This window comes from Platalea leucorodia, assembly GCF_965183815.1.
Source record: "Platalea leucorodia genome assembly, chromosome: 7".
Lineage (NCBI taxonomy): Eukaryota > Metazoa > Chordata > Aves > Pelecaniformes > Threskiornithidae > Platalea > Platalea leucorodia.
Genome location: NC_138829.1, coordinates 47,489,094 through 47,633,272, shown reverse-complemented (window position 1 = coordinate 47,633,272; position 144,179 = coordinate 47,489,094). Strand labels below are relative to the sequence as shown.

At 41.1% G+C, this 144,179-nt stretch overlaps 2 protein-coding genes across 9 annotated transcripts; both read left to right on the top strand.

The window, feature by feature from the left end:
• The first annotated feature begins 51,645 nt into the window (after positions 1 to 51,645).
• API5 (apoptosis inhibitor 5) lies at positions 51,646 to 68,258 on the top strand. Of its 7 annotated transcripts, none has more exons than XR_014228913.1 (15): positions 51,646 to 51,851; positions 55,465 to 55,626; positions 56,590 to 56,683; positions 57,743 to 57,808; positions 58,177 to 58,328; positions 59,676 to 59,882; positions 60,425 to 60,529; positions 61,225 to 61,314; positions 61,905 to 62,086; positions 62,300 to 62,393; positions 62,908 to 62,964; positions 63,824 to 63,900; positions 64,305 to 64,441; positions 64,748 to 65,179; positions 66,068 to 66,142. XR_014228913.1 is itself a non-coding variant. In XM_082318581.1 (15 exons), exons 1-14 carry the CDS (start codon positions 51,783 to 51,785, stop codon positions 64,843 to 64,845), a joined length of 1,590 nt encoding a protein of 529 aa, XP_082174707.1. In that variant the 5' UTR covers positions 51,646 to 51,782; the 3' UTR covers positions 64,846 to 64,880; positions 66,068 to 68,258. The 7 variants fall into 7 exon arrangements, 2 of the variants coding, with proteins under 2 accessions (XP_082174707.1, XP_082174708.1); XR_014228915.1 differs by having other exon boundaries at positions 64,748 to 64,935; positions 66,068 to 66,136; XR_014228916.1 differs by having other exon boundaries at positions 64,748 to 64,959; positions 66,068 to 66,135.
• Positions 68,259 to 69,687: 1,429 nt separating this feature from the next.
• Positions 69,688 to 129,926, top strand: TTC17 (tetratricopeptide repeat domain 17). Of its 2 annotated transcripts, XM_082318244.1 has the most exons (26): positions 69,834 to 69,906; positions 80,055 to 80,302; positions 83,229 to 83,318; positions 84,873 to 85,042; positions 86,086 to 86,197; positions 87,330 to 87,461; positions 88,144 to 88,253; positions 88,539 to 88,683; positions 89,071 to 89,210; positions 89,454 to 89,614; positions 89,931 to 90,043; positions 91,611 to 91,751; positions 92,168 to 92,283; positions 93,430 to 93,604; positions 94,184 to 94,261; positions 96,503 to 96,727; positions 98,893 to 99,079; positions 116,539 to 116,709; positions 117,373 to 117,623; positions 118,556 to 118,721; positions 121,199 to 121,319; positions 121,645 to 121,804; positions 122,278 to 122,361; positions 124,047 to 124,166; positions 126,366 to 126,509; positions 128,892 to 129,926. In XM_082318244.1, exons 3-26 carry the CDS (start codon positions 83,241 to 83,243, stop codon positions 129,021 to 129,023), a joined length of 3,432 nt encoding a protein of 1,143 aa, XP_082174370.1. In that variant the 5' UTR covers positions 69,834 to 69,906; positions 80,055 to 80,302; positions 83,229 to 83,240; the 3' UTR covers positions 129,024 to 129,926. The 2 variants fall into 2 exon arrangements, with proteins under 2 accessions (XP_082174371.1, XP_082174370.1); XM_082318245.1 differs by lacking the exon at positions 80,055 to 80,302 and having other exon boundaries at positions 69,688 to 69,906.
• Positions 129,927 to 144,179: the final 14,253 nt, after the last annotated feature.

Genomic DNA, 144,179 nt, shown 5'->3' with positions numbered 1-144,179 from the left:
AGATTAGGCAGTCCCATCTTTAAATTGACTATAGGCCATAATTACCAGTTGTCTCAGTATTTCAGTAAATTAGAATAAATATTTCATCGTAGATACATCTGTCTCTAGCAGTGAAGTCCGTAACATTTGACCATGAAAAGAAGAAAGTAAAAAAAATTTTTTTCCAGTTACACAGTTAATTTCCAGTGTACTTTTTAAGTGTTTTCACAGAGCCAGCAAATACTGTAAGGAGAGAAAACTAGTGAATGCATATTTCATTTCTTAAATTAAATGAATGGTTTTCTTTCTTAAATTAATCTGGGAAATCCCCTGAAAGAGAAATCAGACACTTTGACAGCACATTTTTAAAGACCTGAGCTATTTCATTTGAAGACCAGTGTGCTGCAAATAATCAGATCTCCAGTGCATAGGGTACAGGTCGAGCAGCAAAAGAACTTCCAAAGCCTTGTTAAGTTGTCATGGCTGAAGCGAGAGAAATTTTGTCTGTTGATTTGTTTAGTTAGTTGCTTTTTCCTTGTGCTTTTTTCTAGATGGCCTGCTAGGACAATGATCACACAAAGCTATTCCTGTCCTGGAAAGGGGAAGAATGCCAGGTAGGTCTTTTCTATTATATAAGAAGAAAATGGTTTCCCTCTGCAGTGGCAAGTGACTTCCTTCCCCCTTTAAAAAAATAAAAAGAGTTGGCCGGGATTTCCCATGCATGAGAGTGTATAAAAAAGGAGTCACTATTTCTAAAATATTTCAAGTAGTTCTTCAGACATCCGAATAACAAAAAAGATGCTCAATCTGTTAATAATCTCATTCTAATTGGATACTCAATTTGCAACACTGGAGTTGAACAAAACATGTATGAATGAAACAGCAATTAACCTTTAGTTCTGAGCATTTTTTTCTTCTACCCAACATGGGTCAATTACCATATAGATTATACCTACGTGATCTGCAGATGTGACTCAAAAATGGCTGGAGTCTCCATCTCAGCCACATCTCAGTATGGCACCAGGATAATTAAAAATCTACTAAAAATGAAATGAAAGTTCTTCTGAAGCACTAAGAAAAAAAAACAGTTAAAAGGAAAATTGCTGTGGGGGAAAAGACTTTGAAACTCTGGGAAAAAAGACTCCTTTCATCAAGACAAGATGTCCTGACCAGACCCCGAGAGTCTCCTCTGGAGGTCAACACGCTGTGAACGTTTGGTGTCTCATGCGGTTTCGAGCCCAGCACAGAGCAGGCCCTGGTCCACTCACCAGCTGAACTCAAAGTGTTCAGTGCTTTATGGCTGAACCACACACCAATGCCATACACTTTTACCATTTAGCAATTGATTCCAGCTGCCTCTGCGTACAGCTCTGTAACTGTCCAAGGAGTACACTGAAACACTAAAAAAATAACTGTTCTAGTCAATGCCTTATGAAGAATATATTAAAATCTGTTGGCAGGAGAGATCATCTTTTCCTGATCAGATTTTCTCAAGAGCTTTTCACCAGCTTCCAGAAAAGCCTGAAAAAGAGCAGAAACATTGTGGGAGTGTGCTGTAAGGAATCAAAGAGAAAGGAGGCTTCAGGGTTTTGATTAGCCTCCTAATTTTAGGTATTTTGGTTACCCTTCCAAAATTATCTGTATAAGCATTCATACGATACACTTACCACAGAATTTGTATGCCTTCTAAATGGAATAGCTTTGTGCACAGTTTCTTTTAGGCATCATCTGAGAGGCTTTGTTAAAAGTTCTTTCTGCAATGGGTTCAAAAGGAAATTTGGCTGCACAGTGGTCACCTTTATGGCATGAATATTTCATTGAGATAAGTAACCTGGGCTTCAGAGAGAGTGAAGAGTGCACAGAGTGCTTGGAAAACACATGTGGTCTTTTCCTCTGCAAAAGAAAGGAAATGAAAAGTAGTGTCTGTGTCCCTCAGACTGGACCATGTAGTGCATTATCACACTTTTACTGAAGTCATCGTCATAACCTTCATGTAGCATCACTCATGTTAACATACCGCAAAAAGCTTTACAGACTGAAGAACATCTAGAGAATTACACAAATTGTGCTAACAGTGACAGAAGCAAGTCAATCAAATATTTATGGAGCCCTATAGAAGAGCCGTGTGAGTGGATAAAGCTACTCTGTATGTACACAGTGTCTTTTACCTGACAATTGCAACTTCATATGGACTGGGAAACTGAGGCAAGGATGCCTTATTCCTTTCACTCTAAAATAACTCAGTCAGAAATACAATCTCCATTACCTGCTACAGCAAGTGCTTCTAACCAATGTATTGCATTGTCTTGAAGTAAAAGCAGAAGAGAGGAGAAAAAAAGAGATGAAAAGATAAAAGCATAGAAAAAGCAGGGGATTTTCATCTGAAATATGAACAAAGATATTGAATCAATTAGGTAGGGAGGCACAAAGTAGAATCTTGGAAAAAAAGCCTGATGTATTTGGCTTTCTTGGGAAGAAGATGAGAAAACAGTGTACCAGAATCCCAGAACTCCAGAAATGTTAATTGGTGTCTTGAGGAGCAGGAATCAGTGGGGCATCCATGCAACAACCTGTAACTTGGGTGATTTGCTTTGAACCAGTAGTTACAGCCACCCAGAAAGCAGTATGGAAAGGACTGATTACATGAAGCCTAATGAATCCTTCCTGGGTTTTGTTTCTGCAATTATGATGATACAAATTATTATGAATTACTGTTTGTACAGTACTTGGGCAATGTAAATCACTGTTTCTTTATAAGTCCCATGCATTATTAATGGTATCCTCATGAAACTAAACATCTTTATTCTATTGGGCAAAGTGTGTAGAAATTAATAACCAAAATAGAGTAGCATTTCTGTAACAGAACAACGTTGTTGTTCTCTTTGAAATGAGGCCAGAAAGTAATCCCAGATGGAGCTGAAGTACATGACATGGGAGGCTGAATATCGCTTAGCTACCATGCTACGTCTGTGTGCAAGAGAGACAGAAAGTACCATTACCTCCACTTGTGCATGAAATCCTCTTCAGAATGTTTCAGTGACATGGATAGGAAGGCTAAACCTGCCACCTGGGATTACTTAATGAACATTGTAATTAGCAGCACCAATTAACTAATTGTTAACCTGTCAGGAGACAGAGCAGAAGCATCCCGCCTGCATGCCCGCTTTGTCCTGAGTGGTGTTTTAAAACTGGAGAGTCTTGCAGCATGTTAGGGCTCCTTTACCTTATGGTTTGAAACTGATGGCTTGGTATTTTTCCTAATACATCTAACTTAAATGGAGTACCAGCACTGCCTTAAAAAATTTCCAAAATAGCAATCAGAAATTAGCAGTTTGCCAACCCTGACAATGCTTCTGATCCAGGTAGAGTTTTTCTCCCTACCTCCTACTTTCCTCCAGGGAAAAAAAACAAAACAAAACAAAACTCGAAGGAAATTGAGATACTAAAGGTCAAAGTTTTAGATGAGGAGGAAATTTTAGAAAGAACAGTCCAGGCAGAGGTTCAGAGGAGTCCTGTACCCTAAAAGCGATGATGGCTTTTAGGAGCAACAGAGTGAAAGACAGTTCCAGACCATGAAACCAGCTAGTATGAAATTATAATCCTGCCCTAGGTGCACAGGAGGGAGTGCTGACCCACAGGTCACCCGTGAAACCCATGGAAGAGCCTGCAGTCTCTGACTCCACGAGTAACAGACTAACTGCAGGATGGAGGATGGCCCTGAGCACCCACTGCTGCCCCGCCACTGAGCCCAGCCTGCTCCTGAGGACCTGCTACAGCCCCTTGAGTCCAGGGGAATCTCCTAGGCCCTCTGATCTTTGTTGCTTCTTAGACCAAAGTCCAAATTTTATAAATGCATTGTAAATGTAAATGCTTGACAGCATTCTTGTAACAGATGGGTTTACTTTAACTACAGCTAGGCACAAGCAAATTTTGCAGGATCAACTATGATAATATGTAGTAATCTGGACCTTTGCCATGGAGGAATTAAAGGAAACAGCATTTTATGAGAAAATCATTGGGGCTTCCACCTTACTTCCTTCAGCTTTTTAGCAAAATGCAGATTTCTGAATGAACAAATCATAAAATACTGGTTGAAATAAGGAAACAGTAATATTAGCTAGAATTAAATACTTTCTCATTTTTCTGCAGTCCCCAAGCATTTCTTCCTTAAATTTTACTCAAGCACACACAAGTCAATCAATGAGAGGAACTGTGCTCCTCCACAACTTGGCTTTTTAGTCCACAGCCACCCCCACTGTTCTACTAATCTCGTCACAGCAGCCTCCAGTTCTCTGGGCACCACATCCCTCCCAGGGTGCTGCCAGCTTTAGCAGTCCGGACATCTCTGTCTGAAAGTGTTGTGTTTCTTTATACGCCAATAGTCCTTCAGCACTTCCATGAAGTATTCCAGTGGTTTTGGAATCCCTGTATTCATGTCACACAAAGAATGCAACTTCTCTCCAAAACCACTTACAAGCAGGAAGATGTATAACACTGAGAAACAAAGAAAAGCAAAGAAAGTTTAAAATTCAGTCTATAATGTTAATTACAGTCTCTCAACCATCTTATTTGGATTATTTCTAGCTTGCTAACACTATGCAATGGAATGGACTAACATTAAGTTTAAATTTGGCAGGCATTCAGTGGTACAGAGGACTAAAATCACCATCCCAGAATGTTCAATACGTTTTGATATGCTGAATCTAGCTCTAATTACATGGCAGAGATATTTGTAGTCTGCAGAATTCAGTGTAGCATACAGAAACCTGAGCTGGCTTTAAAAAAACTACCTTAGATACCAAAAATAGCTTAGGTATGGCAACACAGGTCTCCATTTAAGTTAATTTACACTTTACGCAGGCGATCCTTGCTGCAATAGGATCACTCTTTCTGATGCAGCACTTACAGAAGAAATAAAAACCTTGACATTTGCACTCCCAGGAATGAGGAAATAGGGCCAGGAAGAGCTGGAACAAAACGCACATTGAAGACTAGGCAGGATTTTGCCTCTAAGATGATGGAGGCACAGGCTACTGGTGGGGAGTCACTCTTTTATCCTCAACAGCAGGAGCCACCACCTACAGCCCAGCTCCAGCAGCAGCAGCCTGCCTGCTTTCTGGGGCTCTTTGCCTTTGCAAAGTGAGGCAATAACGGGACATGGCCTATGCCACTGCCCCTCTTGCTCACCCTACCTTCTGGTTCCTGATCTACCTCCTGCATCTAAAACCATTCCAGGTTCTTTGTACTACACCACAGTCTGACCATCGTGTAGTCTTACCCAAAGTTTGACTTGGTGTGCTTCTGTTCATTCAGCACCAGACATTCCTGTTGTTAGTCAACAAGCCTCACTCTGAACATATATGATGTTTGCATTGAATCATTAAACGAAGCCAACAATAGCCAATTCCCTTGCTGGCAGTTACATTGGAGATTTCTACTTCTGAGGGGGCCATATGCCATGAACAGGCCCTCTCCTTTAGTGGGGGCTCTTCTAGGCACCCTGGCAGGCTACTTCCTCTGATTGCTTCAAGCTCCACTGTAGCTACACTGATAAAAAAAGAATCTGAGTTTTCAGGGATATCAAAAAAGCTAGCACCTTCAATTAGCATCAAATTTTCTCAGAGTACTGTATATAGATGCTTTTTTTTTGACTTGCTCTTAGAGGTAAGATGACATCAATGAGTTTTACAGAGAATTCTGTTATCTACCCTTCAGTACCACTATATGTCCTATATTAGAAATTTCTATTAGGGAATGCACACCATGATGTTATCTGATTTTTGCCCCACAATAACAATAAAACAAAAATGCAGACCACCTAACTGTGTGCCAAGAGCACATCATTACTTATCTTTTCTATTTTTCAGTGTAAGACTGAGATTCTTTCATTGCCTAAAGTACTTTTTTCAGCTTATCTAGCTTCAAATGTGCTTTGAAATACAAACCTACCGTTTTGCAATAATGACTCTTTCACATCTTCTGATCACTTTTGGGAAATCAAAACTGAAAAGCATATTTGAATGGCAACTTTGGCTCATGTGCCCATGCAGTGGAATTCTTAGCTGAGGCTTCAGGAGGTATGAGCAGCACAGGAAAGACAGAGGGTTGCTCCATGTTGTAAGATGTCCTTGGAGGACAAGAAAGTAGGAAATGGCATAACACACTTATTCAAGGGTCATTTGATAAGAAAGAGGCTGTAGGAAGGAGAAGCAGCAAAGTTTAATACAAAAGGTTTTGAAGGGATAGAATTTTTTTTAAGTTTTTCTTTGCATTCTGAGCATCTCAGATCAACAGATCACAAGGTATCTCAGACAATGGAGATTTTTATTCCTCATTCATACTCAGAAAAGGCAAGCAGACACATTTCATTTGTCCAGGATTGCACAACTAATGACAAAGACAGAAGAAGAACCCAGCAAAGAATCCATAACAAAGTCACCAAGTGTGAGGGAGCTAAGTGCAGAATTTTCTGACCCCAAATCTGGTCTTGTACTTCACTAGGTCTCTCTCCATTTGTTCCAAAAACTTCTGTTACCTGAAAATATCAGCTGCTTGTTGAGAAGCAGCAAAAAGTAAACTCGAGATGATTGTCTTTCAGAGGAGCAGAATGGGATTCTTCTGAAAATATTTCCAGATATTCTAAGTGCAAGTTATCTAAGTTCAGATAATAGATGATGAGTGCTAGTTGAATAAAATGGATATGTAAGTACTGAACAACTTCAGGTATCCAGCCCTTAAACCTCCGTTCATGGCTTGAATGCAAAAAAACATTTGCATTTTTAAGTGGAAAAATGAATGGCACCCTTTGCAACTAACCTCCTCATTAAGTTTTCTTCATTCTTCCTTTGGGCTTCCCAGTTCGCTAGATTACACTAAGTGAAGCTTACCATACAGCATAGTTGAACAGTCTGTATTTTCATCTTCTTCCCTGGGAACTGTCAAGGTCAATCTACTAATCAGTTCATTTTTCTCAGAGATCCACAAGGGTTGATTACCCCAAGGGCATCACTAATTAATATTCAGGGTTGAAATAGAAGACAGTTAAGCTTGATGCTAATTAAAGCTGGAGATTTTCATCCCAAGAAGCCCACAATGAAGTCAGTTTTAGTGTTAAAATATGTTTGCTCCACTTACTTCTTTTCCCTTTTACCATTTCAGAAATTTCTTACAGAATCAAATGTGCCAGACTTTTTCTCTGTCCAGTTTAATGGTCTCAGACACATTTGGTTAGCTTTAAAAATCTCTGCCACTATTTCAAAGGTCATCAGACACCTTACACATCTTTTTCTTCATGCAGCCTAGAGGGACATTTGTGAATATCCAGCAAACTCTACATCTTAAAGCATTCACAACACACACAGTCTGCTTCCTCTTGCAGCTTCATCCTTCACAGGAGATCTTAGTGGGCATGAATGAGTTTGGAAGATCAGAGAACTTTTCTGTGGCCTCACCCAAGCAAAGCTGGTTATGATATCCCTGATATATGTGCAAAGTTCACTGAAGACCTCTTCTAAACCCTGTAAAATCAGTGGGAAGACTGCCGCCTATTTAAATGAACTTCAGATCACACCTTACAAAGACATGAAAAATGGAAGTTTTATATGTCCCTAAAGTATATTCATATTTTCAGATATCTTTACCTTATGGAGTTCCTGCCATTCCTCATATACCCCCAGATACATAGAATAATTACTCTCGATACACTTCAGGAACTATCAATAGCCTATTAACTTGTCATTTCCAGATCTATACACAGGGCGCTGCATCATCCTCTGTGTCACTGACATTTGATGTCCTGCTATTTGCTCTTCTTGATAGGGCCAGGGTCTCTGAGGGACAAAGGATTGGAAGTAATGTGCTGCACCCATTAAAATTAATTGCATGCAAACATTAGAAACCAGCCACCCATTTCAGTCATGAAATATGGATAAGGATTTGCTGAAAGCCATTTATATTAAATTACTTTTATGATAATATTTAACTTTTTGGTATTAAATATTTAGTGCCCTTTTGCTTCCCCAATGTGATGAACCTTCAAGCTCCCATCTTTTTGACAGAACTGCAGAAAGTGGCTCCCTAGTACCTTCAGCGCTTGTCTTTGAACCTACAAGGTGATTCTTAAGAGCAGGGATAGACAAATAAGCTAGAGCCATGAGACCTGCATGATGCAGCACTGGACCAGGTGCCAACCAGTTCAGATTAGGATAGGGCATACATTCTTTGTATGCACTGCATCCTTCCTCTGAAGATCTCAAAGGACATCACTGACTTGTATTGTTACCCTCCACAGCCTACAAAAAAGGTAACTAATATCTCCCATATCTGTGATGGCAGGCCTTTGTCACCAAATGAACCCTTTGCTGATAATGAGTCAGCAAGGGACAGGCGTAGTGCTCAGTCCTGCCCACCCCAGATCCGCTCTCCGTCCTAGAGCAGGGCTGCAGTCTCTGCACTTGAGCATCTGTAGCAGTACATCCACAGTCACTGCCGGCCCAGGAATTTTGCCAAGAGCTCACTGAGATTTGCTGTCCTTTGGGGCATCAGAGAAATCTGTGGCCAAATGCAGAACATCAAACATCAGAGACCAGCTCCAGTCTCGCTTCCACATTACAACCAAGAAGCAGCCAAGAAAAAGCTCGGTGCTACAACAGCAGCACCATTTAGCTCAACTGGGAGCTCTTGCTATATTAGAGTCAGGATTGGGCCCCTCTTACAAAAAAACCTTTTTCCTCATTGCCTTTTTCCTTTATGTTCCACAGTAATTCAAAGGGAAAAAAACATCAAAAACAATTCTGTATCTTGACTCCACTTCTCTTCCCAATTTAAGAAAACTCGGTGTTGACATGAACTTCCGAGTTAGTTAACATGGGAGCTCTCTGTGTACCAGCTGCCTCTGCTAATATGATGATCAAAACCAATAGCTCAGATTACGTTTCACTAACAGCAAAAGAGATGCTTCAGCTGCTCATAAGGGAAAGACTAGAGTGGGATCAGCATTTATGGTGTTGAAATATTGGCCTCTGAACAGCCTGGAGCGATACTAAGATACACAGAAAAGCACCCAGCTGCTGGTTGTGAACAGAATCTCAAGTGAAAGACCATGCAAATAAACCCCAGCTTATCACTGGCAGTATCAAAGATTATAGAAGGCACATTCACTGTGCTACACAAAGCTTCTCAGTCCTGGGGATGCAGAGGAATTAACCACAGGAATATTAACTGGCTGGGGAAGCTGACAGTACTTGCCCTCTTGCTAAAGAAGCGTATTTGACTAGGTGGCTGAAAAGCTGGCCAGAGCAGTTTAATCATGCCTGTGGCAAATATTTCATATCATTCATAGACATCTATGCTTAGTTCACATTTAATTTCACTTAAATGAGAGACTACTGTACAGTGTTGAAATACTAAATTAATATTTATAGGTGTTTACTTAGTATTAAAAGCAAGCAACTGTGTGGAGTATGTCTTGTGAATACAATCTGGGGCTGCAAAATTAGAGGTGAAATCAGACTCAGCCTGGGCAAAGCCAGCTCAGAGTAGGGTCCATCTGTTTTGTGTCTTTGAGTCAAGTAAAGGCAGAACACCTCCAGCCATATAGCACAAGCAGGCTGAAAGCTCCCCTTCAGTCTCAAAGAGAAGCCACGTCCATTGCTTGAATCAGAATAACTAGTTCCTCCCTCACCACTCACACTAAAATGAGCTGTCAGGTTTCTTCCTCTTCTCTCCAAAGATAAGAAAAAGCTGGGTATAGCTCTAATGAGCACTGCAGTACCTTTTTGGAAGTATCCAGCATGTTTCTTCATTTACTCAAGTGCTTCAAGGAGAGTTTAGACTACACATAAAGATCAGTCACTGTCAGCAATAATCAGAGGAGCAGCTCTGTTTCTCTTTGCCTCATTCAACCAAAGCTCATGGATGAAAAACAGGTGCTTGAAGTTGAATTCAAGCAAGTTAGGCCAACTGGCAGAGTGCACTGCTCATGGAGTTCGCAGCTATGGTGCAGGCACCTTAGGCTACTGATATAAAAGCTCATTTGGTCAATGCTGTGCATAGATAAAGAGAGTTCCTCAGTCTTTGATGGCAAACTCTCACACTGCTTCATAGGAAAATCCAGCTAGAAAATCCAGTGAAGAAAGCTACAGTACATTAGCTCAGCTACAGGGGTTATGGCAAATGCACCTACCAGTCTTCAGCTCTGTACACGAGCTTCCCAGAGGACATGGAATTAAGTTCTTCGTCTCGGTCTCTATCCTCAACATGTTCAATGGCTTGAGGCCAAAATAAGCTAGAAGCTAGGCACCCAGAAAATGAGAAACACACACATGCTGTGTTTGAAAAAAAATGGTTTAAATGACTTGCCAACTTCCTAATAGAAATATCCTGTGAAGATTTTTTTCACAATAGATGAAGAAATAGAGAAGCAAGCATAACATCTACTTCTGTACTGTCAGGCAGCTGCCAGTTCATAAGAACTTCCTGTTTATCCTAACACTCCTGTCTTATTGACTGCACATTGTTTATCGTCTCCAACATACAACAAAGGCATGTCACACAAAATTATTTCATGCCCTGTGTAAGCCTGACTCAATCCACAAGCCAGGCCCAAGCTGTGCTGTGAATGAGACTTCATGAGAAAAGGTATGCCATTGCGTCACCAAAGAGCACACTGTGAAGCGTAAAAAGACAGCTAAGATTTCAAGGGCAAGTTTGGTCACACCTACATTTCTCGCTGGGGCTAAGACCCCGTTATCCAGGCTGTCCACTTATATTGCCAGATGGTATAATGACTTAGAGTGAAAAGGTGAGCAAACACAACACAACATGGAAATCAGCCAGTTTGGGCTTGAGTGCCACCTAGGCCCCTGAGCTAATATAAAAACATAACCTTTCTTAACACGTCATTTACTGTTCTTTGGCTAGTGGAATTCGGAGGTTTAATGTTCTTCCTGTTTTATGTAAAGTCTCAAGTTTTTCTCAAAAAGTGTTACCCAGGAGTGTAAGCTGAAAAGCAAGTTCTCACTGATTTCTGTGGAGGGAAGGCCAGGTCCTATGTGAGAATGATGATCCATCAAGCCTTCCAATCTGCTCCTGAGGACCTTGACCCAATCCATAAAATCATTACTCTCTTCTCCTGCTTGAAAAGATACCTCTTCAAGCATCACCTTGCACAGGATAGAGAGCTGTAAAAACCCTGTTTGTTTGAATTGTTTAAAAATTATCTTTGAGCATACAAACTCTTCATGCTACTGGTGGGCAGGATCAGAGGCTCCTGTTACTCCTGTTCTCCATCCTCTATGTTTTCCTTTGTATCTTCTCTGGGGTATGTCAGTGCATTCATAGAGCAGAAGCAGAAAATGGCCTAGGGGCTTAGGGTCTACAAATTCTTATCACAGAAATAGCAGGTAATCATTATGCCTCTGCACGCACTGGGGCAACTGAGTCCAGGGGGATTTATCCATAGAGGAAAAAGGCAGTACTTTGCCTGGCCATGTAAAGAGTTTTGTGTTATAGTGACAGCACATTAAAAATGTTTACGAGAGGCTGTTTGCACAAAATCGGAATATATCATACGCATCTTCTTTCCATCCAAGCACTGTGGGCCTAGGTGTTGAGCTACCTTTCAGCTTGCTGCAAGTAAGACATAGCAATCCTCATACCCTAGGCCTCATCCTCAGAACCTTTCATGTTATGGCCAGCTGTTCTGAACAGATCCTAGCAGCTTCTTAACTCTGCTTCTGCATATTATTTCCTCACTGGATGAGTGCAAGGGTACTGTAAGTCCTCAGTCCTAGGCTACTAATGTCCAATATCAGGCTGAGAGCAAATGATTCTGTTTATGTCCAGGACTTGCAAAAGCACAACCGTTGCTTGTAACGTAGTAAGTAACTTTGGCTGTAAGTGGCATGTCTTGGCAGAGTAAACACCAGCCATTGGAGACTGGTGACATTTTGCCTGCCACTATGTACAGATGCTCACTTGTTACAAGTACATGTTGCACTTGTCTCATGCTTTGTAGCCATCAGCCCTTTGCTTGGATTTAAGTGAAATGGTCTGAAAAGGGACAAAGGTTCATGGTGTGGGAGCAGCAGCTTAAGAAGTGGTTTTGATGTCTGCCCAAACAGCCATTAGAGGCAAAAGAAATGCCAATCCAGAGCTGGCAGAGTGCACGCAACTGCATGATGGAAGGGACAATCAGATGATGCCCCAATCATCTTTTCTCACTGGAAAAAGCTTAAATGCACAGTCATTCTCTAGGACATAAAACTATTCTAGGGAAAAAGGTTTTGTTTAAGGGCTTGAGGGGGGTACTGAACAAGCCAAACATATTTTAAAGAAATTGTTCATAACCAGTATTAGAAATTTCTAGGGGAAAATGAAGCATATCAGGAAGGTGGAAGGCATTAAAAGCATAGGCATGAGTTTAAACTTCTATTGGAAGAATAAAACAAACATTTAAAGAGTTTCATACCTGGTATAATTCCACCTTTTCATGAAATCCACCCCCTAAAGTATTGTGGTTATCCCAGTCTCCAGAAACGGATAAGAAAGAAAGAATTTTAATTCTCAAAATAAAATTATGTTTTCTAATCAACCTACAAAACTTTCAGACCCTGATGTTGTGAATACTACCATTTTAATTTTTCTAGAACAACTCATAATTTGACTTGATTATCCCGAAAGACTGTTTCTTGAGATCGTCTCATCAAAAGAGGGCCTTCTAAAACTATTTCGGTTCTTCTGTTGACTCTGCCAAGGTGTACCTAGAACTGCTGCCATCTCCACTGAGCTCATCCAGTTGTCACTGTGGGGCCCTCTCCAGCGTATGGCAGAGGAATAGATGCCCACACACATTTTTATCTGTCTGAGGGAAGAGCTATGCTGCTATAGGCACAGCTGTGGATGGAGCATACAGCAGGGATGGGCATGTTCTGACTTGATTTAATACTGCGTTTTGCTGGGCAGAAAAATATCCCAGTGTAAAAATGTCTTTGGCAGAACCTCACCCTGCAATGTTGATCCTCCCTTCCATCCCCCCGCATCTCAAACAGCTGTGGTGCTCTCTCCAGTGTTACTTCAATGCCAAAATGTTTGCTCATATCACAGAGATTTTAGGGATACAAGCGTGTCTGTGTGTGTGTAATGATTTTTGGAATATCTCCCCCACTGTCAGTGGAAAGGCACCAGAAAGGAAGGATCCAGAATGTCTGCAAGAACTGGTGAATTAGTCACCTTTAAAGAAAAAAGTACCTGCCAGAAATTGTCTTCTTTAACACTCCACAGACCTCTTCTTCCCATCCCATGTCAGCAAAATGTGCTTAATGGATCATACTGAACCTTTGCAGAATAGCAGCTGCTCATTTTACAGATTTAATAAATTAAAGGCCAGATTCAATGGGCTATGGGTCTGCTAGTGCCAGACACAAATTGTTCCAAAAGCACATGCTAGATCTGGGCTGTTCTGTAATCTTTGTTTTCCCAGACTACAGGCCAAGAACTCAAGTTAAATGGCCAGCCATGGCAGTAATGAAATAAGAGTTTGTCAAAATCAATAGAGAAGGTGCCACATTTGTGAGCTGAGCTCAATAATATACATTTTATGGTTGCAAGCACTAGCCCAGTTTAGAAAAAAAAGTCTTCATTTGTTCAACAAAGGACTTGTAGTTGTGTTATTGCTAGTGGATTTTGAAAAAATAAACATTGGCAAAGAATTGCCTGAGCCTCTCCAGTTATCCACTGTTGAGCTGGGTTCTTAGCCATATAAGTTAAGGTGAAGTATTAATGATCTTGGTCCAAGGAAGCACTCAATCACATCCCTAACTTTGGTATTATAACAAGCAGAAAGTGATCCAGACCAGGCAAAAATGGAAACCAGAAAATGCAATTGCAAAGTGTTTCCAGTTAAGGGAGAATAGAGAGAGAGACTAAAGGGATGCAAGACGAAGCTCTAGATGTAGACATTAGATGTTGTACATAAATTGCAATACTGAGTAACAATGCAGCAAAAGGACAGCTTTCCCCAAATGCTTGGACACAATATTGCCACTGAGGAAATTAATTTAATTAGATTAATAAGCATATGAAAGTCCCCTTTGCAAACATAACTGCTCACATACAAACAAATGCAATTATCTTGCGTTTAACTGACAGGAGAAATTTGTGTGTGAAATTAGCAAGGAGAAGAACTATTGAAAAACAAACAAATAGCATGGGAAAGTGCTAACTGCACAGTCAATGCGGCAAAGATCCTGTGTTCTGTCTGTGACTCAAGGAATGAAATAGAAAAGTTAAGAGCTCACACCATGAGCTCCCAGCAGCGTGACTGTTTATGTGCCACAAAAGGACTAAATAAATACAAGGAAATGGGGAGAAAAAAGTTTCATCAGCAATTTTTAACCATATGTTTTCTAAAGAAATAACCTCTCATGGAGCTCTAGCTCCACTTACTGGCTGTAAATTAAAGTCCTTATATATACTCAAAGGATAGCTCTCAAATAATTTAACTGCCTTCAGTCTGATCTCCCTTACTGTCTAGCTGAGCTACCCTGACTGACCTTGGTGCAGCATAGATCAGAGGCACAGCAGTCAGTGGAAGTCAGTGAGGTCCACATGACCGGCTGCACCAGCATTCACCACATTTGTGGTGCTTTGAGCTCCCCTAGGCTACCTAACTGCTACCAAGTGGGTCCACACCTGGCAAGGCAAAAGGGCATACCTGGGTATGGAACATAGCAAAGGCAAGGCAGGGTGAACACAACTGTGATTCATGAAGCAGAGAGATTATGTACAAGTCCTCATGCAGTTGCAAGACATGAGTATTTATCTGCATGAAGCGATGGCCCTGCTACCTCAGCACAACCAATGTCTTTTTAAATGTACTACAAAGGGTGCATGCCTCATGTCATGGAGCAATGGAGACAGTGCTGTGCTTATCTGACTTGGCTCCTTCTCAGCATCACAATTGGATTCGCAGATTGAGTTACATTAATCCTCCTCAGTCTTACCATGGAGCACCTATGTAGCATGTCAGCACAGACGCTTAAGAAGAACCAGAAATGCTAGACATAAGATGAGCTACAGTGGCCAAAAGTGGGTAAGGAAACAGCTGGAAGTCACTGAGTTACCCATGCACTCAGGCCAATGGCAGACTCTTGGTAGGAATAGGTACAACAGTACCTATAGATAGCTGATCAGAGAAGAGCAGGGTAGCCTGAACTTATACCAGCAATATTCAAAGGATCCCAGCAGTTACCCATTCAGGCACAGGGAAGTGCACATGATCCAAAGAGCTAGCGAGGAGCTCACCAGCAGAAAGAAGAAAAATCCCTTCCAAACTAGGGAGAACAGCACATGCTGTCAGTGGTCCATGTAAGGGCATTGAATTACCCTAACTAAGCCTTCACAGTAAATGGCAAAAATGCCTTTACAGAGCCAGAAAGCAATAAAAGGTGGACTCAGAAAGCCATGGGACAACTGTCTGCCAAAATAGCCACATCCTCATGATACCTGTAACATCAGACCATCCTCGAGAATGGAAATAATGTGCTTAGTCAGCCTCCTGTTCTTCAGTACTGTATGTGTGAACAGCTTTAAAATTGTGAATTTTCACAAACTTTTTCTGACCTTCAGCAAGGTGAAAGAGGCTGGGGATTTCCCTACAGATTTCCTAACCATGCCCCAGTTCTCATGGGAGGAATCCCATGAGTGAATTAACCACCTGTTGTTCTTGGTCACAGTCACATATTTCACCCAAGAGCCTGATGCCTGTCGCAATCTAACAGGCTGTGGTCGTACATGCAGGCAGTGGGTAAGGCAGAAGCACAGGTGGTAGAAAACACTGTTGCTGCGATCAGTCTGAGTCTGCAGGGAGTCGAGGCTACCTCTTGACCTGCTCATTTGAGGTAAAAATTGTTGCAGCAGAACTATACTAGCGAAGCAGTCATCTTTAGGTCAGAGTTAACTGAACCCAGCGTGACCTTACTTCTGCTCATTTTTCTAGCGTAGAAAAGCCCAAAGGCATAATGCAAAGTAACATGTATTAAGAGGGACTACCTTAGAAAGGTTACCTCTTCACTTAATCATACATTTCAGTTATTGCTCAATTAACATACCTCATGCATTTTCATCCCTCTATTACAACTGCAGTATCTTTAGACCTGGAGCTGTATGGCTCTGTGCCAGGCATTTACTGTTATCTGCTCAGATAGGTAAATCATTTTCTTTTGTGCAGACTGTCAGCATATATCCTTTCAAAGCAGGGAATAATTTCTATGGTCTTTTATGAGGAAGTATGCCAGGTATGTAATACAGCGAGAACACTCTTGTTTCTCCTCAGCTTCCTAGCTGCAGTAGGGTTGGAGGTATGCCAGGCTGTGTGCAGGTTCAGGACCCAAGATGACAGCACAGGATCCCCATCTCTAAAGTCTCCTGCTCATCAGGAGCTTTGGTCTCTATACACCAGGTAGCACCTAACTTCTCAGTCATGCCCATGAGTAAGACATCCAGTACAACACTTTAGAAGTTCAGAAAGAATGATCAGGAATTTCACAAGCAGACTGTCTCTGTAATAGATCAAATTATCTCTGAGCACAGGGTGAAAGATTGTATTCATTTATACAACAGTTTGTCATCATGACTGTATTGCACCATACATTAGAGCACACGCATGCAAAGAGCTCCCCAGGCAGTACAGCCCAGCACAGGTCCAGATAGTATTAGTCACAACTCATACAGAACTTCTTGCTAAGTTGATCATGCTGCTTTCAGGACAAAAGCTAGTATCTCCAGGCAGAGGTACTGCCTTACTTGTACTAGCCTACTTAGTGGTCATGCAGAGACCTCAGTCCCATGCTCCAGTGCAGTGTACGTGAGCCTTCTGTTGTTTATGATCTCAGTGAAACACATTTGTAAGCATGGCAAGTCGCAGTTTTTGTCCAAAGTGAACTTTGGAAGCTTAGACTGGTTTTAGCGCATCTCTCTTTTGCCTCTCCAGATGAAGCCCATCCATCACTTCATATTCAAACTTTACTAGTTCATACACAGTACAACTACTTCCCTAGCTGCTTGTCACTGTAAGTGGCTGAATCTTAAAAGCAGTGTTATAGAAAAGATGAACCAGGTTCAAAACAGGAATACTGTGTGTCCATCCTTTGGGACATGACCTTCCATATCCATAGGGAAGAAACTCTGTATTAAGTAATGGATGCACACTGGTGTAAAACTACTTTGCACAAGCAACTACCATGTTCAGGCTTACAAGACTGTTTGACTCAGTTGATAAAAGTTGAGAGGTTGTCGTTCTGGTGAATGGAAGAGTGAGTTCATGCTCCCATGGCTCCATATGCAGAGCTCAAGGTCTACGCCTTACTTCTTTTTCCATTATGGGACACAGAGGCTTTATGCTAGCTATCTCCACAGGGAAGAATCATTCCCAACAAAAGCCAGGAGAAAAATCACAATCACAAAAGCCCTTCTAATAGAAATACATTGCCATAAAGGACAAGGAGAAAAAAACCTTTGAAACTCAAGGAGGCTTTGCTTGCCCAGAAACATTTACCCATTTAATACAAAGCCTCAGGAAGGAAATGCAATAATCTACAATATTATTGCTGACCTGCTGTATTATCTAAAATATACATTAAAAAGTCACCCTGCTGCAAGACAAAATATCATTAACTTCCTGATCTTTAGAGCAGCCAAATCCTTCAAGGGATACTTAATATCAAAGCATAGCATATCTCACTTCTTTCAGCTGAAATGGCTCTGTACAAAGTATAAAAGAAAAACAGGCCTTACTTCTATTAAGCATGAAAGCTGAAGACTACAACAGAAATTTTTGATCCTCCCATACCTCTGAAATGGAATAATTACACAGAAAGAGAACAATTTCATCAAGAAATTGTCCATCGGTTTTCAGTTGGAATATGAAGGGTTTTTTTCTTTTTTTCCCCTTCCTTCCCTATACACTCATTCTGGTGTTTCAGATGAAGTTAACAGTGATGAAAACGTGCCTACTAGCCAGAAAAGCCTCAAGAATAAATGGATATGGGGTTCCCTAGGTGAAAACGAGTGGAATAGGTTACAGGATACATAGTTCACAGCTTGTGTGTAATTATTTAGAGTGGGATTGTTCTTGTTCAGAAATTGAGCTCCATGTCTTTGTACTGCTTAAGTCCTAGAAAGAGTATTAAAATGGTGTAGAGGCCTTGAGCTGGCCACGTGTACAGTTTTTCATTCTAAGTAGTGAGCCTTGTCTAAAAACAAATGATCCATTAAATTTACAGCAAATTCAGATGAGATTAGTAAAGATTAAGGGATTAAAAATCAATATAACACTTAAATGTAGATTTGAAAGTAATTCTTACCAGGTCCTCAGTCTGATATTCTTGAAAGACAGTGAGGGAATAGTAGGTACGCTATCAGGAGTCACAATCCATTTCTACTTGCTGAGTGTGGAAAGAAAAATGCCTACTGCAAAATAATGGCAGCAGTATTGGAATATCTTTTCAAGAACAGGTAAAGATCAAAAGATTATGGGAGAAGGCCTACATCTCATCTTCTCTCCAAAAGATGTATTGCCTTACAGTGAAAGGGACAGACTTCTGAGTCCACCTTCTCCTCACCCCGGGATTTACCAGCTGCTCCCGCACCCCAGCATCATGGGCAACACCAGTGCTTTACCTGCCAGACACACTTCTCCCACGAAACAAGGTGCTGCACATAAATAGAAGGGAGGAAATAGAATTTAGTATGAATTTGGGGTCACTGTTCCATGAAGATGGCTCAAAAATGTCATGATTTATGAAAGGATGCTGGTTTTGTCTTGGTTATTATTAATAATGTGGAAAAGATAGTGGGATGTAGAGAAAATGACCCAGAACAGGGAAAGAAATCTGGGCATATAACTTCACTATTCCTTTAAAAAAAGGTCTTTAAAAACTCTAGGTGTGTAGACAATTTGGACTTCTAAGAAATGAAATGCCAGTGTAAGGTGCTGTTGTACACTGACCCATTTTAAGCTCTAGGTACCTGTAAATGTCCCCTTGTGTTTAAGGGAGCTTAACTCCTAATTAGACACCTAGGAGGTCTATAAATCAAAAGCACATAAGGTTATCCCCTAGCATGCATGTCAGATGGTCCATGTTATAAACTGGCTGAAATCTTAGATCAAATTTGCAAACGTATCACTGTTGTCATGGACTACTACTCTCCAGCATGATGTAAGTGATATTCATTAAACCCAGTGATGCAGTTGGAGTAAAGGGAATAATACAGAGGTAGCTCAAAAGGAGAACTTAAATATCTCAGAAGCTGGTGTAAAACACGAATGGACCATCCTTGTATCCCACCTGACAGTGCAGTTTGCGGCAGTCTTGCCACAGCCACACTGCAGCCCCAGGAGTGGTGTCAGCTAAATGCGAAAGCTCTGTTCTTTCTCAATTCTTAGTCACGCTTACAGTTACTGTGTAGCTCTCACTCTTGCAGGGTGAGATCTGACAGCCAGAAAAGGGCTACTGGATGAATTTCACTTTTCTCTCTGCTTAAATCTCAGCTAATTCTTCAGCTGTGTTGGGACTTGAGTGGTACATAAGGCTTGCAGTGGCTCTCTGCAAAAGAATAAATTTCACTCTTTGGTGCTGTATAGTTTACAGTGGCTGATTTTACCATTCATCTGAGAAATCTTTAACACAAATATTAATACTGGAAATATAAATATTGGTATGCATGAAGTATGAATGGAAATATGGGTATATGAAAGCACCAGAAAAAAATGTCAGAACAAGGGTCAAAGGACTGGTGTGCATTAATTGCTACGGAACACCATATCTGTGATTTTATGCAAATGACCAAAAAAAGGAAGAAAAAAATTCACTTAAACATAAGGTGAAGGTGCACGACAGTGCTGGAGCCATAAAATACTCAGATAATGAAAAAGTGAAATTCATGAGTTTTACCTAAATCCTATATGGGGCAAGAAAAAAATATGAGGCAACAGGTCCAAACATCATGAATTCCACATAAAGGCATGTGTATTTCTTACATTCCTTATTTTTAACTATAATAACATACCACTGCAGAAAAATTTCAGAATGAGTCTGTGTGTATTTACTTCCCCTTTTTTCATGAATAAGTCATTTTCTCCATCCCTTTATTCTCTGGTCTCATTCTAGTTTATCAGCACCCTCTCTTTCTGGGATGTCAAACAGTGAAAGAAATATTTCCAGAGTTCCTTCTGTGCACACCTTCTTCAAAAATTGTGCCTTCTGATCTACTTGGAGAGTTGCTGTTTGTTGTGTGAGTCTCATAACAAGCACATAAGCAGTTTGCAGCACATAGGGCTGAGGGCTTTGTTTGCACGTCTGATGTTTCTTTTTTAAAAAGGTGTTAAAAGAAGAGTCAATGGGTCCTTGCAGCTGCTTAAAGCATGTTGCATAGCCGCTGGAGTGATGAGCATCTCTTCACTAGAAATATTTCAACACCCGAGATAGACCTAGGACTGCTACTGCTCTTTGCAGCATTTAGTCCAATAGCAATAGCAGGAGACTTTGGCTCCTGCTATGGGAGGATTTATGGGTGCTCTCCCTAGCCCTGCCACAATTCACTGTGAGGTTTTAGGTGAGCTGCTGACACGACCAAAGCACGGAGCAGACACCTGTCCTAAGGACAGACTCTGATAGCCAGACTGCACTGCCTGCGATAACGCCCAGCTCAACCTTGTCAGAATAAAACGTGTGATGTACAACTTCTACCTGTGGCAAGTCTGGAATAACCACTGTTGGTCCAAGAAGACTGAGTCTTCCTTTCATTCACACAGCAGTATGTATGCCCTAAATCCAAGTTACAGCTGAGTGAAAGAGGAAGAACTACACACGATAGGTGGATTATGCTGACTAGCTGGCAGGGACAGTTTGTTATCATGCCTCTTGTGAATCCAGCAGCAAGAAACAGGTCATTCTCACTTTAGTCTGATCTCATCAACAGACGAGCAGCCAGCTGCCAAGAAGGTGGAGGCAGGAGAAGCACTGTTTCCCAGCCTCATACTCACTGGGAGAAGAAACAGTTGAAGTGTGCAGGAACAAATGTGTACACGTTGCACATGGGCAATTCTCAGCCCATTCCTTTGCTGTCTCTGTCTAGCACTGGCGCAGTTAAAGAGTTAGGTCCCCTTAAAACAATCAACTAGCAGAAAACATTCTCTAAGTTTTTCTCAAAGATGTAATTGAAGACAGGCTGGGTTTGGCTGCCATGTGAAACAAGATTCATGTTGGAAAGGAACTACTTACCCTGTGAAATGTCACATTATTCTGGCCCGTGAAAGAGGCCACTTACCAACTTAATGAAAGAACAAGAGGAAAGCGATGGGTTAGGAGCAAGATGGAGCATGAAAGGAAAAGCAGGAGAGATTAAATAGAATGAGAAAGCACAACTGAGCTCTCTTAAGTCCACTGCCACATAACATAACATACTCAAACTGATCGATTGAACACAATGTTGTAATGCTAATGCAGAAACAAGAGAGGTAACTTGGCCATTTGACTCTCTGTGGCTACTGCAGTTAATCAAGTTTTGACATTGTGGTTTTCTTTCCTTTTTGTTCCGCCCCAGACTAAACCAACGCAGAGACAGGATTTTCCTGCAAAGCAGCAGAGGCCAAAGAAGCAGATGGGGACAGGCCTGTTCCTCGCTAGTCCTGGTACGCTCTTCACAACACCATTTCCTGTGCTTTGCCTTGTGCTGTTAAAATTCCTGCAGGCAAGGGAGAGAGAATGGCTTGTAACACAAGCACAGCATGTGAGCTGTGACTTTTGTCTTTATTTCTAGCCCAGATCCCTGAGTCATAGAATATGTGTTAATTCTCAAAGCAAGAAGAAATTCCTCAACTGCTTCAACAGTCACATTTCTAAAAAATAAATCTACTGTTTCTTCCAGCAGCTCACAACTTCAGTCTCTCTCTAGATTTCTGTATTATTCTTATTATTGTTCAAAGCAAGGCAGTAGATTTACTGGCATCATAAACTGGAAGACTGACAGAGAGACTCGCACAGAGTATGCCTTTCATATACTCCACCATGCCTGGGCTGGACTGACTGCATCCTCCCAGAAGTAAGAGCTGGTTTTCTTGCTTTTGTCAGACCTTTTTCAGCGCAAGGTTATACAAAGTTATACACGCAACCCTGTTGGAGCAGCTCTCATGAAGAAAGCCCATACTGAATACCCCGGCATGCCTTCTGCAGCAATTACCCAGCTGGTGCTGTTTCCATATCTCTGCAGATTTTTGATGACACTAATAGAATGGTAAATCAAACAGAACTACCTTCCTTTCTGATGCATGAGATACATGGTCGTTATGCAGCCCAAGCTCAATCTTTTTGTACACTTGAAGACAGCTTCTCCTATTTTATTCTGGGATATGCAACAGAAGGGAGAACACCGGGTGATTTGCCAAATGGAGAAGAATTAAACTGTGCCAAGTGCTATCTGGAGTTTACTCACAGACACATACGCCCCTATCACAAACTGTCTCTGTAATATTTTTCCACTGAAACTAAAAATGGTGCAAGATGCATTATTGTGCATTTCTTCATGGATTACAAGCTTCCTATGTACTCCAGCGCCTTTGTGTTGGTAATATGTGCCCTGCTGTTTTTGAAATGCATGTTGGTACGTCAGAACCTGGCTGCTATCTGTCAGCAGTGAGAGTGTTAATGCATCAGAAACAATAAAGCTTCATGAAAAATAGCACCCCCACCAACTAAGGCTTATTCCTTGGGAGGCGGATAATGCTTTTCTTATCATTTTGACTAAACTCCTCTGAGTTCTCTTACAGTTCTGCTGATTTTTTACACCACACCCCAGCCCCAGCTGTTCATATGCAGTGGGAACCCCTGTGTCCTGCAAACAAAGAGCATTTGCACGTCTGTAAGTGTATTAGAAATGGCTGAGCTTTCAAAGCTGGGCTTGTTCAAATACATAGTCCATCTTGTAATTGACTGTCAGCTTGATTTACAATGGTAGTTGTGATGGGTTTGGAGATTTCAATCCAAAAGGCTCTCTGAAATAAATGAGGGGAAAAGTCAATCCAGTGAGGCAACTCAATTTGTTAATATCATCAAAGAACAGGGAATGGTTTAGGCAACACATCAGCCCCAAACAAAATGCACTCAGGACAGAAGCAGCCCAGACAGAGGCAGTTTATAAAACAAATCACAACAGCTGTAGAAATTATAGAAGCAGATGGAGGAATGAAGGTCAGAATGGGGAAATAAAAAAATCGGTCTATTCAGAAGCAAAGCAAGGAATGAGCAACAACATTTAAGTTCTGAAGATTTTGACCTTTTAAATGCTTTATGTCATTTGTGGAAAATGCTTCATAAGAATCCAAATCATGTGTTATGGGCTTGAATTGGTGGCACTGTGAATCTTCCAGTCAACAACAGTTTGCTTCAGAAACATTGTGCCTGAGCATTTGATTTTTCTAAAATCCTGAAACTCTGGTTAAACATTAGGAAGGGAGGTAAAGGGGAAGGGAGGGAGATGCTGATGGAGACCTCCATGTTCCTTGGTTGGTCTCTGGAACAACAGGCCCTCATCTTCACTCCCAAGGCTCTGAACACCTTGCATTTTGCAGCCAGTGCCTTTCCATTTTTAAAATGAATACAGACACTCCAGATGCAGTAAGGTTATCCAAAACTGAGAGGACTAAGGGAAAATCTATTTTGCACCTATTGCAAGAGCTTGTCAGCAGGTGGAAAATGTTAACACTTTGTTTTCCAGCCACAACTTTGTCAAGTCTCACTCCTGTATTTAAGCTAATTTTCTTCGTTTAGACTAACACACCTGAGATTTTCACTGAACTAGAATCACTCATGGACATTTTTGGATTTGTTCAGATGTAATAAACAGCAACAAAAAGTAAAGCAAAGCTGACTTCAAAATCTATCACATATTTTATACGGAAACTTACATATTAAAATAGGACAGTTTTTGAAAGAGACACAACAAATTAATACAAGAATTATGGCCTTATTTCTTCACGTAGACCCAACTGACTGATTTGTACAGTTTATTACTTTGCCACAGGGATCCTCCTATCTCCTACTTCTGATTTCTGTGCTTTGCTGTTAGACTACAAGAACTCAATAAGTCAAACGATTAGGCACATCAGCAAGCAGCTGCTTGATAATAATAATTTATGCATGCCAGTTTTGAACTTGACATTGCAAACTGCAAATGCTGTGGTCTGTCTTTAGGTGTACCAATCCTGTTGGTCAGGCAGGTTAATCCCTTTGGTAACTAACACATGCACAGACAGACATTTGGTTCAAAGTCAAAAGTTTCTCGAAAGTGAACTACAGAATAAGGCTGCATTTATTAGCACTGCAACAAAGTCACCTCTGTCCTCTTGCCACTGAAAAACAAGGGCTTTTGAATGCCTGATTCCAGTCAGCAAGGATACCATATACATATGCCCAATATCCAGTCCAAAGTCCCAGTCCTGGTCCTCCAATTCCACTCTTCCCTTGTATAGCTAAGACAGTCTTCTTCACTCCTTGAGAAGGTTTAATTATTTCTGGATTTAAAACCTTTTTTCTCCATTGGGAAATCATGTCCATATAGTGACAATGTTTACAAAAAAAGTTCTTTTTTTCAGATAAAAAGGAGTATATTTTTTAAAGAATATAATTCTGTTCCAATTTTTGTTGAAAAATATTTTACCTTAGAAAATCAGAGGAAAACAAAAACCAAAGACTGTGTGAAAATATGTGTTTCAAATAAACCAATATATGAAAAAACAGATGGTGCTTTTCATCAACCTTAATTCTCCTTCTTTACTTCAACTTCACTCCTGTTTTCCTCATCTTCAGAGGTTAGTGCAAGTTCGTTCAAGACGCATCACCATTCTCCTTCCATGACTTCATATCTTCTTGGCCTCATCACTGAAATATCTCTTATCTTTCCATTCACATACATCTCCTAATCTCATATTGATACCTCTTTCCTGTTTCCCACTACTGCCAGCGTGCTTTTCAACCCAGACAAAAAGCAATGTTCTAGCTTTAAGGCTCTACCACATTTTCTCCAAATATATCAGCTGTAACTGCTCCCTGTTACACAAAACCAGATCCATTAACCAGCCATTTTCTTATAATTCCCTTGACTTAATTAATTGAATTTTGTCTTTGGATATTATCACTTACCTGGCAAAAACCTATGGGATCTCATTAAAATTGCTTTCATTTGCCCTTCTCCCAGAAGAGAATGTAGGACAACCATATTAATTAAAATACAGATAGATCCCAAAGTCTCAACAACATTCCCCATGAGGAACATGTTCATAAAATTCCATCCATTCACATTCCCCACGATCTGGGTTTATTTTTTTGACTGTCTGTAGCCCTCTTGAGATTGTTGGCTGGGGACTCTGTCTGAGGGAAGGGAGGAACTGCTGCAGCTGCATAATAATACTAAGATAAATCATTTAACACATTTCCATATACTAATGGCTTTATTAAAGTCATTTAAATAGGGACAGAGATGCTGAGGTTCAAAATCTCCCGAGAGGTTAAAAATAAAACCAAGATGAATATGGTATTTGACAACAGCAGTCTTCAGGGCAGTATTACAGAAAGGGACAATGCAAAGGAGATTCAAACATGGCATTTTGGGATGGTAGAGAAACAATGGAAATAAACTATAAAGAAAAAGAATAGGAAAGAATATACGGCTAAAACAGAAGTTTCTCAAAATATTGGAAGTCTTTGAAAATAATCTGAAATGAGCATACACCAAACGTTATCATCAGTGTGTTGTGATCAGGGAGTTGACTTAAACTGGATTAAAAAATGAAGAAGTAGATGCTTCCTCCAAAGCAGCTGTTCTCTGAAATAAAAAAATAAAAAAAAAAAAAAAGAAGAAAAAAAAAGATTGAGAAAGGATAAAACATAAAATAGCTGGAGTTCCCTGAAAGATGAGATGCAGCAAGAGAAAGCCTCTCTGGGAAAGCTTTCTTTCTAGGTTTCTGTAGAGTCACTGCTTTTTAACACAGAACTCTGCTCCCCAGGAAACTCCACTCCTCAGGACTGTCAAACCCACAGCTTGGCTAGGAAAGTGCAGTTGCTTGGAAGGTAAGTTTTACTCTAATTCTGAAAGAAGAACTGGCAATTGTTTCTACCTTGTCCATGCTCTGTTCAAAAATGCAAAGACAATGTCTTAGACTGAGAAAACCTTCTGTGAAACAGTGAAGGATTTCAAAAGATAGCAAGGGAAGGCAATGTAAGAAGGAAGGGATGGCCAAAGCCAGCTTTCCGCAGAGTGCTGGAAGCCTTTGAAATAAACTTGGAAAGGACATTCACCAAGCTTGGTAGCATTTGTATGCTGAGATCTGTATAGATAAAATCAGCCTGTGAGTTCTGTATCTCCTTTGGATCCATCTGCTTCTTGACTGCTACATCTAAGTTCTACTTCAAATCTGATATTTTACATGCTGAAAGGAAGATGAAGAGATACAAACTAATGCATATGCTCAGTAAAACATTCCTGTGAACATAACGGAGGGAGGACTGAGGGCCAGAGACTGGCTCAGTGTTGAGGAACAAATCCAAAATTATGCCATTAGCATCAGAATACCTATTCCAGTTTTTGCTGCTGTAACTGAGAGCAGAATCCAGCTTTATTTAGCGCTGGTCAAAATTTCATTGTAAATGTGTGTGTGCCAATTCTGGGTGGCCCAGCATCTTCAGAGAGAGTCTCTACCTGCCCCGTGGTATTCCTGTTCTTGGGACAGAAAACTAAAAATAATCTGAGGTTTCTGAAGCATCAGTGTTCATATGCTATCCCTCTACAGGAGTCATTGCTCTCCAGCTGAGGTCAGACTTCCTCTTTCCCAAATAAATGTGAGCCGGCAACCTGTTTTCCCACCTTCTGCTCTACCTTCCTTCTGCTAATCTGTGTAAAGTACAGTAGGAAATTCCAAACAAAAGGGCAATGCTAGAAACAGAGTAACAAAGCAAAGTTCTCCTGTGGAGGCTTTGAAAGTAAGCACCAGGAAACCAGGCAAGTAATAAATGCTACAAGGTTCTGTCTCCAGCAAGGGAAGCAACATGGCCAGGATGAGTGCATGATACCTCACTCCAGAGCCTGATTCACACTAAAATGCCTGAGAGAATTTGGTGTTGCACATGTTGCTCCCCAGCCAGATGTCCCATAGCACAGCCCTCGCCCCGTCACTGTGTACGTGCTGCTCTGCTACCCTGTTGTTTTCCACGAGAGGACTTCTGTAACATATGGGAGCTGCATACCTCTGGGTAGGAAGCTGTTGGAGAGAGCAGGGGAAAGACACTTGTATCTGCCACTCGGAAACAATTCACCGGATGCTTGCTTGATTTTAGAGCTATCATAAGATTTCCCCCCCCCCTCCCCTAGCTGCTGAAAACATTCTTATTCCTCTTACAAAAGAGACTGGAGCTTATTCAGCTCTTGTGAAAATCCATTGACTCATGTTAGAGATAAATTTGCCCCTCAGGGCTCAAAAGTAAGCAGTCAAAGCATTCTGGCATGCAAGGAATAGTGCCTGCTCCTAAAATCCTTCCTAGGGTAGAGCATTCTTCTTCTCACCCACGCAACTAGCAAGCTCTAATAGCTGGTACAGAGTAGGAAGCAGAACAATATCTCTGTGTCTTCTCCCTCTCACCTAGCTTTTTTCCAATCACTGTCCCACCTGACTTTATGAGAGCTGCCTGCTGAGTGCTGCTTAGCCCTTCCCAGACACAGAAAACAGGAAGACAATCTCCTGTCCTTCCCCACAACGCTTCCTCAAGCCCCAGTCACTTGCCTGAACACCACCAGGCTGAAACCTACTTCTAGACTGTAAAATCTTAGAGGTCCTCCCAGCTGACAGGGGCTGTGGAAACATAACATGAATCTTAATGGCCTCCTATTGACAGTATCTGGGATCATCCTTGCCTGTCTGCAAGCATTTATTGAGGTCAGTAAAACCACTCTGACATTTATGTGTTGTTTGCAGAAGGAAAAGGATGGGTAAAAGACTTACATTGGATGCTGAGTCTTCATTTTATCAGGAGCTATATGAAGAATGCTATTTGAAGAGTCAGACTAGATTTAGCGAGGTGGTTCAGGAGGGATCAATGGAGCTTTATTTCATATAGTCCCGAATTGAGGAGCAGGATTGCTTTACCCAAAATTGCTCTCGAGCTGTTTCTGAGCAGAATACATGTCAATTTTATGCAATTCGCCACCATCTTCTTCTCTTAAAACCCTCTAGCTGATGTCTCAAAATTTCAGCCTTTGAGGATGCGTTATTTGACTCTTACAAGACGACTTCTTTGATCCATCAGGGTATACACAGAAGCCTGATAGTTGCAAAAAGGCCCAAAGCAACAGTATAAAGTAAGCACAAAAGCCAGGGTTTTCTTTGATGTATAAATAAAAGCTACAAAATTTCTAGGGAGAAGTTCCCATCTTTATTTGTCTCCCAAGCAGTCCAGGCAATGGCAGCCTTTATCAAATCACCAATACTGGGGATAACACTCTGCCATTTTGGGCCGTCACTGGAGACTAGTGCAATCAGGTCAGCAGACAAAAACACCTGGTTCATGGCAGCAGCAGCTCTGCCAGGTTGCTCTGCAGCTCGCTAAGGCCCAAGCACCTCGCAGAATAAGCCCCCTCCAGACTCTTCTGTTTATCCTTTTGAACATGTCAGAGGGGCTGTGCCAAACCAGCCCAGCCTCCTCACCTCATTGGTGAGGTTCAGCAGCTTTCCTTAGCCCAAAACAAGGAAAAGGAGACAAACAAGGTCACCACTGATAAATAACATTCATCCCTCCTCCCCAAAGCTTCAGAGTGCAGAAACTGGGATATAAGACCTAGGTCCTGTGGTCTGATGCTTACAAGTTCTCTGAAAGTAACAGCTGGGTTTTTACCAAGGACCTGTAAAAGTCCTTTTAACTAACATGAGGCTTAAAAGATTAACTTATTGCTGAGACCAGACTGTGATTCTCCTGATTCAGCACTACTCACTCAATGTGCCTGAAAGTGCTTATAAATTTCATCACTTAGAGCCTACATGGATGACAGATGGAGATAGACAAAGTGGTGATGGCAGGGGTGGAGGGTGCGGTATTTCCTTTCCTTTTTTGTTCCTTAGTCAAAAAAATGGCAGTCAAATAACACCCTCCAAACTCCCCCATCTCTGCACATTAATGGCAGCTACAAGATGTAACATTCGTTAGTTCAATGGTCTGCAATGTAACTCAAGGTTCAGCTGGTATTTTTCATGTGGAATGAGGCAAGAAAATATAATTGGAAGGCTTGGTGGCTGCATGATGCCTTTTTCTCATTTCTCTGATTGTACCTGAGAGTTAAGTGTGAAATTTTGCATTAAAAAAAAAAGCTGTTATGTTATAGTAACAACCTAATCAACCTGACTGTGGAGCTTTTAAAGAAGCAGAAAGAAATGAACTCCTAGTACTCACTTGTAGGAATATTTCAAGTAGTCCTTTTAATTAGCTGTTATTCTTGACCACTTTTTCCAATAAATTAGTTTTGTACTGATAAAAAATAACAGAGCAAGAATCTTGGAACCTGAAGTCCTCTAACCAAAGAATAACTGTAGCACATGCAACAGCAACACAATCTCTCCATCTTTCATTATTATTGCCATCCTCTTTCTTTTGGTGCCAAAGAAGGAGCAAAGCAACCTGTGTCCTTTCTTTGGGCCATATATATCTTCAGCCAGGTCTTTGGGTGTGAGGCAAGAAATGCCAGGCTTGCTCCTAGGTTACCTCTCTTTAATGCACTGGTTTTAATCCTTAATATTTTTTTTAATCCTTTAATGGTTACATTCTTCCAGCTTCTTCTTCGGTATCTACACATCTATTATTATTGACCCTGTCATCTTCTACATTTCATTCATTGTGAACACAACCATCATACAGTTATGGCAATTGTGTCTCTTCACATCCAACAGCTGCATCTCACCCCAGCAAAGTCTGCATTTTGCAACCTGCATCTATGAAAATACAGTAGTAATGGACTATAGTAAAAATTCTGTTGTTACCCGTAGTGGTTCTTATTTTCTGTCCTTCAATGGATTTTCTGCTCCTGAAGAAATTATTTTCTTTGCCAACTTGGAAGCTAAAACTTTGCTATTTTTTATGGTGGTTTTTTGCTTAGCTCAGTAATGGCCTGTTGTTATTGTCCAGAAGGGAGCCCCAGGTGGGATCTAGGCCTGAGACATCAGCTGTTTAAACAAGTGGAACGGCTGTCATTAATCTTTGCTTCTGGAGCTCATAACAGGAAAATGGAGCAAGCAGGGAATTGGTTCTCAATAAAAGAAGCGTCCTTCAGCCTTGCACAGTTTCATGTCCAGCCACTAATCAATATATATTGTTCCCATAGATCACAGTAGCGGCAGGTGAGAAATTGCTTGGACTAGAGGCGGGTGTAGAGTGGACATGTAAGGATTTCCCATGCACACTACAGACAAATCAATCTTCTAGAATAATACTCAAAAGAAGTATCAGGAAAAGGCAAGAGATGATACCAAGGATGTTTGGGAACAGACCCTTTGGGGGGAATATTTAAGACACGAAGAAAGTCTGCTTCTTGTCATAAGGGTTTTCTTGTACTTCAAAGATCAATACAAATATGTTAGAAGATATGTCTTTGCAAAAATACTGGTAGCCGAGAGCTAACTGAAAAGTGTCACCTGTCTGCATACCAAGCCCTCCTTGTCTTAATGCCTCATTCTCACTAGTGTCTCAAACACCTGCATCCTCCAGGCCACACAGGCCATATTTCTCTATATTGTTTCTTCGATGTGACTGCCTCACTCTTGCCCCTTTCTCCTCTCTCCACTGAATCTCTCTTTTCACACCAGGGCTGTATTCATCAGCAAAAACTTATTCTTCTTATACAGGAAAATTCCTGAGTGCTATAAGCTGATCCAGCCTCCCTTCTGTGCTCTTGAACTGGTGAAGCAGTTGCTATGAGTATAATTTACAACAGCCCATGAGAGTGGCCCCAAGATGCAAGAGGCCCATACTGCTTAGATATAGGAATGTAATCTTCAGATTACTGCTGTGAGTCCACAGAGCTGAGTTCAGTCTGGCTGAGGCATCACACGGAAATCTGACAGCAAGCCAGAAATTCCCATCCTGCTCCTGGTTCTTTGTTAACAGCAACCAAAAATCTGCAGTTTCAGAACTACGTTTCTTACTAGAGTCTTTAGCTCCAAGTAAATGGGTTTTTTCAGGAACAAAGTAAAACATCAGCAACATTTAACTGGCTGTGGTGATCAGACTCTGTGCAAAGGCTGCTATTTCATGGCCCATCACAATCTTACCTCTTTCCACTGCTGGACAATAGGACATGCTAGTTCTAGTATACACTGGATTGAGCATCTCTGAAGGAATGGTTTAATGGGCCCAACAGCTGTCTTTTCTGTTAAGAACAGAGGGTACCTTAAAGTGGGCCATGATGGAGAATAGAAAGGTTTTAATGGCTGAGAATTTGCCCAGTAGGTAATACAGCCCCTATGTTTTCAGCTGCTGTGCAGGAGAGGTTACAGCAAGAGGCATTTCAATTCCCAGAAGGAAGAAAGCACTTCTGGTTATATTACCAAGACAAATAGTGCAATGAAATCAGTTCTGAGAGACAAGAATTGGTCCCGAAAGATTGACTGAGTAAATTTTCGATACAATTTAATTCATATGCTCCTTTGGTACTTTCTATTTTTTCCTCATAAGCAGGTGGTAGGCTGTGCAGAATGTGGCAAGCTCTTTTATATGATTGATGGTTTAGACTCTTCAATTAAAAGCATGTTTTCAGGTTTGATGAAATCTCTGTGATGAGGGAGAAGGGAGAGCTCTGTGTGTGTGAAGAAGAAAGTCTTATTTTGTGTGTCTATTAGCACCTCCGCTCCTGTTTTAATTCTGTCATTATTTGACCAAGGGGATAAGGCACAACAGCACATCTGCCGTTGGCTGGAAGTGTGATACCCAGCTCCTCTCCAGTGCAGTGTCCGCACCACCCTGCCAAGGACATGGGGAAATCTAGCGTGAGCGGGGATTTTTGCCATTGCTGATTGAGACTGGGTGCCATCATCACACAAGGACTAAACACACTGTTGTTCTTGATGCCTTCTGTCACCCATCTTATCATTCTCTAAGGGCCTGGCTAGGGAGTGATAAACTCAGGGAAGCTGTGTGTCACTACAAGTCTGAGCATTTTTAAAAAGTGAAAGAAAGAAAAAGAGTATTTCTGCTCTGGGACATTATCATCCAGTTCCCTTTTTCTCCTTGAGAACACTGGAAATGCACGCCACTGGTGTACCTCCTCTTCCAAGCTGAGGAATGCCACGCTTTGGTTTGGCAGGTCTGGGGTCACAATCCACGCCCCCCATGTCCCTGCTTGCTGCCGGGGCTGCGCAGGTGGGCTAAGCGGATGCTGCCGGGCTGCTTCACACACACGCTGTTTTGTTTTTACAGACTTTCTAATAAGCACCAAGGCCAGAAACTTTGGATTGCTCTGCTGCTAAAGAGAGCCTGGCTCCTGACAGTGGTTTTGAAAAGGACATTTCACCTTTTTTTTGCTGAACAAAAATGACTCATTGCAGATGACATGCAGTGAACGTTCAGATTCCCTGCAATTCTTAAGATAACTAAAATTGCTTATCCTATAAATGGTAGCCTGTAACATGTCCTTAGAACATGTTTTTTATGGGAGTCAGTATCTTTGGTACTTGGATATTTCTTTTGCCCTCTAAGAAATGAGATTTTAATTGATTCACTTTATAAGTGGCCTTTTATTATGGTCATGATCGCTGAGAGTGATCATAAGCAAGTTTTTTCTTTTGCTTTCACTAATTTATTGCAAATTACACTAAGGAGCATCCCACTGAATGGCCAATACCTTCACTGCCTAAACAGTCCTGGGATGAAAAATGCCTGTTGTCTGCTGGCTGTGAGAAGAGCAGACTTTTGTAACCATGTTGCTATTAGCTGTCTTCTGAGCTGGGAGTCCACTGACAGTTATTTGCAAGGTACTGAAACAACATTGTAAATTGGCTTGGCTCCAGCTGTACTTTGCAAGGAGTGCATAAACAGTGTGTATCATTCAAACCCGCCACATTTCAGACATGTGCTTTTGTTGTAAAATTGGGATACAGAGCCATGTTAATGCATCTATATGGCTTCCGGGCTACAGGTGTTACTTCAGTTAGCTGTCATGTTCTGTTAATCTAAGGGATGTTCCTACAAAACTGCCTCTCACTAGCTAAATCTGAGTTATCCTCTGGCGGTGCCTCTCTTTCTTTCCCCTGATTATGGATATCTTGGTGTATCTTGATCCCCAGTGGAAGTACTTGACTTAAACATCTCAGATCAGATGGAATGAAGGCAGTTTTGTGTATCCCCACTGAGAGCTATGGAAATTGATGCAATCCTGATGTGGTCAGACAGATTAAGACTGTGCAATTTTTAGCAAGATTGCTCAAGCAGGCAACATACATCAGGGTGGATCCACAATTTGGGATGCTGAAACTATTCCCATTGGAACAAACATTATTGCTGGGTCAGTGGTGGCTTGGCCCCCCTGTGTTAACTTTAAACATATTTAGGGAACAGATCAGGTGAGCAGTCCTTTGTATGGTCTTCTGTGGTATTTGGGGCAGGAAGGTGTTTTAATCAACAGAGGCTATCATGGAGTACAAGCCACATTGTTGTATCATCTCCACCACTCCCAGCCCCTTGCAGGTTAATGGATTGCTTCTCAGAAATGTTTCTTGTGGCCATAGGCTGTGTTGTGGGGTGATAAGCCTGGCCTTTCCCTCTTCTGTTCTCTGCACTGACTTAGGTCTGAAATGTACATGCCCAAACCTTACCTGTTTCCCTTTATGGCAGCAAAGATAAAACCTGAGACATGCAGCAAGGATGTAGCATTAAATTATTTTGACAGAGCTAAGATTACTTGCCCAGAGTGTCAGTCAGGAGAAAGCAAGAAGACAGCATGAGAAGTACACTGATAAGGCAGCCAAGGCTGGAGTCCAGAGAAGCGTCTTTTGAGGTAGAAATGCAGCAGCCTGGGCATAGAGCTTTTTAGAAGAGGCAGACCTGGTAGCATCTGTAATACTATGCCTTGAATCCTGCAAGACTCTGAGAGCCCCTGCCCTTTGAATGTCTATGGCTGTTGAAGATAAGCAGGATATGAGCAATGGTAATTAGCATCTCCCTATCTTTTGTATGCAGTCGCTCAGTTCCCAGTACCATGGTACATACACCCTAAACCATTACTGTTTAAGAATGACTAAATCAGCTTGTATCTGGATTTCCATATGTTTCTTATAAATATTCATGTATTTAGTTTCACAACACCCTTATTGCTCCTTCAAAACAGGGATTTAAGCACCTGAATGACCTCAACTGCCAGCACAAAGTGTTAGTCCTCTGAAGGGACAGGCTAAAGCCCAAAAATCTCATGCTAAATGATGGACTACATCAACTCAGAAACATGTGCAGTAGGGAGCAGGGGGCTTGCACGATCTTAACTTCTTGTGCCATTTCTTAGCCAGAAGACCATCATTTCTGTGTATTATTGTTCCAGCGTAAACTATGAGACTGTATCTTACTTTGTCTAAATGGAAATAAGTCTTAAAGGAGTGTAGTGAAGTAGCAAGTGAAAAAGTTCTACTTAATATATATGGTTTGAACTCTACCTGCATAATTTCATTAAATCTTTTCCAAAAAAGGGGATGTGGGACAGATATTTGGGGTTTTATACAAATAACCTCACCAAGTGGAGGGTCCTTACTGCAGCCTGTGGAATTATTAGCTGCTCACAACACTCATCATAACTCCAAGCACAGCATCTTAGCCACCCATGGCTTCTGACTGTTCACTTGCAAAATCTGTCATGCCTTCAGTGCCTTGATGATCAGTAGTTTCTTTGCCCTTCCCCGGATGGATGAAGGTGTGAAAGTAAGGGGCTATGAATGTTTTTCACCTGTCCTTAAAGTCAGAATTCTAGTTTATAGCATTGCCACTAGAATAATTACTTATTAGATTTGTCATTAATTCTAGTTCGTTTTAATGCATTAGCATAGAGGCTGTAAGAACCAAGGGAACAGAAACATTGGAAGATACTTCTCACACATCAGTGAAATAATAAAACACTATGAACTGAAAGAGGAACATGAGCCTAAAAGAACAAATTGCATCTGGAAATTTCATTTATGTATCAAAACTAATTATTGCAAGTTCCACCTCGGTAGCACTTGAGGATTTCATTACAAGATCTAATTGGTCTTATATGTGCTGTAAAAGTTTTTTATCTTTTAACTGGTAACAGAGATCAAAGCAAAGAGAATGAGAGACAAACTTGGTATTTGTTCCATAAACTCATCTTCTGGCTTCATTTGCATTTACATGGTTCTTTGGAGCTGCTCACAGCACAGGTTTCTATTAGCAGGCCAAAAGAGAGTGTGCTCCTGGTCCTTCAGTTCAGTGCTTCAGAAATTCGTCAGAGTCATTCAGCCAGTCATATCTTAATTACCAAAGGATGTTACTTCAAGTCATCCCTGATTATCCTGCCACTCCTTATGCCTCTCTGGAACATGTTTGGAAAAAAGACAAGTAGGAGCTATTGTGCCATTTTACTGCACTGTCCATGGTGGAGCTGCAAGTCTACTTTCCCAAGGGTGAGTGATTCCTTGGAACAGCTCATCTGAATTAAGTTTGTGGGTCTGGACCATAGCCCTTTTAAACTTCACCCAGCCTGACAGCATGAACATTTTTGGTTAATTCTACCTTAAATGTAGCCAAGCTGAAACAGCTCCTTCAGACCCCATGGATGATAATAATTAAAATGATTGAATTCTGTCTGCACTGCCCAATGCTGTTTTGTGCATTGACCCTCACTAATGCCTGCCCAGCTGGCACCAAAACCAGAAGCACTATAGCTGTTCTGTCTGCTTGCATAAGTTACAAATGAAACATATACAAAAATGAAAAGCCTGTAAGAACCTCATCCCCACCACCACTTTTCACAGTCCAACAGTCACTGGAGCTGAAACCACTATGAATGAGGGTAAGTGAAATATCTCTTGAACTGATGTGGAGACACTTCTAGAGCCAGTGAAGAGGAGGTGGATTCTTCCAGTCCAGTGAATCAATAATAGCTGAATTCATTAATACTGAGGCAGTGATAGCAGCAACAGGGGATATAACCCACCACCATCTTAGGACTGCGATGTACAAAAGCTGGCTAGATGCTAGTGCTACTAACGCACTGCACAGCAAGACAGTAGAGATGGCCTACATGGTAACAGCTCCAAGACTAGAGGTGGTAATGAAATGGTGGGTGGCTTTAGGGCCCCGGGGGTGAGATCAACAAGAGACTACACGTTTGTGACACCAAAATATCTCCTCATAAAAGTCAGGCAACATTCTTCATCTGAGCTCAAGATTAACTAGCCCAGGTGCATCCCTGGACCTTACATTATAATATCTGACATCAAGCTGCAAGTGGACACAGCAGCAGGAAGGGGAAAAATGATATAAAAGGGCCTCTTGAACGTTGAGCATTTATGCTGGCAAGTTGGGAGTCTGAATGAACAACAGCTGCCAAAGAGACGAAGAGTTTGTGTTGTACTTATTCACATGTTCTTGACTTGATTTGTTGTATTTTACCAAAGACTAGCTGTGTCCTTTCTTCCTTTAAGCTTTTATTTTATATGCAAACTTAATGTTTATGAGGGAAGTATTGCCTCTTGAAGTTTCCATTGGGAGGTGTTTAATCTTCCCAATTTTCTGTGTGTTTGAGCCATGTGCGTTACATCTGTAAGAGGCCTACATTGGTGCTGGCCACCCAGCCTGGGAGAAAGGTTGTATGTGTCAGAAGAGTAACACCTCCCATGCTCTCTGTTTGAAACTGTGAAAACTGCCAGTCCACCTTTCTGGTTCTCCAGCAAAAACAGGGTAGATTTTTTCTAAATTTGCAAATACAAATAACTGGCAAGCTGCATTCACAGCGCAGACGGAAGCAGAGAGGGTGCAGGAACATTGTTTACAGAGGCTGTTGACCTCCTTGCTGTCACCTTGCTCTGTCACCTTCACTTTCCCAGGTAGAAAAAGGAGACCACAAGAGTTGCACATAGATTTCCAGAACGCAGAAGGCCAAACTGTCGTTGTTCTGTTGCTTTGGGAACTTCCAGAGAAAGTGACTCAGGAAAGACAAAAGGTGATGCTGACCCCAACGATACCATCATTTTCTCTCTGTGATGGTCCTGGGATGTGTCCTCCACTGAAAAAAACATTCTGCTTCCCATGGTGTTTGGACATAAAATGAGCATTAAGAAGGAAGTCTTTCAGGAAGCCCCTTTATTTCTTTTTCTCCAGCTCATTCTAACTCTCACCCTCTCCTTGAAATGGCCCAAGGGCTTCAGCAGTAGATCCTTCCCTTTCTTTTCCAGATATTAATTAAAAAGCTCAATCTTCAATCCATTTATTATAATAAAATAGCCACGCAGTGTAAAGCAATCTAATTTTCCCTACTCCACAGAGGTCAATAAAATGCCCACTTTGGGTCCTTAATATAATGAAAGAGCTGAAGAGTTATTTAGAGCCACGCTGAAGATGCATGTGTTTGAGTGGGTCACGGGTGCTTTATTACATCCTCATCATTACAAAAAAATATTTATTCTGTGATGAGTTCCAGGGTGACAGAAAGCAGGCAGAGCATGCTTTATAAAAGCACCTGTAAGAGCAGCCAACATCTCATAGAAAGTATGTGCAGTCCTGCTTCTAAATTATTAGCTTCTCCCAGCTGAACAGCTGCAGAACTGGTTGTGGCCCGTGATACAGATGGGCTACATAGCAGCACAATTCTTCCTGAATCAAATGGTAGTGCACTGTACCAGGTCATATAAACTGACAGATGGGAGGAAAGGCTACAGCTCCCTTCTTATGGTTATTATGCCCCAGTGGCAATGCTGGGAAGTAAATTTTGCTCTTACCTGGTATTTTTCCTATGTGAGAAAATGAGGATTTTTCAGATATGATCATCCTCACTCAATGTTAGATAGGCCACATGAAGAAAGCTGTCTGAAATACCTCACCTGCAGTTTGTACGTTACCAGGTATTAGAAAATCCCACCAAAATACACAAAACCATAGGAAACCAGACTTCATTAATTCATTTGCTCTCAGAACTATGTGTTTATTTATGATGGTAATTGTCTTGCAAGGAAGCTCTTCATCGCGTGAAAGTTCTCCTGCATTCATAATCCTCTGCCTGGAACATCCTAATCCTCTGTTTGCACAGGGGTGTCTATACTTTGAAGTGTTAAATCATTGAAAGAGGACACTTCACAGACCAACAGCCCAAAAATGGCTTTGGAGCTTTGGTGTATCAAAATATACACGGGGGACTGATCTCCCCCTGCGTAGGTAATCATTTTACATCTGTGCGAAATGAACTTCAAGCTTTTCCATTCTGATTCAGTGAGTTCTGACACCCTTTGTGGGTTAGTTTAAATGACAGCAAAAGCGGTAAGACAACAGAAAATCAGGCGCTGTGATATGGATATACCAGCTCAAAATGGATAAAGCAATAATAAAAAAGATTAGCATTGTGGCTTTCATGCCACAAATCCTAATGTAATTTACATACTCCACAAGAATCACAGGAAAATAGGGACATAGGATTGGCAGGGACTGCCTAGGTCATTGAGTCCAGTCCTCTGTTATCGCAGGCAACAATGTCATATAATCCCTTTCATAAATCCTTTGACTTGCCAATGAAATGCAGCGAACACAGGGGACAACACTGCAGCTGTTCAGAAGGGCACAGAAAACCCACAGCCTGCTTACAATTACAAATGCAATTGAAGTTATACAGGCTTTTAGTAGGGATGAACAAAAATTTTGATTTAGTTCATCTCTGACTCCAAACTTTTCTGGCATCCAGGTGAGAAAGGGTTTCATGTGAATATTTGATGCAAGAGATTCACATTCCTCTTTCACGTATAGAGAGGGACTATGAGAACTGAGATTTGATTTGAGCACCAGCATGGTCAAAAAGTGCCCATGGATCTTGAATAATCAAGATTGGTTGAAAATTCCCCTTTATATATCACTTAAGATGGCATTTGACTAGGTTGCCTGCTGGCTCCAGGAAAGGCTAAATAAATCCAGAAGAGAGAACAGACCAGCTTAATTCCTGTTTTTACAGGATATCAGAGGCATTCACCTATGACATGGAGAGTTCTGAGAAAACCACAGGTGTTTCCCAGAAACTTGGAAGTCTCCATTCAATTTGTGATTCATACATTTAATTTTGTGTTGCTCCTTTGCAAGGTACATATAAATAACCCATTGCTTGTTGAGTTGGTTGCCAGAAGGGCCAAATTCAATGGCAAGAGAAAGGGATTAGCTGGAATGGCTCGCTGGGACCGATAAGACTCATGAGGAAACAGTCTGTATTGTAAATTTCTATAGAGAGCATGTCAAGCAGTTCAACCTTTTGCTGTTTCCTTGCCAGTGGCTGATATTTCTGTCTGTATCTTAATAGGGGAAGCATAGGTCTCTCTTTCAGAGCTCTCCATGCTCCACAGTGTATTATTAGCCAAACTATAAGCAGTAAATAATCAAGACATTTAAGCCCATGCCAGAAGCACAAGCCTGGACTGTTTCCTAAGCTAAAGAGGACTGCTCCCTGCTTATTCCCCACAGGAGGCAATTCCCAGTGCCGCATCGAAAAAATGAGGAAGAGATCCACAGCTGCATAGGATCTCCTCATCAAGCTTGTTCAGTTTGCACTGAGAAACAGCTCTTTTGGTCAGCACTAGGTAAAAGCTGAGAAGGTGTTTCAGTGGCTCCCTGTTGTCACAAACTCAGAGTGGAAGGAGGAATGAGTTGGTAAGGGAAAAAGTTTAGCCAGTCCACAAACTTTGCTGACCCTCAGATATCTTCACTAGTCACTGGTTCACGCCTTTTGAAAAAGACAAAGTGGGAACTGAGGCCAAGCCACTCTGCCTCTCCCAAACCGCTGTGAGATAACACAATGCCTGTAACATTGTTCTAAAGTGAATATTGCACTTTTACTCTATATCATACTCAGTTTTCCATAGTATGTATAAGATTGTATTGTAATTGCAGCTTTCCATTATGAAAGGATATAGTTATACTAGAGAACAAGTTTCTTGGGATTCTCTAAAGGATGGAGAGATGAAAGAGGCACTGCATCAAGGAGCTGGTGCTCATTTGGAATATGTTACAGATGAGACGTAGGAGGAGAGAGGAAAATGGCCAGTTTATAGAGCTGAGGTACCATTCTGTCAGAGATGTTAAAAATAACAAGAGGGTGTACATGAGCTCCTCTGGCCTCTGAGCTTTGGAAAAGAGATGAGCGAAACAAAGAAGGAATGTGAGAAGTAAATTGAGATTTGAAGCATTGGCAGAAAATGATAAGTGAACGACTTCTAGCCAGGTTTCAGCAGCTTTTACAGGGCAGATACGCCAAGGAGAATGATGGAACTGAAAATCCAGGGGAATAAAAGAAGAAAAGTGAAGTTTAGTGCTAAATTTATCTAAAGTGTTCCACTAATGGCCTGACTTAGCAGGAAATTCCTTTTATACTTACTTTGTTCAAAACACAATGTTGATATTTCTGTGTATGTGTATGACAATAATTTCTTGATATTTTTACTCAGTAGACTAACCTTTCTACAACATTCCTGTCTACTGCTGAAAGATGAATTTCAGTGTATTTTCTCATAGGAATGAACTGGACAGGTAGGTAACACTTCCCTTGCACATTTACATGGCCCACACAAAATTGACCCAAACCAGTCATGCACGGAGAGTGTATGTTTTTAAGGGAGGTCAAGAAATTTAGAGGTGAAAAGCACACAGGTGAGTATTTCTAAAGCAAAATAGCCTGGTTTTTGTCAAACCGACTGCAGAAAGAATACCTGAGTGCAAATGCACATGGCAAACTTAGGAAAGGCATTGTCAGCAGGCAAGCCTATTAAATACTCACATTTCTTTAAGAAATCCTTAAAATATATCTTTATGTCCTTCTTCAAAAGTTTTTGAAAAATTTTTAAAAGTTAAAAATACTTTCTAAAAACTTTTCATTGTAGGTTCTTTTGTTCTCACTTCCACTATTAAAAATTAAGGCATCCCCTTGTCTTCACTGAAGTGTATTCTTCACATGTCCCACAAAAGTCCTTTCACTCCCTGATCACCAGAGTTTAACCCCAGCCAGCAACTAAGCACCATACAGCCACTCACTCACTCCCTGCCCCCCGCGGTGGGATGAGGGGGAGAATCAGAAGGGTAAAAGTGAGAAAACTTGTGGGTTGGTATAACAGTTTAATAATTGAAGTAAAATAAAATAGGATAGTAGTAATAGTAGTAGCAGTAATAATGATAATATAATAATAATACAATAATAATATACAAAACAAGTGATGCACAATGCAATTTCTCACCACCCACCAACTGATGCCCAACACGTCCCCAAGCAGCGATCGCTGCCCCCTGGCCAACTCCCCCAGCTTATATACTGAGCATGACGTCATATGGCATGGAACAGGCCTTTGGCCAGTCTGGGTCAGCTGTCCTGGCTGTGCCCCCTCCCAGCTTCTTGTGCACGGGGCAGAGCATGGGAAGCTGAAAAGTCCTTGGCTAGTGCAAGCACTGCTTAGCAACAACTAAAACATCAGTGTGTTATCAACATTATTCTCATCCTAAATCCAAAACACAGCACTCTACCAGCTACTAGGAAGAAAATCAACTCTATCCCAGCTGAAACCAGGACACTGATAAACATTGTATGTATGTTCCCTACATTTCCCTGTCACTTGCTTAGGTTCAGATTTTAATTAGTTCTTTCCCTTTGAAAAAGCAGGGAAACTGAACCATGTACAGTGTTCATAACAATATCACAAAGTCTTCACACTTTCACCACAATGGGTGTAACTAGTAAGTAAGTGTCATATAACTTCCATGTCTTGACAGAAAAACCCTGGAAATACCAGATGCTAGCTGGTCTTCACTTTGATAAAGGAATTTTTAGATTGCTTATTCCAATAAGTGCTGCACTGATTCTCCTGATCATTACAAATACCATCAATGTCTCACTCTCTGTTGCCAGAACAGAAAATGAAGGTGAGGAAATAAATGCTCTGGACCTGAGGCAGCACTCCTCATCTCCAGGGCAGGCTGTGGTGAGGTGAGCAGGGACTGAGCAGCTGGCCAGGTGCTGAGCTGAGAGGCACTGGTCCAGTCAGTTCCTGTGGTCCCAGGGATACACAGACAGATGTGAACAAGCATCTCAAGCACAGTGCCTTGAAATGCAAAAGAGAGGGCAGATAACCTACGCAGCACGTACAAATGGAGACAGGGATGGGCCACTCCATACACTGGGCAAGTATCATGGCACAGCCATGCCTAGAGGTGGCAAGGCTGGTATTTCCTGAGATTAAAGGCAGAGAAGGGATAATTTCTAACAGGAGCAACAAGTAACAAAACAAAACAAGGTGAGAGGGAAAAAGAAAATGAGATAAGGCAAGGAGGTCTGCTAAAGGGGGTCCAAGCCGAAGTAGCATAAGTAAGCCAACCAAAGGAGGGAGAAAAGGGCCAGATACATTCACCCTTAATCATAAAACTAGGAAAAACGCTCAATGCTGCCACATGTTGGAGAGTAGAGGGAATAAAAGAATAAGGGGTAAAAGAAACAGTAGCTAATTATAATGTACTTCATGCCTCCCCTTCTAGTAGTTATAGCTGCAGCAGCAACTAACTCGCTCCTCTTCCTCTGTTAGGAGCAAGGAATATAGACAAAATGCACTCAGGTAGTGAAGGGTCCCCAGTGCCTTTCCTGTGGACTATGGACATAGATAGACATGGTTTATCCATGGAAAAACAACCTCCCACATTAGTTATACCAAAGCCACGCTGTGCTGTTCTGGAGGGAATGAGATGGCACTTTGGCCTCTGGCCAGTCATCAGTTTCCCTTTTCAGTGCCCTCATAAATGCACTGGTTGATACTAACAGGGATGGACTGGGGAGAGATGACTTGTTTCTTTCCCAGCTTTCAGCCTGTGCAGCAATGCTCAGCTGTGTACATGACACATAAATGCAGTCTGCTGATGGTTGTCTCAAGTCTACCTCCTGCTGGGCGGAGTTCATTTCTATCTGAAGTACAAGAGCAGAGCATATTGCAACTGTGGAAATGTCACCAAATTACAGCAAGGTGAGCATTTGCAAGGGAAAAAAGGCATGCTAGCCAGCAAGCATTTTCAAAGCATGTTAACAAATCCAGCTTATCTCACATGCCAGCTCTCCCCCGCCCCATTCCCATTCCCACTGAATAGACACTAATTGAAAATTATGTTTTCAATGTGAAGCCTTTTTCTAATTTGGTCTTGTTTAGAAGCATTTAGGGATCCTATGGTTTGTTGTATTTCAAAGTGATTTGCATGAACTCCCTGGGGAAGTCAACAAAGGACACTGTCAACATTTTGCTGGCAGACAGCAAGGTTTTCTACTCAGCACAGAATATTCATGTGCTCCAAGGAGCACAGATTCTTGGGGCAGAGGAGACAGCTGCAGAGCTCCAGTGCAAAACATCTAGGAAAATTCTGTAATATCTGTTCCTCTCCAGGGTTTTTTGCAGTCCTTTAGCAATCCTAACTTCCCTGCTACGGGAGAACTCTACTGATTATTTAAATAATTAAAAAATATTTTTAATGGGAAAGGGAGAATTGCCAATGCAGTATAGTTAGACATGCTCACAAAGATGCTTTCCAGGCTTTAAGTGACATGTATGCATCACACTGCATACTCTAAAATCTTTTCATGGAATTCTATACGCTTCCGCACATTTATTGCAAATGAGTATACAAAGTATAAAACATTTTGTATTTACCCAACAAAATATGTAATCATGCACTCAGGCATGCATTACACACATGCCTATATATTTGGCATGTGCGTGATGCCAGATGTTTTGTATATGCACATATGTGTGCCTTACGTTATACAGGAGTGTCTTTGCACAGGAGTGTCTTTGCACAAGGCAAAGGAACAGCCTGCACCTTACAACATGCACCTGCAGGATCTGCACGCAGCCAGCTATGGCAATAAAGTTCAGATGGCTTATACCTGTGTGCATTAACAAAACCTGTGTGGTTTACTACATCTTCCGATCTGTACGTATGCAATACATGCCTGTACATTCATTTACTTAATACACTATGGTATTGAGAAGAAAAACATTGAGGCGTACAGTGAAGTCTTCCGAAGATGATTTATTAAACAGAAAGCCCAGTTCCTATTTTTATGAGTTTTCAGATTAGTGTAAGACCTGGTCTACATGCAAAAGTTTAGCTGGCACAGCTAGGTTAAGAACATAACAAACTACCCCATTAATTGACATCCCCATGACAACGAAAGTCTTAGAGCTATGCCAGAAAAAACCTCTTTGGCAGTTTAATTTCTCTAGTTCAAGAAATAGGAGAAGGGAAAAGAATATTTTGCTTCTTTTTTAGCGTAATTGGAGATAGAAATTACCGTCAAACTTTTCCCACTGTAATAAAGGCCTGAATCTACTTAGGATGATTTTTCTCGTTAGAGTGGCTCAGAGTGTTAGAGGGATACTATTTAATTCAAATCTAGTCAAGTTCCAAGCAGAAAGGGATCAGCTACTCAGAGATCCTATTTCAAACTATGATTTGGGACACAGTAAGTACTGCAGATTGTGGTTTCCATAACCATGTTTACATGGCCTGCTACAGCCCACAGTATGTCATCCAGGTGTCAGGGTCCTTTTATTATTAAGTGCTACTTTGAACATATATTCCAAGTATTCCAGGTATTTTATGCCCACTGCTGGGATTTTTCTGAAGTACCTCCAGAGAACATTGCCAAAACAGGTAAAACCAAACCTCAGATCCTCACGATTCTTCTCTCTCTTTTGTCACCGTCTAGCTCCTTCTGCATAGCCAGTGTCATTTTCACACTCCTATCAGCCAGCATAGACAAAAACAGTGCTCCGTGCCATTGCAAATGCTACTGCAAATACACAGAAGCTGTGGAGAAGTTTTCACAGCTTGCTGCCATGTGGCTTTAGCACTGCCAATCTGCCACTGTGCTGCGGAGCAGCTCTCCCATGGTTTTAGAAGCGGTGGCAACAGCTGTCCCACCAGCAGCAGCCTCAGGAGCACTGGAAGGCACAGGACATCAGGCTGCACGGTGTGCAAGCTGGGTCAGCATCCATGGCTGAAATGCTGGTTCTGAATTTATCAAGCAAGAGGGAAGTGGTGGGGAAGGTCCCGGGAAAGCCATCAGCATCTACTGAGTTTCCGGGAAAGAGACCAAATTTTTGGATGTCTGTGCAGGGTTCAGCTCAAAGGCACTGCCGCCTGCCCAAGCACCAGAGTTCCTGCGGGTAAGCGTGCCGTCCTTGTTTGCCCCGGCTCAGTGTGCTGCAGACAGATTGGACTTCTGTGCTGGGGGTGGGCAGTGGCATTAAAAAGGTACTATCAGCAGATGTTACAAGGTTGGCCAATGTTCAGAGCTTCTTGAGGGCTTTGTGCACACATGGTTGGGAATCTGGAAAAAGAAATGTTGGATATCTATTCTCTCTTTCTCCTGCACAAGGTGTCAGAGGCTGTTAGTAGAAATAGGTACCATTGCCTAGGGCTGCAATACCCAGATAAGCACAATGGCAGACTTACTAATATGAATGCAGATGGTCTAGAAACAGTCCCGACTCTGATAATGCCAGGGACTCTCAAACTCATATTCAACAAAACTGCTGATTTGTTCCTATCACTGTAACAGACATTAATGTTGTTGGTATTCTCCCTGTAATTCTGGAGAGACGGCTCATCCTTTATGTGTGATTAAATCTTTTACTCGATAACATGCATGCTAGAAAGAAGTTGTTTAATTATTTGTAGCTAAAGGATAACATTAGAAAGCATCCGAGTGTCAAAAGGCGAAGTGTTGCTGCCTCGTAGTAAGTGGAAATGCCATGGAGCACTACCTGCTGTTGTTCGAAGCGCTGAGTTTTGCCCAGTGCGTGTGAGAACAAGGTGGAAATACTCCGTGAGTGCTGGGAGGTAGCAGTGCACAATTCCTTCTCCAAAGTGACAGTTGCTTGGGACATGTACTCAAGGGTGCCTTATGCTCCTGCTTTTGGTGATTTTATACATACGTTTGATTAAACTTGTGGCTGTGTTGCTTTCTTTGTGTAACATTCCATGAATATTGCTATGAATTTCAAGACTGTAACAAGGTATCGAGAGCAAATACTTCATGGATAGTAGCACAAATATTTTATGTAGTTATTTGAAATATTTCACAAAACACTGGATGAGTATTTTGTATGGTCTGATTTGTGTGATTCCAGAGTTATATCTTATGCAAGCTGTGGAAATACTTCATGGGAATGGCAGGGAATATTTCATGAAATATGCCATGAATATTCATATGAAATAGCATTAAAAGTTTCATGTCTAGCCACACTGCAATGTTTGAAAAGTATGTTTTATGGAACTTTCCTTTTGAAAGTTTACTAAAAATATTGCTACCGCTTTTCAATTATGCTCATTTTTAATTCAAAACATTTTTGAAAACAGTAACTTTCTTTTTTAATGATTGTGTAGAAGTGAAAGGGTTTTTTGACAAATATGAAAAGCAAACCCAGTCATTCCTGTAGTGACATACAGGCTAGAATGACAGGACAGAAAATCCCATAGTGAATCACAGTAGTTAATGGCACTGATGTACAATCACATGAATAGGAACAATTAAAAGAAAGACAAGCACAGAAAGGGGTTCCCTCCCCAGCGCTTGTAAGGGAGTATTTCAGCAATGCAAGCACACTGCCACTTCATCTCTAGCTCTTGTACCTGGATGACCAAGACCTCTTCCTTGTCTGTATGACAGTCAGTCCTAGAGCTGCCAGTATTTCATTGCCCTTCCAGGGGGTTTCCTACAAACTGTTGAAATTTCCATATCCTTACTCTTCAACCTCTCCTTGCCCATTTCATTACAACTTTCTAAACATCCTCCTCCCAGTCTGCCTTCCCAAGGGCCTCTGAACCTCCTCCTTGCCAGGAGCCTAGAAACTGGCCAAAAGTAAACAGTGGGTGCAGCTTGGCTACTGCTGTCCTGCTCCAGTATGCTGACCCTGAACTGGCAGTATGGAAATGCGAAGGCTTGGAGTCAGAATTCAGAGATGAAACCTGCCCTGCGTGAGCCCAGAGAAGCAGCGGGCTCGTGTTTAAATGTTCCAGGAGGCAGAAGGGATCATGGCATGGCAAGTCAATGATGACCATGCTAGCAGAGAGGCAAAATGCATCCGAACTTCAGCCTGTAGAACATTAACATCCCAATCATTTTATATCTTTACTAAAGGAGGATGGAGTACTCATTACCTGTCCCATTAATTTGCCCTAACCAGCATTGTATACATGTGGAACTTTTCAACAAAAGTAGAATAAACTCAGCATAAACCAGTTGTCTGTCCCCCTTCCATAGATGCTCTTTGAGCCGATGTAGATGCTTTGTCCATTTCTAAATCTTCTAGCCAAATATTATATTTCACAGTCACATTTTTCTACCCTTTGAGATGTTTTCTCTCTGTTATTGCTGCATGAATGTTCCACACAAACCAGAGAATCAGATTGACTCTGGCAAGGGCTGAGTTTTCAATCTCTACACAACCTTGCTGTGTGGAAAGGCACACAGCATTCTGGGCTCCAAATACTAGTGCCAATTAACTGTAGTTAACATGCAAGGCACAAATGCTTTGTCAGGGCTATGGCAGCTTCTGAACTATAGAACAGAGCGAGCATTACTAACAGGTTCACAAATCATTTAAAAGGATACTCTAAAATTCCTACATACCGTAGCAGGGTAAACAGTAAGCCGGGTACAATCAGACTGCTATTAAACATTGAAAGGCAGCAACCTGAAAAAAAAAAAAAAAAAAAAAAAGGAAAAAAACCCAAGTTTATTTCTCTAATCTCATTTTCCGGCTGAATTTGGAGATGTCACTTGGAACAGCCTAGGTATAACGTTTTTTCAGACAGCAGTGCAAGACGTTTCTCAATACTGCACGGAAATCCTTTAATAAAGGCTGGGTATTGTTGCGTCCATGGGAGCAGATATCGCTTCATCAGGCACCGTCTCCCTTTCGCAGGGCGGGAGGGCGGCGGCGCCGCAGCGGGGGCGCCCGGCTCCATCGGCGGGGGCAGAGCGCCGCCTGCTGGCGCGGAGGCGGCGGGGCCGGGGCTGCTCGGCCGCGCGGCAGGCGCAGGGGCTGCCGTTCCCCCGGGAAACAGAAGCACGCATCCTTGCCAGGGAGAAATTTTGCAAGAAAATCAGATTACACTAGAAGGAATCCGGAGGGAATCTGTGCGTGGCTGAAGGCAGCGGTTAGATGCTTATAACCATGCGAGACACCTTTAATATGTGCCAATTAAAGGCTTTACATCTCAGAACATTCTTATGCATTCACTGAATACCCCCATGATATCTGGACACCTTTTTCTGAAAAACACTAAGAAATTTTTAAGGCGGATGGGGGATAATTGCTATATCCCTTCATTTGTAAAACTAAGCCCAATTCTACAGAGTGAGAAACAGAAAATTAGAATTCAGGATCAATTGCTCATCCGACATAAACCAACAAATGGACTCAATTTCAGACACTTCATTATCCTCTGGGTATGTAGCCCACAGAAACCTTCTGGGTTTGGTACCTGAGGATTCATGTGATTAAACCACTGTTCCAGTGTGAAATTTTCATTAAGCATGTTTTCTCCTTCTGTCATGGTCATAATAGAAGTCTGTTATTGCCCCTGTCTATGGCTTTGTCTGAAGTCGGTCATCCACCAAAGACCAGGGCAGCTGTGGGACAAGAATAGTAATTTTTTTTTCCTCTGAGGAAAAAAGCAAATTTCATTGATTTCACAAGTAAATTTTTTTCCCTCTGGAGAACCCGCTGAAAATTGCACGAAGATCTGCAATGATTCCAGTGTACATGGATTAGTGGGCAGTGTGCAGGAATGGAGGTCAAATGTATAATGATAACACTTCGTTATCAAATGAGTCTGTAACTTACCATAGGGTTATCTCCACACGCATTGGCGTGAAGAGACTGAGAGGAAAGAAGAGAGGAAAATCCTGACTGATGGCAAAATTAATCATACTTAGTGAAACTAGGGGGCTTGCACTGCAGAGTCTGAAAAAGCTATGTGTGGCTCTCAAATGTGCATTTCAAGCTTTTGAGTTTCTAAAGATACGTTTCCAAAAATATCCCAGCTTCAACAAACCAAGAGATCCCTGACTAACTTTGAAAAATAATTTCAAACAATGTCTCCTAAACTTGTAACATCATCAGCTCTTCATTCATGTTCCTTCCGTATTAATGCTAAAGACTAATGGCGGCTAATTTTAAACAGATTCATTATAAAAAATATTTCATATATTTTCATATATATTTCATATATAAGTGAAAACTAGAGACTGGAAAAAGGAAATTGTTGTAAGGAAAGAAAAAACAAAGAGAAGAATGATGTAAAGCAACAAGGAAGTAGGTGAGGAAACAAACCAAAAGACGATGCATGGAAGATCAAAGGATGGAAATAGAACAAACGTCAGAGAAAACGTTTTCTTAACGTGGCTCTGAATATCCCTTTTTATTTTGCATGTTCTCTGTTAGAAAGATGATGAGCACAGCTGAACGTATCATTGCCAGAGAAGGTAAAAAAGTATCATTCCAAAGTATATATGTTATGACACAACATATAAAAATATTATTAAAATAATACATATATATCCAGATACAACAAAATATATAATTTTATTATAGCATTTTGCAACTGCTTACCATCCCACCCCACTCCTTAATCTCCCTGTAGTGCAGCCAAAGTCCAACCGTTGAGTTCACCTTCCTTTCCCATCGTTCTCCAGTATCTCAAGCGCCCCTTCTGCTCTGCCACGGAGTGCCTGGCTTTCCCAGAAGGCACACAACCCCTCTCACACCCATTTTTATTCATGTCTACTTCTTCTCTTTTTTTCTCCACTTCTTTCTCCACAGCTCTCATACGTAATGTATAAATGCTACATATTTATCTGATTATCGATGTTTGTTATAGACTGTAATCACAGTTTAATAGCATGCTGTTGAGGAAACAAGCAAGAAAAGGAGATAACGAGGCACCTCCATCTATGTAAACATTTCAGGGGGGTTAAAAAGCAATTAAAATGGGAGGTTCATATTTCCTCCTTTCTGGCCAAGTTGTAAAAGCTTGCCATGGCAGTGCTGATAAAGATGATTTTATAAAGAGTTTTAAAATCTGCATTCAGATGCAATGCTGCCTGGAAGATGCTGGAGGGCAAGAGATTGACATCTCTTAATATCTGCTGGGCTGCCTGAGGAAGCTGTCACTTCCTAGAAAATGAAAGGTTCAGGTAAGCTAGTCATGCATGTAGCTCTTTTGATGCATTAAAAATATTTTTTTCTCTCATGTTATATTTTGTTCCCACTACTAAGATTAACCAACATATTCTTTTAAGAAGATTACTTTAGGTAAGTGCGACGGTCACAAGCACACCAAGGGTCAGGCCATGGTTAGTGCTCTCCTGGATCTGACAGCAGCCACCAGCTGCCGCACCCTCAGACACCATCAGAGCGTGCAAGACCCACACGAATCCACCTGCGGACAGGTAAAGGCACCGGGCCTCAATTCAAAGAGGGGAGAAAGGTGACGGATGGAGTCACTGCTGCCACTTGCCGAAACACTGCGAGAGCAGAGGAACAACAAAAGGAAGGTAAATGATTGGTGCTGCTGTACGTCCCTGCTGCTGCTGTACATCCCTGCTGCTGCTGTACATCCCTGCTGCTGCTGTACGTCCCTGCTGCTGCTGTACGTCCCTGCGGCGCGTGCTCTGCCTGCACGGGCTCTAGAGAGAGACCGGGGCTTCGAGTGCCTCCGAAAGCGCCCTTCATCCTGCTGGAAAGGATATGAAAGAAAGGTCCAGCATCTTGCTTAGCTCAGTCTCAGGCTGACGTGAGGGGAATCCTCTTTCATTTTAAGTGCCTGTGAAATCAGCAGGATGCTAAAGCACCTTGAGATGAGGGGAAGACGCTGCTACAGCCTTTTAACTTTCACCACAATTTATATGTAGGTCATTTGAGCCTACTGCATGCGTACTGCCTCCATCGACATGAGTTGCAGATACTTAGGTTTCTATAAACTGGAATTAGAGGGTATTTTCCTCTGCAGGAAAAGATGAAAGTCACCAAATCACAGGAAAACAGCCTCTTTCTTGCACCAGGAGCTCAGCGTACGACGGGCACTTCCCACACATCTTTCATGAGAGACAAAAAGGGATACAGAAACGAGTAGCTGGGGGAAGACAGAAATCAGGGAAAGGAGGAGGAGTGCGAAGAACATTAAACAGCCGTTTAACATCACCTAAGCCCCATTACTATGCAACACATTGCGGGGAGGGCGGGGGGGGGGGCCGTGGGGGGGAGGGGGCGTGGGTGGGGTCCCCACGCCCCGCCCTTAACCCGGCCCGGCAGCTCCACCGCCAGCCGGTTGGGGGCGCTGCGCAGGCGCCGGCACACGGCCGCTCTGGGACTTGCGCCTCGTTGGTGCTGACGGCGGCGGCCTGAGCGGTAGCGGCGGCCTGAGCGGTAGCGGCGGCGTCAGTGGCGGCCTCGGTTGCAGCGGCGGCTTCTGCCCCTTCCCCGCCGCACCATGCCCACCGTGGAGGAGCTCTACCGCAACTACGGGATCCTGGCGGACGCCACCGAGACGGCGGGCCAGGTGCGGCGTGGTTGCGGCCTGCAAGGCCTCGCTAGGCCTCGGGCTTGAGTAGCGCGGCGACGCCGCCGCCGCGGGGAGTTCCGGGCTGGGCGGGCTGAGGCGGGGCTGGCGGTGGGCGAGCGGGACGGGATGCCGCCGGAGGGGCTGCTCGCCCCGCCGGACAACCGGCTAGCACCCGGGGCTGTTCTCGGTGTAGGCTTCCTCACGACCCTAAGCGCGGGGGGTGGAGGGGGGGCGGGTAAAGATGAGCTTCGCGCCTGCCGTTCTGCAAAGACGGTAGCAGCTCTTGTCGCTTTTGCAGCATCCCCGTCCTCTCGGCAGCTCTCCTTTTAAATGTGGCGTCGCGGATATTCACTAGTTGTTTGGTAGAGTTAGGCTGCTTTTTGCATGGGGGCGGGGCGTTTCGCCTGGCGACTTCAGAGGCCTTAAAGACGACACCGGTAGTCATCCGGATCTGATGCAGCGCACTTGCGGTTCTGCAGAGCTTCTGGCAGGCTCTCTTGCTAAAATGCTTGTTGGAGGAAGGTGAGGTCTGTGATGGTTTGATAACTGCCTATAGCCCCCCCCCCCCCTTTTTTTTTTTTTTTTTTTTTTTAACGCCTTAAGGGAAGAATGGAAGGCAGTTCCTAACGGCTAAAAGAGATTTTTACCTGTAAAATCTTGGCAAGATCTGCCATTTGTTTATACCGTTACTGAATTATTCAAAAAAGAAGATGAGTTAGTATATTACCAATACAAAATATTATGGTTAGTTAAAACTAGTTTTTGAATTGTATTAGGCTCTCATTTTACTGAATGGCTACCTGATAAAGCAGCAGATACTTTTTTTTTTTTTTTTTGGTCATAATGTATGTAAGTAGGAAAGTAGCTTTGCACATATGTAGCAGTGGATTTTAAACTAGATACTACTATGCAAGGTCATTTGGAAAGTTCTTTAAGATAACAATATGGTGTTTGTTTGGGTTTTTTTTCCTTAAAGAAAAAAAGGTTTTTTCCCTTTAAATTCAAGTCCATTCACTTTGCTTGTGTAATTATGCCCTAGTGAAACAAAGCATCCTTGCAGACAGTCCAACAAAAACATCATCTCAGAGCCAACCAAAAAATGCAACGAAAATGTTGGGAACTATGGGGAGAGATGCAGAACAAAGCAGGTGCTGTTACTGTGCCGTTTTACAAATGGGTAGTCCATCATCGTTTTGACTATTGTGGGTAGCTTTTGTAAGATAAGAATGGCCACCTTAGGTAGAACAAACTCCAGCGTAGTTAAGAAACACAACCTGTGACAGGGATCAATAGCAGATGTGTAAGAACCTCCAAGGGTAAGTATAGAGTGATGATTCCTGATATACTCTCCCAGCTTTGCCTCTCTGCAGCTTGTGGGCTTCCAGAGCCAGAGATAGTGTCTTTGTAATTAGTATATCTTGCTAGATTGTTCTTCAGTGAACTTTTCTGATGCTTTTTTAAACCGATTATATTTCTGGCATACAAACATTCTGTGGCAAAATGTTCCATTACCTCGTTAACCTTTGTGAAATAGTTATCTCCTTTGAACTTGTCATTTCATAATCTTTCTTGATGTCTCCAGTTTTTGCATTCTGAGAAGCCATGAGTAATTGTTCCTTATTCATCAGTTTTATCCCAGTTATTACTTTATTGTCTCTTAACAACCTTATGAACATGATCTCTCACTACAAAATGTCATAGTCAGCCTGTCTCAAAAAAGAAACTTTGAACATGAGGAGAAGAGCAAGGGGACAACCAGAAGTCTGACATGAAGAGGAGCTATTTACAAGCTCAATACTTCCAGTCTTTTAAAAGTTTCAGTTGAGAAAGGGGCTCAGGTATGATGAGTCTACCTCATGAGTGGAATGAAGGTGAGAACCTGAAAAAAAAAAAAAACTATCAGGCAGCAGGCTTAAAATAAAGAGGAAGACAAACATTTCTCCATAACACTTTGTGAAACTTGTCACAGGATGCTATAGAGTATTAATTGGTTCAAGTACTAATGTAGAGAAATTAATGGATGATTGGTCAACTGGCAGTTACTAAAAATAAAGGTCTGGACACTGTCTCTGGCTTGGGACATTCTTGTGTTACAGATTGGGAGGAAGTGCGCAAAACTGAAGGATCATGCGGCTTCTGCAGTTGCCTACTTTTTTTCTTGAGCATTCAATGCTGCCAGGTACAGGGTAAAACAAACTCCTGCCTGAACTGTATTTTGCCTAAATGATAGGAGTAGTTAGCATGGAGTAATACAAATTCATGGAACACAAGCTACTCTATTTCATTGCTGTATGAATGCTTTTTTTAGTAAGTATTAAGTTTAAGTAATTTGTTCCACAAAATAGTTGTTCTTAATGTGCAGTCTGAGAACCTGTAACTAAAATAATGCGTATTTCATTGTTAGTTTGTGCTGGCTCATTCCTGCCTTTGCTGTTGAGTGCACTGTGTTGGCACAGCTACACAGCAAACCAAATGGGGATGTGGATCAGTTGAAAAGCAACCATTTTTTTCCTTGGTTATTTTTCTTCCAGATCGGTGTCCCAGTCCAGTTCAGAATCTGGCAACATGGAGAGCTATCAACAAGGTGTAGGGAGTGTTTAAGGAGCATTGGTACCGAATGTTAAAATACATCTTCCTTTAGAGGGAATTAATGCAGTGTACTGCTTTGTAAATTAGTATCTTGACTTGCTATGGGCGAACTTTTATGTGGAGTCAGGGTGATGGTATATGTGGCTCTGGGAAATTTAACGTAAATAAAGCAGTGTCCTGTGCTGTTGATGTTGCTGTTCAAAGTTGTCTAAAGCATTCTTTTCACAACCATGAGGAAAATTAATGATAGAAGGTTCTGATTTCTGCTAGCATCCTAATAATGCTGACTTTTATTTCGTAAACACATAGCTAACCACAACAAAGACTTCCATTTATTCTAAAGTTTCAGTCCTGTAGGCACAAAATCAGAAACGCCTGTGTGATTCTAGTTGGAGCAGCTAGAGAATATTCTACTCTGTTGCTGAAGTGTTTATGTCTATGTTTCAACTGGAGATTTCTTTTTTTGGATCTAGTCTCTGTTAACAGATGTTTTAAGAACTATGTTTTATCTCAGATTAAGGTAACTGCTAAAGCCAAAGATGCTTTAGCACAATATACATTAAAAATCATTCGTGGTCTATTCCAGTGGCACAGTTTTTGGGAGAGGTAACCTCTACTGGAGAGACAATAAACGAGCAGACAGAAGGCAGAAACTCCTTGAAAACCTGCCCAAGTTCAGTGAAGGTGATCATGTAATGCCTTCAGTCTGCATTAATCTTGATTAACCTGTGATTACAGGTGGTGTGGAAGAGCTATTAGCCTTAGGGCTGGCATTTTGAATGGTAAGCACTTGAACAGACAGAGGAACCAGAGTAACAGTAAAAACCAGTCAACAGAGGGAAATTTTACTAAATTGGTACAGTTATATCGGTCTAAGAGATAGATTTATTTCTTTGTATGAAGCTTGCATAGTATAGTTCACTTAAATAGCTGAAGTGAATGGGAAAGAAAAAAATCCTTCCCTTGTCTTGAGAATACTCCAAGATTTTTCTGTTTATGTATTCTGTTTTTCCTCTTTCAGCATAAGGATGCGTACCAGGCAATCTTGGATGGTGTGAAAGGAGGTGCCAAGGAGAAGAGACTTGCAGCCCAGTTTATTCCTAAGTTCTTCAAGCATTTTCCTGAGCTGGCTGACTCGGCTATCAATGCCCAGTTGGATCTCTGTGAGGATGAAGATGTTTCTGTAAGAATAAGGCCCCTGTAGCAAGTTGATATGTTGAATTTATATTTTGTTATTCTTTCTTTCTTTTTTTTTTTTTTTTATAGGCTATGTCTTTTGGGAGGGGAGGGTTGGTCTTTGGAAAACTTAAGAATACGTAGTTGTGTTCTTGCAATAGAAGAATCTATTGTGTGATGGTATGGGAAGATACATCAGTTTTCATTTGTCTTCTTCACTCCCATCATTGATCAAAGGAATAGCTCTGTAGAAAGAAACTTAGATACAGTTTATTTGAATATCTATTACATTTTTCCTTTCAAAAAGCATGTTGTGGTAGTTGATTCTAATAAATCCTGCTGGGAGGCACGAAAATTTTGTTTGCACCTGAGAACCATGGGGATGTGATTCTGAATGTATTATTCTTGCAGAAGTCTTGAGATGCTTCATGCTGCTTCTGTGGTATTGATAGAAGCTGTACCTTTGAAGCATCTTTGGTTATCAGATCTTAAATGATTTGGGCGGATCATTGAAGGGTTTTTGTCAGTGCTGGAAACAAAACCTAGAGTTTATCTCTGCCATATGCACAACTGTAAAACTATCCTTCCTGTCAGCAAATAAGACTCCATAAGAACAGAGATTCTAGCCCTTTATTTTGTTCATCAAATGAATGGTTTTGTGAACAGAGATGCTGTTTGAATTTGTTTTTTCTCCAGTGCTGCTTAGATCCAAGAAAAATATATTCTTTTCTTCATAAATACGTCATAATAGTTTCATAGCAAATATGAAGTTTGGACTGCCATTAAAGTCTGAAACTTGAACATCACTTTCTGAACTTGATACTCGTGTTGAAAGGATGTGTGGTCATTTTCTCAAATTTGGCTGATTTCTCTGCCAAACTTTGGTAGTTGAATTGCCTGATTTTTTTTTTTTTGTAATTATTTTAATTTTTAAATTTTTTTATTTCCACGATACTGACAATTTTGACAGATCCGGCGACAAGCTATCAAGGAATTGCCTCAGTTTGCCACTGGAGATAATCTTCCTCGGGTAGCAGACATACTGACCCAGCTTCTACAGTCAGGTAGGAGACATTGGTAGTTTCCTGGCTGATTTCCTTGTGGCACACCTAAAAATCTCTATAGTTTTGTTATCTAAAATGTTTTCTGTTGGTTCATAATTTGTTACAAAGCAGTCTGTCCCAGTGCCACTCACGTCCTGCTTCTGCTCTTTTTCCTCCCCTCTATATTTGCTGTATAGTTATGCTGATAGTTATGCTGCTACTTCTGCTGAAAGGTTGCTAATTATCCTAATCTAAACTGAAGATCTTTCTTTTAAATATAACAACTTTTCTTCATTCAAGTTCTCTGAAAGCATCTGTAGAAAGGGACACGGGGGGGGGTGGGGAGGTGGGGGGAGTGGGACGGGACACAAAACCCTTCTGTTATGGACTGCAACAGATTGCCTTCTGAAGAAGTTACTGGATTTCTAAACCAGGTACTCAGGAACTTCAAAAATCCTGAAGGCATTTTCTTCCATACAATGCATTTTTGCTACAAAATATTTAATTTAGAATTCAATATACAATATGCATTTTTTAAATCTCAGTAAGCTCTAGAGTGCTAAATATTAGATGTTCAAATTTGTATTAAAAATGCATGATTAAGTCTTTAGGCTTCTCAGAAGACACTTTTTTTTTTTTTGAGACTTACACATTTGTCCATTTAGTTCAAGAGGAAAATTGTTTCTCCCACCTAGAAATACCGTAGATTACTTAAAAGTTTAAAAAGAAATAACTATTTATTTTACCTTAATTTAGTAAAGGTCAGCTTGTTTATTCAGCTGTTCCTTAAAATGACTAAATACATTGATGAGTAACTTCCCCTTCAAGTTTTCAGTTGTATCGAGTTTGTAATGTTAAAGTTTTGGCAGGGAGGCTGAAGTGGCAAATAGCTTTTTGTTTTGCTTCCATAGTCAATGGCTTTCTACTTCCTCAGTCTAGTAGTCATTAAAAATACAAGTTCTGTTGTTTATAATTATGTGCTGAGGATAGAATGCTTCTTGTGTGATATCTTTCTTTGTTTTTCTGCTCTTATGTTTGCATTTCAAAGATGTGCATATCAGGGTTTTTTTCTCTCTTCAGATGATTCTGCAGAATTCAATTTGGTGAACAATGCTTTGCTCAGTATTTTTAAGATGGATGCTAAAGGTAAAGGACACATTTTTCTATAAATGTCTTCTATTAATACTTCCCAGTCTTCAGTAGGATGAGAACAGGACTCAATTTTGTATCTTTTTAGTACAATGCAAAAGTTAGAAACACATACTCATTGTTTGGTTTTACAAACAATACTGAATTTCTCAATAATTGTGGATCTGAATTATACAGACCAGTAAAAGAATGTGGATTCTTATGTCAAGCTACATGAAAATTGTGGTTTTTCTTAAAAGTTAGTATAGCCGTCACTTTAAAATGTGTCATGGAGTCTTACAGGAGGAAACGTCTTTCTTCTGCATAGAAGGTTCAGCTCTTAACTTCTAAAATAATTTGCGTTACCTGATTTATTCTCCATTCAGGGACTTTGGGAGGCTTATTCAGCCAAATTCTTCAGGGAGAGGATATTGTCAGAGAGCGAGCCATCAAGTTCCTCTCTACAAAACTGAAAACCCTGCCTGAGGAGGTGATGACAAAGGAGGTAGAAGAGTTCATATTGACTGAATCAAAGAAGGTGAGTGTCTGATTTCAGTACAAACTTCAGTATTGTTAAGCCGTCCCGTATCACTGGCATTGCTTTGGTGATCTGTTTGTTTAAACCATAGTTAAGTGGTAGAGTTAAGCATTGTACAAGTGTGGTCTTCTAGTTATCCTATTCTGCTACAATCCAAACATTGCACCATTTTTTTGTGGGAATGTTAAAATAATGCTAGGCTCTTCTCATTTTTTAAGAGTGACTTTTATTAGAATCATAGAATCATTCATGTTGGAAAGGGGCTTTGGGAGATCGATTACCTCAGTGAATCATGCTCAACTGAATTCAGATCAGATTTCTCGGTGCTTTGTCCAGTTGGGTTTTGAAAACCTCTAAAGATGATTTCCCATGCTGTCTGGGCAACCAGCTCCGATGTTTAATTGTCCTCAACATGATTTTTTTTTTTTCTTTATCCAGTTGGAACCTCCCATTTCAGTTTTGTATCATTGTCTCATTCTCACCCTGTCCACCTCAGTAAAGAACTTGGCTCCTACTCTTGGTGACTTGCTCTTAAGTATTGGAAGAGTAGGTTTAGGTCACCTCACCCTCTTATGACTTTTTTCCTTTAAGCTGAAAAAGCCCAGTTTCCTTAGGTTCTCCTCACAGGTCATGTGTTCTAGACACTGATCACCTTGTTGGCTGGGCTTTCCAAAGCTTATCAACAACTCCCCATACAGGAGGGCCCAACACTAGGTGCAGTAGTCCAGATTTGGTCTAATGAGGGCATAGCAAAGGAGAATCCTTGATCCCTGTGCTTCCCGCAGTCTACTGGCTACGCTCTTGTCACAGCCCAGGACACTGTTCATCACCCAAGGAATGCTGCTGATGCTTATGTTTAGCCTGCTGTCCCCCCGAACCCTCAGGGTCTTTTCAGCAGAGTAGTTCCCCAGCGAGTCTGTCGCCAACATGTGCTGATGCAGGGAAGTTAGTTCATCCCAGGTGCAGGACTTTGCATTTGTCTTTCTTGAATTCCATGAGATTCCTGTGCATTCTCCAAGCTGAGAAAGGTACAAAAAGTATTAATCAATAATATACTCATTTAATGTTTATTCTGCCTGAAGCATATGATTTTGTTAGATAAGAAATTTGTTCTTAAGGTTAGAGTTGAAGAAAAATAATGTTTCCTCTGCACAACTTGATGGCAGTTACTTTAATTTGGAGGTGCATACAATAGTACGGCATGTTTTCATGTGTTCATTAAACTTGTGGTTTTTAAATAACTAGAAGCTAAATATTTGCATACCATACCTTTTCAAATCAAGTAGGTTTGACTTGGAGGTTTGCAAATTACCACCATAGAAATATGTTTTCTGATGTTCTGTTAAGGTGCTGGAAGATGTGACGGGTGAGGAATTTGTTCTGTTCATGAAAATATTGTCTGGATTAAAAAGCTTACAGACAGTAAGTGGGAGGCAACAACTAGTGGAGCTGGTAGCCGAACAAGCTGACCTGGAACAAACGTTCAACCCAGCTGATCCAGATTGTGTGGACAGGCTTCTACAGTGTACTCGGCAGGCAGTGCCACTCTTCTCAGTATGTATTTATTTACTTTGCACGAGGAATATTGTGAAAGGTTAATGGCTGTAGCTTCTCTTCGGTGTTCTCAATGATTATGTTAGAATGACAGCATATCAGTACTTCTCCACCTTCGGCTTCTAGTGTGTTAAAATGTTGGAAAACATCCTTAAAGCCTCCGAATACAAAGAGCTTTTGTGTTATTGTCTACTCTTCAACATTTTCTTTCAAATTTCAGATGTTACAGTGAATTATAAGATTCTCACATTAGGTTCATACATGTATGCGTTTGATTGTTTTAAGTCTAGTGCCAGGCAATTGCAGCGCTTAAAGGCATATTCTTGGGTTATAGGCAATCTTTTCAGCCCCTGTTGCAGACAGCCTCTGAGTTTAAGCTACCTGGAAGGGTCTCTGCATTTTAGGAGTTAGAGGGAGGTTTAATAAAGCTTTAATGTATAGCTGTGTGGTAGGCATTTATAAGGGTGGCAGAGTGATGGGGGGGGGGAATCTAACTCCTTCAAACTCAGAGTAGCCTGAATAATGTGTGGTGTTTTTTGCAGAAAAATGTTCATTCCACAAAATTTGTTACTTACTTCTGTGAGCATGTTCTGCCAAACCTCAGTTCTTTGACTACTCCTGTGGAGGGTCTTGATATCCAGTTAGAGGTAAGCCAAAGCTAAAATGTCTTTCAACTCGTAAAAAATAAGCACCTTGGACGAAGACAGCTATTTTAAAAATTACGAACTCCTTTGTTAAGTGGTTTTCAGTTCTTGGCTTGGAGGAAAACTAGCTACACTAGAAAAAAAAAAAGTTTGCTGTATTGACGCATAACTGATCATTGCCTTTTAAAGCGTGTGTCACTTGTCCCAAGCTTTTGAGGCAAGGCTAGAATAAGTAGATCGGTGTAATCATTTTTATATTACTGTCAATTTTTTTAAGCACGTATCATTTACTGAAATGGTTGTTGCATGGCTTGTGCTAATTTAGCCTCTTAAGGGAGTGGCTTAATGTCTGTAATTTTTCTTACCATAATCATTGCTGCAGCTTCGGTTAGATCTCTGTGAATCTCACTTTGAAGGTGAGCTGTGCTACAGACTTGGGAAGTGAAGTTTTGTTTACTTGTTGACTAATGATGCTTGTTGGGGTTAGACACACAAACCTGTGTTTCTGTTTGAGGACATGAAGAACAGACTAGGCGTGTTCTTCCTTGCATTCTTTCCTGATGTTTGGGAGGGGTTTAATCATAATAGCTGACCTCTACTGTGCCAGCCATAATGATGTGATAATGGCTTTTAGGTTGCAAGTTAAGCCTTTGTACTTTGCAGTTCACACACACAAACCCAGCTATCCTTATATGTAGGTTTTGAAGCTTCTTGCTGAAATGAGTTCATTTTGTGGTGATATGGAAAAGCTTGAATCAAATTTGAAGAAGCTGTTTGATAAATTACTGGTAAGACTAATTCAATTTTTACTCATGTAAAACACTTTACAAAAAAAGTTTTCATCAAAACAAATTATTTTTATCTATTAATCTATTCATCCTTTTTCTAAAGTGGCTGTTTCAAAGATAGCTCTGTCCATGATATAAGGTCAAACATCATTTTGCCGTTCAAAGTCCTTGTAGATATAGAGAGCTGTTACCTGCATAATGTTTTTAATCCAGTAAACTCATGTGGTTTTGTTCTTTTTAAATTTTATAGTCATGAGAGATTCATGTTGATCTCATTAAAGGCTATATCTGCACTGACAATTCTAAGTAAATACAGCACTGTTTCAGAAGCATTGGTGCAGTACATTATTGCTTCCTGTAGTAGGAGTGCTACTGTAATATTTCTTCCCAGTCAGATGTGTCAAGTCACATATGTGTAGGCAAACCACCTGCACCAGGATTTCATGCAGTGGTTCATCCTGTTAGTATAGGGATGGGGGATACTTTTTAAATTGTCAGCATGAATAAGCCCTCCAGTTCAAACACTGCAAAAGAACAATCAGTCTGTGTAGATGTGTCTCATGCATTTGTTTTTCCTTCCTGTTCATTAGGAGTATATGCCCCTTCCCCCAGAGGAAGCAGAGAATGGGGAAAATGCTGGCAATGAAGAGCCCAAGTTGCAGTTCAGTTATGTGGAGTGTTTATTGTATAGCTTCCATCAGCTGGGTCGTAAACTTCCGGACTTCCTCACAGCCAAGCTGAATGCAGAGAAATTGAAGGACTTTAAAATCAGGTAATCATTTAGCAGCAAGTGTTACAGTTCTGTTAGAAAGTGTGAATTATTATTGTCTGGATGCTAAAGAAGCACAAATCAGATGGATAGAAGACTTATTTTGGGCATTTTTCCTAAAGGGGGAAAAAATAAGATTACGGCTTCCCTTTGCTTATGCTTTTATTTTATGGGGATATCTAAAATTTATTAACAGATTGCTTTTAAATTTTTTAGGCTACAGTATTTTGCTCGAGGGTTGCAGGTGTATATTCGACAGCTTCGTCTAGCACTTCAAGGAAAAACAGGAGAAGCCTTGAAAACAGAGGAGGTAAGTATTGTTCAGGAATTCTGATTTTTCTGGTTGAGCCTACCGAAATAACCATTGGCACACATTAGCGGGCTGCAGTCTGTTATAAGCACATAGATAGATTAAGGGAATAATACTGCTAACATCTATTGCAACTGCATCTTACTTGATGCTGCATTTTGCAAGCTAAGACGATCTTTTAGTTTCTACTGTTAGCTGTTCTCTGCATCCACGTGTATTTGGTTTAACTGTGCTCTGCATTTTGTTTTGAAGGGGAAGTTTTCATATATTGGGGGGGAATATTTTAGTGGGAAGTACACTGGAACATTAAAAGCAACCACTTAGTGTAAAACCGCAAGAAGCCTGGAAATAGTTGTAATGAAAACTCAGAAGTGTACACACCTTTCGCTATTACTATTGCTATAGCAATTCACTAGGAAGAGCAGTCGGTTTAATGTTACAACTTCATCAAATGCAGTTGGCATAGTTTAAAGCTACTAGAATAGGTGTTCAGTGGTGTTTCTTTTTTTTACAGAACAAGATTAAGGTGGTTGCCTTGAAAATAACCAATAACATTAATGTTTTAATCAAGGTAAGTCCTCACGTTATGAAGGAGTAAATTCACACAGTAGAGTAACCTACGCAAAAAAAAGGAATAGATATGAATGAAGTTGTATTGTATTATTAAGTTAGTCAGCATTAGTCAGTTCAGGGTTGCTGCCTGCTTTACTGTGTCTGAAGAGACATGGATATGCTGTTTATGCAAGCTGCTTAGCCTTTGCTGCTCTTGCTTTAGGGGTCTCTGGATTCTGGCTGAGCCTTTTTCCTTGTCATTTCCCTTTCTTGCAGTGGCAGGGAGGGGTAAGGAATAGTTTGAAGAGGTGCAAGGAAATGTAAAGGATGGGGGAGGCAAAGCAAGCTGCTTTACAGAACCTTTTTCTCCAAGGAGTCTAGGAGAGATGGGCTGCAGAAAGAGACTTCCATTCAGAGCCCTTGAAACCATTCTGATTTCTTCTAACCACCTTTTCCTCTCTTCCTTCTCTTCCCATCTCTCACCCTCTATCACCACAATAAAGCAAAAACTTTGCCCACAGTATTGAGAGGCCTATCTTTTACCATCATAGGGATATCGGATGTCTCCCTGCAGGAGCCGTTTTAGTTCATTATAAGATGCTTGATGTGCACAGGGAGGAAGAGAAAGCATATTATGTCAGTATAAGACATTATTCTGTTAATATAAATTTCATTTTAATTTCCTAGTAAAGTATATGGGCTAAGGCAGCTGGATAAGACAGTTAGGTACAGCTGCCTTCTCCCTCTGCCATGGCACTTAAAAAATCATTTTAAATTGTTGGAAAGTAACTGTTATTCTGAAGTCTCAGTAGGTAGCTAAAATTTTGAATCGACATGAATTTAACTGTAGAATAAACTATCCTATTTTGCCTCCATAGGATCTCTTCCACATTCCTCCTTCTTATAAAAGTACAGTTACACTGTCCTGGAAACCAGTACAGAAGGCAGATGCAAGGTAAGAGTTTTTCATAAAAAAAGAAAACAGAGGTGTTAAATTTTTGCTGTTTACAAAATAAAATCCCAAGCTGTGTGTGTGTGTGTGTGTGTATATATATATATATATATATATATATATATATATATAAAAAATATGCACAGCTCATGAGCTAAAAGTTCCACAGTCAAATATAAGTCATCCTGGAAGGAGTTAAGACTGTGGAGTGATAATCTTAGTCTTGCTTTAGGGATACAATAGACTGAATCAACTGGAGACTAGCTTACTTCCTTTTTTGAAGTATTATTCAGGGCATCTTCATTAGCTGCTGCTAGCTTCCCGTGGTTAATATTTGAGGCTGAACTGCTATTCCTATACTTGTCACCACAGGGGTGTAATGTTCTGGTTTTGTTTTCTTCTGCTAGTCAAAAAAGAGCAAGCGAAGATACAACCTCAAGTTCACCCCCAAAGAAAGCTTCGGCAGGACCAAAAAGGGATGCCAGGCAAATATATAATCCTCCGAGTGGAAAATACAGCAGTAACCTGGGTAGTTTTTCTTATGGTAAGTTAGGCAGCTTGGAAAAACTTTTTGTCTAGTGACAGTTGTGCCTTGGGACAGGGGGAACAAACAAATTAAGCTTACTATCACATTCTTGGAAGATCAAATTGCAGTGTCACCAATTTTTGTGTGTAATGGTCTCTTCCTAGCTGTTGATTTATTACAGTGTTTGAGTGTTACCAGCCTATAAACTATATGTCATTTGCAAGTTAGTTTTAGTAGTGTTTTAATGCATAGAGTTAGTAATTGAACTGTTGTTTTCCCTATTATGACGCACAGCACTCGCACCCTAAATTTCCCATTGGACAGATCAGTTTCTGCAAGTGGCAGAGCTGGGCCACCTCCTGTCATACGACTGGACCTGTGCTGAATTCCTATTACAGCCACTGCTGATGTTGCAGACCTGATGCAGACCTGATCCAGAACTTCTGGGAATTGCCAGGTTCACTGTGCATACACACAGTTCATGCTCCCAGTCGGAGCGATTCTGCCTCTCGGCAAGTCGTATTTCTGGGCAAAATGTGAGAGCAGTTGCAGGCTGGGTGAATAGGCCCCACAATGGCAGCAGCCCGGTCTTGTCTTCCCTGTAGGCCCATTGGTCCTACTTCTGTCGAGTAAACAGCCTGCTATGACAAATAATCACCCATGCCCATAAGTCGAAAAGCTGATACAAAGCACTGTCTTATATATGAAACAAAGAGAAAAGATAGTCTTCTGCAAGTTTCTTACTGCAGACTTCAGGTGATGCACCTGTATCTTTTAAGATAAGTTTGTAGTCCTGTGGTTCTAAAAATTAGGAAGTTTTCAACCAAAAACATTTTATTGCTTGCTACTGTTTCTTGTTAGTGAGATACTTAGGCCTCTGATCAGCTTTTCATTTCTGTACTCCTTAAAATAAGCACACAGTTCTCTTTGTAGATTAATATGCTCTGTATTTTAAGACTGTACATGAAGGGGAATGAGAGTTTGATATATCTTTCAAACAAATCCAAAGAAACTTTAACAAAATATTTCATGGGTTTTTTTGCTGTGATCAGATTTGTTCTTAACAAAGGAAAAATTTTCTACAGTATACAAATAGTTTGTGTGGTATCCATCTATGTCTAAGATTTTTAATTGGATATAGTAAGATACCAGCCCAGCAAAAAAAACTTAAGTATGCTGGTGATAATGTTAAGGATAGAAAAGGACAGATAGGGCTGACAAAGTTGTTGTTTTCCATCATTTTATAAAATCATTAGGAGCAAGTCAGACAAACACCTCACGGTTGACACAGTGTTGGATAGAAGGATAAGCTAGGTAGCCTGATGAAGTTCTTCACAGAATTGAGAACTGGTCTGTAATAATGGATTGGCCCAAATATAGTTCTAAAATAATGGGACAGTTATGTGTCATAGTATTAGAATACGGAAGGGCTACATTTAGTTTAGAGAGGCTGGTTCTCCTGACCTCCTTTTACAATTAGTGGGGTCTGTTGTCCATCAAAGCATAACTCAGAGATCTCATAGTATATAAGTAGGATTAGCCTCAGAGACTTAAGTCAGCCTTCAGTACCTCCAGTTATTGCTATTTAATTGTAATCTGTATACAGCATAAAACCTGTACGAAAAGTTTTGACTTTTATTTCAGAGCAAAGAGGTGGTTTCCGGGGTGGACGAGGAAGAGGCTGGGGAGGACGTGGCAATCGTAGCCGAGGAAGAATCTACTGAGTAGACCGCTAAATCTTCCATGCCCCTGAAGGGCTAAAGTGAAAGTGCTACTCAGCAAGTTTGCTTGGAGTATTGTTTCCTTCAAGGACTGCCTTCCACTAAGACTGACTTAAATGTTCTTTATACCTTTGTATGTATGATCTACTTTTCTAACGGACTACAACTTGTCCATAGTGAAACTACAACTGTATTTTTGGATGCTTACAGTCAGCAGTTTTGGGTTCTTATTTTTGAAGTGTCTTCAGGATTTATTCAAAATCGGAAAAGAGCGTAGATGTTTTATCAAAAGCTACATCTTGACAGTTTGTATATTAACCTAAAAATCAGCTACTGCATAACTGAATCTATATAATTGAGTTTATGTATTAAGTAATGGACAGGAAAGGCATGACAACAGAGATACTTGTCAGATAAGCTTAGCAGCTGAAGTAATCCTTTCGTCATTTGTAACCATATTTTGCAATATGTGGAGAAGAGTACCATTGTTAAACTTGCTTTGATTTACTTTGTTAAATGGAATTGAATGAGATACACACAGGTTTTTTTAAAGTTTGCAACATGGATGGAAATTTATTTTGCTTGTAGCATGAAGCAGTCCTTTTACTTAGAGATGTGGAGAATGTGGTGGTTTTTAGTTTGCACATCTTACTCTTCTCCGTGCATTGTAATGCAAAAGTGATGTTTTGCAAATGAATTTTTAATGTTTAATATGAATATGTGCATATAGTTATGCCGTGAAATTTCAGTAAATGAACAGGAAAAACAAAACAATAAATGACTAGAATTATTCCAGGAATGGGTAAAGACTGATGCAGTGATTGAGCTTCATAGGCTGGAGTTGGACCGTAGCAGTACCAGGCTCCTTTCTATGTTTTGCAGATTTCTGGATTAGTTGGCACTTGAGGGTTGTTTTTTTTGTTTTGTTTTGTGGTTTTTTGTTTTTTGTTTTTTGTTTTTTTTTTTACCAATACAGTTGCATTTAAAAATATATAAATAAAATTGTATTTTGGGTAAAATTGAAAAATTCCAGCTATGTAGTTCAATTCAGGTGGAAAAGTTAACAATTCCATGCTATTTTTTTCCATAGCAACTTGGGATTCTTATTTACTGGTGTACACCCAGAAAATACAATGTAAGAGCACAATGCTTTTTTTTTTTTTTTTTTTTTTTTTCTCTATTCTCACCACTCAAAATTTTTACTTCTCAGGTCATTCAACATTGTAAAGGAATTAGCAGATGGTAAAAAAGAAGTTGGGACAGAGGAAAAGAATTTTATAAGTGTTCCAGGGCGTGTTGATGTAAAATAGCTTAGGCTTTAGAAGAATGAAGATTATTTCTTATCCTTTTTTTGTCTAGCCATTTGATATCCACAGACACAGACAAATGCCTGAAAGTGATGTTTCCCCACCTAGTTCCATTTGTATTTGCTTGTGAATCTGACACAGGTGTCTTCATTAACACTCTGATATTTATCACTACTATCAGAAGGCCAGAATACCAAAACTATGTCAAAGTTAGACACATTGTTGATGCTACATTAGAAGTCTATTTTTGCTTAACTCTGGAGCAGTAGGCAGCAAACTTTGGACATTCCAGGACATGTGAGCTGACTTTGTATTTCTGATTACATGCCAGCTGCTAAACTCAGATTTGTCACTAAAACCAACAAACTTGGCAAAGAGCTTTCCAGGACAAAATCATGAGATCAAAATGTCACTCTGAAAATACGCACTAGATCGGTAATAACCTTCCATTGCGGGGGGGGGGGGGGGGGGGGGGGGAATAGACATTTTGCACTTGTGGCTATAATTTGTGTTTTGAGGGGATTTAAAAATGTAATCTCAAAGCCTAAACATAGCTTGTATTGAGACTAATAACTAGGTACTAGCAGTTTATTTTCTCACTGAATTTTGAGTGAGTTTTCTTCATGGGACTCCTGTTTTTCAGAGGTGGTGTGCAAAGTTCTTGTGGCCTCAGAAGTAGTTCGATTTCCCCCCCCCAGTTTCATATTTAATTTTAATGCCGTGAGTTTTGTGGAGACACCTGTTTACCATCTTGTTAAATTGTAAATGTTCCCTTACGCTTTTGGAATAAATTCATTTTGTAATTTTGTTTGGCTCATTGTTTTACAGTTTCTGCAACATTTTGTCTTGGCTTAGTAAAAGGCTACTGTGGTACCTTTTTGTTTTAGTGACTTACTCCTTAGATTGCTATGGCTATATTGAGCTGTTTGCCACTAAGGAATCTTAGCAAGACTGCATTAGCTGTTTCAATTTTGAAGTAATCAACTTCTAAATGCAAAATTTTGGATAGGCATTTAAATACTCAGCAAAAGCTGCATGTCATACATCTTACTTGGGAATTATCATGTGAAAAGGAGTCATTCATTGTCTTATTTAACCTCCTAGATGTTGACAGTGCAATAAACTTTGTTAGTATCTTACGATAGAGCAAGAGTGGCTTGGAGTAGCAGCCTGGGTTCTTTTGTGAAATCTGTAATATGCCTGATGTGAAAACTGGCAGCAGTAAAGAACTATCATACTGGTGGGAATATGTTCTATATCCTGACATAAACTGAATTCTTTGCATTAGTTTAACTACTCTGACACCATTTGTACACTTTTTTTCCTTGTTTCTACTTGATGCGTTTGAGTTACAGGCAAATTTTACTGTTTAACAGGCTCTAGGAAGTCTGGTGTCCCCAAGAAGCATAACTTTTTGCAGCTTGCCTGCAAACTTGGAAAGGTCAAACAGACCAAGGTTTGAATTTGGCAGCTTTTAGATCTTACTCAGGGCTGGGGAAGCAGGCTGCTGGGTTGGTATTTACCGTTAAGTGGAATAGGAAAGGAAAAGTTTAGATTTTCTTGTGTAGCTGAAAAGCATTAGAAGGAAACAGGAGTGATGTGTGAAGGAAACAGGAGTGATGTGTTTTTCCAGAGCTACCTTCAACCGGCTCTTCAGTGAACTGGCATGAACAGGGGATAGCTGCAGATACAGTTTGGTTTGGGCAGAAGGCCGTTTCCTCGAGCTGTCGTGGCAAACGTTTCAGCGTGCATAGCCAGAAATTAATTTTTTTTTTAAATGAAAGCGTTCACCGCGGCACCATGCACTGCTTGTTGGCATTTAAAGTCAGCCTTGAGCTCCGGACAGCGGCTGTGCCGTTACCGGTAGCTGCTGGAAGTGCAAAAAGGCTCGGTTAACCGGACTCGGCTTCCCCGGCTGGGTTAGATGTGCGTGGAGCCGTCCGCGCGCGGTGCTGCAACGCGGAGCCCGCTCCCGCGCCTCGGCTCCGGGCGCGGGCGGTGCCGCCGCGATCCGGCCTCCTTCGCGCTGTGGCTGCCCCGGCTGCTGCCGCGGGGCGGGGCGGGCGCGCAGCTCCGGCCGGCAGGCTCCCGGCGCCGTCTGAGGTAGCGACCCGGGGCCACCCCGTTTGCCGGCGCGGAAAGCGGTGCCGCCCCAGGGGCTGTCCCTGCCCCCGTTCCCCTGGAGAGGCGGCACCGCCCCGCGGCGGGAGGCACCGCCCGCTCGGCCCTCCCTCCCAAAATGGCGGCGAGGGCGGTTCCGGTTCCGGGTGGTGCGGGCAGGCCGGGATTGGGGAAGATGGCGGCGGCAGGAGCGTCCGGGCGGGGCGGGCTGGGTCGAGCGTGGGTCTTCTCCGGCTGGGCCCTGGGCCTGTGCTCGCTGCTGGCCTCGGGGACGCGGCCCGCCGCTGCCACCACCCACTGGGTGGTCACCGAGGACGGGAAGATCCAGCAGCAGGTGAGGGGCCCGGGGGGCGCGGGGAGCTGCCCAGCGCCGCCTGCCCCGGCCGTCGCGGCCCGCTGCGGCGGCAGGCGGAGCCCCTGCCCGCGTCGCCGTCCACCCGCAGCCCCGGCCTGCCCCGAGCTGCGCGGCGGGGGGACGGGGCCTGCTGGCCCGGTGCGAAGCCCTGCCGGTCCGAAAGCCGCTGCAGCCAGCCGGGCGGCGGTGGCGGGCGCTCCCGGCGGCCGCGGCACGGGGTCCTCCCGCGGCGAGCTGGCGTCGCTCGCGAAACGTAGCTGGAAGTCGCCGGCGCCCCGGGGTGGGGTGGCGGGGAGGAGCGGCCGGTGGGTCCGAGCGAGCCGAGGATAGACCTTAACTGGACCCGCGTTTCCAGCAGCGGCGGTTCGTGCTTACCTGCAGTCTCCCTGAACGCCCCCAGCTCTTTAGGCCGTGCTGCTGAGTAAGCGCGAAGCCGGGCTCCTGCTGGGGTCGCGAAAGCAGCAGGACCTCGACCCTCGCCCGCAAGGCGCGCCGCGACCTTCCCGTGGGGCGGGGGGCGCTCCCAGCGCCGGCGGCGGCCGCGCCGCCCTTCGCCGTGCGGCCGGTGCCGGCCCGGGCGCCCCGCCGCCTCCTTGGCCGCCGCTGGCGCAGCCCGAGTTCCGAATGAGTTTGCGATTTTCGCGTCCCCGCCGCCCCCGCCCCGGCTGCTTTCCGTCCTTTCTGGAAGCAGGAGAAGCCGTGCGGTGTCTGCTTGGTGCAGAAGCAGGCGCGTGCCCCGTTCTGCAGTAATTTTGTGGGTTTAGTCAAAGCACCTTATTTTGATACTGGGCTGTGCCTGACGTTCACTAAGCGGCTTTTTCTTACTTGCTTTGCTCCCTCTTTGTTGCAAGGACAACATCACCAGAAATCCACTTTTATGTCAGGTCTGTTTTGCTCTTAAGCAGAACTGCCAGGCTGGTTTCCCTCTGGAGTGGAGAGTTAATCGCTGTAGCAAGCAGTGTGGCCTTCCTCCCACAAAAAAGAGTGTGGAGAGATGAGTGTTTGTTAACATCGCCTTCCTTTTGTGAGAGTTTTTGGTGGGACCTCCTGTCAGAAAGCATTAGGTTCCTCAGACAGGTGGAACTGGCTTTCTCTGCAGGAAGCCCCTGCTCTCTTTATGGTTCTCAGGCACTTCAGCTGTCTGCGTGGATCCAGGCACTCTCTCACCCTAGTTAATCATAAATTAATGAATGACAACACTTCTAGTGCTATCTCACCTCCTTTTCCCACTTTCTGTAGTGGGAAAGTGGTGAGAGTATATGATAATGGTCTGAAAGTATCTGTGTGTGTATATTAATTGTATTTTATCAAATTTGGGTGTAGCGTTGATTTTTATTATTGCATGAAAAGCAGCTGTGACTTGAAAAAAACCTCATTAGCTAAAATGACCTGAAAATCTGTTTAGCTAAATTCAGCACTGATTTTAAGAAATGGCTTTTTACAATGTCAGTTAATTGATGGTACAGGTAGAAGCTTTCACTGTACCGCTGCTATGCAGTAAGCTACTCTGTTACAGTTACCAATGCTTTCTAAGCAGGGGCGTTCCCATGTTCCATGTGTAAAGTACTCAAAGTCTATAGCGGAGGTGATAAAATAGTATCTGTGGAATAACTTCTCTTATCTGTACGGTCAAAGCTAATCCATCCATTTCCAGCAAGGAAACTCAAATTATAAATATGGTATTACTTGGAATTTGGGAAGCCGGATTCTTCGGTAGCTGGGATACAGTGCTGTGAATTGTCCAGTGAGTTTTTTGTAATAAGATGTATTTCAGCATCTGTTACTGTCATCTCCCTGGCTCTTGTGAAAATGATACTTAAATTTGTGGTTATTGCCATCCCTGCAGAGCACCTCTGAGTTTCATTTATTCTACTTATTTGTATTTTGGGGAATGAGAAGAGTGGGCATTTTCTAGAGTGAACTTGAATGTTGTTTTAAATGCCAAAATATAATTGTGGTTCAATAGTTAGCAGCAAAACCAAGAGATGATCTCCATTGTCCAGCAATGTCACCCAGCTGAGGGGTGACCTCATCGCAGTCTACAACTTACTCAAGGGGGGCAGCAGAGGAGGAGGTCCTGATCTCTCTCTGGTGACCAGCAACAGGACACGAGGAAATGGAAGGAAGCTGCATCAGGGGAAGTTCAGGTTGGACATTACGAAAAGGTTCTTCACTGAGAGCGTGGTCGGTCACTGGAACAGGCTCCCCAGGGAAGTGGTCATGGCACCAAGCCTGTCAGAGTTCAAGGAGCATCCAGATGATGCTCTTAGTCATATGGTTTAATTTCAGGTAGTCCTACGAGGAGCAGGGAGTTTGGCTCAATGATCCTTATGGGTCCCTTCCAACTTGAGATATTCTGTGATTCATTGGCAATGGGATGCTTCATAATTGATATATCAATTCATTGGTAGAACCACAATATTCCAAAATATTTGAGCTATCCTTCTAATACCAAGGCCTAAGTAGTTATTAACAGGACAGAAGCCTAAAATTTCCCTGCAGAAGCATCTCTTTGCTTTAATTTTTCAGAATATTCTTCATTAAGTTGATATTTATCATGAGAACTTGTATTTTTACCAGTACACTTAGCCATTCAATCCTTCTCTCCACCTATTTTTACTTTGTGCATTTTTAGTGGGGCTTTTGTCCACGTTTGTCTCAAACTCTGGCTTTGCAGCTTCTTGTGGTTTTCTGCAGTGTCTGGCAGTTCAGCTTCTCAGTGTACGCAGAGCATTGCCTGTCATCTTATTGGCTTCTCTACTAGTTCTAATTAATCTACTCTTGTTTTGTAGAAAAGCATTGTCACATAAGGTTTTTCCATAGTTGTCTAGACTCCTCCTTTGAATGTCCAAGTATTGATCCATTGTGCTCGTTCTTGCTGCTTGCCCAGCAGCCCAAGTTTGAATTTTGAAGCACCTTACCAACTAGAAGACAGCTGTGTAGGTCAAGACTCGTGTTTGGAATAAGCTTCAGCTGCTGCTGGTTTGGATGCAATAAGGTAAATAGGGTTACAGAGTAATGCCTCTTGGCCCACAGCTCAAAGCAGGACCAACTGGGTCTGGTCGCTGAGGGCCCTGCCTGGCTAAATTTTGCATCCAGGGGTGGGGATTTGACAACCTTGCTGGGTGCCTGGTCCAGTGGTCTACTGCCTTCAGTGTGCAATTTTTTTCATCTTTCCTAATCAGGATTTCCCATGTAGCAACAGATGTATGATGCCTCTCACTGTCACACCTCAAGAAGAGTCTGGCTCCATCTTCTCTGTACCCTGTCTTTAGGAAGCTGAAAACAGCAGCAATCTCCCCCTGCAGCTGAGCCAGCCTGTTTCTCTTAGCTGCTCTGTGGGTTATGTGCTCCAGGCCCCTCACCACCTCGAATGAGCTTTGCTGGCCTTGAAACCGAGGACAGAAAGCTGAAGCAGGTGCATTCCCATGGGTCCCTGGTGGAGGGGGAGAATCACTCCCCTTGCCCTGCTGGCTCCAGCCTTGCTGCTGCAGCCCAGGATGCGGTTGACTGCCTCAGCTGCAAGGGCATGCTGCTGGCTCATCGACAACTTTTTCCCCACTAGGGCCCAAACATCTTTTTCTGCAAAGCTGTTTTCTGTTCAGCCTGAGCCTTTCCTGGTGCACGGGGCTGTTGCATCCCAGGCGCTGCGTTTGTGCTTGCCGTTGACTTCATGAGGTCCCTGTCAGCCTGTTTCTCCAGCTCTCTCTCTAACCACAGCCCTGCCCTGCACCATGGCCACCCCCATCCCACGTTTGCAGAGGACACTAAGCTTGCTGAGGTTCTTTTTTCCCCTGTTGTTAGTAAAGACATTAAACAGTGTTGGCCCTGGTATTGATCCCCAAGGGATGCTGCTGGTGACCAGGCACTGTTGGACTTTGCACTGCTGATCGCAACCCTATCCAGCACAGCAGTTTCTAACTGGAAGTGGCTAATACTGTCTGGTGGCTAAGAGTGGTGGCATTAATTAGCATTTATATTATTTAATTTTAGAAATACTAGTCTTCTCAGTCTGAAACACATTTTTAAAGATTGTCACCTTTTTACAGAAGGACAGGCATAATCTTCTCTTGGACTACCTCAGTTTATCTGAATGAAGCCCATATAAGTGATTAAGATGTGGGCAAAACTTAGGTGGTAGTAAGACCCAGGCATTTACCCTGCTAAATGAGCCACTAGCTGCGGATGTCCAGATAAGCACCAGTGACAAGTGACTTCCCTGCAGCTTTTAGTTTGCTGCTGTGAACCTTGTCTTCCTTGTTACCAAAGTGTGCTATGCATGAGGAGCTGAAAGCTGAAGTTGCAGATCCTGGCCCATATACAAAATATAGCCAGAATCTGTTTGAGGGAAGAAGGGTGAGAATATTTCATGTTATTGCCCTAAAATCCCTGCTAGTTATTTCTCCTTATAGTGCAGCAAGGATGTAAGCCTTTAATATGAGACTACATTCAAGTGAGATTGATTTTCCTGTGGCATAAGACCCTGACTGAGACTTGAGCTGGAGTTCTTAGTGGTATAACAACCTGGCAGGGGTGCCAAAATTAAGACAAAACGAACAATTTTCCATATATCAGCAAGGTCTCATCTAGTAAACAGGAGTGCTTGCTAAGTAGGCCCTGCTGTTCCAGTTTCTAGTGAGCGTTTCTGAATGATGAAACAAATTAATTCCCAGCAGTGCATGTAACATTTTGTTGTCTCGGTAAGCCATCAAGAGAAAAGCCATCAAGCTGTATCTGTTGCTCTAGTAGCCTGTTGTCAGGTCAGACACATTATTCCCTGGATCAGTTCATATTCTTCTTTTGGTCTGAGTCCACTTTCAAATGTGTGTTCCTGCAAAGTCAGGGACTGAGTAATCGTCTCTCTCTAATGAGATTATATCTGCTCAGTGCACCTGTTTATAAGCTTTCTCATTTCACAACTCACGGTATAAAGTTCAGGCTAATATATAACTGATTTTAGACAGTGCTTGCTGCCAGTAGGGAAAGTAGCCACTCTACAGAAATACTACTGTACTTCAAGAGAAGAGAGAAACTTGGCATAAAGAGAGGACAAACAAGTGACAGATTAAATGCAATGCAGGAAGCAGTTTCAGTAGTCATTCATGTCTTTACTGGTGGGGACCAGCTGCTATCGCCTCTCAGAGACCTGACGTATCAGAGCTGAGGTAGGGTCTTTCTAAAGATCCCTTGATGAAGGCGATTAAAGCCGAGCAAGCTGGCAGGGACTCAGAGGACTGCCTTTATGTGGACTACTATAAACGCTGAAAAAGTTAGTTCTGAGTAACTAAACTAAAAGAAGCAAAGAAACTTCCCAGGCAGATGGCCCAAAGCAGGACTGGGGAAGTGTTCCCAGGAGCAGAGAGCCTCTGGCAAGGAATCTGAGTTGACAAAATGTTGTTTTGTTTTTAATGCACTGTCATGTGTTTTGAAGTTTGTTAGAGATGATCTGGAGAAGAGAGTGAACGAGCAATGCTAGTTAGCCTGTTTGGGGCTAAGAAGACTAGCTGCCCAGTAAATGTGACATCTGAATTTCATGCAGTGCAGTAGAGTGCTTAATTCTGGTTTAGTACAAGTAAAGAGGGGAGGCATTACCTAACAGTTGTTCGTTTGGTTGTGGATTTGAATGCAAGTGTGCCTCAAGTTGTAGCAAGGCAGGAGCATTCATGGATGGCTTTAGAGTTGGTTAATGCATTACTGATGTCTATCGTCTGACTGCATGCATATGCTAAGAGGTTGAGATGAGAAAAGTGGTCCATATGCTCAAGACTATAGGAAAAGCAGCCATCCAAAACCAAGGAAAGCTGAAAATCTAGTGCAGCCAAATAAAAAGCTATTTGCTGCTTACAAAAGCATCTTCTGCAATATATTAAGCAGTCACTCAGTCCTATCTTGAAAATGACAGATGGATGTTTACTTTGCTCTTTCTCTAAAGGTTAGTTTGCTTGGCCATACGACCTCTTTCTTGACTGAATTTCTTATCCTTCCAAGTCTGTTGTGTGCTAAACAAAAAAAAATTTTTTTCATTCTTACTGAAGTGTGCAACACAGCACGCCTCCCCCAAAACAGTTGCCAGTGCCTCTTCATGAGTCTGTGCAGAGCGACCTAGGCTGGAGGTTGGTGTGAGTCACTGCAGTTCATTAGATGTTATCCAACCCCAGGGTGATGAGCTGAAGTGTGATGGTTTTGAAGCATAGGTCAGCTTATCCTCAGGAAAAGGGAAACTTGTATGGTTTTAAAACTTCTCTTTTGATTACCAGAAGACTGTGGGATTTAGGCCTTCCTCTAGTGTGAAAAATAATTTTTAAAAAACCCTTCATTTTAAATTTTCTGCCTTTTCATAAGTATATTTGAAAAGCTTGAACCTGAATGTTTTATGTAGTGAATGGCTGAGACACTTAACATCCTTGTCCCCGATAGGGTCCTGCTGACCTAGAACAGCGCTTCACCAGCGCTGCCTGCTCACAGGGGATTGCAGCCTCCGTCTTTCTGTATCACTGTGAAGGTCATGGCTAGATCCGAATTTGATAAAAATAGGCCGTGTGGTCGCCTATATGTGGAGTGCAGTGAGAAATGCAAATTTTTTTGTTCTTTGGGGCAGTGGTGGAGAAGTAGCTTTCACTGTTCTCAATAGTGAAAGATTTGCATCTGCAGTGGAGGAGCTAAGAGGCAGATCCGAAGGGCTGCTGACATACAGCTGTCGGTGCCCATGCCCCTCACTCCTGCCACAGTCTAGCAGGTAACCTTATGCCAGGTTTTGACTGCTGACAGCAAAGCTTTAATAGAAAAATATCTGGATTTAGCCCATCATAGTAATACACGCTGAGGTGGTTCAGTTTGTGAGTCCAGAAGGCCCCAGTGGTGGCTCTGACCGTGTGTAGGCGCCATGTCCTGCTCGTTCCCCCACTCCTGGTGTTTCCATACAGCCTTTGTCCTCTGGGCACAGGGTGGCTCCCAGGTCCCATTTCTCTTAGCATCCTTACACTTCAATTTCCTGGCCTCTCGTCCTGTTTTTGATCACGTTTAGAATAAGGGTAGAACAAACTGACAAGATGATATGAATCGACTGTTCAAAACTGATTATTCTGTGTTGAAAGCTGTGCTTGGTGCCTGGCATGCCTTCCTCATACTGTGAGCTTCACAGCAAAAACATAGCCTGGAAGTGGCCCAAGCTCGTGTTTGCATGAAGGCCCCATCGAAGCCCAAAAGAGCAAAGTCAGGGAAACTGTGAAATCCACTGTTATTTCATGTAGCTGAACTCTTCTTTTTTTTTTTTTTTTTTTTTCTTTTGTACATTTAAAGCTGAATTGCTACCTGTTACTAACCAATTAGGAAATGAGAACCATGGTATAAAATGCCTGCCCTAAAAATACATCACTGGATAAAGTAATTTCCCTTAAAGTTTAACCAGAAAAAACTAACAGATTGTCTGCTATTCATTTGCTGAAGAAATTACTGCTCAGGGTTAACTTTTTTTAGGTAGTGTGTAAGTCTAATTAGTATTTTTCTTTTTCTGTACTTTCAACATTAGAACACAATATTTTTAGGATTTGGCAGTGAGCAGGCAGCAGGAATCAGTCTGCATTTATGAAAACAAGTGCCTGTTCATTACAGATGTATATGAGTGATCTCTCCATCTCTTGTTTTGATTCAACTGAGTGTATGGCTGGCATCTGTTTTGCTACTGTAGAATATAAACAACCTTAGCTAGAATATACACGTTGGAAATTTGTTTTGTACCCTTAAGTGTGACCAACAACACATTGCAGACAAGTGGTGTTACAAATAAAGTCTTGTTTTCCTTTGATGTATTAGATATGTTATCTATCTAAGCTTTTAAATGGCTCAATACTTATTATAATAACTTGATTCAACATAATTTTTCTGTGTGAATTTTTCAGAGACATGCCTTGGAACAAGTATCTTCTGACACTCCCTGCTTATTATTTGGATAAGCCAAAGCATATATTTTCCAGTTTTGTAGCTTGTCTTGCACTGAAACCTATACAGATTTTTTTGCAGCTTTTTCAGAAATGCTGTAGTAGCATCGTGTTGGAGTGTAGAGTATCTCAGGACAGCAAAAATATACCAAAAGGCAAGCATCAGTTTTTAGATCCTTTGCTCCCACTTGAGACTGCAAGCAGTTCCAGCCTATTTGAGTGGGAATTGCCTTCATTTCGCAAGTACAGTAACAAAAGATCCACTTTCTGTAAAGCAAGCCTATAAAACAAGTAAGAGGAGTCCATTTTGCTGTACACCATCATTTGATGTAGTATCTTTTCCAGCTTCTTTCTGTCATAACCTGCCTTCTGCATGTAGTAGAATGCTTTTAGGACACGTAGAGTCACTAACAGCTGTTCTGATCTGGGTGTTCCTGTGCCTCAGTTAACAGTGGGATTTCCACAGTACTTTAAAAAAAGCCTTACCTAAAAATAGTTGACCGAGGCATTCATTGACCCTCATTTTAAAAATTTACTTCCTGGTGCGATATAACTGGATCGTGGGGAGAAATATACCAGAAGGTTTGGCAAAATGTACAAGTCTAATTATTCAGAGACTTTGATATATGCAGGTAACACAAGAGACTCTCTAAAACTTCAGGGTTTGATTCAACTCGGATGTCTTTTTTTTTTGTTACACAAATTCTGTGTGTTTCTTGCTGAATCAGGTTCTTGGTGTACTTTGTGACAGTGAATAAATTTGAACTGTGCTTTAAAAAGAAACTTTCACCTTTGGGCAAAGTTGAACAGAGAACACTTATTCTAAAAGTGGTTTACTGGCAGGCTTTCTGCAGTGTAGCTATAGTAGCCGTCAGTGCTGAAAAGCTTTCCTTGAACCTCTATTTTTTTCCGGTTTACTGTGTTTGAATTGAAGTCAGATTCTTGCATTTCAAGCACTTCATCTTGAATGTCACAGTTTCAGCACTTTGGAGGAAGAGTAAATGAATGTGGTGCTTTGCCATCAGCCTAATGCTTTGAGTTAAAAATGAGTAAGTTGGAACAAGCACCTATTCTGGCACAGGAGTCTCCACTCTCCTCACCATGAGGCTGTAGGTGCTCTGCCGGCTGACATCTGTTCCATTTCATCCCAGCAGAGTCTAGTGGGGAGCTGCTTGCATTTTGCAGAAGATGAGCTAAATCGCAGTGTCCATCTGGTTTTCATTCATCTGACTCCCCTAATCAGATGATGGGGCACAACAGACTTTGCATGAAGGGCTGAAGGATCTGTCGTATTAGCAGGCCACTGTCCTATATCGCATAAAAGCGAAGCTACCGTTTCTAATGCAGTTTTAGTTTATGCTAACATCCTCAGCTCCTGTCTTAAATGTGACAGGAAGCATCAAATGTGAAGTGGTTTTTAACACTGGGGGTGAGGGTGGTGTATCTGCAACTTTCTGTGCAGCAGGGAAGAGAGTGTAATGTGCTAAAGTGAGCCCAAGTCCTGCCTGGCAGTAGATTCAATCGTAAGGTAAAAAGAAGCATCTGAGGACACCTGGCTATTTGATTGCAGCTGTTACAGTATTAAGATAAAACATGACAGCTTTTGAAATAACGCCTGCCCTCTAATAAGGTTTTAACTGTTGAAGTCAGACCTATGTTCATTTCCAGAGCAAAGTTTTGTTCTGTTTTCTGTACTAGTTAATTGTTTAAAAACTGACATTAAATGCAGACACTGTGCCATGGACATCTTCAGCAGTGCTCAGAACAAATACAAACTTCTATTCATCCCAGTGGTCCCAGGACTGTGTTGTCAGCAACTGTGGTGAAGCTTAGTAAGACAGGGGCCACGTGCACCCTGTATTTCACAGCAGGAGGCTTTCAATACACAGTTATTTGCAAATACCTGAGCTGTCATAAAAGAGGGGAGCTATGGCTATGAGCTAGTAAGTACATACTGTTTGTACCATAAAATCATATGCAATTGTGGATATAACGTGCTCTTTCCTCAAAATGATCCCATACCGTTCATGTTGCTTACTGTTTTCTGTCTAAAGAAATATTTTCTGTAACAGATGCCATGAAGATGTATTTCAACTGTGCAAAGGCAACAGACATAAAGAAGAGAAAAATAAGTTGATATTTTATGCAGAACTTCTCTGGTGGAACCAGCCTCTTCTTGTTTTGTTTTAGATACTTTCTTGAAACTGGAGGCATTTCCACAACCAGATCAGTCTCTGGGTGACTATTAAATAGAGGCGGCAAGTGTCTATAAGAGAACAAGCATGACATGAGACTGAATGAAACCAGTATCTTCTAAAATCTACCTAGAGTATTTTTCTTGTGGGAAGGAAGGGGTCTAATCCAGAACAGTCTCCAGGTATCCATGAAATATGTTTTATTTGGACTACTGTATTTCTGACTACAGAATTATTTGACAGGTGAGTGAAGCTCTGAGGGCTTTTCCAAATCTTTGGGGTGTCTTGTTGTGTCTTTGAATTTTTCTAAGCAGCAGCCCATAGGAAAGTTCTGACATGTCTTATATATTTTGTTCAGGGTATAATTTTCTGGGTTTTGGCATATGGCTGCACTGGAAAGGAGGAAGATGCTAGGTGGCACTTGAGCATGAGCAGCAAGGACGGGGCAAAGTGTGAGCACCCAGGTGGTGAGCCCTGCAGGGCTCCGAGTGTGCGTTCTCCATTTCAGCACGTGCTGCTGCCTGCTTAACTTCACCACTGCTGCTACTGTTAACCTCTGCTGTGTCGATTATGGGGATATTATGTCTTTGTTTTCTACTTACTCACTGTGCTAAATTATTCATGAGGTGGCATTACTGCCCTGGATGGCAAATGCAGTATTGGTGCTCTTCACAGCTGAGTAGGTTAGCTTTGTCTTTTTCCAGCTGTAGAAACGGCTGGCACTGTAAAAGAAAACGTGTTTGATCTGGGGAGGGATGTTGTAAAAAGGTGGGTAATGAACCAGAAGTCTTGAAAGTATTGCTGGCTGGATCCGAGAGGAACAGGTTGCAGTTCGAGAGCCATGTGGCTGTCGCTACGGAGAGGGGGATGATGAAGTGCTCACCTGAGGCCAATTCAGATTAGCCTGCTGATCTGGCTGAAAACTAATTGTTTAATCTTTTAAGTTATTTTTCAGCTGTATTGGCTGACCTGTTTCTCAGTGGAGCTGTAAGATTACAGGTAGTAAGAAAAGGGAGTATTCGCCTACTTGACAGCAGGGTGATTTTTTTGGATCAATCTAAGCAGATTAGGAAATTGCACTTTGAATTCTATGAAATTCTTAAGTTTGAGCACCATCATCCTCCAAACTGATGCCTGTTGAAGGTGTTTTCCTCGTTCGCAGGCATGATATCATAAGATCTCTTCTGGTTTTCAATTAAGAATCTGTTTTCCTTTTTGTCATACAGCATTTTTTTATAGATCTGAATGCTTTTTACTTCCTCTGTTATCATTTTGTAATGCCTTAATACTATAAATGTATAAACTGAAGACTATAAGAACTGATATAGTATATTTGGCTCACTTTTACAAGCTGCCAAAAGTGCTCTGAATGCATTGGATGTGCTGGCTCAAGTTTCTTCTGCAAATCTTGCATGATTGTCCAGTGTAGCTGCTTAATTTTTCCATTAAAATTCTTTTTCTGAAATTATTGCACCTAAAATGGATTTTTATTTTTAGGAGCTAATAATAGTCTTTACTCTGCTAATTTCTTGCAGTGGAAGTCTTGAACTTTGAGTCAGAAATTATTAAATGTAAATAAATGTAAGGTTGGATTTACTACTAAAGTTTTGGGTTTAGAGCTTTTTGTTTACACACTGCATTGGTCTTAAATAACCTTGGCAGCCATTACCTCTTTAATAATATTAACTTTCTACTAGACTGAAGGGTTTTGCTATTACTAGAAAGTGCTCATTTGCTGGTGAGAAACAGGTCAGATCTGGAAGTGAAAATCTGAAGACTAAAGAAAAAATATCATGCATGCTGCTTAGGTTGAGATGATTTCCTGGTGGATTGACATAACTTTATGAATTAATTCAGTGACATTGCTGTTTGATTGTTGTTGTCACTTTGATTTCTGCTGCCAGGTAATAGTTGATAGGAATTTGGTACTTGTGTGCTTTTCTGTCAACCCGTGCACGCTGGATTGGTAACATACCACTCCAAATTCCCAAACACTAAATTCAGACCTGACTCTCATGAGACTGTTTTATCAAAAGTTAAAAACAGAAGCTGTCCCTGAATATCATTCTGTTTCTGAATGAATGATAAGCCAAGATCCTTCATCTTTAAGAATAAGGCTTTCTAAATGGTGATGCCTGCATAACTTTCTGCAAAAAATCTCTCCCCAGATGCAGTTTGTCACTGAAAGTGGAGCTGATAGTTGACTTCACTCTCAGTGACACTAATATCATGCAAGCAACCTTTAGATGTCAGAGGAACAGTGCTATTTTGGAATGGGCAATTAAATGCTTAAAACTTTCCCTTATTTTCTTTGCAAATTAATCTCTTTTGCTTGCACATACCACAGTAGTTTCTCTAGCAAATGAGGCATGAACTAGTGCTACATTCAGTGTGTAACTCTGGTTTTGTGTGCAACCAGTTCAAAGTGAGGTGGGGCCCATAGGAGGAAATATGAAATGTGACTGTAAGTAAAATGCTGTAGACTTTAATGCTTCAGCTAACAACATCGTTAATTTTTTTTAATATGGTGTTTTCTGTGCTTCTCTGGATCATTGCAGATGCTTGGTCACCCTTTATTGGCAACAGTTAAATCCATAATCTCCAAATTCATAGTGTAAAAATTAACTGGTGTCAGTAACACCTATTATTTTCTATTCATCTGGTGATACAAGAGAATTAATTTGCTAAGGCAGAAAATTAGTTACGTGTAAGTATCTGGACTGTATAGGTAGCCACCCGCCAAAATGGTCCATACTAAAAGAAGCCGTTCAGCTTTTGATTTGGAAAGGAATACTTAGCCAAATTTAGCCGAAACCACTCTTAGGTTTTGGGGGGGGCAGGATAAAAGGAACAAGTGTTTTCATCTTGAAGGATAGGATTCTTACTCAGTAGGGAGGTTTGCAAGGAATGTAGACTTCACAGTCAATAGTCCAAAGAAAGTAGATTTGAGCTTATCTGACTCACAGCCAAGAGAACATGGCCCAAGGCTTAGTCTGTTGACAGGACGCATTAAAATGACCAGGAAATTTGCTGCTGGAGATGCAGCACTGCAATAAGAGAGAGTCCCAGAAATGTGTCCAAGTTGTTTGGAAAGTTGACAAAAACTTATTTTAAAATCATGCTAATTAGGGGAATGTCTTACATGATGGACTGTTGAAATGTCTTGCAGGTGGATTCACCAATGAACTTGAGGAACCCACATGATTTGGTAATACTAATGAGACAAGAAACAACAGTTAACTACCTCAAAGAACTGGAGGTAAAGCATAACATTAAGTATTAATTTCTGAAAATAAAGATTTTTTTTTTTCACAGGGTTTTTAGTGATAGACTTAGATCGGGAACAGAGGTCATTATTGGCATAATACTGCTTCAGTGAAAGGATGAAGAATTCTTCAGATCTCAAGAATTTTGTGCCTCAAGTATGCTCAACTGATTATCATTGTCCCCAGTTACATCATTCCCTGTTGTTATCCATAAATACTAACATTTTTAAGTAAAGCCATTTAGGTACTGGATTCTGTTGCTGACTACTACATTCCAGAAGAATACAGAGCAGGTCACCCCTGCTTTTCTTCAAGCCCATTTATTATTGGAAAAAGGGTCTGAGAACACCCTTCTGAAAAGGGCTTTAATGAACTTCAAACGGATAACTTAAACTAAAGTTTAAATATAATATGGGCTGGACAAGCTAACAGTTCACAGCCTTTCTTCTGGCCATGCACTTTTTTCTCTTGTGCCAGCTTTGATTTTGTCAGATTAGCCTAACTAGCTAACTGGGAAGTTAGATGAGCACCAGAGGTAGTTTTAGGTGAATGGGAGAAGTGGAAGGGAGGAAAAAAAGCAGGGCTGCCCCTTGTGTGACTGTGTTCAGCCAGTCTTTCTCATCGAGGTATACTCATTTTTGCGGTAATGGACATTTTAGCTATGGATGGAACAATAGTTGTAAGCTTTTCAGGACATGGGTTGTGGGTTTGGAAATCACTAATGTACAATTTGTGACATACAAATGACTTTCAGCAGAAGTTACCTATTGTAAGATCTTGTACAAGTTGCTGCTACTGTATATATCTCTAGTATTGCATAGTAGTGTGTAATCAACTGTGTATGGCTTTAATTAAAAATGCAAATTTTCTTATTTCACATACACAAATCGTTATGATATTTAACAGGTTTTCAATTTGCAGATCTAGGTGAGAATTAAATACAGCTTACTGTGCTGGGACAGATCGTTAGTCCATCTGCTGCTCATAGTAATCAATACCTATGAGCTTTATGGGGTGAAAGGTAGCTCCTAAGGCACATCATAAGCTGATCTATAGAAATTAGTCTCAATTCTTGCATTAGCCTGCCACCTCAGTTGTACTTAGCACGCTGAATGATTAAGAAGTTCATTTTGTTTGCAGTCTCTAATATTATTTCCATGAGGACTTACAGTGGAGGAAAAGGGTCCAAATATGGTAAAGCTGACATACTGTTAACAACTGTTCTTTTTCTGAATGGCCTACCATGAATCTGGAATGCTATTAGCCCTCTTTTTAGGTACAGCAGGAGAAATAAGAGCCTATTCAAGTTGTATTATCTCTAATGAAAGTATTTATATTCCATCTAAATCAAAAAATGTCCTGCAGATGTTATAAAATATAGAGGAATATTCCCAAAATTTGAACAGTGTTTTAGATTTTCTTCAGGTGGACTTTGCTTTAAGGAAAAAGTTGACTGTTCAACTCCTAGCAACTATAGAGTTTGCTTTCATCAGTATACATTCTTCTGTTTCTTTTTTTTTTTTTTTTTTTTTTTTTTATTCCTACAGAAACAGTTAGTTGCTCAAAAGATTCATATAGAGGAAAATGAGGACAGAGACACAGGGCTGGAACAAAGGCATAATAAAGAGGATCCGGACTGCATTAAAGCAAAGGTGCCCTTGGGGGACCTAGATCTATACGATGGCACGTACATCACCTTAGAGAGCAAAGATATCCGGTAATAAGATGCTTTATATTTTAAGATTTTTACTGAATGAAAAAATAAACAAAACCTCTAAATGCAAGTAAAAAGAAAAATACTGTCACTGACTGTTCTTTAGATGACAGTTGTTTTATTTTGTGTTAGTGCGGAATAAAATTGAAACAACCTCTGCCACTAATTATGAAGGGGTACGACACAGAAATGCTGTCTCCCCCAAACTGTCCATGTTAGCCCTACCTTGAAACTACTTCTTCATTCTATTCCCAGGCTCCCAGTCAGTTCTACCACTGTAACTCTGTACTGATATGACCAGACATGTGAATTAAACTGAAGTGCATCATGTAGAAGGGGATTGAATTTGCTTGAGCGTGCTTTGGGTGTTTTGAGCTAGATACACTTCTTGTAGTGGGAACTGTCTTGACTTAAATTTGAATGAAATTCTGTTGATTACCATCATGTCCCTTGTTGATTACCAAGCTGTTGAACCTTCTGGTCATATTTCATCCCGTGTTTAGCAAGTAAAGGATGTGTGGACAGTCTGCTTGACATCCAGCTTCATTGGTAATTCATCTTCAGGGCTGACTGTTTTGTTTTTGTAGTTTTATGGTTTTTAACATAATCAGGTGAGTACTTGAAGTGGGAAAAGATGATTTTATCCTCAGATACCTTCATTTGGGCTTCTCACTTATACTTGGGGTTTGTTTGTTTGTTTCAGTTGAAGAGTCTTCTAATCTGCATGCATTGCCATTTGCCTGGCAGATAGATCATTAATCATAGTAGTGATACACTAGGTTGACACTGATACATTTTGGAGGCTATCCAAATCTTGATGTTTTCTCTAAAGCAGACGGAAATGTATTCACTTTATCCTATAGTGATGACATCCTGAGACAACTGGAATCTGGGAAGACATCAGAAATGGTCTAATGTGCTCAAACACAGGATTTTTGTTAATGGTCAAATCAGAATACTGTGTTCGTCAACTACAATACTGTCTCTTATGAACTTTAGCAGTATTTTAACCTGGAGTCTGCTGTGTTATGTTGTTATGTCCTCAGCCCTGAAGACTACATAGACACAAAGTCACCAGTACCTCCAGACCTGCAGCAGCCAGACTGTACAAAAGTTCTAGATCTTCCATACAGTATTCATGCTTTTCAGCACTTACGGGTAAGTGAGTAAATGCAATTATGTTTTTTTCCCCCATCAGGAACAGGAATAGAAAACTCTGACTGGCAGTTCTCAGTCAAGGTTGAAAGGTATTGAAGGTATCTTTCAAGACCATTTCAGACTTTTTAAACCACAGTTGTGCCCCGATTAAAGTACCTGCTTACAGGAAGACAGTTCCGTCAGATATAGAGATCTTGTTTCTCTTTTATTGTTTGCCTTATTTTAGAGGGCATTTTTAAGAAAATGGAGTATTTTGTTTCCATAACACGCCTTTCACTAGTAAAATGGTAGCTTTCATTGGAAATGCTTCTAACTTGTGAATTGTTTCAGCTGAAAATTGGAGAGTGCTGAACAGGGTCATTAAACTCTACAAAGATTCAGGGTCAGAAAATTGTTTGCAGGCTTGTCGGTAGCTCCTAACATACTTGACTGTCTCTTTTGTGTCTGAATGCCAAGCCCTAACCCAGATAATTGTCCTTTACTAGTACAAAGTTCATCTCCTTTAGAAAGGTTACAGTGGAAGTGTGGTGCAAAAATTGTTTTTGTCAGCAATATTATATGAGCAAATTTTCTAATGCAGATGCAGCTTTAGTGCTTATATCTTTATATTTATTTTATTACAAGTCTTTAAAATGACTTTTCATCTACAAGTAAGGATTTTCTTATGGACAAAACAGGAACTGAAGTTTTTTAGCTCTGTTCCTGGGTCTGGATGTACTTTTGAAAGGAATACATTTGTTGTTGGGGAAGGAAGAAAAAGAAGAGGAAATGTAGGGATACTTTCATAGTGTGCATGTAGCCTGACAAACATGAGTTAAATGCTTCAGTGGTCACTAGTGAAATCAATAGCTGCCAGATACACAGTGCTACCAGAAATGAATGTTTCCCCTATAGCATTCACAAGCAGAGGCTGCTTCTGGCTGCTTCTAGTGCTTACCTATCTGTAATAATATATATCATTCATCTGTCAAAGGTGACATTATCCTGTCACATCCCTAAGATCTTGGTATGAAAGGAAGACAGGAATGTAAAATAACCAAGCTCTGAATTTTCCTGGGAGTCACGCTCGTGTGTATATTTCTCTACTTTTAGTTGAAGTGTCAGCAAATACCTATGTTCAATTTTATTTTAGGGTGTCCAAGAAAGGGTTAATCTTTCCGCACCCTTGTTACCTAAAGAAGATCCAATCTTCACATACTTATCACGGAGGCTGGGAAGAAGTATAGAGGAAATAGGTCATCGTATTTATGACGGGCTAATGAAGGTATGAAACTGTAATCTTACTGTATGCACAAAAAGAGTACTAGAAAGTTCTCACAAGATTAGATATGCCTGGTACGTGCAATCAGATCCAGTACTAGTTTTGCACATATACCTTTGGCTTACATTTCAGTTACAAAAGGCAGACTAAAAACATTTTCTGCTAGGCAAGCAGAGGTAGAAGAAAGCATCAGCAAAGCCAGTAAATAGATACTTACTGTCGTCTTTAATGACTCATGCGTTTGTGTGGTCTGGCAAACCACATTCATTGCTCTGTCAAGGTAATAAGAGCTTTTAAACAAAAATGCAGGCACTTAAAGAAAGAAGAAGCAACAGTACTGAAATGTGTATGTTTTTATTAAATACCTTCCTGCAAAATATAGGAACTCTCACTGAACTCCAACTAAGCTGCTGATTCTTAAACTGCTGTCCCTTCTCATTTCATCTCATTTTGAATTTTAACCTGTCTGAAAGGTAGAAGTTCTGTTTCTTTAATACATTTATATGCTAGTTCGTTCTTCCTGACCATTCGCAACTATTGCCGAATAGCCACTTTCTAGAGGAAGAGGATAACTTAGAGCAGGTTTGGTGCTCAGCTTTCCATCCCGTAATAATAAAAGCCTTGATTAACCTTTTAGTTCATGTCTTAGCAGTTAGTACAGTTCATGTGTTTCTCTTTATGGCAGAACTCTTCTTCCTGGGTACTCTATAATATGGCTTCTTTTTACTGGCGAATAAAGAATGAGCCATACCAAGTAGTAGAATGTGCCATGCGTGCCCTTCATTTTTCTTCAAGGTAAGAATTGCTAATAAGGATTTCTTTTCAGATTGCTTTTCTGGTTATCCTAGTTAGTAAACAGGTTTTAGTTTCTAAGACTATCCTAAGGAATAATCCATGTTGCTTGTTCTTAGTCTTTATTTGCTATACTAGGCACATATATAATTTTGACATTTTTCTATCAAATTATATATTAAATATGTGACTGACGAATGTATCCTTATGCATGATTCTTAGACAGTCTGACCTTCTTTTAATGTCTATTTTCTCTTTTTTTCATTTCATTTTCTTTTCTTCTTTTAGGCAAAATAAAGATATTGCACTAGTAAATTTGGCAAATATTCTGCACCGGGCTCACTTCTCTGCAGATGCAGCTATTGTGGTCCATGCAGCTCTGGATTACAGTGACTTCTTTACCAGCTATTACACTTTGGGAAATATATACGCAGTAAATACTATCTTTATTTTCTAAGACTTGTAGAAGACCAATTATTATTTAATCTTGCTGCCTTGACTTGTAATGTTTTACTCTTTTACAATGTGTCTTGTGTTCCACACGCATTTCACGCTTAATGTTTAAGATTCTATCAAGATATTTTTATCCAAAAGTCTGTCTTTCAGCAAAGGTTTTTATCTGCACTTGGAAATAAATCCCAGGGAAACTCTACTGAAGTCTTTCTTTGGCAGATACAGTGGCTTGAGTTTCAGATATGACAGGCTGCTGTCAGATATAACCACAAATTAAAATTTGAGTTAATGACTTCTTTAAAAATGGAATTTTTTTTTTTTTAATTAAATATTACTGAACAATGGCTGATTCTCTGTCATTCTTCAGATGCTTGGAGAGTACAACCACTCGGTCCTGTGTTATGATCATGCTCTACAGGCCAAACCAGGGTTTGAGCAAGCTGTAAAAAGGAAGCATGCTGTCTTGTGTCAACAAAAACTTGAGCAAAAATTGGAAGCCCAGCATAGGTAACTAAAGAAGCATCCTAGTGTTAATTCATACAATCTCACTTCTATTGTTCTGTTGCAGCAATTATTTACATTTCAAATAAAACAATGATTTTCAGCTTTCTATATTTCTTTGACTGTGCAATAAAATTATTCATAAGAATACTTTTAGAAACCCAAAGTTGAAACTGTGCAACATTATAGGAAAAGCTGATATTTTAAAAAGCATGCAAAGTAAACCTTTTCTACTGTTGAATTTTCAAGATCACTTCAGCGAACACTAAATGAATTGAAGGAATATCAGAAGCAGCATGACCATTACCTTAGGCAACAAGATGTCTTAGACAAGTACAAGCTCATCCAGGAGGAACAAATCTTGAGGAACATTATTCACGAGACACAGATGGCAAAAGAAGCTCAATTAGGTACAACTTTTTAGAGTTCATGCTCATCATAGCAATGAAGAATTGCACATATTCAGATTAATATTAGGACATAACTTCTTTGTATATTAAGATGGCCCTGAGTGGCTGTTGTGTTTTGCTTATTAAAACAAGGGATTGCAATATGTTCTTGAACAGGTTTTTTTTCCTAGGCTTTCGAAGATGGAGTTTCATCTGTGCTAATTAAATAAATAAAAAGGATTAACCGAATTGGGGGTGGAGGGGCTGTCTGTGTGCTGTCTTTGTCTCCTCGGAAACCTCACTTATATAGTAGAAAAAAATGTGTTGTGCTCTGCAGGGAACCATCAGATTTGTAGACTGGGTAACCAGCAGCATAGCTTGCACTGCCAGTGGGACCAGCCTGTTCGTTACCACCGCGGAGACATTTTTGAAAATGTGGAATATGTTCAGGTTTGTCTGTGAATTGATACCACTGCTTCAAGTTGCATCCCATTTGCCTTATTAGCAAAATAGTTAAATTTTTTTTGAGGCTTGACAAAGGGGGTATATTTTCGGTGTGGCAATTCTAGTGAGAAATCATTTTCCAGAGTGTAAAGTATTTAATGCTAGTTTCTTTTGCTAGTAATACAAGCTGAGATTGATTGTGGATTATAGAAATTTACAGGATTTATTGTATAAGACTTTCTTTTACTTAGAAAAGAGAACTATTAGAGGTATTTGAATTGAAACATTTTGGTTTAGTCCAAAGTCTTAGTTTCCTATGAGTTGCCAGCACCTTCTATATTGACTCCTTTACTTTTTCAACCTGCATAGAACAGACAAGTATTTCTTTCTAGGAAGTACAAGAATCCTCACTTTGAGGAATTACAGCTTTCTCTTACATAAATATAGTACCTTTCAGGCACGCTAGCAGGAGTGTACCATGTTTAATTTTCCAATTTAGTTTCCTTCAGAGAGGACAGGAAAAAGCATTAGGCAGCTAACATCAATGAAGAGGCAAAGGTTTTCTAAGGAGTTAGGGTTTTTTTTTTTTCTAATGTATGTGTGGTATATGGAACAAGAATTATTCTTTAATGAAAATATTCCAACATAACAGCTTAAAGCTGTGCTTAAAATAATATTGTATCTCTACAGCCTTAAACTGGATCATAGTTTCTTTTGCTTATTACACTGTCATATGACTCAAACTATGCAACTTCTGCATGCTCCTTCCAATTTAATCTTTTTTCCTACCAGAAGGAGCACAGAACTGCCATAAGCAATTAACAAGTGGAAGAGCAGAGCTTAATGGTGTTGAATCTAGCGAGTGCTTTTGCAGCCCAAAAGTAAGGTGTTAGCCCAGTTTTGTGAGTGTTTGCTGATTGTATATCTTGAATTAGACAGTGCACCAAGGAAATCTGATACAGGAATATTGAGACGTTTTGGAAGCGAGGTGTATACTAACACTGAAAATCCAGAATGACAGCCACCCAAGCAACACCACTGTTGTGCTAGAACTACAGATAAAGATTATGGTTTCATTTATTTTGCAGTGTGGAATGTGTTCTGGACTTTCCCATTAACTAGTTTAGGAATAGTTATTTTTAATTACGCTCTGTTTTCTTCTTGGATGTTCTTCCTATTATAAGAATTATAAATTCAGGTTATCAAGATAATTTTGCAAGCCATGAGTCTTAGTAAGTCTGACTTGAACTAGAGCTGTGCAGTCTAGATAAGTAGATTTTGTTTGTGTTCTGTTAGAAATGTTTGCTTGGTACCTTTTAGCATTTTTTTGTTGGTTTGCACTTGTGTTTTCGTTGTTGACTTATTTACAACATGAATATTACTTTTCCATGGTGTGAGTGGATCAAGAGGCTTACATTTCCATTTTTTTTTTTCTGCTACCCAAATTTGAGCTCATCAGTGAGGCTTAACTGCATCAATGGGGGGGGGGGGGGGGGGGGGGGATGTCCAGAAATTCAGCCAGTAATATACCATCTCTTTTCTTTGCTAAATATTGTTTTTCTGTTGTCTCTAGTTTGGTGAAGACTCTTCAACTTCTAGTATGACATCAGTGAATTTGGATCTTCATGCAAACCAAAGCGACCAAAGCCAGTCCTTGCAGTCTTCCCCTGTTGCTCGTTCTATTGTTTCAGTGTGGAGTGTAGAATCCAGTAAAGTGAGTAGAGAGGATAAGCTTTGCCCTTTCAAAGAGGAGTTGAGAGAGTGAATCTTGTCCTTGTTTATGTGAAACTTCTTAGCATTTGGGCTACAGTTTTGATGCGTGGCAGCACTGGAGAATGTAGCATTCTGAATTTCTTCAACATCTAAGCATCTCTGTAGTGTCTCTGTACCAGTTTCCCATGATTTGAAACTACTACAGCGCAGAGGGGGTTGTTCTTAGCTACCTTTGTAAACATCTGCTGCGAATAAAGCAGTACAGCTGAACTGCTGATATTCCAGAAAAGATGGAAAAATAATAAAGATCTCTGCTCTTTTTTCCCTCCAGACTATTCCTTATGTTCTTATTAGCTTGTTAATTAGAATATTAAAAATGTTGAGAAAATAATAAAAAATAATTCCTTTCCTCCCTAGGACAAACAGCATATTCTTTGGCCTCAGCGATCAGAGTGCATGAAATCTTTCCCCAAAATTCCTGATCCAGAAGAACTGCCAACTTATTTCCTGCCTCCAGAAAATAGGGGATTCAGGCAAGTATTGATTTTTTAAAACTATATTTGTAAATTTTCACACTGATGTCTTAATGAATATTTTCTTTCTGGAGAGGATGGATGCAACTAGTAATCAACAGCACAGGTGTGTTCAGACCTCTTTCTCTGGCCATTCCACAGAAGGGGGGTGTTTTCCTTTATTGTCGTCTTTGCTGTAACTGTAACAGTCAGATCATGGTGATTCTTCCCTGACTGTTACTACAAGGTTAATACATGAAATATCTACAGTATTACTAAAAGAATGAGGATTTAAGCACAAGTCTGAATGTCATGTAGAGTATATTTAAAAAAAAAAAAAAGATCTTGAGAGAGAGAATGAGATGAGTATCTATTTGATAACTACAGTTAACTTGTACATTGCTTACATCCTCTTAGCTTTAGTTATGGTTACAGAAAATTGTGAAGACCCAGAAAATACTAAAAAAGGATTAGGAGTGGAAAGCACTGGCTTGTTCCTTTGGAACAGAGGCAGAAAACCAGTTTAGTTGTGGAATAGTCAACTATTACTATATTTGTTATTACATAGGATAAAATAAATGTGTCTGTTGCAATAGCTACCTTGCATAGATCAATGCAATTTCCTAATATCCTACTCACTTAACATTAAAATACTGATAGTAAGAAAGCTTTCTTCTCTCAGTGGGTAAAATTCTAGTATTAAGCATGTGTTAAAGCAAAGGTTCCTATCCAGGAATGTCCTGAAGCTTCCTTTGAAAAAAAATGTTCAACTTAGAATTTTCTTATCAAATAATTTGGCTACCTCTTGATGTTTTTAAAATCAAACTTTAGTTTACAAAGCTTCAGCATTTTTTTTTCACTTATCTGTTTAGTCCTAAACTTCATATAATCCTTATTAGCATAATATGAGAACCTTCTGTGTCCTATCTCTACTGCACTGTCCATTATTTACAGGTATTCTATGCTTAAAAATGGAAAGTAAAGACCTTATTTATTAATGACTTTTCAAGGGAAGGATGGTCCTTGAACTGTCCTGGTTTGCAGCTCATGTCTCATGGCAGTCTACAGTATGAGGCATATCAGTTGATATATAGCTGATTCTTATGTCTATAGATCAGTGACATGCAGCACATGCTATTAATTTGTGTTGGTTCTCTTTATTGCTAGAGTCCTGCCAATTCTGAGTATCCCAAGAGATACTGTTGAGTATGGAGAAACACAGGCACCAGACTGTTCTTCTATTACTGATGCTCGTAACAATGAATCTCTAAACATACTGGTCAAGGAACTAGATAGTAATCTAGATTTGAAATTCAAGATGCCGGATGATCAAGCAAGACAAGTAAGAGACATTTTCTCATTGGTTTTCTTCTGGTTTAAAGTTCTCCTCTTTATTGCCTTAAAAATCTTACTCAGAACATGAAAGATTCTGATATTTAGAAGATTACTTGATATCACAAGCCAATCAGTACTTCCCAAAAAGGGGAGCAAGTGCTTTCTAATAGGGCTGGAGAAAGGGAGAACCTGTCACTTAGCATAAGACTTGTTGTCTGACTTCTTTCAAATGCTGACCAAAAGCACACAGAATAGGAAATTTAATTTACTATTTAAAATTACTGCTTTCTTTTAAAACTTCTAACACTCATTTGACATGACTCATCTTCTTGGGGTTTCCAATAACTACTGTATTCTACTAAGTTGGTAACTTTAGGCTGAGAGTACTCCTTCATATTGCTTTCTGGAGATTGGCTGCTTTAATCGTTACATGTTCACATCATCTGTTTAGAACAATTCCCAACCCCCCCCGCCCTTTACTAAAGGGAAGACTTAGGGAAGCGAGACTTGAATGACCCATGTAGATATATACTGTAAAATTTATTCAGTTGTTTTAAGAAAAAAAATTAAAATCTTTGTTGTCCAGGTTTTGCATTCTCGTATCGACAATCAAACTATTACACAGGCGACGATAGGAGCATTTCTAGATCATGCCATGAAAAAGGTATGTCAAAACTGTAGCATGAGATAAATTCAGAATTCTTATTTGAGGCTTGTTTCTATACTTCTAAAGAAGTCGGTCAGTAACGTGCAAGAAATAAGCTTATTTGCTGCCTGTAACTGAGATGAAAGTAACTTAAAAATGCATGTCTACAAGTAAAGCACAAACATATAGGGAAGTATCCATTTAACTTAGCTTAGTGGGGACCAAACAGCCCTGTAGTTACTTGTTCTTGTTGTGACTGCAGGACATGGAGCAGCGATACATTAGCTAATCCTGGCAGCCATTTACTTAACTGAGAGAAATAGCTTGGAACTACTCCTCCATCTTTCACCCCTCCCTATATGCCTGCCTTTTGCTCTTCCTCCTCCTTCCCACTACCCTGCCTTCCTCTCCCCCCCCCCTCCAGAGAAACCAACCCTCTGTCAGTCTTCTGTCAGGATAATTAGCATTCTGGGGCAAAGAATGTACATCTGTGTAACACCCTGTGGAATGCCACTTCCATCTTGCGTGGGGCCTTTGAGAGTCATCACAAGTCAAATGACAGGACGCATTGAGATAGGGCTTGACTTTTTGACATGTGAAGCTGATATTTCTCAAATTAACTCTCTTGTACAATTTGTGTCAAGGCAGTGTATGTATGTATTGGTTTAAGTCTAAAATCAGTACCATTTACTATGTGCATCTGTCTTACCCAGAAGAAAAAATTAACAGTAGGAGTTGATTCCTATTACTATGCTGTTCAGAACAGTCCTATACATGTCTGTCTTACTGTTGCAGTGCATAGGTATTTTGGTTTCAACTGTAGTATTCTGTTGCCTTCATGCTAAAAGTCTGAACTTCTCAGTCATTTAGATGCTGATGTAAGAACACTGTTGTGTCATGCCTGTTCTGCTCATGATAAACTTTCTAGAGCAGGAGTGCCACAGTTGGTATGTTTGTATTGGGAAAGACAAAGTGCTAATAACTTGCTGAGGATTTAGTTAAAGAAAGGTCATTGAGACCTGTGTATGGAGTGTAATTCAATGAGGAGTTTGGCATGAATAACATGCAAGTAATATTACGTATGTGCATTGCAAAATAGGGGTGATAAATAGTCTTACAATTATAGATTATGTAAGGTACTCTGAACAAAGAGGTAATATATCCTATTGATACCTTTCAATTCATCTTGAACCACAGGTAGAACCCTCCTGTGTGAGGTTGTTTTTAAAATCTGGAAGAAAATCTTTGTACTGATTAACTTTTCCAACACAGTATTACTGTAATGCCGGCTGTATTGCGTTAATACAATACTACTGTAAAGATCCGTATCTGTTTCGTTTGTTTAATCCTAGCTGCATGTTTCCTACTCATGCATGCATTTGGCTTCAGATGTGTAGGTTGGATGGGACATCATTTTCAGTTGTGGCTTTTATACTTTAAACTCCTTGTAGAATTGGGTATCACGGAATGCTGAAAGTATTAAAAACTAGAATGTAAGTGTTCGTAAACCATTTCACACCGCTCCATCTAAAAGTGGATGTTTTACATAGCTCTGTCCACCTGTCAGTATTTTAAAGTTTTGCTATTTCTCCTCTAGGATGTTTTTTCTGTTATAGGTGAAAGAGGAGGAAGGAACGTTCAAGGTGTATTTGACACATCCTCCATTCTTCTGCCTGCCCTCACTTGTTGCTTGCTATTTTATAATCTTTAAACAGTATCTAATGTGTGTCACTTGTCAACTTTCACAAGACAAATAGATAACTAAATCTAAAAAAAAAACCAACTCTGAAACTTTAAATTGATGGGAAATCTTGATGTTGGATGTAGGACCTGGAAACACATCTAGCTACAATTTAAAAGCTGCCTGACCTTCAAATTGTAACATTTCTACATCGATCTGTATTCATGTAATTTTAAGATTCTGAAGTGGCTCACGAATGTTGCTTCCTAAAGCAAGCTAACCGTTATCACTTGTATATTTTAAGGGATTTTGTGGCCATGATAAGGCAGTCATATGAGCAGAGCGTGAGCAACAGCTGCTACTAAATTACAGTTCAGACTGTAAATCGTGTCAATTTGAGTAGAGCAGATTGAGTAATCTGCTAGCAGTCACAGCAAAGTGTAATTTCTATCTAGTTAATAAGGTAGTATACAAGGGTGAGGTTGGTTTGTGTGTTTCTTACTAAAGAGCAGGCAATTCTGTCTTCCTGAGACACTTCTTTGTGGGTGTTTTCATCCTTTTCCCTGACTTTCCTATAGCCAGAAGATCCTCTATGGCTTGTGCTTAATGAAGCTGGATTGTACTGGCGTGCAGTTGGAAATAGCACCTTTGCTATCACCTGTTTGCAAAAAGCATTTAATTTGGCTCCACATGAGTATCAGGACATCCCTCTGGTCAATCTTGCTAACCTCCTGATTCATTATGGTCTTCATTTGGACGCCAGCAGACTCCTGCTGAAGGCTTTGGCCATCAATGCCTCTGAGGTAAGATGACGTTTGTGTTCGTTCAGTGGTGAATGTCCTTTCCTTCATTATTTTCTAAATGCATGTTACTTGTGCTTATTTACCAGTACATGCAGTTCAACTTCCAGCTTGTGATTTGCAACAGATGTTAATTTTCATTTAAATTCTAGATCATACTGGGGGTGATGCTGGTTGCTGAGAATATAAACATCTAGAGCAGAAGTTCTTCTAAAATAGATGACATACTTTTTACCTCCCAAGATGTATTATCAGGAGTGGCTCCAAGGAATCTCATCCTGGTGTTTTGGCAACATTTTCATCTAAAACAGAAATCTGTAATGCGTCAGCATTGTGTCTTGATTTTTTTTAAAACCCTTTAAAGTAGCACATATGTTACCAAGATGACTGTATAGACATCTTTCTGTGCCGCTTGACTTTATCTGTACTGTTTTATTTGTCCCTAGATTTCATCTATATACCTAGAGGAAAAGCTGTGTTGTAGTTTTTTGGTGACTTTACTTCCAATCATAGATTCAAAACAGGTTTTTGTATTTCTGAATGATGATGTTATAAACATTTTGTAGTTTGTCACCTATGTCACATAGAAAGTTTCTGTATAAACTGTTTAAGCTACTGGATTGGCCAGAACAATTGTGAAGAGGAAGCTGGGGGGCATGCTAGAAGACACCTTTTCTTTAGCAAGTAATTTTGGTCTTGCATTTGAGATGCTTCAATAAGAAGTTCAAGTGACTCTTTCCTGTGCTTCTACCTCTGTAGTTAGATAAACAGAGAGCTTAAACCTGCCAGGCCACCAGTCATCTAGAGCATAAAAAAGCTAAAAACAGAATAAGCTTTTTCAATGTAGCATTCAGGAACAATTTTGCAATTGTTGGGAAGGAATCTAGCCCATTTGGGTGGCAGGTAAGAGTGCAAAAAGGAACTATAGAAAGAGCTATGCTTGAATGATGTGCCTTAAGAAGAACACTTGAAAGCACAGCCTTGGAAAGGAGGAGCCTAGGGATCCTTAGGACCATGCTGCGTGAGTAGGGCTTTTCTTCAAAAATATTGGTGAGTCCTACCTCATTACAATAATGCCTGCTCCTATTTTTTTCAGGCATTCTCAGTCCTGTAATACGTATTGTATCAAAAAATCTGGCAGGAGAATTTGTACTGGAATAGTATTTCCTGGAATATAATGGAAAGTAAATACAAATTAAAATGAATTACAGCTACAGGGAGTGAAGTATGTGCTATATTAGCAAAAGCTTTAAAAAAAAAAATCCTGTTGCTTGGCTTGCACGTTTTTCTGAATGGTGTTTAATAATACAAGCTAAGATGAGTTTGAAAAATCTTAAGCTACTGATCAGTCTCCACATTTTCAGATAATGAATGTAAAATTATTTCAGTGGAAAAAATGACTGCTAAATTACAATATTATAGTCATTATTCTAGCATTGTACTGTTAATTGCAGCAAATTACTTTGTGTTAAGTGAAAGGCTTTTCAGTCAACAAACAAAATGTAATGCTTTACTATGTGCCTGTATTCAAGTACTAATTAAATTCTACCCAACAAAAAAGGTGTTGATAATTTGTACTTTAAAAAAAATACATATTTTGGGGAGACTAGACAAAAGCAGTGGACAAAAATATTTTTATAAAGAATTGAAAGTAAACATGAATGTATACCCCTAAGCTAGTGTGACATTGGTGTTTTCAGTGACTTAGTTCTGCTCAAGTAAATCCTGAACGCTTTTGACAAATGAAATTAATCTGTCCTGCTAGAACACTAGTAATATATTTACGTTTTTGCTGACTTTTAATCATTCTAAAATGTCTTCAAGCATTTCAGTTTAGTTCTTTGCTACTCTGTGCAGTAAGCATTATATTTATGATGGGTTATAAGTGAGTATTTAATACTTCATTTCAGCTTGTGTGTATTTAACAGCTGTTTTTCATCGTAGGAAGATGGAATACTGAACACAACCTTATGTCAAAACAGCTTTTGTTTAGTACCAGTGCATCAAGCTGTTAGTTCTTCATTCTAAGAAAAGGCAGTCCCTATTTAATTCTAAATTCTTTCCAGCCAAATTTGAGAGGATGTGGGTTGACAGGAGTTTTTCCTAGTTGGCTTTGATTTTATACAGTGAACATACTTATGCTGGGATATGTTGCTTTATCTTTGCAGCCCCTGACTTTCTTGAGCCTAGGAAATGCGTATCTGGCTCTGAACAACATTAGTGGAGCCTTGCAGGCCTTCAGACATGCACTGGATTTGACCACCAAGTGCTTGGAGTGTGAAAGCAGCCTGAAGATGATCCGCTGTTTGCAGTTTTATCCTTTTCTGTACAACATCACCTCTTCTGTGTGCAGTGGTAAGCAACTGCTGAAAGATGGACCACAAGTGAAATAGTGTCTGTTTGCCTTGGCTGTTGCACCTGAAATTCATGATTACTCTACTATTTTCCCAAGGATTCTCCCGTTTGCTTTGTAGTGCCTTCTCCCTATAAGGACCAAGGTTGAGGCACTGCTTTTAATGGAAAAGTTACAGTCCATTAAGAAGTGCTTGAGGATGACCTCTTAAATGTCTAGAGGGCTGCCACTGAGTGCAAATTACTTCCTGAGTGTGTCAGTAATACCTTAACAGCCTCACCGATATCTCTTACTAGTAAATGAGGAATGCTGCATTCAGTATTTATGGAACTACACAGTTACTACTGCTAGACTACTCAACAGCCCCTTTGTACATCCCTTCAGATTTTACAGTCAGATGGATATGTTTTCTTGAAGATGAAGAATTTGGTGAAGAACAGTTTAGTTTTAATTCGTAACCTTTCAGTGTGTTCAGTACTTTAGATGTAATTTTTTAGTGTTCAGTCTTTACAGAATAGACTGTATTGTGTCAACGTTATTTTGTTTATATGGGGTCTGTGGTTATGGCTCTTAACCCTCCAAAAATCTGTAAGAAGAATGACTTTGAACCCAATCTCTTCCCAAAAAATATTTCAAAATATTTGAGATAGAATGCTTTATTGTCCTTAGTGGCTACTTGTATAAAAAAAAAAAACCAATAATAGCTTTTGGAGATGGATTCTTTCATTTCAGTGAATCCCACGGACTATTTCAAGTATTTTGTCTGTACTTGCATATGGCTAATATGCTGTTCATGAGTAATCTTGAACATTTATGAATACATTTTGTAATCCCTTCTCTCTCACGTTCTTACTAAGGTATCTTTCCATCTAATCTTTCCTTTGTTTTTAAATGAAAACCTTGCATGAGAGAAGTGCTTTTGATTTTTAGTATTGCTAGGACTTCCTCTGAATTATTTTTTTTAATTCCCTCTCCAGTGGAAAGACATGGAGAAACCTCCTCCGATTTAGCATCTAGAATTACACTGTCTAAACATAGACTAGAGGCCATCGTATATCCTGGTGCAATATGGATGATGCCATTGTAGGTGAAATTCCAGGACTATGCCATTAGAATAATACTATCTTTTATGGCCGTATGCATTTTTGCTCTGATTGGTAGCACATCAGTTGTGCAGAGAAATGAATACTGTTTGGCTAACTGTAGTGTAGTAAGTGGTATTACGGCCCAACTGATGGGTCTCTTACTGACTTCCGTAATGTCAACTCTTACACTGGTACCTTTCATTGAATCTCTTAACATCAGACTGCCCTTCTTTTAAAAATCCCGACAGATACCGTAAACAGTAGTGGAACTTACATATTTATCACAAGAGACGCTTTCACTGTTCTGGAAAAAAAATTCAGTGTTTGTTTACTTTTTATTAAGATCATCTTTAAAAATAGCTGTAACTCACAAGGTTAAAGTTGTTCCAGACAAACCTTAATGATAGCCACTCTGTTTTGAAGTTAAGCAGAAAGTAATTTAGAAGTATGTTCACAGAACTGAAATAGTAAGGAGCAATGGCTGTACTTGAACCTCAAAGTGATCTTTTACATCTTTCTTTTCTTTTGTATGCTTTTCTTCCTTAAACATATCATAATACTTAAAAATATACTTCTCTAGTTTGGCTGACTCTTGGCTGCTATTTTCATTAATTCCTTATCCAGTATGTTCATTTTGAGGTCAACTATTACTACATATGCTGTTTAGGAAGTTTGTCTTTCTGAATGTGAGGAGACACCCATACCAAAAGTGCTTATGAGAAAAGTGTTATCGTTCCTTTTTTGCTAGCTTGGCTACAGGTTAACAAAGTGAGCGTGAATATATTCATCTGGTACATTGGGGTTGGTTTTGGTTGTTAAGGAATCTGTGAAGCTGCTAATCAAGAGAGACATGAATATGCCTTAGTATGTTAATTTGCTCATTAAATGTCAGTATTCCAGTATTTAAGTATTTTACTCTATATTTATATTTTTGCCTTTTTCTGGGACTCTTCCTGTCTTAATATTTCTTTCTTTTTCATTTCTATTTATAATATCCTTTAGGTCGTCTTTTGTCTGAGTGCAAGAAACCTGAAAGTATGAACCTGACAAATAGTGTAAATGTTCCTTGTACGTTCTTGTGCAGAGTGTAAAATAAACATACTGGTTAATTCAACCTTGATGATGATTGTGGTTTAAGTCAAAACTCAGAATTCAAAAATTGAAAGGTAGATTTGCCTATCTTATTTTCATAAGGTTTGGGGAAATACTTTTTTTCCCTGCTGTAAACTTCAACAGACTTGAAAGGAACCTTGACAGGCTGTATGAATGTGAGGTTAAGTCTTCAAAACCAGAATTATTTCAAGAATATGTACCCAGAAATCACACTTTGTGCTTACAAGTATCCTGAAATTTCGGGAGTCTTCTGTTCATCCTTCAGTCCAAAGAAAACAATTGAAAAGAGATTGTAAGTTTTTTAATTTTGATGTTACGTATGTCATGCAACAGTATATACAATTATTCAACCACTACATACAGCCTAAAACATGCAAACTGTATTTAGATGCTAATATTTAACATTACCTGTTGCACTTATAGCATTTGTTAAAATGTTAATATCATATAGACTTATTCATAACGCAACATAATCTACTCTTGTTTGGCTCCATGACAGACTGGAAGGCACATTTTGATGACAAGATGCAAACTGAACACTACTTTCACACACCTTTCTGAATGGGACTTTAGGTATAGAGCTAATGCAGCACATTTGTCAATACATGGATCAAATGTATGCTTAACAATTCTGGTATCACTGGATTGTTACTTGAGATTTTCACAGCCTTTCAGATCATGTGTTGCAGCTTGAGGACATCTGATACCGAATTTAGTTTGTCCTCTTGTTATTATGCACTTGATGGCATGTCATAACTACTTACATCCTTTGAGATGGATATGTTACACTGAAAAATTTACCAAGAAATTGAAATGTCAAATGTTGTCTCTGGTTTAATATCTTGTTTTGATAAGCATTCATTCAGTATTTCTGAAAGTAACGGCAGTAGGGCTGCCTGTGCTTTGGGTTGTAGGCCCATGTGATAGCTGTGTTTTTTGCTTCGCCTGTCAAAAGCCTCTGTTCACGAGAACTGAACTAACTAGCGAGACGCGGAGTTCCTTGCTGTGCTGTCGTGAGCAGAATCCGACAAATGGTCAGTGGGAGTTATATGCTAGCATGGGATGGAATATGGGATCAAAAAAACTTGAATGTACAGTCTGATTTCTGATTACGGTATATGCCTGGTATATATCTCAAATAGGTGAAACAGGAATTTTCTCAAGCATGTTGGGTCATTTGCTGTTAGCACAGGACTTTGGAAGTGTCGTACACTAATGCTGACTTGTTGGATGCTTGCTTATATGCTCCTGTCTGTATTGCTGCCTGATGCTTTTTTTTTTTCCTAACTTACCTCTGTTCTAGATAGAAAATTATATTTCAAACCCAAGTCACTTCAGGCAGGTGAGAAGAGAAATTAAAAACTTTTGACCAACACTTTTCTATTTTAACTTCCTCCTCCTCCATTGAAGTTTATATAAATGTTTGTTTTCATTGTAAAAGGATGTCTAAATCTGCAAAGGTGTTTGGTGGGCTTTTTTCTTATGGAGGAGCTGTGTGAAGTGTCCAAAATTCAGTACAACTATCACCTATGACATATATTTTAGGCAGCTGCAGGAGTTCAGTCAGTTGCAACTAATATGGATACTATACAGCAACAGTGCTGCAGTGCTATATATGCCTCCGTTACTTGGACCAACAGCCCACATACTGCCTTATTCCCAAATAACTGAGAAAATAGTCGGAAGACTTCATTGCTACGGGATTATCCTGTGGTGGTCCTTCTAGAGGTGACTTGGCAGTGTTAAGGGTGTTGCTACTGAATGATCAACTGTTATGTTACTGGCAAATCAGCTCCTGAAGCATGTTAAGTAGGAGAAACTTCATGTTGCTTGACAGATACCTAAGCAGCCATATCTGACACACAAATAACAGGACCAAGAGACTTGCGTAACAAGCATAAAAAAACTTAATGTGAAAAATATGGTCAACTCTCAGCTGCAGAAATGAGATACTTTGGCTTTGTGCTGCTCATTAAACTAGTAGAGAAAGTCAGCATTATTTTTGTCTGATATTGAAATGGTGCGTTGCCAGGATTTGTTTTACACACCTTTATGGCTTAAAAAATTGCAAGTAGCTTTTATCATGTGATAAGGTCTGTAGAGGAATATCCAGCTAATGCCTAAGCGTTCCTGTGGCTCTTCATTGGCTGATGTGAACATTCAGATGTTGTCAAGCCTTATTAAAAAGATTACAATATACTACAAGCATATTTTTAGTGTGATGGTCAGCTGGCTGTTGAAACATACTGATTTGTTAATTGCTGTTGCGTAGGACTTTTCCATATGTGTGTAAACAGAATTGCTTCTTGGACAAGCAGAAGTCGTTTGTACTCAAAATATTTTTATCTGACTGTAAGCATCTACCTCTGACTGACAGTTCCAATTCCTTATGAGCTCATGCACTTCACATTCTTTTGGACAAGATAAAAATTCAAAATCTTAAACTTTATTAATAGACTGGTAATATTCAAAACATGAAGCACAACTTGTTTCAACCTTCAAGTTTCTTTAGTATCACTGTCTTTCATTGCTTGGCAGGATAGTGCTTTTACAAAAAGCTTTGTGCTGCTCTGTTGGAAGTAGAGGCAGTGTGAGTACATTATGAATGTATGTGCATGCCATGAAGGTATCTGAATGCTTTTATGTAGTGAATGTGTATGTGAAAGCAATGCATACTTCCTTACTTTATGACTTAGTTCTGTAATGTATACAGCAGTAGCTTAATGATCTGCTTTAAGTATGCTTTTAGTGCCCTCTTGTGGTACAAATACCCTATACCACATGAAATCAAAAGTCTTGTTTTATTTCACCTGCTTCCTCTTAAAATAAAACAGGGGGAAAAGGTATTTGATCTTTTAAGTGTATAGATTTTCCTTTGTCTCCCAGCACTTAAGTTCTTACAAAGTTAATAAGCTTAGACCTTTAAGCAAATTGACCTGAAGAGGAGAGGTTGACCTGAAAGGAGAATCTCTACTTGAAACTCTAATAGTAAGCTTACGGACAGATTAAATAACTTGCTTAAATCAACATCACAGTTTAAGCCTCTGACTTGACAGCTGCAATCACTTTGAGTTCACTGTAGCGATTTCAGATACACAAACACTAAGCAAAAGCGTAACATACGTTTTCTTTACAGTAGTGTGTTAAAACATAGAAATATGAAATACTTTGCATTTTTAAATGCATCTTTCACTTACTCAGTGATCCTCTACAAGCTATGACTGACTTGGTAGTCCCAGCAAGGGGCTGCTAAATTTTCTTTCCATTTGCTATAGCATGAGGTCCTTTTAGACACTTTTGTCGTAATAATATTTTAGTTTCCTCCTTCTCAAGCTGCTGTATCTTGTTCCTCCAAGGAATGCTCATCACTTATAGTGTTAATAGGTGGAAAGAGGGGATGTTTACCCTTGGGTCAAAGGGTGTTGAGCTTAGCTCAGAATTTAATTGTGTTTTAGTTGAAGCAAACGGCCAGAATCTATACGAATTGTATGGGATTCTGAACTGAACACTACTGTATGTTTAAAATTCAGCTTTTTCTTTCTTTTACTTGTGTATCATGTAAAGGCAGAATTCTTGAGTGCTCCTGAGCCTTGTTTAGACTAACACAAATGTTAGTACTCTTATTTATCTGATTATATTAATGAAAGGGGTGGGATCTGTGACCATTCATTTCTCCATTGCTTTTACTCTCTGTTGCCTTATGGGAAAGTTCATCTGTATACACAGAATAGTCAACCCCAGTAGCATTTCTAAACAAGCAGAATTTTATGAAGCATGTGAACAGCTTGTCAGAGCTCTCAGAAACACATCATGGCAAATGTTTGCATTGTCATTTAATAGTAGCATAGAGAAAGTGGATTCTATCTTAAGCAGCAGCAGTTCTAAAATCAAGGTTATGATTTGAAGTTAAATACTCAGATGCTTATTTCTACCCCCTGCACGCACACGCGTGCACCCGCGTGCCCATTGTTCACCCTGCAAGTTCCACCTGGGATCTGAAAATCAAGCTGGATTCTTTCTCCCTCAAGCATCTCTGGCAAGAGATCATACAGTGTCAGTCCATCTGAAAGATCTGTTGGTGCTGCACAAGTGGAATCTAGGTCACTCCATTTGGGCTCTGTGGTGCTAAAAGAGTACGAGGAGATTACATTGTACTTGTGTAGAATGAAAACATCTTACTGAATGCAGGCAGGTGGGAGATATGGAGAATGAGGACTGCTTTTTGTCCTGTTGGAAGCAGACATCCCTAGGGGATGGGGGTGTCAGGAAATGTCAGACGTGCCACTGACTGGGAGATCCTGGAGAAATCTTATGTGAGAATGTGCTCTGTGAGAATAACGTGACCCAATTATTCTTTCAGTTTTGTGCTACCGTTTCTGCACCACTAGCCCAGCAAGGGAAGAAGCAGTTCCTACCATCCACCTTTGCTGCAATAATCATGGCATTCCTAGAATTTTAGTGCTGTGATCTGGAAGATAGTTGACCAGACACGGGCTTTTTGATACTTTTTAGTATTTGATTTGGCGCCTGCTGTATAAATCAGTTCTTTCCCTGAAAAGTCTTTGTCTAGTGTCTCTTGGGTGGCTGAAGGAAGTTGAAAGTGAAGGACCTCGCCTTGATAGTGCCATGCCAAGCTCACTTTGAAACCTGTCTTTCCCTTCCAAGCTCTACGTATTATTTTTCTTAAAACTATGCAGAGATGTATAGATTGAGATTCTTAAATTTAAAAATGAAAGAATGTGGTACTATGTTAAACATGGCATTTTTAGCTACACCAGTATCGAAAGGCTGTATACCCACTGCTCATGCGCATTGCTTCCAAGCTACTGCTTGCTGGAAAGCTGTTACACATCTTAAAGGTTTCTGTAACCAGCAAACAAAGCATGCTGTCTTAAGTATATCTCTGTTGCTCAAATGTCATTCTCTTTTGCATTTGTTAAAAATGCTAATGGGTGAATTTGGTCTGCAACTTCTTTTTCTGCTAATATTAGGTGATTTCTTTATATCACGCGAAGTCTGTCTTGCTAGCTTATGTACTTACTCTGCTTATTTACAGCATGACAGTGTACCTAACAACTTCTCCCAATAGTCATCAGTCTCACTTTGCATCATGCTCTGTTAAGAATGGTATGCCTGCAATATTTAGTGTTCTGTATTCATTCTGTCTTTTCCCAAGATCAGAAGGCCACAGGCTAGCAGAGGAGGAAGAAGAAAGTCATGGCCTCAGCTGCAGGAGGAAATGGGGAGAGCATGGTGGAAGGGAATTTAGAATTGTAGGAGAGTTCAGTGAGAGTTTACTGATGCAAAACTATTAATATATGAAGGAAAAGCAGTACAGTATTAAACTAAATATAATATGACATTTCCCATTTTTATCTGCCTTTATAGTGCAAATGATTCTTCATAATATCTGGATCCTTCAGTTACTTCAGCATAACTGCATGCTCCTGTAGTAGGAGGAGGATTGTCGGGGTTAAAGTGGAAAGGAATAGGTTCTCTTTCCAACTAAATTTTTCAAAACCTGATCCCTCAGTTATCAGACGTATTGACATTTCTCTGCAATGTTTTTGGTGCTTTTTTGGTGATAGGAATGTAGAGAAAATGAGACAACTTTGCTACTGTCTGTGTCTTGATTTCTTTTTCAGGAGGCTGCTTTTGCCAGTGGCAGTTTCTTGCACGTAGCTGCTAAAAATTCTTACTGAACCTGAATAGTGTGCACTGCCCAGAGCTGGACCTTTTTAAAAAGGTCCAACAACTCCATATATTCAACAGCCTTTTTAGGAGAAATAGTATTCCCCAGCTACGTCCCCAGGAAGATTTAGTTCCATGAAGAACTTCATAGTAAAGCTGTACAGACTGAATTAGTGAGTTGGTTAAAGCATGTTTGGAAGAGAAAGAACATGTGATCCCCATGTATGGGAGAACCAACAGAGTGTAGTTTAGTGTCGTTAACAACTTGCCAGGACCTTGAAGGCTATATTCACTTGGCTTAAATCTGAGAACTTGTAAAGTGGTGATGTGTAGCCTCAGCCTGTAATGAGTCATGTTGAGATTGTCTCAAAGCAGCATGCAATGCCATGTGCTCAGATTAAAATGAGCACTGCATGCTGAGCCATGGAGTGCCTGGCACTTAACTACCCCTGATCTGTCTACTTTATTGATTTGTTTTTTCCTTTTAAGGTTGGTTGCTTGGTTCATGTGAGTTTGTGTTGTGCTCTGACTGTCCTCAAAGCTTTAAATCTATCATCTGTTCTGGCTACTAGTGACTGAAACTAGGACAATTCAAAGTTTCCCTAGAGGAAGAGATTGATGCTTCTTGAATGCAGCAGTTTTGGGGAGAAGGGACATTCTTCCAAAAATTCCTAGTCTTTCTGCAGGCACTGTTCTATAGCTTTGTACTATTCTGTCAGTGTGAAGAGAGTATTTTCCTGTTGAATCCTACATTAGTGTGGCTGGCGGTATTCTTATCAAACTTAACCTTCTGCAGGTGTTCCTTACCTGGACTCAAGAAAAGGCTAATTTGATTCTTGTTCATCACTCCCTCAAAACCAGGATTGATTTTTTTTATCTTATTTACAACAACAACTCTGCTTCTTCATGGAATTGTGTAAAACGTGACCTGTCAGACAAACTGCTAAGCACTTAAAAGCTATCTTAGATTAATAAGGGGCATACCTACCTGACCAGTTAACGCATTGTTCTACTATTGGAGTGTGTCAGTGTCTCTGCTTTGATCTCCATTTAGGAGGAAGATTGCATGGATATCTATCCCACACAAATCTATAAATTGTCATGGATCAAGTCTGACTATTAATCTGCTCTTGTTGAGCAGTATAACCTAGTGAAGAGATACACAGACAAACATAAATACAGCCTATCAAAAATATTTTCTTAAAATAAAAAATATGAAATCAGGTTCCCGTGGAATACTGTTTAAATTGCAATATATGGTGCAAACCTTACAGGCAGAGTGGTAGTCAAAAGACCCACACATAAGGTCATTACTTGGCTTTATAGTGTCAACCTCATATGTTGAGAGAAGTGGAAGACTAACAGTAACTCACGATGGGGTTAGTTAACTGTTGTAGAGTTCAGCTACATGATGCCATTTCTCATGAGTGGGTTACTCTTGTACTTTTAAACTTGAGTTCATAGGTACCGTAGGATCTAGCGGGATTTAACAAAATATTTAATGTTTAGCATAAGAAGAGGTATGTGGCTCGTGATGGAGAAAAAATTAGAAAGAGAGCAAAACAAATGCAGGCCACTGTTGCCTTTGCTAATGCTAGTGATCCTTAAACTAAGAATTTCCATGGCTTAATCAGAAACAGATTTCAGAAGTCTGTTGTGTGCAGGGAACTAAATATTAGTCATTTGATATTCACAGCATACATTATACTGTGATCTACTGTGGGTGAGTGTTTATTGTTAAGGAATTAATAAGTAACTATTTTCTTATGTGACAGTGGAAAAAAAAATCTGGCACATAAGAGAAGTCACTGAGGACAAGGCTTTGTTTTCAGAACTTATATGTGCTTGTTTATCTTGCTTTCTTTCCCTCTTTTCCCAAAACAAAGCAAAAAAAAAAAATCAAGCTATTCTTGAGGCGCAGGCTGAAATTCAGACTGGAGTGCTACTTACCTTCCTACTCTGTATGTAGGACCAGAGTCCCTTGAAAGAGACATTTTCTAGTCTCTTTTATCCACTGATGGGATTGGAGAGTTTAAATTTAGATGTTTAGATGTTTCTGTTTTGGACCCTATTCCTAGGCATTATAGAGGAAGTTATTGCTTCTAGATGTGCGTCATAAAAAAAAAAAAAAAAAAACCACGCTTCTATTTTAGTGGGTGGTGATGAAGGAGGAGAGCGAAGGCTTTAGGTAGTCAACCTCTGATTTTCCCCTCCCTGTTTTTAAGTATGGAAGAGGTGTTGGGGGGGAGGGTTGACGTTTTCTACTCTGTTATAAAGTAACCTACTGAATTCTTCAAGATGTTTTGCATGCATGTCCCTTATTAAACGGCATTGTGTTCTAATTTAAATAGATTTGTCTTCCTCTTCAAATTTTTTTTCCATGTTTTATTTATTACTTCTTTATATTTCATAAGGAGAATTTGTGTGTCTGTTCATCAGGGACTGGTCTGTTACGCAATGGTGAGGTATTTCTCTCACTTAATATGAACAAGAAATCTGGTTATGTATTGTTGGTATTTGTATGTTTTGAAAGGTTTAATCAGAACTGCTGTAATGAGACGAATAGATAATCTTTAAATCTGTAGCTAAGCCAATTTAGAGGCATCTTTTGGCTACAAATCAGATTTAAAAACTATTTCCCTACAAGTGAGAACAGTTGTTTTACTATATAATCCTCTTAATTGAAAACCTGTTGTTGGAATAAATAATAAAAAGAATGAACTTTTGTATGCTTGGTTTTGTGTGCTTGAGTCAAAATTTAGACCACATAATTCATCATCCTGTTGTTTGCTATGCATCAAACCAAAGCTTGTTATGTAGAGCACTCTTCTGACTACTCGATTTTGAGCATGCTTCTCATCATCTTTGAAGAAGGGCCACTGACCGCTCATCTAAGGGAGGAATTTAGAGAAGAGGTAGGCATTTATGAAAATCAACTTTTAAAATACTTCATATTGCTTTTCATTATTTGTTCTCTATACTTAGCTTTTATTTTTCAGTTAGCAGTATGTCCTGTCCTTTGAAAATGTTTATTTTTGTCCTGTGACTTCCAGTTTTGCAAAGGAGGGTTTGTATTAAAGGAAAAAGCTAAAAATGAACAGTGTTTCTCTGTGAGGAGAAAACATACCAAAAGCTTAGTCTAAGTTTTGGGTGCTACACTCATCATTCTCTGCCAGTACCCATATTGATACTTAACTTGAAATATATGACCAGGCAGGGAACCTATTACAATCTGTCCTTTGTTATTCCAGAATAGTAGCTATAATGATGTGTGGGTAGTTGATAACTTTTTGTAGTGATTTATCCAGTATGTTACAACTGTAAAAGGTACTGGAGGTACACTTGTGTTACTGTTACGGAGCCTAGTCATGCCTTGTTGGGTTCAGAGAGAGCAAGACTGGGTGGGCTGTTTGGCTTTTCAGTTCTGCAACAAGGCTTCAAACAATTTTATGCTTCTGAAGATGTAGGTTGCCCATCTGCTTTGCACCTTTCCTGAGTCCTGTACTGCACAGTGAATATGTAGTAGGACTTGTGTATTTCTCTTCACTCAAATGTAGACCTATCAAACATTCACAGGTCCGTATTGCATAGCCAGGTAATTGTAATTAAGAACTACTTTTCTTCCTTTACTTCCCTGCTCCGTTTGTCACTTTGTTGATCATTTTTCACTAAAAATAAACTGAGAGCTCTTTGATTTTATATATATATATATATATATATATATATATATATATATATATATATATATATTTAACACTTGTGTGTGTGGAAAGCACCAAATTTTCTTTGGTGTTGCTTCTGGAGCACAGTGCTGTCTTGCAGTTCAGCAGTTATGGCTTGTGACCTTTCTGTAATGTTTTTGATGACAATCCTGTTCAGTCATAAGTGGTTTTCAGTTTCTGCTTTCAAAGCTCAATCATGGGATTCATTTTGAAGTGTCAATATGTATTTTTTCGGGAAAACAATAAGAAAAGGAATGAACGAATGAATTTTAGAACAAAATCTTAATAGAACCATGTTAATTTATAATTAAGGGGAGCAGAGCAGCAATAGCTGCTAAAGATAGCTCTCTTCTCTAGTTACTGCTCATCCTATCGCTTTTAACTCATCTTAAAATAACTGCCATGGATTTTTTTTCCCTTAACAAATATTTTGCAGTCAAATATCTGTTCCTATGTGACTGGAATAACATGGTCGCTGTTAATGGCGCACAAGATCTTTAGGAAATTATCATGTTCACCTTGAAACATCAAGGTAATTTGGGTATGCGGTGTGTTAATCACCAGTATTAACATTGCCGTGAAAGTCAAAGCTCATGATTTGTATTTGTCTGAAGGATGGTCTCTCAAACAGCACTTCCCCGTAACACTACCCTGGCTTGTTAATGTCATATTGCGGTGAAGTCACCATGGTGCAGAAAGTAAGACAGTTCTTCAGGTGCTAGTTTGGCCCAAATTTTGATGACTGAGATCCCAGTATTTTTAGATGCACAAAAGGTTTCTGGTGGGTGTGTTCATTCATTCCAGATTATTTTTGTAAACCCTGGTAAATTATATTGCCTGTGACATGAAGCACTGAAAAAGACTTGTTCTATAAAAGTAATGGGTGACAATATGCTGGTTTTCAAATTAATTTCTATAAAGGATATATTTTAGCCTAATTCTAAGTCTGCAGTGTCACCCAAGCAGTGAGCACCCCCAAAATTTTCACATGACCTAAGAGCAGCATTAATTGTTATGCATTTTCATGTGTAAAGTGGTAATATACCACCGCCTTTGACTGGTGTCTCTGCATCTGTGTAAGCAGTGACTAGCAAAAGTAAAAAGATGACTGCTAATTGATGCAATGCTCCTGAAATGTCTGTAGATGAGGCTATTCATCTGCATGCAGGGATTAAAACCTATTTCCATTAAGCTCAGTGATATGTCATTCCTGCTATAGAAAAAAAGAACTACCTTTACTGAATTTCACTGTGGGGAATACTCGTTTTGAGCGTGGATCAAAAAACAAGTATGGAGTTAGCAACTCCTGTCAGCAGCTTGGTTTCAGTTTGTTCTGTACTCTGACAACTCAGGTGTTAGGCTGACTTACATCTGTATTAAGTAGAGTTCTCTCTTTGCATTGTTTAATCGTAAAGGGATAAATCATTTAAGTGACGCTCATCTCCAGATAACTTGTGTTTTGCGTGACCTAATGCAAGTTACTGACTACAGCAATAGTCACTTGACTCTTGTAATCGTTCAAGAGATTATCCAGCTCTGCTTCTTCCAAGTGGTACGAAAAAAATCAGTACCTAAACTTTAAATAATGACTTGACTTTTAGTTTTGAAGCATTGTTCTGCCATTGTAATTTCTAAATATGTACCAAAAAAAATTAAGGAAATTAGTTTGTTTCATTGTAAGAAGTTAGGAACCAATAATTTTCTTAAACCTAGTATGTTGGAACACAGATGGTAGAGTTAGGAACGCCGTGTTTCGCAAGGTCTGCACTGACAAAGAATAAAAAGTCAGTAAAAACTCTGTGCTGACCAAAGACACTTGGAGATAATTTTACTTTTTATTTCCAATGCTGTTGATGACACCAAATCATCTATCTTAAGTTGGTATATAGGAATTGAACAGTGAAAATATTTAGTGAGGCCTCGTTCTCTCTGCCAGATGTACCACAAGACACAAACAGCTACAGTGGCGGTTAATTTAGATTTTTAAAACAATCAATGCCCTCTTTAATGGTGAAGTTTGATTTCAAGACTTTTCTCAAGGTGCAGCACTTCCGTGTAATACAGTGGGGGTGTTGTTTGTTCATCTTTTCTCTTTTCCATACTTTTTGCATTTCTTCCCTTGCTTTAGGTAAGTGGCTTTCAGTCTGAGGGTCTGGAGTCACCTAAATTGACAGAAGTTTGCTCTTAAACAAACAAACAAACAAACACCATGTAGTAACAAAAAGTTTATATGTAATAAGGGAAGTTCATAATTGTTTCCAAGTGTGACTTTTCTGAGAAATGTGGCAATATGAGGTATGGTTCAGAATAAATATTTGTTATCCCTTTATAGATGGAACAAGTCTTCAATGTCAGATACTGCATCATATCTCCTTCCTACTATTTCTCCTTCCTTGCTACAGATGTCAACAGTCTGGCTGTTTCTTTCCTTACGCTAAGTGGCTTTCAACTTAAGAGTTTGGAATCGTCCAATTCCTAAACAAGAACTTAATTTTGACTTTTTGTTTGGGGCTTTTTAGCCCTACTAACTGCAGTAGGTACCCCAGCTTTGGTGGGCATTTGAGAGGGGTCCTGAAAATCAAGAAGGTGTTGATATTAGATGGGATGGATGATCTAGCAGATCTTTTCTACGTTTAAAGTGTGTGTTGTGCCAATGCTGTATAAGTGCATTCGCGTTGGCCCCAAAAAATTACAAACTAGAGCAATATGAGAAATACAGACCTTCAACATACAATACTGTGTTCTGCTTTTAATCTCCAAGGTCTCGATGCTTCAGTTTAGGGTTTGTATTTGCTTTTTCTATCCAATGGATTTGCTTTATAACTTAGGAACTCCTCTTTTTTTCTCCTCCCAATTTCTACATTAACCTGGCACAATCAGGCTATTGATTTCCATCACTTAAATAAAAGCCCAGACACTTGTGTCATCTCTGTAGCATCTTTGTTTCACTGCATGGAACATAGTAACCAGGTCTCATACTACACAAGGCAGGACAGACTCTGATCCACTTTCCTCCGAGCTTTCTTAGCTCTGCAGAATCAACAGGAAAAGTGGCAACAGCTGCTCTCAGAAAATAAATGAGCAAGAAGGTGATACTTCTCTACTAAGTTTTCAGGATGGAGTAAGCTGAATTGATCAAGTACTATGAAGTAGCTTTAGACTTCCAAGTTTTGTAGCTGCAATATCACTGTGGCAGGACTTTACACCTGAAATCCACATGTGCATATTTAGACAACCAGAATACATGTGAAATGTTAATAAATAATACACAGCTGAGCATTCATAGGGTGGTGGTCACTTTTGTCCTTCATGCGGCTAAGGTGCTCTAAGTATTGCAACGATACAACTAATGTTCTACAGCCAGTGAATGTGCCTGGAGTTTGGGGCTGCCTTGTTCCCTTGCTGGTCTCACCTCTTACCTGGTGGTCTTCCCCGTTGGTCTTCAGCCATCCAGCTGATTACAAGCTGTAAAGTTCTGACTTGCAGTGTTTCGGTACCACCAGTTTCATGGTACGCTCATCAGAGATCTTGAACTTCCATTTGTTTTTCAACCCAGTGTTTTTTTTCTCCTGTGATGTCAGACAACTGAAAGCAGCAATTTGAAAAAAATTAGGCCACTCAGGTTTCTATATATAGCAGCTCTCAGATCCCAAGAAAGCCAGTACTCTCATCTAGTCTGTTTTTAGCTGTCAGTGTTTGTAAATTAATATTAACAGAGTTGGTCTTATGTAGAATTTTAAGTGCCATCATGTTTTTTCCTTCTGCTTGCTGTTTCCAGCTTTTTCCTCTCTTTTTGGCATTTTTACTTTAATTAAAAAATAGTTGTCTGTTTTTCAGCCCCTTTGCTTTTTTTTTTTCTTTATAGTAATGATGAGCTGACCTTCAGCAAAGGGAATTGTGGTCATAACATTACTGAGAAGCACCTGACTTGCATCAAAATCAGGATGGTGTGATGTCAGGCAGGGGAACTAGTTTCAGCTTTAGGGTTCTGTGCACACCATTTCTCATAAATTAAACATGAGGATCTCCATATATTGAAGTGACTTGTTTTTTTAATGAAACCAATTATTTTTTTATTGACAGCATGGAGGAGTTGGGGAGGGGATTAAATAGAGAGTCAATGACTGATAGTAGGAAAGGCAGAGTATAACTGTATGGCAGATGTTAGAAGAGTTTATGAAGTGAACTGTTTCTGCTTTATATATTTACTCATAAAATAACATTGACTTTTTTTATGTACAACAGAAAAGGCAGGGCAAGAAATAGTTTTCACAGAGGGTTTATGAATATAGTTTTATTTGTTTGATTTTGGTACGCACACACACCCCCCTCGAAAATGCTGGTCTGTTTCTCCTCCAGAGGTGCCACCAGAGTGTTCACAGATGCAAAAGTAGAGAGCATACGGCAAAAAACTGTAGTTTCACTTTGCTGAGAAGTGGTGGAACAGGTTACCCTTACATGAGAGTTACAGCCATCCTCTTGTCCCGCTGGCCTGATAAAAGAGCGAGACCTAAAAATACTCTTTTCTAACATGGAATCATTGCGTGGAGAAGAAAGGAGTCGCTGATCTACTTTATTCACATTCTTCATATTTTATGCTGCTTGTTGGGGAAAAAAAAAAAAAAAAACCTTTCCATATGCACGGAGCAATACAATTTGCATTCATGAGGGTAGAATGGGGAACATTCTTGAGAATCTTGCATTTAATTTAAGCTTTCTTTGATTCGCTATGTGCTTCTTAATTCATTTGTATATGTATGCTATTTTCACTCACAAGTGATTGAAATAAAGGAAGGAGGCATTTGAGAGCAGCAGCTTTGTACAGGGAATATGTTTTTCTCCGTGGTGACAGGCTTCCCGTGTGATGATAGGCAGGTGCCCCGGTCCGCGTCTCAGTCCCGTAGCTGTGCGGTGGGGTTCAGGGCAGCTCCCGGCCTCTCGCACACCTGGAGAATCCTGTCTCTATCTGTGCGGCTCTGGGGGTCGGCCAGGGGAGCAGCTCTCTAAACACTTCTTGCCCTGGAAGACTGGCAAGTAGTTATTCTTAGAAAATCCGAGCTCTTTAGTTAAAATGTATTTGAGATCAAAAATATTGCTACAAAGTTGCAGGTGGCTACCCTTTAAACTCTCTGAAAGCTTAACAATGCCTCACTGAAGGATGCTTAAAGGCTAGTGTTGCAAGTTTTAACTTTGTTTTTTTTAATCTGCTCATTACTGACTATACATTTGGATTTTTCCAGTGTTATTCCTAGATCTTTGTATTTGCTGGAATTTGAGCCTGTAAGCTGACCGCAGAATTACAGATGTTAAATTCTCGGCTGAATAAACTTCTGATTTTTGGCACAGATTAGTACCCGTAGCTTTTATCTGTCTATTTAATGAACTAGTCTTACCTCCATACTGTGGCACAGAAGGTCAGAGCCCGGCAATCCCATATCAGTCTGCCTTGGCCCTTTTTCTCTTGCATGTAACTACGGTGAGCATTATGGTGTCTAAGTGAAGTTCATATGGCAGGCAACTCCCACATAGGGTGCAGTGTCCCTAAATATGTGTCTTGGGAATGCTCATTGGAATGGCTACCAGCACGCAGTCATTTTCTACATGCTGTGCAACCTTCCCTCAAAAGATACCGTAGTAGTTCACAGTGTATACATAATAACATTGTTTCCTGGAACTGTTTTAGGTGATCAGCTTTTTAATCACTGAATGAAGGCTTTGATACCTTGTAGAATTATTCTGTTAAATCATATGTAGAAAACTAGAAGACTGTAGCTTCCGCAATACAGCTTCTGCGCTTGTATCCAGGAGCAGTGGTCTTACATGGTGTATCAATAAACTTCTCTCTTTCAGGTCACTGTCATGAGAAAAATCCAGATGACAGTCATGACAAGGAAAAATACTTTGATGACCACCATGAGTCAGTTACAGCAGTGGCAGAAGGACACTCTGAGGGAGGTACAGAAGATCCAGACATCCTTACTCAGAGTTCAGCAAGGGATCCCTCCTTCTCAAGACTGGAAAGTAAGTCAGCCTTACAAAATCAGTGCTGGCAAATGAATCAGTTTCTAGATTTTTCAGAAGAGCTTCCTCCAAGAAGCTGTGTTCCCCCCACCCCATCTGTAAAGTGACAAGTAACCCTTAAAACCAGTTTCATTCTGTTCGCTGTTGTTCTTCTCGAAGTCTAACATCAAAATGCAGTAAATCAAAAAATGAGATCAAGGTTTAGATGCTTTCCAAGCGAAAGGATGTAGTTTCTTGCAAGACTCTACAAACACATGTTGGTTGTACCTCAGTGAATTCTGTATCAGCTGGGCCAGACAGAAGGGAAGAAAAACAGTGTCTATGGTTAAGGTACAGAGCGCTTTATTCAGTGTTTAATGCATATATGTAGAGAAAAGACACCACCTATTTACTCCATCAAACAGGCAGAATTCTAGTTTGGAAAGGGAACTGATGAAAATGGTGTAGAGGTGTTGATTTTTGAAACAACAGTTGATGCTTCTTTGCAGTGGGGAAGTCCGCATTCTCCAGTCCCCCTCTCCATTTGCAGCGTGTTGTGAGTAGTCAGTAATATTTGGTTTGCGAAAGTGGAAAAGTCAGGTCACAGAAGAAAGATTCTTTTTATACCATTTGTGGAAGCAGCAGGAAGGGAATTTTTGAAGTTTTTATGGTATTCCCTTTTAGACGCAGTCACTGCAGAAAGCAACGGTTCAGAAGGAATGGAGGGGTTAGAAGATGATCAGATGTCTGAAGAGATGCTGGCTTTGGTGGATGAGTTTGAAAACTCTTGGCCTCAAGAAGCTTTTGAAGGGGCACTGGAGGTAAAAGGTCGCCGGATGGACTTGCAGGGAATCCGGGTCCTAAAGAAGGGATCTCAGGATGGACTGGCTAGCTCCTGTTTTGGGGACTGTGGTGATGATGATGAAGCTGAATGGGTAAGTTTGGATGAGTTTACTTAAGTCTCATACCAACTAACTGTTGTGGAGGAGGGAAAGATGAGGACAGTTCAGGGGGTTTAACACTGCAATATATATAGGAACTTCCCCTGTGGACCTAAAAGAGCTGGTTCATGGCTTCTGTGAAATGAGCAAGTAGTTTAAATCTATCTTTTAAAGGACAGGCCTCTGCATCACTAAAACTAACATCATTTAGTCTGGAGAAGAGGCTGAGGGAAGACCTTATCGCTGTCTACAACTACCTGAAAGGAGGTTGTAGCGAGGTGGGGGTCGGTCTCTTCTCCCAAGTAGCAAGCAATAGGACGAGAGGAAATCGCCTCAAGCTGCGCCAGGGGAAGTTTAGATTGGATATTAGGAAAAATTTCCTCACTGAAAGGGTAGTCGGGCACTGGAACAGGCTGCCCAGGGAAGTGGTTGAGTCCTCATCTCTGGAGGTAGATCTGGCACTTAGGGACATGAAAGGTTAGAAATGATTCTATGATCATGCCACGATTATCAGCAGCAAGAGCTTAGGTGTTGAATGATGCCCGCTGCCTTCAAACTTCTTGCTCAGTTACAAAGGAGAAAAGTTTCTAACCAAAAGTTCTGGTTAGCATGAAAACAATGAAGTATCTGTTGTCATCATGTTACAAACAAAATATATAATGAAAAATGCCTTTCAGTTCTCTAGCAGTTAAATTGGTTTTCTCTTATGTTGGAGATTGAAGTTGTGTACTTTGTTTGCATGGTGTGATGGCAGTGATAGTGAGCAGGCCTAGAGAATGGGTCGAGATGGGAAGGGAGGGGGAGAGAGAAAAAGATCTCAGCTGTAACATCTTTGAAATTGAATCGTTGGGCTAAAACAAGTAGTGTATTGGAGCTGTTAACATTCATGGTGTTTCTTACTGTTAACCTTGCCGATCTTTTGGTAGATCACTTTTCAGGTCAAACGTTTAAAGAAACCAAAAGCTGAAAGCTTGGATCTCCAGGAGCCAGTTGGGAGAAACGGGGAAGAAGGGACTAATGGAGAAAATGAAAATTTTTACCAAACTGCCCTGGAGATCAGTGGACCAAAGATACCTTCTCCTGGACCAATAGGTAACCTGCTGCTTCTAGAGAAAGCAAGTCATTTGCAGCTTTTGTGTTACTCTGGTTTATTTCCTTGGCAGCTTTTATATTACACAGGTTTATTACCATAAATATGCATCACAAAGACTACATAGTGAAATATGCCTTCTAGATGAGTATGTGGAAAAATTAGAAATCTCTTCCATCTGCACCTTCTTCATGAAGTGCAGCATAACTTTATCTGCTGAATGAAAACTTCATAGTTAATTCCCAGAACTTCTGGGGATGAGGTGGTAAGAGTGGAGAATGAAAGAGGTAGATATTGTGAGTAGAAGTAGTAAAGGAGAGAAGGAGTTTTAATGATATTTTTCTTAAACTAACTTCTCTGCCCATTCAGTTTTAATCAGATGAGACACACCCCTTCAGTGACAAATGCAGGATGAGAGCTTGAATTGATTACTGATTAAACATAAGACACACAACTCAAAAACAAAAGGCAGAAAACTTGGTCTAATAAAAAAAAATAAAAATTAAGTGTTCTGCCATAATTGGTTTGGTGATATTATAGGAGAAAACTTAGAGACTGTCTTCCAGAAGACTGGAGTTACAGAAGAGTAGAGTTTTGCACCAACATAGATGAGGTGGTTTGGAGAGAGAGGTGGAGGTTTTGCTAGCTGAGTAACAGGAATTGGAGAGTGGTCTATTATTATGGTGCAAGGTAGTTCCGCTGGTGTGTTCAGGTGGACAGAAATCATCAGGACCTGATTGCATGGGATGAAGTTTAGAGCTGCTGGAACCTAATGATGCAAAAGAAGAGAACCAAAATAATTGGCCCCCATACTTTTTGTCTTACCTTGATTTCAGTGGAGGTAAAATCTTTGTCATAGGGATAATGTGTAAGGAAAGATGGGTTCTTCAATACATTTTAGTCCTTGACAATTTGGTGACCTAGAAAGTGATTTCACATTTTCAAGTCTTCTATATTAAATCTTTAACAAGCTCTTTTTTTAGCAACTGACGAATGTAAGTTACTGAATTAAATATTTAAATAGGGGGGAGGGATTACATGAAAACAGACTATCATTTATGAGCACGCACTTGTCCTTTCCTTGATGCATCTTCTCTCCCCGGAGCTACTTTTATGGCTTTATTACATAGCATCCTTCAATTGTAAAATACTTATCTTCCTAATGCTCTGGTGAGGCAGGGTCTGCTGACATCCCCTTTACAAGAATTAAATCATCAAAAGTTTAAGTAATATATTGGAGGTCACCTGGGGAGTTCCTGGTAGAACAGGGAAATGACGCTAGCCGTAGTGTGTTTGACTGCCTCTCAAGACTACTGAACTGTCTCTGTGTAGTGTTTCCATACCTCCCGCTATCTTTGGCCATTCATGCAAATAGGAACTCACAATCAGATAGTTCACAGTGGTGGTGATGAGAACTGATCGTTCCCCTCTGAAGTTTCCCAGTGTTTCTCGAAGTTAATTTTCCTTTAATCAGAATACTTTACAAAAGACATGGTATTACAGACTTCATGGTTATTTTGCAAAATTGTGGTGAAGCATTTTACTATACTTTGGATGGGAAATAGGATTTGCATCCAAATGGGCAAAATTTCAGGTAACTAGAAATAAATACTGAAATACTGCCTACGTAGCTGGTGCGATAGACTGGCACGTTGTTAAACTTGGCTTCCCACTGTGCAAATTCATGGCTACGATGAATTTTTCTTATGTTCCAAACAGTTCAGATGTTTCTGATATAAGAGGAAAATGTTTCCTAACAGGTAACACAGTTGGATTCCTAGGACTTGGTACAGTATCCACCAAATGTGAGGGAAAGATTTCAGTAGGCTTTGGTTCAAATGTGAAGTTCAGGTTCTTGTTTCTCCCAGTGATCTATTTGTTAACATAAAGCGAGTTGTTTAACCTTTCCCTGCCTCAGTTAACCTCTCTGCAAAATGGGAGGGCTGAAGTGTAATTGCTTAATAGTTTCAAAAATGTTGCTATCTTGAGTGTAAGAATGCAGTAAAAGCCACTATCTGTCTTAAACAATATTCATTGAAAAGAAACAGCAGTATTTTTCACCTGGGGTTGTCAGAAGATGGAGCAATCAACTTTTATTAGTTTTTACTGTAGCCATAGAACATAAATGATGACTCACGAACTTTCTTTAAGGACATTTAAGTAGAGACATTACCTGTAAACAAGAGTGGCAATTGTTCTTAATGTGTAGCTATTGAAAAAGCATAATAAATCAGGTTTTAAAGCTCCGCCTCCTAATCTGTCTTGCATAGGATCCAGTTCTGTCTTTGGATCCCACAAGTTCCATTCAGTCTATTTAGGTTCAGGAATGTTCTTAAAGCTGGCTGCAGGACTGTGACTTTTATAACGTAGGGAATGTATCCACTGGTATAAAGTATTTTGTAAATCATTGTACTGAAGTAGAATGTCTTTCTGCTTCCAGACAGTTTCTTCTAGGTTTTTTTTTCTTTCCTTTCTCAAGGAAAAAGGCGTGACTATCGTAGCCTTGGCTGGCCAAGCCCTGATGAATGCCTGAAACTCCGTAGGGTAGAGCTTACAACTGTAGCCAGCACGTGGCTTGCTGTTTCTGCTAAAAACATCGAGTAAGTATCTTGTATGTGAACCTGCTCATGCAAAGCAAGACAGTTACATGGCCTTCAGTGTGTATAAACTGAAGATTTTAGTATTCTTTAAAGTAAAAAAGGACTGCCAGGATTTCAAAGAACTTTGAAAACTTCATGTGGTATTTCATCGATAGACTTGCAAAGAAAAGTGCAAGTGCAGACGGAAGATCCAGTTTCTCTTGCTTCTTGAGCTACTCATATGAGATTTTGCCAGGTTCTGGGCAGTTTACACTCACTAGAGAACTTTGTAATGACTCTTCTGTTTTCTTATCCTGACTGATTCAACTTGTTTTGACCTTTGTAGCATTACAGAACACATTGATTTTGCCACGCAGCTGCAAGAACCAGCCATGGAGCCCCTTTGTAACCCAAATCTACCAGCCAGTATGCATACTTTGGACCACCTGCAAGGTGTTTCTAGTCGGGCCAGCTTGCATTACACTGGAGAAAGTCAACTGAAAGAGGTATGCCAGAGTTGAAGGCTGTCACACAAAAATGGCTGATTCAAGGCACGTTTAGCTCTGTGCCCTGTCTCCAGAAGGGACCTTCAGTGAGTGAATGCCTGGATAAAACTGTAAGAACAATGCAAGCTGAAAGCGATATTTTACCAGAATGTTTTCTCAGCCACCTATGATCTGGCCTGAGGGAAATCCTACAACACAGTTACTGTCTTTGTATTTATAGCTTTTGATGGATGAATTAGTGAAAGAAAAGTCCAACTGAGCATACATAAACTTCTGCCATTCTTAGTTTGCAGTGCCATGGAGTTATAACACTGTGTGATGATACAGATAGTATTAACTCAAGATAGACAGTGATGTTTAGGTTGGAACGGGTTACAGCGTTTGTAAAAGGCTGGAGGAAAAAGCAACCAACAAGTGAGGGACATTTCTTACCAGCTTCCGGCATCTAAACACTTGTTCTTCCTCTTCCACAGGTGCTACAGAATCTTGGTAAGGACCAGTACTCACCACAGTCATTAGAACAAGTTGGTACTCGAATAGCCAAAGCTTTGGAAAAGGTATGTGTAAATGAGAAAAATGAGAAGTCTGGGCTTACTGCTCATGACTGACATAGTGGTCAATCCAGTCTTAAACCGTTTGTCTGAAATCCCGGTCAAGGAACGTATTAGTACTTGGACTAGGGATTTGTGTCTATTCAGCATCTGTAATGCCCTCACAGGTATTTTGTTGAGCTGTGTCCTGTGCTTACGCTGTCAAGTGTCTTGCATATCTCTGCTAAAACCTAAGCTTGTCAAATTTTGCGATGTTTCAAGCCCTAGTGAGCAGTGTTGCTGGTTGTTGATATATATTAAACTATTTCAGCAGCTCTCAGACCTCCTCTTTCTTTTTGTGCTACATTGACTTGGAGCTTGTGGAAAGTAGAGTAAAGCCATGGCTCAACTCTCCAGTCGTGCTCCTGGCATGCAGCGGTCAGACAGCTGACAGGCAGGGGCTTCCTCTCTTCTCTGCCTGCTTCCTTTTACCTCATGCCGTGTTGGGCTGAAGCATCAGATGTGTTCAGGCAGAGGCATGGCACCATGTGGAAGGCTGCACTTCTTCTCCTCAGAAAAAGCCAAGCTTCCTTGCTAGATTAAGGCTGCTAAGGACCTCAGCTGAGGTCCTTAGGAGATGATGATTAGGGACACAATTTTCCCAGGATCTACGAGGTAGGTAAGGATGCAGGGATTGTTGTTCTATGTTTACAGCTAGTGGGGAGGATATCCCAAACTACTATAGAAAAGAGGGCTCAGACAAAACAGTTTGGTGCCCCAGCCTATTCTACCGAAAGCCATCTGAGGAACTTACTATGCTTTGAAACTAAAGCCAATATAGCTTTGTCACTCCCAGAAAGTAAAGATGTTACACTTATGCTCATGTTACAAGACTTGGTTTCTTTTCACTTTAGATGTATACTAACTTTTTCTCTTACATGCTACAGTTCCCCCTGCAGACGGCAAGCTTTACCCAAATAAGCTGAAAATTTAACGCTGAGACCAGAAACAGAATTCTCAGTAAGGCTAGCTGTGCTGGAAATAAAATGCAGTTCTTCTGTCTACCAGTCTCATTCAGTATTCACAAGAGCTAATCAAACAAATCAAGATGGCTACTTATCTAATTGCATATGTGAGCATAAACATTCATTTACTGTATCTGAGTCCACAGAATTCAAGCACATAGTATTTTCTTTTCTAACACGTGACATGGGAGTCAGCCAGCTAAAGGCACCAAACTTAATCATCTAGGCTTGTCAAGCTTCTGCTCTGAGCTGCATCCCAGAGCATCCTTTCTCTTTCCAATGACTACAGAGAGCCTACAAGTCCAATCAGCTAACTTAGCTAAATTTTCTGCTTTATGTTGGGTAATGTGTGTATACATCTAGATGCCCAGCATCAGACAGCTGGTTAGAAGCTGTTGTGGCTGCTGAAACTGTTGTTGCTGTTTAAAGCTATTTAGCTGCTATTCCTTTCTTAAGAAAATGATGTTGCATTTGGAATTTGTGTTTCATTCAGCAATCTCATTTACCTGGCTATTGCATATATGTTGTTAGATAAGAAACTTTTTGCTACTTTGAAATAGTTCAATACTGTTTTTAAGTGTAACACCCTCTAACTCAATATATCAAATAAATTGGAAAAGTGAAAGACAGTAAGACTGTTCACTACAGGTGTTTACATGACTGGGTTTTGTGTTCTTCTTTTGCCAGAATCAGACTTCATGGGTCCTCTCTAGCATGGCAGCTCTTTACTGGAGGGTGAAAGGCCAAGGAAAGAAGGCAATTGATTGCTTACGGCAAGCGTTGCACTATGCACCCCATCACATGAAGGTGTGTATACATGTGCCCACTACTCAGATGAAATAATGTTTTGCTTGTCATGACAGAGCTTTCACAGACAATTAAGGCCAACACTGTGTGTGTCAAATGTCTATAATGTGTTAGATATTAGCTAGTTGTGGTGAAACCTCAAGACTTTCACCACCTGTTTAGTGTGGACTGTCTCTTTTTAAAAAATAATAATAATTAAAAAAAAAAAAAAAACCTGCAAAAGAGGTTCAGTGGAATTTCCTGCAGTTCAGTGCATTTGACACCTCTCTGGGTAATGCGGGCTTGAGCTTTCCCCTGTTACGTACGACTTTGAATCTTCAGCAGCCTTTGCCCGGACAAGTCTTCTAACCTAAGAGTGGGGAGTATACCTTCTGGCTGCCCTTTTTAAGGAGGGGAGGAGGTGATACCTAAACGAAGAACTTAAATACTTAACTCTTAAGTGTTTGGACTGTGAATCTCAGCTGGACACTAGTGCCTGACTTCGTGCAGCAGTTCTGTGCTTTACTCCAAAAAAGGCAGTACTTTGGACACAATCTTCTGCTTAGTGTTTCAGTTGACTAAAGTGCTTTGTACTCTTCACCTTGCCAAATGGTATGCTGAGCATTATAATGTCTATTCTTATACACCAAGATCCTCCTTGCAAACTGATAAATGCGATATAGGCTCCTCACTTAACATTGCAGACTTCACTTTGGGACCTGAGCAACAAATTGTGTAGCATTGCAAAATGTATACTCCTTTTTGAATCTTGATCTTATCTCTCGATTTTCAGAGAAGGATTTAAAGTACTTTACACTCTCAGGATATTATTAGGAGGATTTAACTATTAACAGTAGAAATGCCTCAGCTCAGAAACGCACATCCTATGTACCTGTGTCCCCTATAATTCTGTCTCTTTGCACTTGTCCTTTTAAAGCAAGGTTGGAACCAAGATCTAACACAGCAAGCTCTTGCTTGTTTTCCTGTCTTTCTATGTAACTGGGGATGGTTCCTCAGAAATGGTGCCCTTAACTGTGCGACTTGTAAGGGTCAGAGTATGGATTGGAAACTACAGTTTGGCAAGATTATGGTGTAGTAGTGCTGTGTTCTAGAAATGTGCTATAATGTTGCTTGGGACTGGCTGACTTTCCAAGTTTGTGCCTTGTTTTTACCCTCCATACTGAAGCTGCCTGCAGAGAAAACAGTGGGTCTTATTTGTAAAGATCCAGCTGCAACTTGAACTCAGTGAGAGTTAGCACTGAATGAACAGCTATTTAATATTTTGTTTTATTTTCGTCTTTGGTTTTATACACTCACTCACTACTTCCTCTTGCCTTTTATCATGTAAATAAAAGGTAATTAATTTTCCTGTGGGCTTCTTTTGTAATTCCAACTTCCATAATATCTGCTTTGCAAACACAAATGATTTACCCACCATAGGTACTCATTGCCTTGTAGAGGTCAAGGAGGCAGGGACCAAATACATCCAAAATTTTTTATTGTCCTGTCGAGGGCACCTAAGACTTGCTACTAAGCAGTATTTTGTGCTTTGAAGTTGCGAAGCCCAGCTCACAGAGTCTGTTATGGCTGTCAGGGCTCAGCAGTTTTGCCAGTCAGACAAGGTCACAGTCTGGAAATCCAGGAAATAAAAAAACATAGCATCAGTGACTAGCTGAGAAAATTTTATTTATAGCTGTTACCCAGCATCATTCTGTGGCAGAGACAGGATAAAAAACAGTGCATCAGTTGCACTAATGGTTAGACCCTTTTTTCCTTTCCCCGCAGTCCTCTTTTATTCATAATCCTCCCCCTTTTACGCAAGAGCTGAAGGAGGGTGGTCAAACGAACAGTTTTTCTTGTCTCTGAGAATGCATCTCATCTTTGGGGAGAAAAGTTGTCTAAGAGCATCTAAAAAATACAGGTACATACTGGAACACTTAAGTGAGTAAATTTTTTAGTTGTTTGTCTACACAACAGTAGTGTTTGTTACTATTGTGAGCAGATGTGTGTATGTAAGGTTTTTTTGTTTATAACTCAGGCCCAAATGCCCTTTTATAGTAAAATAGGTCTGACTCATCACTTCCAAAGTCACCAGATAGTGCAGTGGCCAGTAACCAAGTGAGAGTGGCCAGGTGGTGGAGTCTTCTCTTTGTCTTGCTGATCCTGAGACGGTTTCAATGGAAAGAACCTCACTGTTTATCACTTGCTCTTCTCTTCCAGGATGTACCACTAATAAGCCTAGCAAACATCTTCCACAACGCAAAACTCTGGAATGATGCCATTATTGTGGCTACCATGGCAGTGGAAATAGCACCACACTTTGTGGTTAATCATTTCACACTGGCAAATGTCTACGTAGCAATGGTGAGTGTGCTGTCACCTAGTTATGTCTTGTCTTTGGTACAGTGTGTGTGTGTGTGTGTGTGTGTATATATATATATTAAAAAAAAAGAATTTTATTCTCACAAATAATTTTGGAGGAGCAGCATTCAAGAAATGGGTAGGATCAACAGAGAAAGAATATTTTTTGAATGCCAAAACTCTTATTACTCATTTTACTCTTATTACTCATTTAGTACTTGAAGGCCAACATTTTTATAAGCTGGCTTCAGAATGCTGTCTGCAAAGCTTTGTTAAGACAGTAGCAAACAATTGATAATTTTGGTTGGCTGCCTGTCTAAACACAGGATATTTTTATAATACTGCAAAATTAATGATAAATTTGGTCTCTATCCTGAAGAGCTGAGCTTAGCATAATAAATAAAACCCAGTTCACAGTTGTGATGAACAAACACAAGGGAAGTTTAATTTCAATATCTGGATTATCAACACCCAGAATAATTCACAGATTGAACTCAAATTTTTTCATACTGTCTATATATTCTAATCTGCAATTTAGCTTTCAGTGCTTACTCTGAACACAAAATGTTCATTCCTTTTTTTATCTCTACCAATGCTGTACTGGTTCTTGTGTGTTTCGTCCTTATCTTTAACAGGGCCAGTGTATTTGAAGGGTAAAAGAGGTACCATTAAACTGCGACGTAGTTTATATGTATATATATACACGTGTATATATATACACACACACACGTATATGTCGAAAGTATTTTCAATTACACATATTCTTATGTATCCCTGCCAGTTTTCAGCACCTGTCATAGATTTATCCTTAATGTTTTGCTCCTGTGGTTGAGGGGATCACGGAGATAACAGGGCAAGTTGAGCAGGTCGTCATGTATTATGGCTATCAGGGTTGAGACGAGTTGGAATGCACAGTGCAGTCAAACACACAAGGGTAACAAACTGAAGAAAGGCATGACTTTGTTCTACTTCTGACAGTTGTTTGAAAGAAGCAAAGTAGAAGTTTGATGCTTCAGTTGCTAATGTCTTTTTAAAGCTAGCACAGTGCCTAAGGATAACTTCATTCTCCCTGGATCTGAGAGATATCTCAATGAAGCCCCATATTCATTATATGAAATGACTGTAGCAACAGGACAAAATTTATCTTCTGGATCAAATTATACTAACATAAAGACAAGTTAGTTTATTTATGTCATATTTAACCTGCTGTATTTGAGAGCTGACTCTGACCAACAGGTTGTAGAAGATATACTAATTAATAGTATAGCATCATAGAGGCCAAGGTTCCTTTATTTGCAAAACTTTTCAGTAAGTTGCCTTACAAAGAGGAAACAGTTGGCCATGTTAGTGACTGAGAACTTTGGATGGATGCTATAGAAACTATTGATGTGGGAATCTAAAGGAACATCAAAATAATATCAGATCACAGCAAATGTAAATTATTACATCTAAAAATGGAACAATCTGATTCTTGTTTTCATTGCTGCTTGTCAGTGTTCCTACAAACTAATACAGGGTTTTCTATGTAATTCCTGTTGAAACTGTATTAAAATACACTTTTTTTAAAAATCAAGACTTTACAACTCACATTGATCCAGTTAGTGTTTATAATGTGGCTAGAAATGAATATTATCTCTACTGGACAAATAAAGGTACTGAGAAAAGAACTTAAGAGAACAAAAACAGCGTTGAAAGTGACTGAAAAACCCAGAATGTTTCAGGTCTTTCCCCCCTCTCGTTTTTCTTCTAATACACTATTGGATGTTGGCGTGCTTTCCTAGTTAATAAAAAAAGCAGAGTGGCATAGGTAATTAGATTTCAGCTGTATAAAAATAGATGTTATTTCAGCATGAATGCTTCTTACTACCATTCTGGAGTCCAGTTTATCAATTGAAATTGTCTAGCTACTGTATGCTCTTAAAGTTTTGTTTGTTTGTTGGGTTTTTTTTACTTTGAGTAATCTTTTAAAATAATTTCAAGTTGTTTCTAAAAATGTTGGCTTTTTAGCAAAGTTTATGTTTTTGCATTGTCTAAGATTTTAAAGCTTTGATCTATGTAAAATCTGACTGAAATCTGTTTTTAAAAGTTACTTTTACAGCAAGAATGCCAAGATCTACTATTAAAAGGAAAATGTGAAAACATTGGTCAATAATGCTCAGCAGTGATTTGACTCCCTTCCATGGAGTATGCAGAATTGGGTCATTAGCCCAAGCAAATATTGGAGTTATGGGGGGGGGGGGGGGGGTGGAAATCCTAAACCACAAGCATTAGTTCAGTTACTTTTGTATATACCATACTACTCAACTGCTTAGGACAAGAAAGGCATAGAAAATGTGTTTACTGTTTTCTACAATCTGACTCTTTGCAATTTTTCTTTCTTTACAGGAAGAGTTTGAGAAGGCGATGAAATGGTATGAGTCAACACTAAAACTTCAGCCGGAGTTTGCCCCAGCAAAAAATCGAATCCGCACCATTCAGTGTCATTTACTTATGAAAAAAGAGCGACGGTCTCCTTAGAGATCAGCATCTTTCTCCTTTTTTTAAAAATGTCATTATTCTCTATTCTGCTTTTAAGTGTGCTAAGATAAATTGATGAATCAAAATTTTTAACAAGACTTTTAAAAAGAGATGGGATTTGGATCAAGGGTTCTTTTTTTTTTTTTTTCCTCAAATATAGGAGCATCTTTGGAAAATATATTTCACAGACCATAATTTTAAAACATTCGTGTAAATATTAAACCAAGAAACTTCCATGAGTCCATGACCACCTGTACCAGGACCCAGGCACTGTTAGTTTTTCCTTAATGCTCAGATTGGCATCAGCATCCAAAATAACTCGCTTCATGTCTTATGATCTAAGTCAATGGAAATGCAAAGCACACACCTGTACCAAATAGAAGAGATAATCAGCAATTTATCCATGTGAAACTCATGCTTTGTCCAGTCTTGTTCACTCCATACCACATTACCTGCTTTTTTGGAAGGAGAGGGACAGGATTTAAAATGTTTATAAAAAAACATTAGGAACATCAAGTATTTTTGGAATTCTTTTTCTCTTGCGGGATGAGGAGGAAATGAGGAGGAGGGAACAGCAGGACACTAAAGTTAAAGTGTTTTTTAATCTTACTTGCAAAAAAAAAAAAATTGCTAAAAATCCCAATAAGATGTTTTATATTTGTATATTCATAGTCCTCTGCCTCCCTGAATGGTTGATTTACTAATTCTTTGTTCACTGTATTTTTAGCCATTTCAGAATAAGGTGCAAGTTTATGCTCACTCTGAGCCATACTTTCAGCTGCCGAGGAGGAGGAGGGAGGCGGTGTCAAGGTATCATCAACAAATAAGTCAGGTGGAAGATTTCCAAATCAGTTCTCTTTGGTTGGTGGAGGACATGATTCTCCAGACATCATTGTTGAATCAACAAGGGCACATATTTGAAATAAATTGTTTATGAACAAAACACAGCTTCTCCTCTAATCTTTGTGTCATGCGCCGTTTGCAGGAGTCTAGGCTTGGGGAGCTACAGCCTTTCCTCAGGAGCAGACAGAGGTGGGGAGGCAGGAAAGCCTTTAACACTTCTGATTAGACAATGATTTTCTGCGTATCCGTGGAAAATTCCCTGCACCTCTGTGCCTGACCCCTTTTCTGTGGCAGAAGGGAATAAGGGAAAGCTAACTAAATCAGCTGTCTGTCATGTAACCTACCCTCCAGCTCTTAGTGTTAAACATACTGCTCAGTGATTCTTTTTAAAGAGCTAACAATGTTTATGAAGTTACTCTTTTTGTTGATCTTTTTCCTCTTTCAGTGATGCAAATTAAGAGCAAGTATGGCCGTGGTGGAAACTATGACGTCAACGTAATTTTTTTTAATACTGTAACTTTTTACTTCATAAAAGGTTCCCTGTATATTTTTATATATAACTGCAGGTGAGCAGTTCTAGTGGAAATTTTACCTCTGTTTTATTGCAAGTAATTTTTGTTCATCAAAAAAGTCTGACAGAGGTATGAGCTAGTGCTACTGTTTGGTAGTTTTTTATTAAAAATGGGTGAACGTGTTAAATTTTTGTCAACAGAGCCAACAGCATGTCAAAGCCTTCCCTTGCAAAGGCTACTTGAAGCCTGGATGTTGTTGACTGGAGATGGACGTAGCTATATCTGAATAAACTCCAAGAGGAAGATCACCTTCTGGAAGGTCTGATACACCACCACTAGGATCATGGACTGGGATAACAAATTACAGAGATCTCTCACATAGAGGTGTGGGAGGGGAAACCAGTAAGGCAGGTACAAGTAAATGGAAAGAAGTTCCGTTTGAGCTAGAAAAAAGTTAGAGCAAAGGCTTTTCCTTGAACTAAAGCAATGCACAGAGAGGCTGCTTTTATTCAGTTTCATTAAGTGATCTGCTTTACTTTTATAGTGGTTGATACTTGAGAATCACTTAAATATATTTGGTAAATCTCCCATTTCATGGGCTAGTTTTAAAATGTAATATGCAAAAACTTCTCTTGGTACAGAGGATCCACCTTACTACTTGGTTTCCTAATGTGTCATATGGTCAAATCCAGTGATTGCCACATGCTGAACTCTTTTCTACTGCATCTGTCCCACTGATGATGAGAGATGCGGGGATATAAGTGAAGAGTAAGGCTGGTCCGTAAGAACCTAAAGCAGCAATATGTGAAGCACAGATGGTCATCCTTGGCTTTGACAAAAGATGGAATTAAAATAGACCTTTTCTGGATCACCAAGGATTATGCTCACAGACAGCACTGATGGGCACTTAAAATTAGACATTAATACTCATGTTGGTTTACATCTTGCTTACTACAGTATTTATTTTTTATTAAGAAATGAAGCAAGGTGCACTGTATACCGACATCATCCAAAAGGTAGGAACACTAGTTTTGTGTGCATGACCATACTGTAAATTGGTATTACCACCAAGGAGATAGCAGGCTTTTGCTGCTCTTGCTCTGTTTGCATTTTCAGAGAACTTGCGTCTTATAAATGGTTCTTGAAAACTGCAGTAGTCTGACTTCATGTAATTTTTTTTCTGAATCTTGGTTAAGTACTTTAAGGGAATGTGTACTGCCTTACTCTCATAAAATTTGTATGTACAGCTGTTCATTTGCTACTCGGCTACTGTATGCTGTATCTGCCATAAAACTAATTTTAAAATAGCCCATGCTTCCCTCTTAACTGTATTTTCAGAAATTTTAGGTAATTCTTCTAAGTGTACTGCATAAGCAGTACATAAAACTGAAGCAGGGAAGCAAAAAGATCTACTCGAGAGCATAAACTTGACCTAACACCAGCAACAGAGTGTGTGTCTTAAAGATTTCACCCACGGATGAATCTGCTGGGGAAGGCTGGCTCTCACCCTGGAGAAGGCGAATGGAAGACTCTCTTATCTCCATGTCTTCAGTCCTCCTGTATAAATGCAGAGAATGGTGGGTTTGAGTGGTTTGGCTATGTTCAAATTTTAGTCAAAGAAAAACTAATTATGCTGATCTTATAAACAGAAGACAAGTTGGGCAGCGTGTTGAAAGGGAAGCCAGTGAATTTTACAGAGCAAAGGTGCGACTCTGCAGGATGAGCTAGCTATTTAAGGATGACATTCATCTCCTTCCGTCTAAGCTATTTTAAAACAAGCTAAGGTAAGTTGCCTTGGCTCTGTCTTCAGTAAATGGAAAAGATTATTATCTTGAGAGGGTGATCCGCCCTCCCTGTTGTAGAGCGTGACAAATGGCCTGTTCAAACTGCCTGTTCCTTTCCATTGACTGTTGAGGTACCTTTGACCAACTGAACTTCAATATGATTTCTAATAATGAGACTTAGTAACTCATTTCATATTGACTGGCTCTGCTAAATGTATCGCCAAAGTAGTCTAATTTAGGGATGACACAACCATAGGTAAATGGCAAAATCCCCTCTTCTCCAAAAAAGTTTTTTTTCTCAGTTGTTTTCAGAGCATAGCCAGAAATGAAGTATAGATGGGGAAAAAAGTCTCCATTTGTTTGCAGATAGCATCACGCTCCTGACATCCAGGGGCTTTTGAGGGCAAAAGCTACAAGACAAGAATCAGATACTTCTGTCTATGGAGTGGTGGTTTTGATTCACCATTGATGGCATAGTTGTACCGGTTGGGGCTGCACTGATGCCAGACAAAAAAAAAAAAACCAAAACAAACAAACAAAAAAAAAACAAAAACCAAACCAACCAACCAACCAAACAAAAAAACTATGTTAGCACCCAATGTGACCATAGCCTCACATTCAAATAACAGATTTTACAGTGCAATGGAGGCTGGGATCTTAATTTCCATCACCTGTGGACACCTTGCATCACCTGTGATGGCTAATTTTTGTAACAAACTGAAAATATTACTCAGAAAAGTTTTCTGATGGAACTTAGAACCTTCTTTCCCCACTATCTAACCCTTCCTCCTTCCCTCTTACAGGAAAAAGACTAAAACCAAACAAAAACCCCATAACCTCTCCCTAACAATTGTATGATATAGCCAAAGATGCTATATTAGCTCTGTTGCAGTATTGTGATGCTTTTGCTTCCTGCGATTTTCAGTAGCTGCCATGAATTTGTCTGGCTAGCAATTTAGGACCTCCTGAGTTTAGACCTGCTTCATGAATAGTAACGTTCCTATCCGTGTTGCTGTCCTCCTGTATGACTTTAGGCAAGGCATTTCCACTCGTCGCTGTACCTCTCTTCCTCCCACACGTTGTCTGATGTCTTTTTAGAACATATGGGGTTTTTTGGAGCTGGAATCATTGCTGTTTATGTCTTTTTATGAGAAACAGTTGTAGTGCCAGAGAATACAAATAGTAGCAACACAAATTAAAAACAACTGTGTGGAGACCTATGAAGCAGGGAATAAGAAGAGTTTAATAGTCTCTGTATCAGCACTGAAAGAGTGAAAATGCTTTAGAAGAACTTCTCTTGGTGTTCAGAACAACACAAGCTCCTTCTCTTCTCCGGAGCTACTGGATGTTGTGTGGCAGGTTCAGGGTGGCCCTCCTGTCTCAAGCATCACTTAGAGGTGTCCTTCTGGAGTGCTGCAGGTTGCCTTGATTTCTTAGAGGACCAGCTGGCCATGTTTGGGTCAACGAGACTCTCTTGAAAGAAATGTCCCCAAAGAGTAAGGTCTGTCACTTGTGGGGTTGCTTTTGCTGATTTTTTTTTTTTCCTCTTAATTTGCTGAATGTACTCAAGTGTGCCAGTATTCAAACAAAGCAAATGAACACTGAGGCTTATGCAGCTTTCCTATCAATTTGTGGTCTTCTTGCTGAAGTCTGATGGCTGGTTATCTGTTGCAGGACAACCTTCTGTTGGCTCTCAATGACTGCCAGGGAAGGGCAGGCAGTGAACTTAAAGGCCATTTATTTTTATTATTGGTTTTAGGGAATTTGCACAAGAGTGATACAACCTACATATAATGTTAAGAAAGCGAAAGTCTGAATTAAGTGAGACGGTTCTCATACTTGAGCTTTTCAATACTTAAAAATGAGAAAAGCTTAAGGACTGATTAGGAACAGTGTTTTGATAAGGCTGACTGCTTAAAAAAGCAGCCCCTCGAACTTCTGCAAGTACTTAATTTTTTTTAACCTTTTAAACTTAATGATCTGCTTCTGGGTTCCAGAGCAAAAATAATAGTAACTGAGTTCAGTAGTCCCAGAGGAGGTGCAATGACAGTGCCACAGAAGGAACAGTTTCAAATACAGATGAGTGTGAGTTAGCTTTGCGGTATTTATAGTTTTAGGGGGATTGTCTTAAGGCAGATTTGCTGAGTTTTTTTTCTTTAATCTAGTTTCAGGCTGCTCCTTCCACATTCAGTCCTTCAGAGTCGGGTTATTACTAGTCTAACAGAGTTTTGCGCTTTATATTTATTTGTGCCCATGGCATGCCAGGTGTTACAGAAGAGCCAGTCTCTGCTCTGAAGGCTGTACAGCCCAGACATCAGCCCACAGTATATTTTCAGTGGTTACAGACTCTGTGGAGCTCACTCCATGACTGGGATCAGACTGCTCTTCAGTCAAACCTTCTGGCTTCAGTCCTTCCACAATAGCACCACTGCTGGTTTCAAAATCCGAGCTACCCACACTTCTCTGAGGAGAAGACAGTACTCCGCCAAATCAAGTGATTATCGTTCTAGTACAATTTAATGGAAAACTTTCAACCTGAATTTTGGCTGTTCTGCTTTTTGATCAAAATCCAGTCTTGTCTTCTCTCTATAATTATCCAATTCTACTGTTGTTTTTTTAAAAAAAAGAAATTATTGTCCAGAGCTGAAGGTGTTACAGACTACAGTATGATAGCATGAGTTACCAGTATGTCTTATGAGTGCCTTCTTCTGTACCCTGTCTTGTGATCCATGTGCTGAAGAGCAAAGAAGTAATATTTAAAAGTCATTAAGAGACACTAACTTGTGGGCAGATGCAATCCCAACAACATAAATGGATGGAGGAAGCCAGTTTTATCCAACTGCCATGCTAGGAGCTGAGGTAGGAAACCGTGTTCTCTGAGAACAGAGAAAAGAAACCAGGCTTTAGTGGTGAGACTCTCAGAGGAGGGAGAGAAAGCTCCAGGTAAAAGCGAGGAAGCTGAGGGTCCTGCTTTTCTAGCATGAGAGACTGTTCTGGCTCCAGGACTGGGCAAGGTAGCAAGGACAAAGAGGTGGCCTGAGTGGATGTTTTTTTCTGGTTGTCTGGAGAAGTCAGAGAAGACGGAAGACATCTGAGAAACCATGAGTCAATGCTGCAAAACCGCTGCAGAACCTGCCATTGACATGTAGCCCTCTGCATGTTCGGATGTGCCATCTGTCCTTGTAGTCCTCGGAGGACGAGAGCTGCTGAGCCTCCCCAGCCAGCGCAGGTGCCCAGAGATGAGCATAAGCACAGAAATATCCCATGGACGATGGGATGAAGGCTCCCAGAGCACCCTCCCCGCTCCCAGTGCCGAGGGAGGTCCCAGAGCCTGGGGCAGTGTGCCTGGGAGCGCTCTGCTCAGCCCTACTGCGCCAGCACCCTGGTGTGCTGCCGTCCCTCCCTTTGAACGTGGTCGTGTAATACTGCAGGGTTTTCTCCTGTGACTTTGTCAGTCCATTTTCTAAATTGTAGACGTTTTAGTGTCCATAGTCACCTATGGCTGGGAGTTTCAGAGTTCAGTTTAGTTTCCAGTGAAGAGGTATGTGTTTGTCTTGAACCTACTAGTTTCGTGTGATGCTTCCTACATCTTGTATTAGTAGAGATCATGAACAGTTGTTCTCCCTCACCTTTTCTGTAACATGCTTATCTAAGAAAGACATGCGCTTTTGACTAAACCGAGGCCTGACTAGACTTAGTTTGGCTTTTAGCCTACTGACTTGTTTAGGAGGGTAGAACACTTGCTCAAAAGCAAATTTATTTTTTTATAAGGAGCCTGTACAGCATCTACAATCTGCTTTTTTTCTGACTTCTCCACCTGCATTGCAAATACTGCTGGAAAAGAAAGGTCAGGACATGATTCAGGTAACTGAAGTATTAACACCGGGGTGGCCAATCTACAGCTCACACACCAGATGCTTCTTCTGGCCCACTCGCCCTTGCCCTCTTTCTCGGGGCTCTACAGGTACAGTGAGGTCTGTGTCTTGTCGTGAGGCACAGGGACATGCCTGCCCGTGGGGTCATCTGAGGAAAAGTTTTTCCATGCAAGCGGATGGCATGATGGCATGTCCTAATGGCATCATCCATAAGCATGGATGGATGCACACATTCACATAAGAAAAAGTACATGACACATGCCCTAGCTTATCAGGTTACAGAAAGAGGACACCTGTTTGTTGATCATTTGATGATCATGCATCTGGCCATACAAGCTCCATGGGGTCACAACAAATACTTCTTGAAAGACTTTGTACTAGACTGTATTGTCTGCCCTGCCACACCAATGTCTTTGCATACCAGCATACGAATGCATGGGTGTACCACTATGAGAAACAAACCTGTGGTTAATTGTGACCATGGGGTATAAATTAATCACTGATTCATTCACTGAGCCAGTTCTATTAACTATTAGACTGCCATAACGAAAATTGGGAATAAAACCTTTGTAATTTGTGCATTATCTGTTGATTACAGTAGTGCCTTATGGTCTTTTTCAGTGAACTGAGAGAGGTGAATTGAATGATCTTCCAAACCCTAATTAATTAATTCCTGACTGTCATCATAGGGCAATTCTAATTGTTTGGAGCAGCTTGGTCAGCACAACAAGTTGCAAGAGCTCTGCAAGGGGTTCTTATCCTTGTCACTGGAGGCTTACATGGGCCTTCCTTTGAATTTCTATAGCGACACCCCCCTTGCACCCATATACATTAGCCATCCTTCGCGGGAGCATCACTGAAAGCTCTTAAATAATTGGGTGGCTACAACCTGACTGAAGTCCTCTCCGGCTTCTCCAGCTGAGGCGGGAAGGATAGCATTTCCTCAGGGCCAGATCAGATCAGTGCAGCACTGATCCTGGTACCCTGACAAAGAGCCCCGTGTCTCCTTTCATAAACAGGATATTTTGTGCTTTTAGAAACCCAGAGTGTTTCTTGTGAACCACTTTGCCCTAAAATGTTTCAAAGACATTTTGACCAGAGGAACAAACAATTGGGCATATTTTAGTGTAGGCAAGGCTTTTTTTCTTCAACTGGAGGACCTGCAAGAGAAAAAAAAAGGGGGAAAGAAAAAAACCCTGAAACTGGGTGAGAGTTTCCTTAGAAACTCTTCAGAAGAGAAGCCAAGACAAAAACCCCTTCTCTGCCGACTGTAGTTTCAACCGTCCCCAGTGCTAGGCAGAGGAGTAGAGCCTGCCCATTAGCTACGTGAATCCAGGGACAGGGCTTTTATTTTCTTTCCATCCTTTCATTTATTGGCTTAGCCCTGAGCTTTTATTTTTCCCTGTTTTGTTGTTTTGGGTTTTTTTTTTTTTTTTTTTTTGAGTGACTGAGTGGCAGTTGTAGTTCTTTCAGTCTGGATAGCATGTCCTAGCATATCAGGTTACTGTGATTTTTCTGTTCAACATACAATCCTTCAAGTCAGTGAAAAATAAGAACAAGACTTTCTAATATTGTCAGCATGGCACTAGGAAGTTTGAGAGAGGAATGTGAAGTGTGGATGAATTCACAATATTAGTTAAAAAGTTGGTATTTAGTAGAATGAACAACAAGGGCACAGTGGATAAGATGGAAATTAATCCATCCCTGTGACTCTTTCACTTCGAAGAGTCACCAGCAGCCCTTGATTACCATCTCATACCCTTGCTTGCACACTACTCCCGCGGTCTCCAGCAAAATGGATCCTGGCTGGCACAGCTTGGTTTTGGGGGGACTACCAATGAGTTTTACTCTTTTATTTTTCTTTTTTAATCCTCCTAGGATCCTCCCTTACTCTCAGCAAAGTGGCTTCTTCTCAGGGCTGTGGTGATCAGCTTTAGCTCCCAGGCACCCACATTTCTCTGCACCCCACTTTGTCCACGTCGCGTAGCTCGGCCACCTCTGCGAGCACTGCTGCCAGCTCTGAGCAAACGGAGGAGACGGTGAAGGTCGAAGGAAGATGGGGCTCTGGAAAGAAACCAGGCTGTGGCAGCTGTCAGCCTCTAAGTGCTTCCCCTGTTCCTTACTGTCTCCTCCAGCCTCTTAGAGCTGCTGTGTGGGAGGAAAGAGCAGCACCAGCAGCTGGAGGAAGGTGGGAGGAGTGGGAGGAAGAAGAGGGAATAGCACCTGGGGGCTGAGAGCCAGCCTCGCTGTCTGCTCCCTTTCACAGCCCCCTCCAGCTGTGCTCTTGTCACCTACCTAGTAGCCGAAGGGGCTGAAGAGCAGGTACTGGTGTGAGCAGTGGCTTGTGGGGCAATCCCCCCACCTCCCTCACCCTTACTGTGTTCCTGCCTTTCTCCATGCCAGGAAAAGAGCCATTACTGATCCTGAACCACTCCAGCCTTATTCCCTGTACCTCTAAGTTAATGAATGGGCAGCTGAAGCGAAGATGAGAAGTGCCCAAGGACAAAATTATTATTGCCTCCTCTCTGGACATATTTGGACTTGGATTGATGGTCTGTCCTACTAGGAGCAGGTAAGAATTGTCCCATCCCAGTACACCTGTCCTATCCCACAGACTGTCCCAGTATCTTCCCTGGGGAATCCGTGCGATGCGAGGGCCTCGCAGCTCTGTGCCCGTCTGGGGGCATCAGGCTTCCCGAGCTGCCTTTCCAGCCTGCAGTCTTGCTACCTCTCCGTCTCCTCTGCCACCACAGCTTTGGGCTCCACTGACTTCTGTTTCTCAGGTCCCAGTTTTCGCACTGCCTGTCTTTGTGTGCCAGCTTTGGCTCTGTCGCTCCCCCGTAGTGCAGTTTTGTGTCTGCGCACCTGCAGCACCGGAGCCTCCTAGATACCCGCACAATCCCCTCTTTGCCCTTCCAGGGGGTCCCCGGGTTGAGCCCCTCACTGCTGATTCATGGCAGCTCTCTGTCTTTCCCCTGAATTCCTTTCCCGGCCGGGCTTTGCCAGTGGGGCAACGCGGCGACGCTGGCGATGACTCCCCCGTACCCCCAGCTTCGGCGTAGACTCACGCCCTGGGCAGGAGCCTTTCATCCTGGGGGTGGGGGGCGTCTTGCCGCAGACGCCCCGGTCTGCCCCCCGTCCCTAAGCTGCTCCTGCCGCAGCTCGGCGGCCCCGGCGGCGGGGGGAGCCCGGGGCCGGGCCGGGGGCGGCGGGGAGGCGCCTTCCCCCCGCGCGGCCTGCAGGTGGCAGCCGGAGCCCGGCTTGCGGCGGCGGCGGCGGCGGGGAAGCCGGGCCGGGCGGGGCAGCGCCTGGCAGCCGGGGACGGCGGCGCGGCCCGGCCCGGGAGCCCCGTCGCGCCCCCGCCGCCGGGCCCGGCCGCGCCCTGCGCCCCGCGGGCGGCGGGACCCCCATCCCTCCGGGCTGCCGGGGGCGAGTGCCCGCCCCCGCGCCGCCGCCGCTGCTGGACCCCGGCTCCCGTCGGTTCGCCCCTCTGCCGTGCTCGGCCCCCCCGCACGGAGCGCCCACCCGAAATCTGGCTCGTGGGTCCGTACAGGGTCCGAAATGTCGGCAGTCCCCGCGGCGGGTGGCAGGCTAGGGCACCGCAGCTGCCATCCACGCCACGCGTGGGGCACGGGAGTACGGGCCCCACCGTCACCTCGCCCCACCGGCCCGGCGGTGCTCACCGCCGCGGCCAGCCGGCTGCCCCGCGGCCCAAAACGGAGCCGAGGGAGGGCTGCCCTCGGGGAGCGGCGCCGGGCGGCTGGGGAGGGCCGCGCCCCGCTCCCCTCCGCGACCGAGGTGCGGCCGCCCGTGGGGTGCCCGCTTCGGCCCCGGTTCGTCCCCTTGCATTTCGGGGTGTGGGGGGGAGCGTCTGGTGCGTTGTCGGCTCTTTTGGCAACGGCAGAGCCCGTGGCACCGCTGGGGGAAAACCAGGCTTTGCTGCGGTGTTTCTGAGACCCACCCTGCGCGGGGCTGCGCGCCGCCCTCATGTCGCCCCCCTCCAGGGGCAGCTGTGTCCCCGGCTGAGCAGCCTTAGCTGCTCCCTCGGACCCGGGGGTCCCCGTGTGAGCCTACTCAGGGTGCAAAGCCCAGCGGCCCCCACCGGCTGGGGCGCGCCGCTCCGCCAGTAGCGCAGCGGGGCCGCCGGGCGCTCCCCGCCGCCGGGACGGGACGGGCCGGGCCGGGCCGGGCCGGACGAGGAGCGCGGGGGGGCGGGCGGCGGCCCGGCAGCCAGGCTGGAAACCCCCGGCTGCGGTGCCAGCTCTCGCTGCGGGGAAACCTCCCGCCTCGCCGCCGCCTCCCCGCCCAGCGAACGGCCCCGGGGGCGGCCGTGGCTCCCCCGCGGGCACTGCAGGGCCCGGGGGGCTGAGGGGGACCGCCCCCCCCCGCCCACACCGTCTGGAAACCGGGGCTCTTTAAGGCGGGGGATGCGGGACCCGGGGTACCGGGGGTGGAAACACGGAGGCGGTGCGGTGTTGCCGGCGATCCCCTCCCGGGCAGGTGGTGTCCAGCACTGCATTTCTGAGGGGTTTACCCCCTTCAGCTCTGGGTTCTGGAAGGGAAAGGTCTGCTCATCAGGAGATTGCTCCTGGCGATCCTCACAGCCCACCGAGAGGCTGCTTTGTGCAGTCTCACGCCGATCCGCCCTTCGGGCTGCGTTGTGCAATTCCCTCGCCTTTCACTGTGGGTTGTTATTTTGGCCCAAACCTTAGTCACAGCTGGGCTAATCTATATATATTTCATGAATTTCACGATCTTTTCTTTCAAGTTGACCCTCCTCAGTTCCTTTACCAGATGAGTTCCTCACCTCTGCGTGCCCTCCAGCTTCTCGCACCAGCCTGCCTCCCCAGCGCTCAGGGGACAGCCTCTTTGCAGGGAGTTCCCTGGTCACCTTTCCTGCCTCTGGAGGAGGCAGAGGCATTATCCAGCACTGCATCTGTCCTGAAATGTCTGTAATTCAGACCAGAAGCCACCTCAGGCTCTGCCAGCTTCAAACCTTTCGGGCTGGATTCTTTCTCAGAGAACAATGACACCGCTTTCTTCCAAACTGATTTAAATTCAGTCAAAAATCAAACAGAAGAGTCACGCTCAGGGCTGGGCTTGGCTCAGGACCTGGGAGTGAAACATCGGGGCTTCTCATCTGTTGGCCACCGGTCCTGCTGAGACAGGTAACAGCTGCCTATTTGGAGACCTAGAGGGGCAGAGATGGAGAGGAGGTGCAAGCACCCCCACCTCAAGTCCCACCACCACTTATTAGTCCCTGCTCAGACCCCTGGAAGGTGATGGGAGATGAACTGGGATTTTGCCCCTGCAGGGTGTGGCACAGGCACTGAAGGCTGAAGTACACTAGCCATGGCCATGGTGGGGACTTGTGCTGCCCGTGTCTATGATGTTCTTTAATATCTTAGGATACGTAGGGGACTGCAGTCTACAGGGTTCTCAGTCTGCCCCCCATTTGCCAGCTTGAAATGCTCTTTAAAATGTATTTTAAAAAAATCCAAACACTATTAAATGCAAAGAAATTATGAAAAACAACAAGGAACAAAAGCTCTCAATCCTAGCTGAGCACTGCACAGACAGGAACCTGCTCTGACGTACATGAGCACCCCATAGGGATTAACTCTCTCCTGCCCAACAAAGCCAGCCTTCTAGTTTCTACTTCGCAGCACATTTTGTGTGCTATAAATGTATTTAATCTAGCCAGATAGGGAGATTAAAAGGTACAGCCTTAGTACCTATCTGCAGTTGCCTCCATCCAAAAAAAACCCCACAACCCTGGTCCAGGATTTTTCTGCCTATGTGACAGATCCAAAGAAATTTCCCTTGTGAAGCAGACACAAGAAATAGGCAGCAGAAGTCTAAAGCATAACGAAAGGGAGAAGCTCTTCTAGTCATTTTCCCCTTTGCTTTACTCTAGTAAATATGCAGAAGGGAGGCTATTGCATGTCTACTACCAATCAGTTAATATTTTGCTACCCTCACCCCTTAACTGAGGTTCCTAAAGCCCTTTGCAGCTACTGCTTCATTCAGTCTCAGGTACCCCCATCTAGGAGAGAGCTGGTGTTATTTAACCCCTCTTATACAAAGAGGGGCAGTGAGCCACAGGGGGGACTTGTGTAAAGCCACCTTACAGGCAGTACCTGGAACAGAAATTAGGAGGTGGGGTTCTCAGCTTTGACTTTAACCTTCAAGTCAGGTTTCCTCCTTTTCCCAAACCTGCAGTGCCAGCCCGCTGCAGTATCAAATGTGCAACAACATCCTCCATCTTCTTGCCATCTTTGGTACCATGTCAGGGTGGAGGGACCGGTAGCCTGCAAGCCTCCAGACCCTCGCTTGTCTTTCTAGGAGACTGCCATTTAGAAAGCTGGACTAGGAGATTCATGCTTTTGGCTATCTGCATTATCCTTTATTTCTATAATGGAGCATCATCACTGAGGAGGGAATTACACAGAAATTACTTGCTTCAGGTACTGTGTCACTGCATCTGTCCCATGTTTAAACACAGTCAGAAGGACTGATGTTTTTCCCGATGTACCACATACTCCTATTCCCTTTTTCTTTCCTCCATCTGTGGGCAATTCAAAGTCTCACCACGGGACCACCTGCGCAGGGATACAGCCAGTAGCAGGTCTCAACTGTGGCTGCAGCAAGAAAAACTGGGAACAGCGCAGAAGAATTTTTCCATTGCCATGACAATTAAGTCATAGCATTGCCTAAATGAGCTTGACTTTCTCACCATAATCAGCAAATTTTGAGTTCTCTTTTTTTTCTTTCAGGTCTGACTGGACACGGCTAGCATCCTGGGGTGCCTGAGTGGTATCTGCATGGAAGATGTGTAGACATCACTTCTCTCTTTCCCTGATAACCAGTTACCATGGTACAGCACAGGACCTGAGCAAGAGGCTCCATAGCATCTGAAATGGCAGCAAAACTCCTATGACAGAGGGTAGATCCTTGGAGACAGGTAGGTCATAACAGGTATGACGTTTTCCTTGAGAAAGCCAATATTTCCTTGTGAAATATTTACTAGTTTTCGCTTTACCGCACTTAAAGAAAATTACGAAAAAGAAATTTAAATTTCTCCCTCAAAAGTAAGGGGGGAGATGGCTTCTTGGGGAGAAGGGATTTATGGTAGGGAATTCCGCATGTCTGCACATATGTTCTAGAAATGGAAAATGTTCACGAGCTTTATCCAATGATTTAATTGAAATCTTTTCCCAAAACACCACCTCTACTTTTCTTAATTCTGGGATGGTACCATTCTGAATCTATACTTTGAGTTCATCCTAAAATAAGATAACACTAGGTTGAAGATGCCTAGCTAGCATTGCAGGAATGTGGTATGAGACATTCAGGTGTTACATGGTATGAAAAGTATGGTGGACCAATATTGAATTCAAAATCATGCCAGCAAGTTTCTGGCTGATCTTGCTGATCAGCTTGCCTTGTGTCTAATGCTCTTGTGCCCTCCGCACGTCAGTATACTGTAGAAGTGTTGGGGGAAGCACCAAAGGTGGCATCCTGGACTTTTCTGAGCCTCTTGTCTTCCTCTTGACTGTGTCTAAGGCCCTCGCCCTCCCTGAGGATCTGTCTAGGAGCAAGTGCAAACTTTAAGAGAGGAGTGTCTGAGGGTATTGTGGCATGAGATGAGGGAGAAAGCAGCAGCTGACAATCAGAATGTGAAAAAACACTAATTTCAGGGTTGTGTTGCTCAGAAGCCACTGTTCAGTGGCATTTGACCAGAAATGAGAACTTCTCAGCTAAGATCAAGCAGACATCATTGTGGTTCAATGTTTCTTGAACACTACAGAGGAAGGCTTAAAATCCCTTCAGTGCTCCTAATTGCTTAACATTTATCTAGCTCTAGGAAGTCCAACAAAGACTGGTTTTCATATTGGTTTGAGTGTCTCAAAACTTGTGCTTGAAGCCTAAAACCTTCCTCATCTATGGCCCTCCTATTAGTGATGAGACCAGAGCATAAGAGATCCTCTTAAGGATCTTAAGTTAAAACCTCTTTCTTCCAGTGCTGCTCTTCTCGTTGTCTCCATTTGCTAATTGTGAGCATGGAAACTTGATAGCCGGAGACCTCATGCTAGAGCCTTACAGATCTCCAGATTACACAGCCATAATTAAATTGAGGAG

Bases quoted from the DNA above. Each gene is read 5' to 3' on its own strand.
- API5 (XM_082318581.1), top strand. From the start codon at position 51,783: ATGCCCACCGTGGAGGAGCTCTACCGCAACTACGGGATCCTGGCGGAC. The intron at 62,087-62,299 runs GTAATCATTTAG...TAAATTTTTTAG, and splicing joins TTGAAGGACTTTAAAATCAG to GCTACAGTATTTTGCTCGAG. The intron at 63,901-64,304 runs GTAAGAGTTTTT...TTCTTCTGCTAG, and splicing joins GTACAGAAGGCAGATGCAAG to TCAAAAAAGAGCAAGCGAAG.
- TTC17 (XM_082318245.1), top strand. From the start codon at position 69,691: ATGGCGGCGAGGGCGGTTCCGGTTCCGGGTGGTGCGGGCAGGCCGGGA. The intron at 117,624-118,555 runs GTAAGTTTGGAT...ATCTTTTGGTAG, and splicing joins ATGATGATGAAGCTGAATGG to ATCACTTTTCAGGTCAAACG. The intron at 122,362-124,046 runs GTATGTGTAAAT...TTCTTTTGCCAG, and splicing joins TAGCCAAAGCTTTGGAAAAG to AATCAGACTTCATGGGTCCT.